The following is a 130,312-nucleotide window of genomic DNA, read 5'->3' as shown; positions in this document are numbered from 1 at the left end:
CAAGCCTTGCTGGTTCTGGCAAGGGCTCCGCCTTAGTTACCCAAACAAGTTTCCTCCTACAGCCATCAGTTTCTGCACTGAGGGGGAGACCTGGGAAAGACCAGGACTCTTGAGGCTTTCCCTTCATTGTGCTGTCCTGAAAGCCAACGCTTCCACCTACTCGCCTGGTCCTAGTTCCTGGTGGATTGGGCACCCTGGAGCAGGCAGCAGAGCCTATCAGTGGCAGCAAGGGTTGTGAACTCCTGGTTTGTGCTGTGGGTGATACCTCAAGTCCTGGAGGGGCCATGGGGTGTGCGGGTGATGCCATGGGTGCTGGGCTCAGCAGGAGGGGAAGGAGCACTTTGGGCTCCTTCTCCCCTGGCTGAATTGCATCCAGGTGCCCACAGCTGGCCTGGAGGCAGCACTGCTGGTGATGTGGGGCAGGGCAGGGAATCCCTTGGCATGCAGGATGACAACATTTGTTTTCACAGGCTTTGTAGACACACTGTGCCCTATTCTCGCTTGGCTTTGCTCAAGCTAAACACCTGCAGCAATGGGGGTTTAAGTGGTGCCCCAAGAGCTGCACGAAGCACCCCTTCCCATCCTGTTATTCTCTGCAGAGCTGCATAAATCCCCACAGTTTGGTTCATTGCACTTATCAAATCAGTGATATTTTTACTATTCAGGCTGCATATTTAAGACCTCAGCCCTTCCAGGAGCTACTTGGAACAGTGTCTGAAGAATGTACCTATTAAAATGTTAACAGGGACAGCTGACAAATAAGGTATACTCAGAAAAGATGTCTTAATTTGGGATGATCCTGGCTGTATGAGGCAGCTGCTGGATGTGGGGGACTGAGACTGCAGCACAGGGAGGCAACATCCATCACACTTACAGCTCCAAAGAAGAGCAGCCTAATTCCTCTTTCGTTATTAAAAATTTGCCCCTGTGACCCAAAGCTGACCTACTCAAGCTCTTCTGCATCAGCAAATGACTGTTGCATTGGTCTATCTGTGCAGTATTTTGTTTGAAAGCCAGCTGCATAATGCTGACACAGAGAAGGTGATGTGGTCAATTCTCTGAGGGGTAACAGGTTACTTTCTTCTAGTTTTACGGTGACTCTGTGGTGATATTTATGGGGAAAGATCAGCAAATATCACCTATTATTGTATTAAAATGTCTTGTCTTTTTATTCTTCGGTGGGCAAAGCTTAGCACTGTTGGCAGAAGGACGCCTCCTGAAGTCTGCTCCCCATTCCCCATGCCATCAGTGGGACAATTTACTCTGACAGAAGCTCCCTGCTTCAGAAATTCAGGATTTTACACTGGAGCTGGGGGTGGGGGGGAAGCAGAGCCAGAACTTACCCATCTGTATGTACTCATACCCCAGCTGCATCTCTGTGGGCAGCTTTGCCATGGAGCTGAACTGCTGCAAATACCCAACGTGAGCCCTTTCAGGTACCTACCACTGGTGAGAGGCTGGTCCTGGCCAAGCTCCTCATTTGAAATGTCTGTTTTCATACCTCTGCACACTGAGCGGTTTTTTCCTTGAGGACCCAGGCTCTGAAGGCAGCTGGGAAGCAGGGGAAGGGAGAAGGGATTCCCCCCCCCCCCAGTTTGTGAAAGTGGCCTCACTTTGCTTTCTTTAAAAGCTCACATTATACTTATTAGCTGAAGAAAAATCACCAAGTTCCTCTGTGCCCCAAAGGCATTTCCAAGACAGTTTATCACAGATTTCACAAAATATCTTTAGAAAAGATTATACAAACCAGAGAGAAAACTACCCAAAAGTCAGAAGGCAACTCTATGTCAGGCAGGCAGGGCAGAGAGAAGCCTGAGATGACCCATAGAGCTGTCTGTGCCCACTGAGCCTGGAAATAAACCATCCCTGCCTTCATTTGGGGCTGGGAAAACATCATTTCCCTGTGACAGTGTTGCCCTGAGCTTGGTGCTACAGTAAATGACCAGAGTTCCTTAAGCCTGGTGCCAGCAGGGAGGTTTTCCAGGCCATCCATCAGGCACCCACTGCCCCGATTGGAGATGCTGCCTGTCCCATTCCTGGATCTAAGAGCCTAAAGATATTCTTCGTTGTATTCAAGCCTGTACTGGTTTTCATCCACAGAAAACTGTATCACTGCCTTCCTCTTCATCTTTTTCTATTCCCTCAGTCTTCTTTTCATCCACAAGGTTTTCCAGAGGAACCATATGCTGTTCCCTTCCACATCACTGGTACAGATGTGATGCAGACCAGGTTGGTGAGCTGGTCCCTCTGGGGCTCTCCAGGAGCTGCATCCCTACAGGGTTGCTTCCCTGCTTGCAGGGATCATTAGAAAACTACCAGCTAGTTCATTTTCATGTGCATGTAGTCCATACTCGGGCTGATTTAGCATCTTTTGAATTTCTTGACAGCTGCCTCTTTGCTTAGGTTTGATCTCCGAGGTTATTAACCGATAGATACCCCGTGGTGCTTTGAGCTCAGAGGGCATCTGAGCACCACACAGGTGTTCACTTCTCCCTTCCCCCCCAGTGCAGAGAAGGGCAAAATAAGCAAAGACACTGCTCACTTCCCCATTCCTCCTCAGTGCTGAGAAGGAGGGAAGAAAAAGATCCAGGAACCTGAGATAAGGACAAGGAGAGATGATCTTATCCTTTAAGGCACAGGCAAAATCAGACTAGTATAGGGGAAGAAAAAAAAGAACATAAAATTGAATACAGACACTAAGAAGAACACGTAACAAAGAGAGCAGGACCATGAGAAGGTTTACTACATCTTGAAAACACCTTCCCCGACCCTTCCCTTCTTCCTGGGATCAGTGTTGCTCCCGATATCTCTACCTCCTCCCCACAGGTTGCACAGAGGGAAGTGAATGGGGGTGCAGTCAGTCCTGCTGCTTCTTCCACCTCCAGGTGGGGGGAGTGTCTGGCATTACACCCCTGTTCCAGACAGTCCTCGACAAATCACCTCGAACATGAGTCACTTCCACGGGTGTGGGTGTCACCCCGGCGTGTTGCAACCCTCCCAGCTCCAAATTACAACAGCGGGGCCTTCTTCCCACGGGGTCGTGTCCTTCTTTGGGCACAGTCACCCGTCCTGGTGTGGTACCCCCACAGGCCGCAGACGGATCTCTGCTCCTGCGGTGCCCCCCGGGTGGCAGCGGGCGGCCCTGCCCTCTTGCCCTCCGTGCCTGGTCACTGCTGGGTCACAGATTCCCGCTGCTGAGCAGTTCCCGTCTGCATTTCCCCTTCAGGGATCAGCCTGGGAGGGTGACACAGCCCCAGGCTCGGCTGGGAGGGGGCTTCCCCCTCGTGAGCCCCGCACCCAGCCCTGCAGTCCCGGGGGGGCAGCTTCGGGCACCCCCCTGTGCCTGGCCGGGCCCAGGGAAGGGGTCAGGGGACAGCCCCGGACACCGGGGTGGGCAGAGGGGACCCGCCAGCCCGCCCCCCACTCCCCACCGCCTCATCCTGACGGCCGTGCGGATGCTCCGAGCGGCTCCCAGCTGCACAAGGGCCGGGGCATAGGGCCAGCTCCGGGCGTCGAGGACCATCTCCTGCGCTCTGGCGTGGGCCCACGAGCATTGGCACACTTCGTAGCTGAGGTAGTCAAGGGGAAGCAAGCAAGAGATTGGAAGACTTCAGTAACCTTCTCCTATCCCACCCAGACTCGGCTCCTGCCATCTTTTGTACCTCCCAGCAGGACTGCTTTGGAGGAGGCAAGTGACAGCCCATGAACCCCGGGCTGTTTCTGCTTCTCACCCCCAAGGGAAACCCCACTCCCTCGCAGGGAGTCCTGCTCTTTCTGGCACCCTGCTGCCAGCCAGCTCTCCTGCTTTGAGCCCAGAGGGCAACTGAGTGCCACGCAGCCCTTCGCTCCCCTCTTCCCTGCAGTGCTGGGAAGGAGAAAAGCAATCAAAAGGCTCAAGAATCAAGAAAAGGACAGAGAGGGGTGGCTCACCCTTTACAGTCACAGGCAAAAGACAGATCCGTTAGGGAAAGAAAAACCATCACTTTAATTCAAACCCTAACAAAACCCACACATAACAGACAGAGTGGGACTGTGAGAACCTTATCACAGCTCCCAAACAGAATCACAGAATCGTCTAGGTTGGAAAAGACATTGAAGATCATCTAGTCCAACCACTAACCTAACACAACATATTTACAGAAGAACACAACAACAACATATTTACAGAAGAACAAGAAAAAACCCAACAAAACTATGAAACTTATATACAGGTTCCCTTCAGCCCCTCCAACAGGTCCAAGTGCCCTGCAAGAAAAGAAAGCGGCACGGTCATTTCAGGCAGACTGCTGATGGTCATGGTATTTGCCACAGCCCTGGGACACGCTGGGGAGAGCGGGACTCTGCCACCAGCGCTCAGCCCCGGCTGGGCTTAGGGTTAGACTTGGGTTGCCCGGCCCTAAGGAATCGCTCGCTTCCCAAAGCGGACGGGTGCTCAGGGCAGCGCGGCGGTAGCGGTTGTGCCACCGGAACGAGGGGACTGAGCGCGGTGTCCCTGCAGCGGGGCCCACCCCCCCCAGCCCCAGCCCGGCAGCAGGCAGCCCCCCCCCCACTGCGGGCAGGGAATGGGGAGCACGTGCCTGGGCTGCTGCTGGAGGGTCGATTTGCATTTCTTCTTCTCTATCCATCACTGCCTCGACCTCCATTGCTTCCTCCATCTCCTCCGCTTCCCCGCTGCTGGCTGGTGACCCTGCAGCCTCCAGCACAAGGTTCCAGACCCTAAGTGGAAAGCCAAGCAGAAAAGTCCATTGGTGGTGCCCCGGCCAGCCGAACGGAGCTGTGGGACAGGGGGCTCAGCACTCCTGCCCCTCTCGCCGCCCAGGGAGAGTCGTGGGGCGATGGGGCACAGGGCACAGCCCCAGAGGAGCTGGCTGGAGGCTGGGCGGCTCCTTGGCCACCGGCACCTACTGGTCCTGCTGGATGAGCAGCTGCAGCCGGTGGGCCTCGTGCTTGTGCTGCTTCAGCAGCTTGGGAAGCGGCAGTGGCTTCAGGATCTGCAGGAAGAGAGAGGGCAGGGGTGAGCGGCCCTGCTCCCTGCCCCGTGGGGCACCGGGCACAGACCCCGGCCCCACCATGCAGAGACCCCATCCCCGTGCCTCTCTCAGCACCCAGAAGCTCCTTACTCTGTGCATGCAGCTCTCGCTCTTGGTGCTGCTCTGCAGGCAGGGCACAGCTCTCATGGTGTAGCCTGGAAAGGGGCAGAGGAGGCACTGGCTCAGGCTCCAGGCAGAGCCCAGCTGGGCCTGGCGAGCATCCCTCCGGCACAAGCCCCGGGCGGGCGCCCTGGACTGCGCCGAGGATGTGTCCCCCCAGGCAGGGAGGCTCGATTTCTGCAGGGGATGAGCAGCCCAGAAGGGCTTCTCCCAGCTCCCCAGAGCGGCATCCCCACCCCACACCATCCCCGCACTGCCCGGGCAGTGGCAAGGTGCCAACCTCTCTGGAGCGTGCCCGCAGCTCTGGCAGCACAGGTTCCTTCTCTTCTTCGGGTGCCACCAAGATGGCAGCACCCGGGCGGGGATGAGTCTCTGGGAGAAGGGGACAAGGGCTGGGTGTTCCTGTTAGTGCAGGGATCAGGGCACAAGGTCTGAGCTGGGAGCAGGGCAGAGGGGCTGCTGGCAGGGCAGAGGGCTGCTTGGGTTGTGCCCGTTGCCAGGCACTGGAACCCGCAGCTGGAACACGGGCCGTGACATCCCACGGCTCTGACATCAGAGCTGCAGGGCCAGCTTGAAGTTCTAAGGCTTGGACAACCAGCCCAAGCCAGAGTTGACCTATAGATGAATCCTGGATATTTTATAACTGAAAAGCATTGTGCTAGTGGGTATTGTACTAAGTTATAACAACCCACTTATGCTAGTGTAAGAAGTGCTAAAGCACTGAAGTACTGAAGCCTGAACAACAGGCCCCAAGCCGAAGCTGCTAACTTAGTCTGTAATCATTAACAAAGTACGTAAACTCGCTAGTGCAAGATGCAGCTTAGACAGAATATAATCAGGAGTGAGGAGAGAATGTATCCAACTGCCCTTGTTCAGCCTTGTTCAGGGCTGAGAACCCAAGTGTCCGGCCTTGTTAGAAACTCCCTTGGTTTCCCCCGCTGAGCCCTGGCCAGGCTTTGGGTGAAATCCAACAGGAGAATGAAACCGGAGATTTTCCACTCAAACCAAAGGTGCCAGATGTTCTGGCCTGTCAATCTCTGGTATTTATGGGCCCGTTTGCAGCGACTTTGGAAGCCTCACCTACGGGTGGACGCACCGCGTAGGATTTTCCACTTGCCAGGACAGGCTCTCCAACTCCTCGCTGTAACCGGGGCTGCCCAGCCACTGCGGGGCTGGATGATGGTAATATATGCAAGTGGTGATGTGTTTTTCTTAATCTCTATTCTCTCTCTCATGTAGTAATGATTTGATGCGTTACCCGGTATTCTCCTGATTGTTGCTTTCGGTGCACTATTCTGCTTTTTCTTACTGCATGTTTTCTGTATTACACTGTTCCATTACTTGGTTATCACTAGTAAAATGCACCTACTCTTATCCCTCTGGTGTCCGAGTTTAAGTGGTGTCCTTAATCAGTACAACATAAATTGGTGACAGAAGTGGGATCTGACAAAAAAATGCCATTATTTAAGTTCAAAGGTAATTTGTCAAGACCCCCAGATACTCCCGGTTGGAAAAATCGTCCCTATAGTTTGCTGGCCCAGGAGTGGTCTCGGGTCAGAGGACCATGTGAACAATGGGAGAGCCGCCTGAAAGAAGCCGAACCATTAGATGTTCTAAATTATATGACAAGGGTACCTATTGGAAAAGGGAAAGAGTCTACAAATTCAAGTAAGCGAGGATGGATTTTGTAAACTGCATCTAGAAAACAACACCAGAGTAAAGAGAGGCTGTTGTTAGAGCGCTCCCAGATGGAGCAACAAATATGTGATTTACAGAGTCAAATAGTGATGTTGTCATGCTGGAATAAGTTGCTTGCTGATGAGCTGGATACTTGTCAGACAGTGGCAGAGAAAGCCACAGTGCGAGTAGCACAATATAAGTATAGAAAAGGAGAGGGCTTGATTTGTTGTGTACTTTGACCATTGGCACCGATACTGACTCTGAGACTTGGAACTTGTATATTGTATGCATGGTGTTAAATTTGGATTTGTCGTTTGTCATAATTGTCCTAGTGGTACTTGTGGTTATAAGTGTCATTCTGTGGTGTTTGTGTAAACGGTGTAAGGGAGCTCCCTGTGTGGTAATATAAGATCGATCTGTTCAATCTCAGAGTGTGTGTGAGTGTGTGAGATGCGGTACTACTGTAAAAATGTTATCATGACTCTTTTGATTACTGAGAGAGGAAATCCCCTTTGTGATGCGATAGAAAAATAAAGTAGCTGGGTGACCTTGGGGAGTGGGACCCCTGAAGGAGTGCAGGGAATCGAGACACTGGAGACAGCCCTAAAGACAATGAAAATAGGATTTCTCATAAGGTAATGTTTATGGCTTTGTTAAAAGTCTTGTGGAAAAAAATAAAAAATAAAAATGACAGTGTTTCAACTAAGGAGCTGTGGTGAATATATACACAGAGAGGGCTGAATAAACCTAGCAAGAGAGTGCAGAGTTCTAAAACTAAGAATTCAGGGACAACTCAGCCTACAGCACCCCTTCTCGAACCTCAACAGGACCCTGCATCTGCCCACGGAGGGCTCCCCCCCCATCCCCCCCCCCCGTAAGAGGATCACCACTTCTGGGGGTGAAAGACGATTAGGCACCGTTTTCTGACTTGCACCCCTTGCGTGAGGCAAGGGAAGTGAATCAATATTATGATTAGCACAAATGAATTAATGGCCAAGCTCCAGGACAGTGGTTGCAGAAGGACCAATGACCCCATGGGGAGCTTAAATTTTTTTTTTTTTTTTTTTTTTTTAGAATAAGCCATCCCCACAAACTGTAAATACCCTGATTGACACTGGAGTGGAGGCCTCCTTAATTTATTGGAATCCCAAGAAATTGAAAGGAGATGAGCTGTTCCCGAAGAGCCCACCATATCTGCCTGGAGCCAGAGCGACGACATCCTTGGCTGTGCCTGTCAAGCTGCGCTTGTGCTTGAGCCATTTGAAAAAACACTGTGAACACCCGGGCATGTGCACATGGAAGAACACGGGGTGGCACATATGACAGTGAACTCTGTGGAAGTGGGCAGATTCTTTGGAGGAATTGTGGGGACTGGGACAATAAAAGGGCTGCGTACTCGTCTCTTGGGGCTCGGAGCTGGGATTTCAACATCATCTCTCAGCACAGCTTGGAGCTCCAAACTGACTGAAGAGGGCGTTGGGCGCAGTCCTGCCGCCATCACGGGTTCTTCAAGGAGCCTGCAGAGCTGCGTCACGAGCAGATCCCTTGTGCCCCCTTGCCCCAGCGCCCATCCCTGAGCGGTTGGGTGGCGGGGCCTCAGCCCGGCCGTGGGTCCATCCCCCAGCCCAGCTCTGCTGCCCGAAGGTTGTCGCTGAGTGCTCCCAGCCCAGGGTGGCTGCAGGACTAAGCTGGGGCTGTTTCTGCTTCTCACCCCCAAGGGAAACCCCACTCCCTCGCAGGGAGTCCTGCTCTTTCTGGCACCCTGCTGCCAGCCAGCTCTCGTGCTTTGAGCCCAGAGGGCAACTGAGCGCCACGCAGCCCTTCGCTCCCCTCTTCCCCGCAGGGCTGGGAGGGAGAAAATAAATCAAAAGATTTCAAGAAACTTCTCATAGGGGGTCACCACTGTAGCCCTCTCACCTTATGCCAAAAAACCCCACCACTCACTCAAACCCGGACACATTCAAGGTGATTTTCTTGTAGACTCTAAGTATGGAACAGGTAAAGGCAATTTTGTCAGAATTTCTCCTTCCTTTGTCTTTCTGATCAAGCCATAACTGCTGCTTTTAACAGACTGACTCATATCACATCTCTACTAGACCTTATCCACCCTCAGGCTGCTTTGCAGAGCCCCCAGGAATTTTCATGTCTCCTCCATGCTGTGCTGGAGGGGTGCAGATGTGGGAAGCACCTCTGTATGATCTCTCACAATTCAAATTTAGTGGTTCCCCAGGGCCCAAATTCCAGCCCCCCAAAATCACTTGTGGCCTCTTTGTGATTCAGCTTCTGGACATTCACCAGCACCATGTGGGTGCTACCTCTGTGTCCCAGCTCTAACTGTAGAAGTTTTATGGGTTTAATATTTGTAGGTTATGAAGCACCAGAGAATGGAGAGGTGTTTATCACAGTTTGGGTAAGAGGATCGCTTTCTTCCAGCTTTGTTTATTAAATACGCAAAACCTCAGATGTCTTTTTTGCCCATAGGACTAAATCAGCTGCCCAGGAGTGTGGGGAGATACTGAAGCTGTCACTGAACTTCCTGAGCACCCAGCCCGGGCGCAATGTTGTCAACCCAGCCACAGGGCTGCACAGCCACCCCTTCCTAGAAACAGCCCCCCCCCCCCCCCCCCCCGAGATATGGCCATTCCCATCTGGGAAGCCCCAGGAAAATGATGACTTCTCCTTCCTGATGTTTCAGACAGTGGGTGATGGCAGGTATTTGCAGAGAACAGGTGATGCCAGCAGAGAAGGAAATGCAGAGGTATGTTAAAAGAACCTAACATGAAATGTTAGTTGAAAGTATCAATGTCTTTGACCATCAAAATATTTAGGTTTAAGTCAAGCTGGAAGAAAATACTTTATATAAGTGGCAAGCTGATTGGCCTCATCTTAAATAAATGCTTCACTCAACATCCTGAATGTTACAGCTACCAAAGGAGTCTATAATGGAAAATGTTAACCAGTTGTCACAGCATACCATACCATTTTGACAACATGTAAGAAATCTCACCCAGTTGTGTGCGTTGAGCATAGACAGATCCCCTCAGCCCCAGCCTTGCCATGGACACACAGATTAGCTCAGGGACTTGGGCAGGACAAGCGGCTTCAGCCGGGAGATTTAATGCCGTTGTTATTGCTGTGCTAATAACTATTGAATTGTCAGCACTACAGAGCAAAGCATCGAGGGAAATAATTATCTGTAATGATCCTACACAATGTTCTAGGTTTGAACCAAAACAAAAACTTATTCCAGTCTCTTAGGGAGTTTGATTTGCTTTTGTTTCCTGATCCTACAAAGCCAATTCCTGAGATGGGTTGGAGGAAGCAGGTGAACCTCAGGTTCCTCCTCAGGACATTCACCCAGGGTTTGTGCCTTCTCCTCTTCCACACGCAGTGCCACAACATTGGCAGCTTGCCCACCCTTGTGTCGCAGTCAGGGATGTGCCAGGAATAAGGTCTTTGACTGTCTGGAACGGCTGCTCTGCTGCTGGGCACAACTCAGGGCTTGCAGGATTGTTAACAGACAGGCATGAGCTTCAGGGCTCCTTGGGGTTGTGTGGCCACATGATGCTGCTGAATGCCACATCTAGTGCCTGGACACATCAAATAAAGGTGAGGAAAGGGGAAACCTCATCTCATGGTTTGAACAGAGGACTATGTTGGAAGCTGGATCTCATTTTCAGTTCTGCTCTTGCTCAGCTGAGAGATCTCAAGGGACTGAAAAGTCTCAAATCCCCGTGAAAAACAGAGAGAGCCAAGGATGTGGCTGTTCCACAAGTGTCCGTCCCCTCAGAACTGAAATTATTAAATGCAATCTTTTGGTGTTTGGGAGGTATTTCTCTGTACCTCTTTTGGTGTCTTTCTAAAAACCTGTGGGAGCTTTTATCATGGTGAAATTGTGCTTGGAAGCAGAGTGCCCTGTCAGGCATGAACAGGAATGTCACAGTGTGCTCTGGCACGGCAGGGCAGCTTCAGCTATAGCTGTATGGCTATATCCCAGGGACAAGGGGGGTCTTCTCCCTCGGGCAGATGCTCTGAACACCTTCAGCTCCCAGCCAGTCCATCTGCTTATTGGAGGACAGGATTTACAGGAGTGAGAATCCCAAATCCTCTGTAAGGTGAAGGAGGAAAGGGAATAGGAGAGGAAGGGCAGATATTTGGGAAAAGATCCTCCCTATCCTCTCATTTAAAATAAATATTGTTTTCCATAAACTCATGAAAAGCAGGCGTTGATGATTGCATTTCTGAGGCCTCGGCTGTCTCTGCCAGTCTGCATCTGGAGGACCCCCAGCATCGCTGTGATACAGCAGTAGCCTGATGCACTGCTGGAAGCCTGTCCATGTTAGAGTCACTCCAGAGCAGTCAAGTATGCAAACCCCTGAATTATGTGAGCAAATACACTCCCTGTCCTTCCCACAAACACGTGCAATAAGGTTAAATCATGTCATTACTCATTTATCTCCTGTTATGTGCTGCTTCACAACTAACTCAAGTGCCACACAGCAGTGGAGGCTGGTTTCTGACCACCATGATCCTCAGAGCTGCCAGTGCTGACCGTCTGCTGAAATAACTGTGTGCTGACCACAGTGACCAGTATGCAGGAATAGGATATTTTTTTCAGCTTGGAGAAGGGCGAAGGCAGATAGGAGCAACAGTGGGACTGGGGGGCAACTTCAGAGAGGGGATAATGTATTGCAGCTCTGCTAATGACACAGGATAAAACAAACATTATGCTGCACTTATAATGACCAGGCTGTGTTCTTACCAGAGGACAGCAATGCTGATTAGTATGGGTAATTATAGTAGTGCCTTTTGCCTGACAGCTCCTCGAGCCTCTCAAAACAGTGTATGATGGATGCCATCAGACTGGTCCTTACGCAGAGGTAGGTGATGGGTATTTCTGCAACTCGTGCTGGAACGGCTGTGAGGACGAGCGCTCTGGTTGCAGGCTCCTGGTGAGAGGCTGCAGGATGATGCAGAGAGAGAAGCAGGGGAATTCAGGCAGTTGGGATGACTAATGGGGGCACTGCCTGACTTCTGAAGAGGTGACAGCCAACTCAAGTAGATGAATGCAGCCACAGAAGAATGCAGTATCATTAAACAGCTGTAATCTCTAGGGGGATTTTAAAGTGCATGCATATTTTAAAAGTGGGGAAGTTAGACAAAAGTGCAGCCTGGAGAGGTCTGGAGGTCAGGGATGGGACCTGCCGTGCCTCCCCAGCCTGGGGCTTAGGGCAGAGCTGTGAGGCTGGCCCTGGCGCAGGCTGCAAGCGAAGCCCTAAGAAAAGCAAATGGAAAGAGAAGACAGTATTTGTCCTTTATAACTAAAGGTGAATGAAATGTCATAGGAGGGAGTGAAAAACTCAAAGGATTGTCCTACATGGAGCCAAATGGAGGCATAAGCCTTCCCACAGGAAAGGGGAAAATATTATTTGCCACAGCAAGCGAGAGTTTGGGGCAGACTGCTGCTCCCTGGGAGGGTGGAGCTGTGGCAAAAGGCATTTTATCCACCCAGACAGCCCAGGTTTAGAAATTTGCCTGTGAAAACCTGGACTTGACTCACCCAGCATGAGGATGATCCTTCACATTTTGGATATGCGCCTCAGTGTCTGGGATTAATGAGGCAACTCTGCTTCTAACTGAAATCTAATCTAATAAAGAAGCAAGCTTTCACCTTGTCCTTTCCTCCACTCCACAGGTTAGGGGACCCTTGGCACTTTATCTCTGCAAACACAATTGCTCTTTCAATTTGAAAATGCATTTTCTGACAGGCTGTGGAGACATCAGGAGCAAGCATGGAGCTGGCAGCAAATTCTGGCTACTGCTGACTGCCAGGTTGATGCTGAATCTCCCAGCCTGACCATTGGGTAGATCCTGGATCTCCCAACCTGACCATCAGGAAGAAACCAGATATCGGAGCCTCATTGTTGGGGAGATATGCCGGATCTCCCAGCACTGGACTGGGTGAGCCTTCCCCCTAAGGAGTGACACTGATGTGCTTGTTTGGGACAGGGGTGGCGACAGGAAAGATGACACAAGGACATTGCTACCTCGTATTTAATGACCCCCAGGGAAGGAGCTCCTCTGCCCCGCTCAGAGGAAACGGCAAAGGCCATGGGTCCCCATGGAATTGCCCAGGTGCCATCCTCCTGAGGATGAGGAAGGAAGGACCCTTCTTCCTCAGCTCCCCTTCCCGGGGGGACACGGTGTGCAGCTCGTGGCTCAGCTGGGGACACAAGGCACCCACGGTCCCAGGTCCTGGAGTAGACCCACTCGTTGCTGGGGTGCTTTCAGCCCCTGCGCCTCTCCACCCCCGGGGTCTCCAGCCTGCCACCCTCATCTTCTGCCTGGGCGCCTTCCTCCTCCTCTTCGCCTCAGCGGTGCGCTAGGACCCGGCGGGCGCAGGCGGGGGATGCGGGCGGGAGGTGAGGGGGGGTCCCAGGGGCTGAGGGAGCCCGGGGGGGTCGCGGGGGGGGCCTGGGGAGGTCACGATGGTTCCCGGGGGTCCCGGCGGCTGGGGGAGGTCCTGGAGGGTCCCAGGTGCTGGAGCTCCTCGGCGGTCCTGGGTGGTTCCCGGGAATGGGGGCTGGGGGGAGGTGTCCTGGCCACTCCCCGCCGCTCCTGGCGGAGGCTCGGCGGGGGGCTTTGCAGGGAGGTGGGTGTAAGGGGCCGGGCGGCTGCAAGACTTGGGGTGAATGGTGGAAAAAAAGGGGAGGGAGGAGCCGGGGCGGGCGGGAGGGCGGGCAGGGGGTGCGGAGGGCAGCGGGGCTCCGCGGCTCCCGGCTCCCCCCTCTCCCCGCTCCCCGCCGCAGGGTGCGCGGAGCTCCACCGGGAAAGGCTTTGGGGACCGATGGAGAACGGCTCGGCCAGCCCGGGAGCCGCGCTGGGCGGCAGCGGCAACCAGACCCTGGGCAGGATGCCCCGGCAGCCCCTGGAGCTGCAGGTGGTCACCATCCTCCTAGTGCTGCTCATCTGCGGGGTGGGCATCGCGGGCAACGTGATGGTGGTGCTGGTGGTGCTGCGCACCAAGCACATGGTGACCCCCACCAACTGCTACCTGGTGAGCCTGGCGGTGGCCGACCTCATCGTGCTGCTGGCAGCCGGGCTGCCCAACATCTCGGAAGTGGTGGCTTCTTGGGTGTACGGCTACGCCGGCTGCCTCTGCATCACCTATTTGCAGTACTTGGGCATCAACATCTCTGCCTGGTCCATCACCGCCTTCACGGTGGAGCGTTACATCGCAATCTGCCACGCCATCAAAGCGCAGCTCCTGTGCACCGTGTCCCGTGCCAAGCGCATCATCTCCTCGCTGTGGCTCTTCACTTCCCTCTATTGTCTCATGTGGTTCTTCCTGGTGGACACGACACAGGTCACCTTCTCAGATGGGGCACAGGTCAGCTGTGGCTACCGGGTCTCCAGAAGCCTTTACATGCCCATTTACTTTTTGGATTTTGCTGTCTTCTACGTCATCCCCTTGGGGCTGTCAACTGTCCTCTATGGCCTCATCGCCCGCATCCTCTTCATGAGCCCCCTGCCTGCCACCCCGCAGCGCTCCTGCCTGGGCTCCACGCACCAGGGCGGCTCCCTCAAGCTCTCCTGCCGGGGCAACAAGGGGGCCCTGGGCTCCCGCAAGCAGGTAAGGGCTCCTCGCCGGGCTGGGGTGTGCTGGGCTGCAGGCAGCACTGTCAGGGGCTCAGTGCTTTGAGGGACATTCTGGCAGGGGATGGGGGACACCAATATTTTGTTTCCCTTTGTGGGGGGAGTGGAGAGGATTGGTTTGCTGCATAGAAGCCCTCCTCCAGGCTGAGTTGAAGTCTGGCAGCACAGATGGGCTCCCCATGCTTTCGCTGAGCTCTGCAGATCAGGACAGGGCTCCAGCTTTGCTTGGGAGAGGCAGGAGTGCAGGGGTGTTTGCTGGATATTTAATTACTGATTGCCTCCCCGAGGAGGGGAGTGCTGGGTCACATTATGGGGACTCACCTCCCAGGCAGGGTCCTGGGAAGGTGACCCCATATTTAGAGGAGCAAAGGGAGGGGAGAGCTGTCATGAACCCCTGCCGTTCGAGCCCAGCCCTGGCTGCAGCCCCCGGTCCCTGCAGCTGGGGACGGCACCTTGGTGTCACAGTGGTGTGTTTGCCTCTCAGCGACTCCTCTGTTATTCAGCTACCCACTCACTCCCCAGCTCCTTCTCCTTCCACCTCCTGCCCGTGTTCCTCTTTCTCTGTCCACGTGGACAATTACTGTCTCTTGCCCCATCTGCTTGGACAGGTCAGCATCTGGACATGGGACACTCTTGCCTGCTCGCTGGCCATTTTCAGGAGATCATCCCATTCAGGTGTCAAACTTTGCATAGGCAGAGCCATAGGCTAGTTTAAAGGAAAGGGCTGAATCTGATACTCTGGCTTAAGTCCCTGAAATCACCAGTTCTGTTTTTATTTTGAGTGAGCAGGAGTGATTTCCAGACAGCCTGAAATAGGCTTTAGCCTTGTTTTTCCAACTCAGTATCTTATTGCCTGAACTGCACAGGAACCTCCATTCCCCAGGAGAGACAGTTCAGTCCCAGAGGGGACGCAAACAGCCCAGAGAACTTGTATTTCTTCATGAACTTCTAAATCTTTCCAGTTCAGCTTTTTCTCCCTTTTGCTCCAGCACAGAAAGGTTTAAAGCAAGTCTTGACTTCTGCAAAAGTACTTGCTTGCTCTCCCAGGGTCACTGCCTGCTGCGGGAGCCTTGAGCAGGGTATTTGGCAGCGAGGTCTCTACAAGGCAGTACCTAAAGGTGGGGGCCGATGGCCCCCTCTTTCCAGAGCAGCCGCTGCAGGGGCTGTGCCGCTCCCCCCGCGGTGCTGTGCGTGGAGCGGCCGTGCTGCACACAGCGTGCTCCAGCATCATTAGGACAAGTGGCTGAGGCCATTAGTCATGATGGGCGCTTCAGCTCCTGGCAACATCTTGTGCTTGCTTTTCTGTTACACTGGGCGTTTTCTTGAGGTCGTCATTACCTTCTGAAATATCTCAGCATGCAAAGATTTCCCCTGGCTGGCCTGACATCGCAGAGCTGGCATCATTAGGAATAAAGATGGCACTGAGTTCTTAAATTGTAAAGCAGTTTCCCAGGGCTTCCAGTTATGGTTTGTTGAATGCTTCTTCCTGATTTCACACCAGCAGCTCTTGAAAGCAAGCTATGTTAAGGGTAATGGAGGAAGAAACCCCAGCTGTGTGACCGGTGGCATGTGGTTGACAGACAGGTTGGTGGCTGTCAAATGGATGCGGCACTGCACCCCAGAGGTGGCTGCAATACAGGTTTTTCCATTAACATCTTTCACAAGTTGGATGTGACATATGACATGATTGTGTCATTTTATAAATAAATGTAGAGAATTTCCATAAAATCAGAGGGGGGAAAACCAGGGAGTTTGGGAGTTCAACTTTAACCATTTGATTCATTGCTGAGGGGATCTGCTGGATGCTTGGTGCAGAAATAAGTTATCTGTGCACCAAAGCCAAGTAAAACCACACAGCTATTTTGACAAGAGTCTTAGGCAGTGTGAACAGGAGTGCTTGGAGCATAAAGAATCCAGATCCTGTCAGAGCATCTACCTGAGCACTGCCTGAAATCCAGCCAGAGGTTTTTGCTGGCAGTGCAATGGATTGAGGAACAGGAGCTGCAGTGAGTCATGATTCTGTATCTAGTTATGAGGGAAAAACAACAACCTGACCACCCAGGGAGGAAAGAGGCCCCTGGACACCCCAAGGGGTCAGCACTGGATTCTGCCTGGAATTTGGCTCCCTGAGTAGGGGTATCCAGGGCCACAGGAAGGATATTTTCAGGGAGATGCTGCAACATGTAGGAGCCCAGAGGGGTGGTGGGTGCAGAGCAGAGGGGAAGTGCAGGCTGAGTGCTGAGGAATGGGCAATTCACTAAGAAAAGGATTTTAATGTGAGCAAAAAGGTAGCTGAATCCATTCATGCCAGCAGAGCTGGCATATGGAGATGCTGGATAGGAGAAGGGGCTTAAAAGCGAGCACAGAACAGAGCATTCCCATGGCCAGTGGGGCCCCCAGTGGCACATGTGGATGACTGAGACAGAGGTGCATGTGCCCATGTGAAGGGGCAGGGCAGTGTCCAGGGGGCTATGGCCACCCCAGCACCCCCAGCACCTGGGTCCATGGGACACCTCACCAGCTTGGCTTCAGCAAAGGTGCGAGAGGCACAGAGGGGACCTGGGTGCTCTTCTCCAGGCGAGGTTCACCTCCAAGGAAACCAATGGCAAACCACCCCCCCCCATGCATTGGGCAGGTACGAGCCCTAAAAGGGAACAGCTTCGACACCAGTGTCCTGTGTCGTCTTCACCAGAAGAAAGGCTTCCTCTCTGATTTTCTGATAGCCATGGCATCACTGCCCTCAGTGTTTCCCCAGTTTGGAAACCTGCCAAAAGAAGAAACAGATAGATCTCAACTCAGATCACTGGATTCTTCTTTGCAATAGCTGATGCTGACTGAGGAGCTCATAAGCTTATAAGTTTCCTTGCATCACCTGTGGCCAGGGTGGAAATGAAAGGGCAGCTTGACAGGTAATAGTATCAGCATCTTGTGCTCGCCTGAGGAGTGCTGGCAGCCCTTCAGAATGTCACCAGGAACTTGCATGGGCGTCCTTGGTAAAGGGTCTTGTCCTGAGCATCAGAAGTGAGGACACAGCATCGGAAACTGCTCTAATAACCAATGCTGGTGGTCTCCAATCTGACAGGATGATGAGGAGGCTGTGACAGTGATGCATGTGCTACCAGTGGGGAAAACTGAAGCGAGGGTGCAGCTTCTTTAAAATGCAGTTGCCATGTTGACTAAACCACTAAAGACACCATTAGAAATCACACTCGCAAGTTTGGTCCAAAACAGCAATAGTGTTGCTGTCTGACAGGCCTCACGTGTGCAGCGAGAGCTTCACAAGACCCTGCAGACAGCAGGTTGTGTCCCAGTGAAGAGGCAAAGTTGGACCCCAACCCTGCAAACACCTTTAAGTTTGTTGGGGTGATGGTGTACAAGCATCTGCCAGATTCTCATCACAGACCAGTGGTGTGAGGGTAGTTTGGCTCCCGAAGGATCTGTCAGCCAGGAGAGCAGAGCGGGGTGGACGGGAGGGCATTGGGTGTGTGTAGCTCAGGTGGTCCCGCTGACCACCCGCCACAGGGTACAGACACCCCACACTCCTTCTCCTCTGGCCTCTCTTTACAGTCAGAGGGGAACTCTCTCTTCCAGGCCCCATGCCCAGAGTCTCCTGACCCAAAGGGGCTATCCTTGTTTTCTCCCTTGCCTCTAAGGAGCCAGGATGGTTGGGGGTGTTTGGCTGTGGGGGTGCGGAGTTTGGAAATTAAATTCTCACTGTGTGCTCCTACGCAGTCCCAGCGCTGCACAACTTCCGTTTCAGAGCATGAAGATGCTGCTGTTCCCTCACTGGCGCCTCTAAAACACCTACGTCCAGAGCAGGACAACACTAGGCAGGAGGTTTTTCTGTATTTATTACCTAGAGAAGCAAAGCACCACAGGTACAAACCCCAGCCACCTCCAAGCACGTATTTCACCTGCCGGAGAGGGACCGCTAGAGGGAGTGGATCCCTAAAAAAAGAATGCTGCAGCTCAGGATGGTGGTGCCTGGACAAGGACGGGTGACATTGACTGGGGAGAAGCTCTGTGGCCTCGGGGACAGGGGCAGAGGCTGGACACAGCGCTGCAAGAGGAGATGTGTTGAAAGGGCTGTGCAGGGATGCAAGATGCTGACCACCTCGTATGGAGTGAGAAGGATGCTCAGTGTGGGTTTGCTCTGGGAGTTACACTGGGCTTGGCCCACGGAGGTGCCTGGTGGAAGATGAACTGCTCTTTAGCTTTGGCATAGGGACCCAGGATGTAGTCAGGGGTCTGTACAGCAGATATCCTTGGCCACCCAACAACAACAACTGGCTTACATGCTGAAAAGTGGCTTTCTGCTAAATACCAATTGTTCTAGTAAAACATCCCCTTCTCTTGTACAAATCCTTGACTTGCTTCTAGCCATAGCTCCTTTACAGCTGTTGTGTGCACACATTATCCACAACAGAGTTGCTGCAAAACACTTGTCAGAAAAATCATCCCTGAGCTGGTGTTTCCTTGCAGGATGGTTGGAGGCCACAGTGAAACTCGGGGTTTTTTGGGTGCAGCTGTTTTTTTGGGGCCATAATTCAGAACTACTCCAGTTGGCAATAAATGTCCCGAGCTCTCCTCAGTGCTTATTAGGTTCATTTTTCACATGAGCACCAGAAGTAAATTCACAGCACTTCAAGTGTGCTACAGCTACCTCAGCAAGGTAGAGTGAGGGAGCATGGAGACAGGTTTCAGCCGTGCATGCAGACGACACTGGAGATTTCTTTCCCCACAGTGGAGATGTGAGAGTGAGTTTGGGATAGATTGTTAGGTTTTTATCTAGAGAAGACATTCTGTGTTGACACAACTTTGCTGAAGTTGCATCCAGGAGAACACAGTCCGTATGGACAGTTGGCTTTAAAAGGCAAATTTCAATATTATAGCAAGGGCAGGGCAGGGCTGCCTGTCCCAGTGTGTGGTCTGGATGCAGCACCCTTGGGGAGCATTGAAGGCCTTTAGTGAGATGGAGATAATATCTTCATGGTGCTGTTTCCAGATGGCATCACCTCCCAGGACAAAGACAGCTTTGGGGCTATAGGACGCGTGGCAGGAAGCGCTCTTTGGATGACACCACTCTGCGGTCTTCTGCCGTCTGGAGGGAGGTGTTGAGGTGTTGGGGGCTTGCTCGGGCGGGAGCTGGGTGAGCGCTTGAAGGCACTGCCTGCATTCCCATAATCAACCAGCCAAAAAACAGGGGCTAAATGGCTAATTATGGCTAAAAAGCAGATGAATCACTGGTTCTTTTCCATACTACATTTCTTTTGGTCTCAGAGAGGACCAGAATGAGCTTACTTTTCAGCCTTATCAGAATACAGTCCCCCAGCATTGTCACTCAGATGCAGAGTTCAGATCACTCTTCACAAATATTGTGGGTTCCTGAACAGTAAAGCAAGGCAGGGTTACAACAGTCGAAAAGCCAAAGATGTTTCGCTCTCGGGAGACAGCACATGAGCAGTATTAATGTGTTAGCTTTAAAGGAGACATTTCAGCTATACAGAAACCTCCTGGCCATAAGGGACACCTGCCAGAGAGCAGAGCTAAGTGTGTAAAAGCTCAGGGATTTATTCAACCCAGTTCTGCGGGGGGACCTCTGCGTCTTGGGAACGGGGACAACCGCTCAGTGAGGAGTGCCTGCGTCTCAGTGAGGACCTGCAGAGGTGTGGTATCTTGCAGCAACCCTGCTGCCTAGGACTGCTGAAGTTGATGGAAAGACTCCCACCAACCTTGTCCCCAAGACAGCCCTTTAGCACGTACCCTTCCAGGCAGGATGGGAACACATTCAATCTCTGTATGGGATGGAAAAGCACAGAGCCTGCCCTCAACTCCCAGGAGGAATAAACTGCTTAGTAGGGAAGAATTAAATTCTGACTGAGATGGTACTTAGGATCACTTAAACTGAGGAGACGACTGCATTTTGCTGTAGTGTTCAGCTATTAGCACAGTTTTGTTCAGATAAACTTCATTCAGGTTCTTGGAAAATAAACCTCAGATTCATCAAAAATATGGCAAAAGCAATTCTCTCTGCAAACCTGAGAAGTGGGTCTGTGGAAGGCAGCAGGCTGGCTGAATGCTCCATTGCTGCCGTGTCTATTCGCTTAGATGGTTAGAACACAGGTCCCATCCATATGCACTGCTCAAGTGGCATACGGTGTTGAAGCAAAATCTGCTCCTTCCTAGGCTGATCTAGTATCTGGGAGAAATCTGCTCCCAGGTCTTGCAGTACAGATTACAGCGATACTGTCTCACAACTACTGTCAGGATGCTCTTTCTCCTGACTTGCCCTGCCAGCCTTGGTGGAGGCAGCGGCTACAACCATGCTGGTACGTAGAGATTTTGATTGTGGTCAGCTGTGTGCCAAGCAGCTGCTGTCCACTCCCAGCCTTTCTGTTCAGGAGTATTTCTGTGAACCAGACTATGCTCCCAGCAGTTGCACGCTAGATAGGGTGGCTTGAAACCAGAAGTTTGTGAGACAGCTCTTGACCTTCTGCATCCAGCCAGCCCTTGTAAAAGGCATTGAAAAGCTCCAAAGTTGCCTTTTACTGACAAATCTTGTACAATCTCTCATTTGGGCAATGTCTTATTGCCAAAAGGAAGTAAACTGTGGCAGCAAACATGCTGCAGGCTTAGCAACAGCCTCAGCACTCACTGTATCACTGCAAGATCTTATTCTGGGAAGTGTCCTCACATTCTCATTAAACCACACACAACAAACCACTTCTATTTCAGCCTCAGTTTGACAATAGTCCCTTTCTTATAAGGAAGGCTTTGTTGCCACTACCAACCACCCCCAATTTCTACTCAGAGCATTACAGGAAGGCATAGTTGCTTGTGACTAAGTAAAAAAAAACATTCCAAGAAAAGCTGAGAGACTGTGAATGTGATCTAAGTGCTTATTTCCCTGTCGAGAACTGGAGTCATTGCACAACTCCACTTCTAATGTTTGAAACACCACTGCCTTAATATGCATGTGGCATCAGTGTTTACTCATACTTTCCTCCTTGGAGACGTGTGTATTCTGTAAGTATTTGCTGGAGGATGATTGTCACCTACCAGAAATAGCTGTCAAAATTATTAGGATCTGGAGTTTCAGTACAAAACCCCATTTTCTTAAACAAGCTCAAGTCGAGCTGAGGGCAATTACTGCTCACTTCTGAATTCTCAATTTCTTCTTGTTCCTAATATGTTAATGTAGTACTTCCCTAGTGTGCTGCAAATTAAAATAACCCATGCCAATTAGCTAAGTAACTCCCATATCAGCACAAGTAGGAATTTGTGTCAGACTCTAGGCAGTCTCCTCTGCTCTCAGTGCTGCTCTGTACTAGGAGTCTAACCCTGCGAACAGCATAGCTGGTGTAGGAAACCAGAACATCCTTGGCAGGGAGTTGAATTTGGCAGTTTGGCACCCCCAAAAATTAGGACCTCTTCTGCACAAGTTATTTTCCCCACTGGTTTATTGTTATGTAAGATTTTCAAATTTGCTCTGTGGTACAGAAATTCCCATGATTATCCCAGCCCATTTCCAGGCTGGCAGATGCTTGCCCTAAAGAGCTTTACAGGCTCTTCAATGGTAGGTGAAAACCTGTCATTTAAGGAGGTTATTTCTGCAAGATTGTTTAATGAACAAAATTGATTCAGAGGAATAGCCCCATGGTTTGTGTGCCTATTTTGAATGTTTAAAGAGAGATATAAGCAATGTGTAGACTGAATTAGCTGTCTGCACCGTTTCTCCAGGCGGGAAAGCTCTGCTGGAGGTTTAGCATCACATGACTATTTCTCTTTTTGTGTATTCCCACTGGCAAGGTGACCAAAATGCTGGCTGTCGTGGTGGTCCTCTTTGCCCTTCTGTGGATGCCTTATCGCACACTGGTGGTGGTGAACTCTTTCATGGACCCTCCGTACCTGAACATCTGGTTCCTCCTCTTTTGCCGCATATGCATCTACCTGAACAGTGCCATCAACCCCATCATCTACAACCTCATGTCGCAGAAGTTCAGGGCTGCCTTCAGGAAGTTATGCAAGTGCAAAGAGAAGAGCGCTGAGAACCCGGTGCCGTACACCGCCCCAGTGTACTACACCGTTACGAAGGACTATTCTCATGACAGCTCTGATCACAATGTCACTGAACAAGAAGATCTGAACAGTCTCCCTGCACCTGCAAAGAAGAACAAGCCTGCCAAATAAATCCTGGGACCCTGAAACAACGCAGACAGTGGGAGCTATGTGGCTGCATGCACTGTGTTGGGAAAGTGCCAACAGAAATTGTTTTGGCATTGCAGGAAGCTTAACTTAATACCTCTCCAGGGCATTTAACAAAACAGATTGTTAGAGGCAAATTAATTTGCTTTTCCTTAATGCTAACTTATTCTTGTTTGGTGAAGTGTTGGGCACAGGTCAATGTTGAGCATTTTTAAAGAATCTGTAGTTAAATATAGCAGTGCAATGCCATTCTATATTATATGCTAGTGCAATTGTCTGCTGAGTTGGGCCAGAGTATCGAAAGGAAATCCAGTAAGAGAAGGGCATTCAAGGAAAAAAACCCTCTTTCTGCTGGACCAGTTTTCTTACAGGGTGAGATTCACCTACCCAAATTTACATGCGTGTAACACAGACACCCCATGTGAGCAGCTCCTCTAGAGTCCTTTTAGAGTTAATGGGGACAAATAGGCACTTCCAGGAAGGAGCTCCTCTCATCTCAGCATAGTCCTCTGAGGAATACACATACCTGCTGAGATGAATGCTTCCCAAGATGTGACTATTTCTGACCACTGACTGTAAAGGGACTCTCTCAGGTGGAGACTCCTGCACCAGGAATAACTGAAGTTGGGTGTCATGAATCTCACCTCATGCTTCTGGAAATATTGCAGTGCGGGTAGCACATAAATCCAAAGTCCAGACCAGTTGGATTTGTTACAGAAAAATGAACAAACTAATAATGAGTGTTCCCTTAGGTAATATTTCCAACATTGTGGTCTAAGGATATTTTTCCTTTTCTGTCCAGATTCCTCTAGTTGCTTTGGCTGGATACCGTAGCTTTGTCCTGTAAGCCCCACTGTGGTGTAGCTGCATGTCGCTCTCCGTCCCAGCTACAGTCGCATTTCAATGGCAAGTGAAGCAATTCTCTTATTTCCTGAGAATAATGTGTGAGTTTTGTGATGACGCACTGACTATAAGATATTAACAGTACTCATTGCTGCTGTCATCTTGTGAACAAAGTGGATACTCATAAACTGCAGCATTGAAGAAAACAGCCCAAGGACATTTGCCCTGGACTTGCAAGAGGCTCTCTGGACTAGGAGTAAAATGAAACAGATTACACAAGACAAATAAAACAAGTATCAGCCACCAGTAACCCTGAAGTTACTGTAAAAAACTATTTGAACAGCCATTTCAGCCTCACTAGTTAACACTGTTTTTCACCAAACTGTAGCATCAAAAGATCTTAGAATTTTGCATTCACTTTGGAAAATATCTATGTGATATTTTTAAGAGCACAAGCTGTTAAGTAACCATTCTGCATCTTTGGGAAATCACTTCCCTGGGCGAGTCAGAACAAGACCTCACCTCCCACCAATGCGTCAGGAACTGTCCAGGATCTATTTTATTTTGGTGTAGGGTGGCTTTGCATGTATGATTATTATATTGTGAGTTATTACACTATCTACTTTCCCCCCAAAACTGTAGGCTGAGGGAAGAGAGTATTGGTTTTTGCCATTATTTGAAACTGTGTGTTTGGAATTTAAGGATTCATGCAATTTTTTGTGTTATTTTGCGCATATTGGGAATTTAGGAACAAAGTTGATATGAAAGTCTGCACAGAGATTTGGGATTTGCTTCTTGAAGAAAATGGAAATGTTTTTGCTATGATGTGAGAAAATTGTTACACTTTGCAAAAGAAACCAGGAAATGAAACAATTTGCTTGTAACTCTTTTCTTTAGTACCGATTTTTTTTTCCCCTTGGAACATATTTTTCCTTAGCAGTTCAGAACAAGCCATTGATAAAAGCATCTGCATACAAACCAGAGCAGTAAGGATCAGGGTGCCTCAAAGCAGGGCACAGGAGGACAGGGAGCCCTGGGGCAGCTGCTGGTCCCCTGAACGTGGCAAAATCCAGGGCTGAGGTTTCCATGTGTCAGCTCTTATGTGGGATGGGTTGAGGCTAACAGGAACAACTTACTGCATAGCCCAGAGCTAAGCTGGGCTCCTGTGATAACGAGCCCTTCTTCCAGTGCATCAGAGCCATCTCCTCAAAACATGATGGGTTCTTCCCCTTAAGTCACTCCATGCCCTCTCTAACCAGCACAGGAATTAATTTTCTCCATCTTCACAGCATGCAGGCACCTTTGGGTACACATGCCATAGCCAGCCCCAACAGCCAGAGACATACAGTGAGCAGCAACACATCCTCTCCTTGCCCCTTTCCCTCCCTGCTCCCCAGCCAACTAATCTGTACAGCTATAAGGGGATGAGGGATGCCAAGGAAGGAAGAGAGAAGAAAAATAACCTTTCTTAGCATTGCAGTAAACTGGTAACAACACCCTGTAAGCATGGTGGGGTTGGAGAGGAGGAGGAGAAAGAGCTGGGACTGTGGCTCTGCAACCCCACGTGTTTGCTTTGGTACAGTTACTAGAGCACAGTGATGAAGCAGAGCCCAGCTGCCCTCGGGGCTGGGGGGCTGCAGAGGATGGTGCCTCCCCAGGGCATCAAGCACAGGGAGCATCTCCTCAGGGATGCACTGCCAGTCCTTCACCCTGTAGCTTCACACCCAGAGAACAACAGGAAAGCCAGCTTTGCCCTGAGGCCAGGTGGGAAGGAGATTTACTGTCCGAGCTTAGAAACACACCTGCATCCTAACTTAAAGCATTTCTCAGCATGAGATGTGCAGTTTGACAGATGGCCTTGTTCTCTGCAAGCCCAAGTAGCAGCTCAACTCTGAAGCATCTCCAGCAGGATCTTTTCCACCGCCCCATCACATTTACAATCTTCACTGTTCCGCTTTCTGCTTTTTTACTCCAGACAAAGACATCCTAAAAGCACTATTGTACTAATTAAATTTCAGCCCCAGGCCAACAGCTTGTTGGTAGTTCTGAAATTTTTGTTCAACATACTTGGGATTCAATTAAAACCCAGTTTGTTTCTCCCCTTTCTGCACTTATCTGCCAAGTACTGCATAACCTTTTGATATTTTTTGAGAAGTAATTGGCAGATAAATTCCCCCAGCACCACGAGATCTCTAGCAAATGCACCAGAGCATTAAACTCTGTAGATGAGGAATGAGTTCCTGCTCCTTCTCCCTGCATGTATTCTGACACACTAGGAGGAGTTGAGAGAGTTTGAAGTGGAAGTGGAGGTGGAAGGTCAGCACTCTTGTTTGCTAAGGAGATGCTGGTTGAGAGGACAGGCAGCTGTGTGCTGGTGGGAAATAAATCACCAGCAGAAAGGAATTAAAATAAATAACTCATTACTGTGACTTCATCTGGATAGCCAGGGTTTGAATAAAAACCTTAATTTCTTATAAGAAATCAAAGACCACGCTTCAAGCTTGAGCCTGGATTACCTTGTACCCTGCAACATCCCACCCGGCTCATAAAGTCTGAAGCTGCATTTTACCATTAGCATTAATTTACTCTAAACGGCATGAGCGTAGGCTGTGAGTTTATAAATATGCCAACAAGTACGGAATCTATTACTCCTAAATAATTTACCACATTGAAGCCGCTTCTCAATTTGATCTAACCTGTTAGTTTCTTGATTAAAGACCTTCCAGTGCTTGTTGACCTGGTAAAATGCCATCTCCTTTCTTCAGTTACACAGCAAACAAGTCCCCTGGCAGGAGAGGGGGGAACATGGCACTGCCGCAGAGCCCTGGGGAGGGGGATGAATTTGTGAGCAGTGCAAAGAGGGGGATGGAGGAGGAGGCAGCAGCTTGGAGAAGGGCTGGTGGGGAGGGGTAAGTGATGTTTATGGCTTGGGAGAACCATGGGGTAGCTGAAGCTCAGGATATTCACCAGAGATGTCCAGTGTAGGAGACACTATGTCCAGCATGTCTACCTGAAACTGGCTGGTCCCAAGGCATTGGTGATAGAGGCTGCACAGTAATCACCTCTGTGCAGTGCACAGATGGGTCCCCAGCAAGGGTTATTTACTCCTGCAAAACACAGAAGTTTAAATAACTTAAGAAAATCTTCAGTTTAAGCTCCAGTCAGGTTGTCTTCTTACCTTATCTCTAGATTTGGGTAGTGGAAAAGGTACTTTCAGGGGGAAAATTGGGCATCCACACCAAGTCTGTGCCAGAGGAGAGCATGGCCATGCAGATGTCTCCCTGGGAGAACCTCTCCCCCCTGCGATACACATCAGCATCCCAGGAGCCAGCCTGCCCCAGGGCCATATTTGGGAGTAACCCACAAAACACCAGCAGTTCCCTAAAAAAGGGATGAAAATGCCACAAGGGCACCTAACACCTCCCTACAACCAGAGCAGGCTATTAGAGCTTGGCTTCTGCTCTGTGGTACAATCCTGTGAAGAGCACATTACTAAGATTAAAATAGTGGTACCTTTAAATTAGCGATACTTAGGTCACTGAAGAAGATACTGAGCAACCACTTAAATTTGATTTCAGAGACACAAGAGAGGGTGAACCACCCGTTAGGGAATGACTTTGATACAGCCCCTTTTCAATCCAGTCTGGCTCTCAGCTGCTTCTTTGAACTAATTAGTTCAAGCAGGCCTCAATTAAGGAGCTGCTAATAAAGCCTGAGGGATATTTTTACAGCAATATTAATGTGATCACTCAGCAGTTATTTGTTATTTTGCAGTTTCTGATTCCCAAGGCCTCTGGAGGGCTCTTTGGCCAGTGCTACCCCCAGACCTGCCTCCTCTCTGCTTGCTCAGACGTTGCTCCTCAGCACTCTTCAAACCAAGGCATCCATTTTGGGGAGCATGCTGTCATGCATGGCAGATGTGAGCTTGCCAGTCCCAAAGGACTGACTCTAACTTACTAAAACACCCTCAGTGTAGCAATTAACCAGCCCTGCCCCTTTCTGCCCTGACAGAGCTTAAACGCAGACCCTGATGGGAGGGCACTGATGGCATTGTTTGTGCCCCAAATCGGGGCACCTTCCCAGGTATTGCCTGAGGGAACGTATGTGACTGCAACACCATGTCCCCTGCGCCATGGGTGATGGGCAGAAGTATTAAGGACAATCTGTTCTTTTTAATTGTTGTATTTTCTTTAATAACCACCCTGTGAATTGTGCTCTGAGTGTACTGTTTCTATAGAGACAGGGGATGCTGCAAGTGCCCTAGCAGCCACTTGCTGCCCCTTCAAAAGGGAATGCCTGAAGCCATGAGCCAGGAAGCCTTTAAAAGGTTTCGCCTCTCAAGAAGAAGGTCCTGGGATGGTCCTGGTGCTAATATGATTTTGAGATGGTCAGCGAGGGCTCATGATCCTGTCTGATCTCATAGGCACACTGTGAGTGGCAGCTCAGAGGAAATAAAACAAAAGCAACTTTTTCCAGCCACGCAGTGCCAGTGAGGACAGGAGCAGGTGGCCACCGTAGGACCCCTTGCTGCTGGTCGAGCTGGGCATGGCACGCCCTTGGCTTGGCCGGGTAGGAGGAGAAAGCCAGAGATTTTGAAGCCAGGGCTGGGGCTAAGTCATGGCCAGGCATGAGGAAACATTCTGCTGGAGTCACTAACAGTGGCTTTTCCCTGTTGCATTAATGCTCCTGGGACTCACTTTGGCTTACCCCAGGAAGCGTTCTGCAGTGAAAGGCGGTGGCACAGAGCCAGCCCTGTCTCCAGCTCCTGGGCCAGAAAGCAGCACAGCAACACCTCTGTGCTTCCCAGCACCTACTCGCCGCTTGGCCACCTTGGTGCCAGCTCTTGCCCTTCCTCTCATGCAAAGATGAAGGCCAAGAGAGGGCGTTGCTCCTGAGAGCCCCGATGCCCCCCAAGGACAGTGGAGGGTAGCGTGGCTGTCCCCAGGACACCTGGGCAGGTCACTCTCAAAGGACACCAGGGCTCAGATTGCACCTTCCCTCCCACTGGTGGAGGCTAAGGCTGCTGCCCTTCGGTCACAGGATGAGGCCAGTGCCTTTATCCTGCTTCTCACATATCGGACACCTCCCTGCCCACACCCGGGGACACTCCGGGAGCAGTGTGGGGCACATTACCCTTGAAAGCAGCAGCTCCTGAAGCACAGACCCAGCACTGCCACCCCTACCCCAGGGAAGGGGCAGGCTTTTTGTTTTGCCTTTATTAGTATTTTTGAAGCAATACGTCATTGCTTTAGCAGCAGACCCACCTCCCTCCCTGCTGCCTCTGCCACACATGGGCCAAAGATCTGCTCCATTCATCAGCCTGAGATTTATGAGGTGCAAAGGGCTCCGGTTACCTTGCTGCCCCCAGCCTCCTCCCAGAGACTGGATGAATGAGATGCTGCTGGTTCCTCCCATACCAGAGGCAAAACAAGCCCAGAGGAGTGTAAAGCCATCATTTCACCAAACTCAGCTCCTTAAGTCTCTACCAAAGCATGAAATCTTCTGCCACAACACCCCTTGTGTCCTGCAGAAGTTGAGGGAGACCCTGCTGCCCACGGAGGCTGAGCCTGTGTCCCGCCAGCCTCTCTGCACAGCCCAGCTTTGCTCATGTGAGACACTCCAGAAATAGAAAAGGGATTGAAGGTTTCGGCTACTCTGGATTCCTCGGGCCCCCGGGTCCTTCTGCCCCTGGCTGGCGCTGGGCTCTGCTCTCCCATCCTCCTCTGTAAAACACTCTTCCCCTGACTGCCATTTCCCTGTCCCTCGCACCTGGCTTTCCTCTCACTTTGGCCATTTCAAGGGCCTGAGCGAGAAGACAGGCCACGGGCTGTGGAGAATCAGCCCGTGAATCCAAACTCAGGAGGACTGTGGCACCAGAGCAACAGGCAGTGATGTGCAGCTTGGAAGAAACTTGGCAGCAACCCTGGGGCCAAGAGGCAGTGAAGGGACCTGTCAGCAGCCATCTGTATCGCCCAGTCAGGCTTTGGGCCAGTGAGCCATCTTTCCTCCTGGCCCTGTGCAACCTCTGGAGGAGGCCAGAGTGATGGTAGCACACAGAGCTTGCTCAGAGCTGGATGTGTCCTCAAACATCTGGCACCAAACTTTCAAGAAGCAGTAAATTAAAACAATTCTCTTTGCAAAGAACCCCCACTATCAACAAAAATGCAGATTTTAAATAGATATTAGGGAAAAGCTAAAAAACATTCAGATGCCACCGTGCAAATTCTGCACCACATGTTGATGAGCTCTCCTGTAAGACTGGAATGAGTGCGTCAACCTGGAAAGAAATGTGGAGATTCCCTCACAAAGATCCACATGGATACAGTGAGCAGATAACTGTTTATTATTGCACGTAATCCAGCAGAACAACCGACAGAAAACTCCAGACAGTAGTACACAGATTATAGTAAACAGCTTGCAAAATCTGTGATGAAGGTATTTTTGTGTGAAGAGTGAAATGTATCTGCATCTTTGTAAGACCTGAAAAGTGTAACACAATATCCTAGTCAGTTTTGAAAGCATGCAGTTTGAGGTAAATCTGTTATTTTGCATCTAAGAAAACGAAATCCCTAAGGGGCTATATATATGTATATATATCCATACCTCAGCACAATATGGATATATTTATACGTCACATAAAAGCAAATCTACCTACTTTTCTTAGAAGGATACTAGGAGGAAAGCACATTAGTGAGTGCATATCACATGCATAAAAAATTGGGGGGGAGTGGGCAGGGAATTACATTATCACTGTCGAAAAAGATCCATTTTTGTGCTTAGTGATAAATAAAAGCCCCTCAGGTCTCTCAACGGAAATTGTCTTGGTGGTTAATAAAAGCAGTTGGCATACTGAAACTGCAGAGCTGGCAAGCAAATGCCAGCAAACGGAGATAAAACGTCAAAGGCAGCAGAGCCTGGGGTTTGCAATACATTTATACTTAAGAAAAGGAAAAAGAAAAGAAACAAATTGCTACTGAACTATGCTCTGTGGAAGTGTAGATGATGCTGCACAGCTTTCTCAGGATTGGTACAGCCACATGGCTTTTAGAAAGGGATCACATTGACTTCTCCCACAGTTAACACCACGTATTTGCTACTGTGGCAACATTCCTGAGCTGAATAATGTTAAAAAATAAACTTGGTTCACAAAGAAAAGTACTGAATTAATCTCACTCTCTTATACCATAATTAGAGCAGATAAATTAGACAGGTTTTGCCCTGTGTCTCCAGTCAGTGTAAACCCCTGCCTGTCTGCCATCTTGTCTCTGAAATCCCTTCAGATTGACCTTTGGAGCAGACTGGGCATCTGCTTTTTTCCTTAACCATCATTTCCCCACTCTTTCCAGTCCCTCAGGTTTTCCCACCCAGTCCTGTGCTGTGGGACTTCAGGATACACAGAGGTGCACAACCAACTATAAATAACATTTCTGATTATCTTGAAAAGGGATACAAAATACATATTGCTCTTAAAAGAAGGAAGAAACATGTCCAAGCACTCAGCCTCACACTAAACTGTAACTTCATCTGTGCCAACTTTCTAAGCTTGCACTGCTAAGGATCAGAGCAGATCATGGTGGAAACATCTCCTTCCAAAGGTCACTCTCTGTTGCAGCTTTGGGAAGAATCGGTGCAACCTGCCCAGGCCTCTAAGCCTTGCACACAAGAACAACAGCTAGAACTGCCCCTTTGTACTCTACCACTGCTGAAAGTCTGGCTGCTGCGCATTTTTGAGCCTAACACCCAAATACACTGGAGTCACACAGGTCTTTGCACCTTTTTTCTTTTGGGAATAACATAACCTCTCTCACGACAGCCACCCTGCATCCTCTGGCCGGAAAGTCTGTTCACTGTTGCAATGAAAGAGCACAGGAGTTCCCTTGCAGCCCAGGCACCTGTGGGCGTATGGAGGTATTTTTCTGTAAGTACCTCCTTTCCATAGTAACTTGCAACATTTCCATAGAAAAAAGGGGTAAAGGGACAAATTCAGCACACCTATTTCCTTTCCTGTTACAGCAGTAAGTCTCCCACTGCAAGATACTTCTGGGCAGAGCATTGCTTGGTGGCAGGAGAGCACTCGGACGGCGCCTGGTGCCAAAATGGACACCATGTCCACCCGCAGCACCCCCACATGCACGAACAGCCTCAGATCAGCCAGTCCCTCGCACCCTACCCCGTGGCCCCCCTCCGTGGCGTGTCGGCAGGCATGGGCAGGACTCCGGTTACACTTCAACAAGCCCAATTTCAACTTTCTCCCCCTCTCAGTCCTCCATACATGGAAGACGACTCCAGGTGACAGGGAAAGAAAAGACTTTTTGTTCGTCCCTTTGGATGACTTCCAAGCATGGAGAGCAATGCTGTCCAGCCCTAGCCGTGGCACGGCTCTCATGAGTCATTTTGGTTGGTTGTGTATTGCTTCATCTCCACATCATGGATGATATTCTTTGGGAAATCTCTGGCACCGAGTCAACCAAGGGAGTTACAAGACACATCAGTGTGCACACATGAGACCTTCTCACTCGTTCTCCTACAGCTACAGATAAATCCCTCATCCCTGGTATGACAGGACAGTTGATGGCTTTGGTGAGAACAATTTAAGGCAACTGCTACTTTATACAAAGAAGAGAAGGAGGCTGAATTGCAGAAACCCTGGCTTTTCCTTGGTAGATTGCAGAGGCCAGACGCAGCCTGGGAGCAGGGAGACTGAACTGATCTTCAGGCACTTTCATTTAAGGTTGATGTTGGCAGTGCAACCTTGGGATCTCAAGTCCTCCTCTTAGGTGTTTCCAGGTGGCTGAGATTTAATCCCTGCCAAGGTCCGTGGTCTCCATCAGCAGCAACGCCTGTCCCAGACACAGATGAATGGGAGAGTCAAGGGGGAGCAAAACACAGCACTGACACACAATCGCAGCTGTCTGCGAGCCTCTCACCTGTGCAAGCTGAGTGGGGGCATAACATGACAGAAAGCAGTGCCCAGCGGAGCATTTTATCCCTCAGCGGGCCCTGGGAAGGCAGCCCAATACCCTCACAGAGGACTGAGAGGTGCCTCTCGCATTATGTTCATGTGAGACCCAAGGGTCAGGTTCAGCCTTGATGCATTTTGTTTGGGCCCAAGGCAACAGAAATCTTGTGCAAACCCACGATGTGTTCCTGTGTGCAAACCCTCATCCCAATTCAAGTGGAAGACCTCAGCAAGCTCCAGTTTCACCTTAGTCAGATACACATCTCAGCTCATATCTACTTTTGGTAACACAACTACATAACAGTGGCAGAACTAGCACTGGTGCAGTTAGAACTGCAAATTTCAGAATTTCACATTTCCTTTGTGTTCCTGCCTCTTGCTGGGCTGAGTGCCAAGAAATATTGCAATGTACAAGGTTCCTGGCACCAGTGGCCATGGAACAGCAACTCGAAAGTGTTTCTTGCAGCTTATTTGCAGAAAACAAATTTCAAATTTAACATCACACATTCTTGCACTGGAAGTCTCCATGAATCATGTCCATCCAACTGGGAAGGCAAAACTATACTGTGGGATTGCATCCAATCAACACAGTTCAATTTTTTACTTTGAAGAAATGATTTTATGAAAAGACTAGAGAACTATCCACTGAAATTACTCCACAAATCACTGTTTGAACAGACAAGGGGTTACTGAGAATCTCAACGCTCACTGCAAAGCAACTGCATCTACTGAATAAATGCCCATGCATTTTCATCACCAGGGCATCCATTAGTGAATGATCTGTATTGTCAGTAAAGCCAGTCAATCCTAAAATGTCCACAGTGACATCTACAAAATGAGGATAAAATCTCATTGTGTGTCTTACCTTGTCTGAGGGGCACATCATGTCAAAAAATGTACAAACAGGATAGCCAGACCAATGTTCAATAAGATGACCATGCAGATCACGATTGTGTTAGGTCCCTGAAAGAAAAAAACAAAACATATTATATACCACAATTCCAGGTGAGGAGACAGATGCAGAATAATTCTGCTATTCAAAACCACCAGAATCATCCCCTCTCAACGCACATAAATCTGACACTTAACAACCAGCCTGAATTTCAAACTAGTTGTGTATCTATCAATCCTTATTACTATTTCATCCCTGAAAACTCCTTCCGGAAGGCTAAACCAGGCTTCTTCTGAGGCTAAAGCAAATTAAAGGAGACCCTGACCACAGGCACACAAACTGCCAAGCTGCTTCCCCCAACTCCTTTCTCTACCCACATCACCACATTTGTAAAGTTGCCATTTTTAAGATAAACAAAGTCATCTGTATGAGATTGCTCTAATTTCAGACAAAAATATTTCCAAACTGTGGTTTTCTAAAGTCACATTGGAACCATCCATGTCCAAAGGGCTGCAAGAGGAGAAGCAGCGGGCTAATAAAATGTCTGGTTTTACAGCTGTATTTGCTAACAGACAAACCAAATTTCAGTGACTATATTTTAAACCTGGGAAATTAGCTGGTGATTCAATATCACAGCTCATCTTAGGAGGTGCCCCTACTGCAAAAGAGTAAAAGTAACAGGTAGAAAAGAAACCCCACTCAGGGTTTTCTTCCCTGTCCTACATTTTGCCCCCCCAGCTGTCCAGATGCATGTTGGTTGGTGAAGGGGTGGGAAAAGGAGAAAAATGTAAAAAATACATCAAAAGATGCCTGTTTTTCTCAAATTTTGAAATAAGGACATGTCTGAGAACATATCTACCCTGGTACAGGGAGGCAGATAAAATAACAGGGTTATGAACGTCAGCCCCAGCAGCCAGGACAGGGCGGGCTGGGAAGGCATCAGGAGAGGGGAAACCAAGAGTCTCCTTCAGCAAGCTTTGGGATCCCAGAAAGAGCTTCTGGTCACCACTCAGGGCTCACTGCAGCTCCGAGGCCAAGGGCTCTGCAACACAGCTGGGCCCTTTCAGACCTCCTGAGGAAAAATAAACCAAAAAAAGAGGCAAAGGCAGCTCCCAGAGGTGCCTCCCCAGCCTCTCCCACATCACCTCTTCGCACTCCTCCGCCTCCTGTGCTGCCACCACTGCCGCCGCTGGGGCTGGGCCCCGCTTGGCCCCCACCTTGGGCTCCGTCCGCCCCGGTGCCCTGGCCTCAGTCTTCTTGTCAGCAGCAAGCTCGGCCCGGCCCGCAGCCCTGTGCTCGGGGCTGGGGCGCTGCTTCAGCTCCTTGGGCTGGGGTGGCTCCGGCTTGGCCTCCACCCTGGCTGCCACCTTCTCCTCCCGCTCCTGCGGTGGGGTGGAGGTGCCACCCCGGCGCTGGGGGTCCCCCCGGGGCTCAGGGGAAGGCAGCTCAGGCTCGGGGAGCGGCTCCTCCTCATAGTCCACGGCGGGGGAGACCGGGGAGGTCCGGACGGCATAGCTGTGGTAGCCCTTGAAGAGCTCGACGTCGGGCTCACGCGCCATCCTTTGCAGCGGCCCGATCTCCATCTGCTCAGCGGGACGCCCCCGGCCCCGCGAGGCCGGCCGGCCCTCACCCTCCGGGGGTGCTGGGCTCCCACCGCCCGCCCGGCTGCCCGCCTCGGCCCAGCTGCCCGGACGGAGGGCACCATCCTGGCGGGGGGCCGCCTTGGCCCGCTTGGCCTCCGGAGGGGTGGCGGCGGGGCTGGGGGCTGGGCTGGCGCGGCGGCGGGCCTCATCCTGCTCGTGGAGCTGGGGGCTGTCGGGGGGCGTGGAGGGTGGCGGGGCACCCTCGGGCCGTGGCGTCTCCTCCTCCATGTTGATGGTGTGCTCTGCGTTCTCCATGATCTCCTGCAGCAGCTTCCGCTTCTGGTACTCGGGGCCTGCGGAGAGAGGGGTTGGTGTGAGGAGCTGCCCCTGGACCCGAGGGACAGCAGACTGCTCCAGCTCCATGCCACCATCATGCCTCTGACAGCTGTGGCCCCAGCCCCAACGGGGTTGGGGACAACCGTGAGAGGATCCAGGCTGTAGGCTGGGGGAGGAGGTGCTGCCAAACCAGAGCCTACTTTCAGGAGGGATCTCCCCCAGGAGCAGCCGGAGGCTCTGAGCCCCACCGTGTGCTGTCCAGCTGGGAAGAGCCAAAGGAGCAGGCGGGGAGCTCCCGATGAGGGTAAAGAATCAGCAAAAATCTGCAGCCCAGCTTTCTGCAGTCACACAGATGGGTTATCCTGGGGCTAAACAGGATCCAGCTCCCATCCAAGTCTTTTTTTTTTTTTTTTAATGGCTGGGAGACTTTTCCATGTGGCTTATTTGGTGTTTAATTGCAAGGTAACTTCACAAATGATACCAGGGATTCCCAGTCTCCTCGGAAAAGGCAGGTATTCCCAAATGATCTACCTGTCATCTCTCGGGGAAAAACATGTTTCACAGCCCTCCTCTCAGCCACTGAGAGTAAGAGGAGCAAAATTACCTGGCACCATAACATAAGGCATCTCAGGGCTTTGGCTTTCATACTGGCATCATCTCCCCTGATGACCTGTCAGCTCTTAGCAATGTTGCTCTCACTTCAATTATTTAACCACCATTAAATCTTTACTTCTTGTTAACCCTAGACCATGTCTGCAAAGCAAATTGCAGCCCAGCTAGAGTCTGGGGAAGTCAGCCAGAGCCTGACACCAAAGATCTCCATCGTGCTGGGAGGCCGGCTGAGCAAAATCCACCACTGAACAGCTGGGAATATCTTTTGGAATAACAACCCTGCACAGTGCTCTGCGTGCTGGGACCCACCCTGGGACAGGGGTCCCTGCATGTCACCATGGTGCTCACAGCATTTGAGAACAAGAGGGGTGTGTTCCTTATGGGCAGCATGAGGTTGCAAAGCAGCTTGTTTGGAAGCAAAGCACTTGCTTTTGAAAGTGTCTTTGGTCTCATTTTGCTGAATCCAAGTGATGCTGAGGGGTGCAGAAGTACAGGACTTGCTCTGTGCTCCAGAACAGCACAGACCTTGGAGCCATACTGTCCCTGGTTGCCTTGAGGTTCCTCCTCTTGTCGTTTCCACCACAAGAGCTGATGCAGACTTGAGCCTGGTCAGGAAATTGGGATTGGTGCTCCTTTCCTTCTAATAAATCAGCAGTGTGATTTGCATGCTGCTACCTCCTGCCCACACAGGCAATGCCTCCGCTCGGAGGGGGCAGTGGGGAGAAAGAGGGCACTGATTTTAGCTGCTCTGCTCTGCCTGCACGCTCCTGTCAATCAGCAGGTGACCCATTCAGGGCCATTTATTTATGGCTGCAAGTGGATTATTTGGAAGCCATTTCAACAGTTGTTCAGACTCCTCAAAACAGGCTGCCTGCAGCTCTAGGCTCCTTGCTTTCTCCTGCTGCTTTCTTCTCCTGAATAATTCACACCAACAAAGCCCCAACTGCCTGGAGGGCACCGTTCAGCTCTCATCTTCCTCACCTTCTCACCTTCACCTCCCAGCATGACATTTCAGCAAGGGCTTTGGCTTACATCCCTCTCCTCTAAGCTATTAGGTTTGATATCCTAAATGAAACCGAGGGCTCAATACTTATTAGAGATACGAGGCTTGCTGAGCAGGATTGCCCGGTGCCAGACATAGCAGGGTCTATCTGCCAGGACAGCAGGGAAAATTCAGCTGCTGAACACTGCCAGGCTCTCCTGGCTGTGTGACCAGGAGCTCTGAGTCCTAGCAAAATCCAAGGGTGGACTTTTGTCTGTTTGTTCCTGGACAGTGCAGCTGTGCAAGAAGAGACATTTCCCTTTGTTGTGCATTTAAGGATTTTAGAGAATTAAAAGAATCATAAAAGAAAAGCATGCATCAGCAGCCTACAAGGCCATTGAAAGAGGCCAGGACCCAAGCGAAGTCCTACATTAAAGTGTTGAGAGGATTCAGCACCTGAGGAGCCAGGAGCAGAGGTCAGGCTGCTTCAGGCATTTTGCAATTGTCTCATTCAGTTGCCATGGGTGGAAAAAATAATCTAGCTAGACGTCAAAAACCTCCCATCAGGAATTCCAGTTTCCTTTGCCTCTGTGCTATAAATACCCCAGTGCGCAAAGGGTGAATGTGGAGCTGTGAGTGCCTGCTGGGGGGCTTATGTCAGGATCAAGCAACGTTTAGCTATTGTTAAATGAAGTGCCACACGCTGGCCCACGCCCAGGCCCGGGTGCTGTGGTGTTTCCCCACTCAAAGCCAGCTCTGACAGGCCTCGCTGGGCAGTGGGGAGGAACGGGCAGCTCTCCAGCACAGCACCTCCACAGCAAGTAAGTGCAGTGCAAGGTGGGAGTACAGGGAATTTAGGCAAATCTGTCAGCATGACTCTTCCCAGCCAAGTGCTGGGTGTTAGCTGTTCCCCTTTTCCACTGTGTGCCCTGTGCCAGCAAGTAGTTCTGGAGACCTGGAGGCACCAAAATCAGAGCAGGAGCAGGCAGCCGGTTTTGCTGAGCAGGAGTCAACCTTTGGCTTTTACTCCCAGTTTTGCTGCTGTGATGGTCTCTTGTGATCCTGACTCAGCAGCCACAGGGCACTTGTTCCACATAACAAAGCTGGATAATAAGAAGGACAGGGTAAAAATGTAGGCACTTGGATCCCTGTTTTCTGCTCTGTTATTATCTTCCCTCTCTGGAAAGGAAAGCTTTCCAGGAAGAACATATCTCTAGCTAACTCAGCCTAGGGAAAAGTAATGGCATTCACAATGCTGCTTCTAATATTACACTTCCTGCCTACTAATCCTCAGTGCTTGGTCTCACAGAAGGAACTTCCCAAGTGTTTTCCAGCCAAATAATCAGCAGTGATACTAACAAATAAATAGAGCATCAGGGAAGTAGTATTTGGCATTAGCATTTTTCTTATAGGATATTACAATCCCTAATTAGCCGAGTCTGACAGTGCCCTTGGTGTGTGAGGCCCCACAGGATACAGGCTTGGGAGTCAATGTACAAAGCTTTCCAAAAAAAAGCCATGAGGGATCTATCTACAAGAGCACTGCAAACAGACTGGAGCTCACTGCCTACCCTGCCTGGTGCTGGAAGGGCTTCAGCATGTGGAGAAACATGAGGGGAAGTTGAGGGGCAGTGAGTTTTTCCTCCAGGCTATGGTAACATATTCCAGGAGCTAAAACAGTGGCATAAAGAGCAAATCATCAAGGGCAGAGGGCTGGTGGAACTTGTGCAAAAGAGGATTTAGGATAGACAGGAGGGCAACTTGTGAAGTTTTAAAGCGGGTTAAGCGTTTGAACCAATTCCCCAAGGAAACTGCAAAATTCCTCTTAGAAGATGCCTCTGGTCCTACCTGGCTGGTAGAAGTCTGGGGAGAGCTCCCTGGCCATCATTCTGGCTATACCCGATTCGTTGTTAGCTGCCTGAGCTGCCTGCTCAGACCCTTCAGCTTTGGCTTTGGCATGAGCCGTCCTGTAGAAAGAAGAGGGGACAACAGTGAGCACTGGCTGAGCCAAGATTGTCCCAGCCTGAGAAGCAGACCCTGTTCAGCAACAAAATCAAATCAGCCCATCTGGCATAACAGCACTCAGTGTTTGCCCACTTGATCCCACACTTGAGGAGAAAAGACCAGATTTTCAACAAGGGACACAGACGGTTAAGGCCAAGGCGTGAAGGCTGCAGGTAGCCACGCAAGGGAACAGGGCAGGTGTCTGCAAACAGGAGCATGTTCACGTGTTACAGTGAGGCAGCAGGTGCTCAAAACAGGCTTGTCACTGTGCTGCAAAGCACTGAAAACGCAACTCAGAGGAATGCCTAAAGCATCACCACAGGCATCTTTTGAGCATAAGGGGACAATAACATGATGACTGAACACTGCTGTGCTGTCACCAGCCCAGAGCTGCTGCACCTTGCCAGAGGCAGTGTGCCCCTGCCTAGCACACCAGACACATTTTACCCCAAATGTCTCTTCTGTCGCTCTCCAGCAAACAGCACACATTGTTCGAGGGGCTCCTTTACTCACTGCAGGCCCAGGCGGCTGGTCTCACAGGTGCTAGAAAAGGCAGAGCTATCGCTTCCCTCTCAGCTTGGCTCCCCGAGACCTCTCCACTCCTTCCCAGCACATCTCCTCCTTGCTCTGTAGGGCGATCAGAGTTATTTTGCTGGCCGGCTGTTGTATTCCTCACATGCCTCACGCTCAGGGCTCTGTGATCTTTACGCTAAAAGCAGGGCTGGCTTTACAGCCCAGCTGCTCGCAGTCTGAGAAGGCGCTGACTTCAAACAGCAAAATCCACCTTAAATATAAGGGAGGGTGAAGCACCATATAGTCAGTCAGCTGCTTTGTTCCACCTGGGGCTTATGGAGAGCTGCTTTCCCCATGTTCGCACTATTATGCTTGACGAGGCTCCCGTATCTCCTTTGCTGCCTGTAATGGAGCATACACTGCCTTCACATGTGCAAAACCATGCACTGGTGTGTGGACAGTTAGCTAAGCAGTTAGCAGCACTCAAACACCAATTCACTACAAATGTGGTCTTTAGGGTGTCTGATGAGCTCTTTTCAGACTCAGGTTGGTACCCGGTCACGTTTTAGGACAAAAAATGAGGAAAGATGCAGTTCTCATCCCTGCAGTGAAAATGCTCCAGAGGAATTTTTGGACTGACAGTCTTGATATCAGGATTAATTCTTTCCCACTAAACTGAGATGCGGTATGCGGACAAGACTAGCTTTAGTCTGAATACTTGACAGGTGCAATGAAAAGATGTTAGAAATGCTGTTCTGAGACCCTTAGAAAGTAGAAGATATATATATACACATACATACTTACACACATCCCATTTTGAGTAGCTACAGGAAAAGAACTAAACGTAGGGCATTAATCCAAACTGATACAGGCAACAGTGTGACCTGACAGGGAGTCGAAAACACTGTTCAGGACCCTGCGATAGAGAAGAGGGTGAGGAGCTGCTGCGGCTCAGCATGTCTCTCCCTAGGATGACATCCCGCTCCGCTGGAGCCATGATTCACCTCCCTGCCTACACTCACATGTTATCTCCCCACTTTCTCTGCAGGCTGAGCTGCCTGGGATTGCTGTCATTCTTGGCCTTTTTATCCAAAATTATTACAGCTCCTGAAAAACCCAGAGACAAGACATGATGAGGCAGAAAACAGCAATTTTAAGCCACTGCTCGCAAGCAGGAGGTCTGAGGCAGCTCTGAACAGAGAAAAGCACCTCCTTTTTTGGTAGTATATAATCAGCATGATTAATTCCACTATAATCTGGCAGAGGCCAAGGGGGATGTTTCTGTGCTCTCCATGCCTGGGGGATCAGAGCAGGCTGGGTGCGCTGTGCGTGGGGCACACAGCCTGCCTGGACTGGCCCTGGGAAGAAGCTTGGAAAATGAGGATCCAGCTCTCCCCCCACTGCCCTGGGGATGTGAGCTGCATGGCAGCTTTGCCAGGCTCCCTCACTCTGTGGGACACAGCCAACCTCTGCTCCAGTTCCCCTGCTTGCAAAGTTGTCCAGAAGTGCTTGATTTCGGGGGGACTGAGACCAACACAGCTGCAGCTTCAAATCCAGCGTCTCCCACATACCATGTTCTGTCCCTGCCAGCGTCCCAGGAAGGCTGTGGCACAAGGGGTGCTCATGCTCTATGCTGAGTCCCTCTGTTGCTGAGACCATTTATTACAGCAGCAGCCATGTGATGAACATCTGGCTTATGGAGATACAGCATGGTGTTTTAAGTACATCTCCCCTGGCTGTGCTACGCATCCCTGCGGCACGAAATGAAGGCATTGCTGCTTCCAGCCCTCCAAAAAGCCAGGCTGAGGGTTTAGTAACACCCTGTCAAAGCACAGCCTAGAGGAAAGGGCCCAGCCATAACAATAACATCTAACTTGCTTAGAGTATTTCTGAATTTATTATTTATCCAAATGGCTGGCAGTGCCTGGGAGCTCAATGCAGAGAAAAACTTGGCCCTGGCTGCAAAGGAGGAGACAAATACCACTCTGGGAGAGCCCAGCACACACAACCCACAGCACAAAAGTCTCTCCCAGCCTATGGCCTGGGGTCTGCCAGGCACAGTAGGTAAAAAAAAAAAAAAAAAAAAAAGTTCAGCAGGTTTGAGTGAGGCAGGAAAGTGATTTTTGAACCTTAGACATGAAACATGTAAGAGGAACAATTTCTTCCAAGGTTAAGTTCTGCTCAAAAAAAAAAAATCAGCTTTTGCGAAAAGGAAGATGACAGCCTTTTCCTATATGCATGTAAATTTGATACTTTTTTATTTACTGCTAGTTGTGCTGTCAGCTTGCAGTGCCTCCGCAGAAAGCAGCCTGTGTAAAAAACAGCAGAGGAGAAAGTCTGGAGGTGGAGGAGGGCAGGGTGAAACTGAAACAGAGGCCCATGGATTTTATAGCACCCAGCAGCAGAATTCAAAAGCCCCTTTTCAAGGCAGTGCTGGAAAATGAGCCACAAACATTAAACACATCCAACTGGTGGCAGTAAACACAAAGAGGAGCCTTTACAAACCAACACTGGTGCTTCTCCTTCTCGTCCCGAGCGAGGCAGCACTGCCTGAGATGAGCACTCCCAGTTTCATCCTGAGCCATCTCCCTAGGCAGCTCCATTAAAAATAACTCCGGTGAATTCCTTGCAAGGAGGAGCAGCAGCCCCACGCCAAGCCAAGGGGAGGTATGTGGGCAATGCCTGCAGCCCCCACCCCAGCCTCCCAGCAGCACTGGCTGGCTGCTCTGGGCAGGGAGGCTTCACACCCCAGCTGGATGGGTGGGAGAGGGAGGGTTAAATGCATCTGCTGTTTTATTTGTTCCTCTGGCATGGCTCTAATGCTCTAATTGTTTTGGTACTAGTGCAGGACTGAGCACCACTCCCGTCCTTCCTGGCCTTCTCCCAGAAACACTGCTCGAATCACTCCTCCAACTGCTACTAAAATCCCCTGTGGATACACAAGCCACAGCTGAGCACCGTGCTAACAGGTGAGACCCAAAGCCAAGTCAGCATGCCCGTCTCCTTGGACAGTTTATGCGGTTTTGAACATCCACATTGGATTAGACTGTAAATGAGATTGGAATTAGCAGAGAATACTGCAAATACTAGACAGGGCTGGGGCGCTTGCAAGGTGCAGCAATGACCTTGCAGCTAGAAATACAGGAAATGCTCAGCTCTCTGCTCAAGCTGTTGCACATTTGATTATTAAGGGAAAGACAGACCTGTCTAGCACCGTTCTTCCTTCTCCAGAGTCTACCCTCTCCTATTGATTCAGCAAACCCTGAGCAAGAACCAACTGAACACCTTTTTCTTGCCATTCTTGATATCATGAGCTGTCAAAACGGCCATTAAGCAAATGTGATTCATCAGTCAGCTCTAGGAAGGGTGACTTCTGCTAAACTCCCATCTCCTGGAAATTGGCTTTTCCACCCCCAGCCAAATCCCTGCTCCAGCATCCATCAGGAATCATTTTGTCCTTGCAAAGAAGCTCAAGATAACGGTTTGACTTGGCAGGAATGTTTGCAGCACTCAGAAGGGATAGAGAGAAAGCTGCAGAAGTGCCTTTGCTGATGGCAACATGGTCTGTTCTGCATTCACACATCACAAAGGGCAAGGATACACAGACCTGACCAACACAGACCTGTGTTGGGGGTTGGACTAGATGACCTTTGTAAGTCCTTTCCAACCATTCCAATCCATTCTATGATTCTATAACCTGACCAGGACACACACTTTCTGGCTTCTCTGTTTTGGACTTGAGGCACCTCTATAGCTGGAGCATCCCTTTCTTCCTGCTCAGTTCCAACCCACCTCATCTCCTTTGTGCCTCCCCCTCTGCCTCCGTGTGTGTGCACATACCAGCAAAGCTTTGCTATCCTCATTTGCCTGTAACTAGCCCATGGGACTGAATGTCTCTTTCAGCTCATCTCTCGTGCCACTTTCCCTGCCCACAGTCAAGCGCAGCTGTGTATCCCACCCCACAGGCATCCTGCTCTGAGAGCCAGCTGTACATTCCACCCTCCTTTTGCTCTTTTTACTTCATTACTCATGTGCATGTACCCACTCAATTTAGACTCTGACATCCCTGAGGTGAGTGAGTCTGTTGGTTTATATTATGGACTCTGCACCTGCAAGGTGAGATCTAAATTGTGCATAAACCAACACAAACTGCCTCATAAAGGAAACACCTCCACACCACTGTAAAAGAAATCTAAAAAGAGAAGCTGTCCTGCCCTTGCAGAGCAGCTCTGCCCTCCAGCCTTCCTTGCAGCCAGCTCACGAGATGCCCCAGGCTCTTCACTCATGGTACCAGCACTTCGACAGAAGTGGTGGCACTCTGTACGTATCCAGGCTACCTAGCTGGATAAACCTGATCTTTTCTCCTTCCCTCCACAGAAAGGGCACAAACAGGCCACTCAGCTAGAAGAAAAGCATCCTTTTCTGTGCAGTGCTTCAGAAGCACAGGCCTGGCAGAGCTCCCTGCCACCTAACAAGCTCAGCCAGCATTAGCCTTTATGATTACTTGGTGAATTTTTAAAATACCGAAATGTTATCCTCAGCTCTAAATAGCTCAGAGCCACTTGCATCTTTCACCAAGGGATACTTCCCTTCGGAACAGTTAAAGTGATATTAATCTTGCAGCAGACAGATCTGCAGCTGTCTTCAATAAGACAACAACCTACGCACACCAGTCCTTCGTACGGGAGATTTGCTCAATTAATCTGTGCTGCCCTGACTGCCCTGTGAGCCGAGCAGGACCGGGTAGGCAGCTAGCTGTTGGGGCTTGGCCATGCCAGCCTGCACGGGAGCCCATGGCCTGCGATGAGCTGGCTGGGCAGGCATAGACAGCAGCTGCTCTCTGTGTCCCCTGCACCCCTCGGATGCCAGCCGGCAGCTGCCCAGAGCCAGCTCTAAATGGGAGTGGTGCAAGCCAGAGCCTGCTGGCTCAAAGGGCTGCTGGCCACTGGTCCGGCAGCATGGCCCCAGGGCCACCGTTCTGCCCCTCAACGGGCAGGACAGGCAGCTCCTCACCCTGCCGGAGCCCATCCTGCCAACATGGCCAGGCTGGGAGCAGCTCATGAGAGCATCCACAGAGATATCTTTGGGGATAAAAAGAGGGAATTTGTAGCTGCCATCTGGACTCCCTCCTCCTCCCCCTGGTTTTCAGGTCTGCTCTCCCCAGTGCTGCCCTGGGTACAGATCAGGTGGAGCCCAGAGGAGTGAGTCTCCCAGAGCAGCACAGCCTTGGGACTAGGCACAAACTCCACTGATTTATTTCAGCCTCCACCACCCTGTTACCAAGGGGGCTCAGCTAATGCTCTCTGGACCCTTATTTAATTAGCTACCACTGCAAGATCAAAGCAGCAGGTTTCATCCCACTGGTAAGTGCATCAAAACATCTTTACAGCACATATGTAATCAGAGTCTTCCAGCTTTTTGTCCCCCATGTGCTTCTGCCTTTCTGCCTGTACCTGCACTGAGTGAGGCTGCTCCCTGCCCTGCCCAGGGAAATGAATTCCCACTTCCAAGAAAATGCCAGGGTTGCAGTAGTCATTTGTTTTGAGGGAGCCCAACCTGATGCAGGAGCTCCTGCCCAGCCCCAAGCTCTGCCAAACCAACGGCATCCACAAGCCAAGAGTGTTTTACCTTACTGCCAGCTCTGACAGCACTAAAATGGGTCAGAAAATGTGTGTTTTCTCTCCAAGATTGTTGGTTTTTTTTCAATGGAGTTTTAGTAACTTCTAACTCAAATGTTTTTCAGATTTCAACAATACAAAAGAGTGAGGAACTGCATTATCTGTTTTGTGATTTTTTTTTCCCCAGTCAAAAAAGCAGGAAACCTTGTTTTTTTGAGGAAATGAAAGCAAACAGATTTCTCAAAATATTGCATTTGGTCAGAAGCCAAATTATTCATCAAAATTTAAGGCAGAAGCATTTTTTTTCCCAGCCCCATAGGTCTCTTGAGTTGACAATCACAGATCTGAGGTCCAGAAGAAGCAAGAGAGGGAGCAGGTAGCGCAAGGACTGCCAGGCCACCGCCCGGGCTGCAGCACCCGCATCCCCTGCGCACCTGCACCCAGGGCTGCTGGGAGCACCCGGGAGGACGGGACACTGGGTCCCTCCCAGCACTCACCAAAGGCTCAGTAGGCCTTGCAGCAGCAAAATGACAAAAACTTGGACTCAGATAGTCAAAGGGCTCTGGCTCAGCACCAGGATAAACTGGAAAAACGCACCTCCTCCAGGAGGGGGGAGGGTTTCTGTATCTTGGGCTTTATATTTAAATTGGACATTTTACTTAAATCTTTCTTTTTCAAGATAAGCCTATTTCACATTCCCCTGTAATGACAATAACCTCTGAGCAAAGCCTGACTGAATCAGATGATTTTAAAGCCCAGCTCCCTGCTGGCTGATTTCAGGCATTTGGATAGGAGTCAAACCCTTCCTGCTCCATGCAGCAGCAGATTAATCGAACGAGAAGCTACCATCTTCCACAGTCATTTTCGCAGATTAAAGTCACACTTCATTTTTCCCTTTCTGTGTTTGTATGCTGTTGAGATAAGGATTTCCCACAAGGTCAGGATGAACAGCCCATTAATTCCACTTTCGCTGCCTGAGTTGTACTTGTCCCTGGAGCTGACATCCTGCCATCCCAAAGCTTCTCCTCTTGAGGAGATCCCTGTAAGTCACAGCCCCACTTGCTTCAACCCCAAAGACCCAGGAATCCCTGGAGAAAGCAGTTTGCTGACCAACAGATGCTTTCTCCTTGGAGCTACTGAAAGTGCACGCTCCCTCTTACCCTAATAGGGCATGAAAGTGCCTAAGAAAATTCATGTGAGGCGGGTGGAAAACAGATAAAGCCATGTGCACCCTCCTCTGGAGTCAAAACGCATCAGCGCAACAAGCATGGTGGGCCAAAAATGTGTCAGTGCTGGAGCTGCAGCCAGCTTGTGCTGGGGATGAGGCCGTTCCGGGAAAGGGCTGAAAGAAAAGGGTGAAGGTGTCACACCATCGCTCATTTCACAGCACCAAACCCCTCTAGCCTGCAAAACCCTGCACACAGCAGGGACACATCATGGGGGTCCCGCACCTGGGGCAGGCACCTGATCCTGTTGCTGGACCCTAACCCTGGGGCTGGCTGTTCCCATGGCCGCATGGGACCAGGAGCGGGGAGGGGCTCACCCGAACCCGCCGCCTGCTCCCTGCCCGGCTCCAGCGGCCAGGACAGCAGGGGTGAGCCAGAAGGAGGGGTGAGCCCAAGGGCCTTTTGGGGTGGGATGAGGGTCAGGCATCAGTTCAAAACAGACAATATTTCTACAGAGCTGGAAACTGGCGTGCTGGGGCAGCAAACCCACAAAAATTCATCCCAATCCAGCCCAAACCAGCCCTGCTCAGTCCCGATCATGAGGCTCTAAAGACCAAGCCCTGGCTCGGGGACACGAGTAATGCGAAGTCCCTGAGCTCCCAGTCCATGGTGCAGGGATGCTGGGGTGGAAGTATCCCTGCTAACCAAACCCCATGTGGTGACAACACACCACCACGGCACAAGGCAGCCGGGGGTGTTACTGCTCCGAGAGCTTTGAGGGAAACCCAAGCTGAAGTGGTCCTGGCTGTGGTGGCACAGGCCAGACAGGTTTCCCCTTGCTGTCTTCTCCATGGATGTTTATTCTGGATACTGACCTCGGTTTGTGCTGATAAGCCACATGAAGGAGGCCACACCTGCTATAATTCTATAATTCAGTCTATATTCACCTGGTGTCATGGGAAGGCAGGAGTGCTGCTGGCATTAGCACTGCACAGAAAGTGGGAGAGTCCCAAACCCAGGCTTCAGCTGATGAGGAAATAGATGAGCATCCCCCCACCACTGTGTCCTGGCACCCAGCTACAGGAGCTGCACAGCTGCCCTCATTTCTCCTGCCCACGTCTGAGCCCTGCCTGCGGAAGCACACAGATGCTCATTTTCTCTGTGGGGGCTGTGGGGCAGCCAGAATACCCAGCCCTTGAAGATCTGCCCTTGGCTTCTGCCATTTGGCCGCTCCAAATGTGGCTGCACCTTGCTTGGAATGAGCCTTGCCCCGCACCCTGCGGGGAGTCTGAGGGGAATTTTAACGAAGCCGGCGTAGTCCTGTTTCCCCCTTAACCTGCACCCACCTATCTTTTAAGCCCCCTGAGAGGTCAGGCTGCAGCATCTTTGGTGTCTGATCATACAGCTGCAGAAATGCTGCTCCCAACTCCCGTGTCTCTCCCTGGCAGCTCCCACTTGATGGTGAATCGCAGCCAATATCACACCCGGAGCCAGGATGACCTCTGCCCATCCCCTGCCTGCTGCTGCCTCCTCCTTACACACCCATCCATCACACGGGGGTGTGCAGTCATGGAGCAAAGAGACTGTGAAGCTGGGACAGCAGAGAAGGATCAGCTGCTCTCCCAAGCATGGAGCCCACCTGGCAGGGACTGCCTTGAGCCACTGCTGCTGCCCACTCTCGCAGGGTGGCCATGAGCATTCTGCCTGAAAGTCTGAGAATGCCCACACCTCTGGCTTTTTAATAGCCCAAGGAAAGCAGATAGCAAAGGATATTTTTTAAAAACCCTAAAACTCTTTCAGAGCAAACTCCAAGTCTGAGCACAGGGGTTCAACAGATCTGAAAATATCAGGTGCAAACAGGGATTTTCAGAAAATCCCAGACCTGATCTGGCCTCGGAGAATCTGAGATGCACTGTCAGCCCCGGGACAGGTGAGGTCACCAGGGCTACCAGACCAGCCTGGCTCTGCCCTGGACACAGGTGGTGTCTCACCAAAGAGGTTCACTGGGAAGACATCACTTTGGTTGCTCACCTACCCCACCGGTGGCATAAACCCCTGAGAGCACCAGGGAGGGAGGGCAAGAGCTCACTGGGGCAGAGCCGTGCCAAATAAAGCACCTTATCGGTGTAAGTGCGCGGCCGTGCTCCAGCGGCGTGGGCTGCCACGGGCCTCGGCTCTCAGCTGTCGTGCCCGGGCAGCGCTGATAAAGCCCTGCTCTGCCTGCCCTTATTTAGTCAGGAGGCTCTGCTGACTCCAGCGATTTCAGGACGTCATTTGCACCACACACCCGCGTTCCCCAAGGAGACGCTTGCTGCTGCCTGGCCACGCAGGCTGGAAATGCTGAGTGCAGGGAGACAGCGGCAGCACTGCTGGGAATGCGGCCGGGCAGGGGAGGTTGGAAAGCGATACGCGAGCCATCAAGCACTCTTGTTATTTGAAGGGAGAGCTAAGACATGCCCCAAAGACATGGGTACAGACAGAAAGCCAATTTAGGCTTCAAAACCAGGTAAAAGCTCACACTATGAACAATGTCCACGCATCGCTGCCAGGGAAGCCTCACTGATGTGATTTCTGACACCAAGTGCTCACCGCAGCTCTGCTATGCTTTAATGCAGCCCAGGGTCACTGTGATGAGTAAACCCAAATTTAACAGGAATTAATGCCTAACATTACAGAATGCAGTTGAGAAATTCTTACAGATATCTATCCAAGCAGCAGTACTTCAGGACCTCTATAGATATTCAATTAAAACCAGAAATAAATCCAAAATGTATTTGTGTTTAGTTGCACTCTCCAGGCATAAAACACCCAGCTGCACAGGGGCTTCAGGGTCAGTGTCTGAAGACAAACAGGCAAAGCACAGCAGCCATTATTGCCTCTACTATCTTGTTTTCCTATTGATCCCAGGACATGTGGCAGATATATCTGAGGTGTTGTTTACAGGATGTACACCAGTCAAACGATCTCAGAGTGTGGCCAGACCCATGCCTTGCAGGATGCACAGCCAAGTCCCTCCATTGATTTTGATCCAAGTCACTGGGAAGCACAGCCAGCGCAGAGGCAGACCACAGCAGACACTGTTGTAGTGGGACGGAGGTGGGATTTGCAGTATTTACATTCATTTTGTTCTCCAAAAGCACCAGTGAGAAGGAAATCCCCTGTACGAGCTGCCTGGCTACACAGCACACAGCTTTCATAAAATCAAAGGTTTCCCCTGAAGCTGATGCTGCCCTTTCTCTTGCTTTTTATTTTATTTCATCTTAATCTGTTCTGATGAGGTGAAAGCTGAACACTTCCATGCTCCTTCTCCCTCCTTTCAGCAGAACCATCCTCCCCATGTGACAGGTGAGCATGTGCTACACAGGCAGCACCCCTGGGTGCTGCTGCTCCCTGAGCACCCCATTTACCACCAACCCACATGCCCATAAAATTCCAGAGCATCCGTTACACACCTCAGGATGGCTTTTAACTGGCTCACTCATGGCTTGGTGGTGGCTGTCCCCTCATCACAGGGGCTGGCAGGGAACAGACTTGCTGGCTGTCCTCCAGCCAGTTTATCTACTTAAGTACCAGGGAGATGACGTCCCAGCTGTGATCCCAGGACCTCACTGCCTTTCCCACCCACCCCAACATTTTTTCAAAGGAGCCCCCAGACGGGGTGGAGGGTGAAGGGATGTGATGGATGCCTTCACTTGGTACTATGGGAACAGCCACGTTCCAGCTCCCTTATGATCACAGCAAGGAAGGTCCCAGGGCACCAGCAGTACAGGACATGGCTAAGGCTAACGGACATCATACAGTGCGGGTTAACCCCATGTTCAGTTGTGGTTTCCCCTGGGCAGGAGTAAAGATGTGTCTGCGCTTTCGAGATTACTTTTTTCCCGAGTGCCAGCAGTCTGGGGGAGGACTCGGTATACTTTAACTGCCATTAGCTTCATCCCATTAGTTGATCCCCAACACTGCTGATAAATGTGCCCTGAGTTTCTGCCCAACCTCTGGACAGCACGAAGGGGCTTTGCCTGGGGTGAGAGGGCAACTGGAAGAGCTGGATGTTTCACTAAACTACTGAAAAAAGGAATGAAGAAAATTGCTGTTACCTCAGCTGGTGGCAAGGCGATGCCAGTGCTGTCCTCAGCCTCTTGCACAATGGGGAAAGCAGCTGGATTGCTGACCCGTGAGGATTCGGGAGGGAGCCAAGGAGACCAGGGCAGTGCCGCCTGGGCAGGACAGGCAGCAGGGCAGGCAATAGCTGGCACTGCCTGTGGCACTGGCTGGAACCCCCAAACTGAGCAGACAGGTGGGACAGGAGCTGCAAAGCAGCCCTGGTGCCTTGGACTCCCTCAGAGCAGAGTGTGGGATGAGGAAGGTTTGCTGACGGCGGCTGACCATCATCCCTGACCATCCCTGCTCTCCAGCCCGTCTCCTCAGGGCAGATGTCGGGCAGGACACCCATTAGCGCTGCTGGGAGTCGCCTGCCTGCGCACCCCCGGAGCTCAGGCACGTGCCTGGGATTCCTGCGGTGCAACTGGCTGAGGCAGCTTCCAGCACTTGGGCTTGCTTTCCTCAGGATTTCTATCCCTAAAGAGCCTTTTATGGTGCAAAAGAGTGAAATCTGGTCTTCTCCTGACATTCCACCCCCAGACAGCAGAAGGCTGGATGTTATGGTAGTTTAGCTCTACAAGGGGCTCCCCTGAGTGCCAGAAGCAAAAGAAACTCAAACATCCATATACAACAGCACAGGTATGCGGAGATATTTTGGGCATTTGCACAGCCCAGCTGCTGTGTCCCGCTAATTAGTTCCTTGAAATAATCTTACATACAGATATGTCACATCTTCCCCCAAAAAAGGACTTCTGTAGCCTCAAAGACATTTCTTTGGGTAAGGTACACACTGCCATGGAGGAGAAATACAAATCTAGAAAACTCCACCTCACAGTTATGAGCTAAGGCATTGCTAATGATAGTACAGCCCTTTTATAAAGCGCAATAATTGATTTTCACAATCTGTCTGCAATTACTCTCTGCCCTGGGTGTGGAAACTGAGGCAAGGTTCAAGGCCAAAGGAAAAGTCAGTGGCAGAGCCTAAGGACCCTCTTGAGGAAGTATTATCTATATTTACTCTCAACCTCAAATCTGAACTGAAAGGAGGAGGGAGAACATGAATCAGACTTTCAAAAGGTAGAGAGAACAGCTCTGCCCAGAGCAACACACCAGGAATAAACGCTGATGGAAATGGTGAGTTACAGTTTACAGGATGGAGGAGCCCGAATTCTCTTCTTGCAGCGGGTCCAGCTCAGCAGCAGGCAGTGCTGCAGGAACGGGACAGGGGCACCGCACTGCGGGGAAAGCAGAGCGCTCTTCCCCTGCCACAACAGCCACACTATCGCAGGGTTTGTAAGGGGAGGACTCTCTGGAGGAAACCGGCTTTAACATCTTATTTCTTCCAGCTCCAAGGTTTCCTTAATAGGAAATTATTCCCCAGCCACACTGAGGAGGGATGCAGTCCCGGCCAGGGCAGCGCACACATTCCAGCCCCTGATGGAAAACACTGCAGAGCCGCTTTTGATCCGAAGTGTAAATAGTGTATAATAAAAAGAGGCTTGTGTAAACCAGCCGAGCTCTTGGGGAGCAGCTTTTGCAGCTCTAGTCTCCTTATTCACGGGTGTGTAGCACCACGGCTTCACGCTTTTCCCGGGCGCGGCAAAGCCGGTGTCAGGCTGAGCTTGCCCTGCCGGGAGGTTCTGGCAGGCCTCATGCCGCCCCAGCCTGTTATTTTTATCCTAGCTGGCCCTGCACAGCATTTCACTTGCAATTCCGCCGATTTCTCTGTGCCGGTCTCTGAGGCAACTGAGTTTTGCTAAAAAAACAATCATGCTCCCCACAAAACTTTGGAGCAGAAACAGCAGCTGGGAGAGTAAAGCCAGGGTTTCTCTGGGGAACAGGCACCCTCCCCCCTGCCATTATTTCTTATTTCTGCTTGGTGATAAAGTAACTGATAATTAAACAGCACTAAAAAGGAGCAAGGCAGGACAGACCTGGAGTCCCATCCACTACCCAGCCACTGAGCAAAGCCTGCACGGGACCAGGTTTTGATGGATAGGCAAGGTGAAACGTTGAGATCTGTCACAAACACGTTTCTCTGAGGAAGAGTTGAGGAGCAAAGTCTCTGACCCTGCCTGACAATCTCTGGTCTCTGCCAGGCTGGCTCTGAGACTGGCAGGAATGCTGTGGGAGGAGGAGCGTGTTGCCGGCACAGCCCAGACACTGGCAGGGATGTGAGCAGGAGGCTTTCTCCTGCCCTTCCTGGGCAGACCCCAGAGCCCCAATTTTAGCTCCTCCTTCCTCCACCCCGGGAGGGATGATGGAGCAATTAGCACTTTCCTCTCCTGATAATTTCCAATGCAGCTAATTCTGAGCAGAGCCCACCTGCCTGGTCCCAACCTACCAAGCGGTGCTGGGGCAATGCAGTGCCCGGCGGTGCCCACGTGTCTGCCAGCACAAGGGACATCGGTGCAAGGAGAGGCTGCCGCGTGCCCTCAGCAGCCCCTCGCACGCTCCTCCCTCACAGGCCCCTGCGACACGCATCCCCACGCACGCTGCCTCTCACCCGCTGCTGACTGGGCAGCCCTCTTCCCACCCCTGGGGACAAACCCAGCTGAGCCCTCCCTGCTTCCTCCTTTCCCAACATCCTAAAGCATCGTGGGCTGTGGGATGTGGCTGTGTGCCATGGGATGGGGCTCAGCCATCCAGCGTGGGCTCAGCCACCTGCCCTGGCTCCAACTGCCACCTCCCTCATGGCAGAAACACTCACTGAAAACCTGGCCAAAGGCAGCTGGATTCTGGGGAGCAGATGGGGCTCCCCAAGGCTCCTGATTTACTGCTGTCAAACCCCACTATTTCTCATTGTGCCCTAATAATGACCCAGAGGCTCCCACAGCTTGGCACAGCACCAGGGCACTCCCCATCCCACCAGCTCCTGCTCCCCATCCTGCTGAGTGCCACCGCCAGGCCCTGCTCTCCAGCAGCTCCCCCTGGACCAGGACTGCAGGGGGACAGGACAGAGGGCAAGAAAGAGGACTGTTCCTGAATGCACCTGAGTTGCCATAAGGGCCCTCAGCCCCACTCTGCCCGCATTTAGTACAAAGAATTAAATAGAAATTGCAGAGTCACGTTTGACCCCGCTGCCAATGCAGAGCAAGGAGACACACAGCATGGCTCCAGAGGGACATGTGGGATGGGGACCACCACCACCACGGGGACCCGCATGTTGGAGCCCCAAGCACCTACCTGGATGCCGCAATCTCCGACTTCTGTCGGGCAATGGCCGCGGCCCTCTGAGCCCCCTCCACGCTCCTGTCCACCTTCTGCCGGATCTTGGCACTCTTGAGAGGTATCACACGCTTCTTCATGCCCTTGACGAGGACATTGTGGCGATACTTGCCCTCCTCCTTCTTGCCATCAGGCAGCGTGGTGCAGCCGTAGCCGTGCCGCAGGTTGTCCAGCCACTCGCCCTCATACTTCAGGCCGCTGGAGCGTTCGCTGACGCCAAAGCCGGCACGCTTGTCGTTCTTCCACTCGCCCATGTAGGTCTCCGTGGTAGTGGCATCAATATCGGTCTCGAAGGGGGGGTACTCCTCGCCCTCGGCACCCTCGCCCAGGCTAACAGTGGAGGTGGCATCACTGGCAGCTGAGCTGATCCCGCTCTCGCTCTTGAGGAAGCTGACTCGGCTCTTCTGACTGGCCAGGGATGACTTGGACTCAGACTTCTTCAGCTTTCCCAGCAAGGAGCCCCTGCGGAAGAGCCCCCCCTTCTTGGGCTTGCCAGCCTCCGCCTCAGCATAGAGGCTGAGGGCAAATCCCCCACGAGTGATGGTGGGCGAGAGGGGCAGGCTCTCAGGGTTGGCGGCGGGGGAGTCCTGCTGGGGCAGGGTGCCGTTGCTGTGCTCGCTCCGCAGGGAGGACAGGGAGGTGCGCAGCGGCGAGCGCACCACGGAGGCCATGCCATAGGGCACGCTCTGCCGCACGCCGTAGCCGTGCCGCATGCCATTGGTGAACTGGCCCTGGTACGTGCCTGTGGAAGAGAAGAGGGACAGGGTGAAAAGGCAGCTCAGCCCTAGGTGAGCCAGCAAAAGAGAAGGTGGGCTGCAGGGTAGCGCTGCCCTAGAGCGGCCATACCCACCTTCCCTCGAAGAGAGGAGTCCCAACCCCACCAGTGCTCACCCGCATGCAAAAGCAGCAGCCCCCAGGAAGTGGAGGGCAGAGGACACAAGCCTGAGAGCTGCTGCTGGCAGGTGACAGCTCCCTGGAAAGGGGCTGGGGTGCCAGGGGACACTGGTGCAAACTCAAAGCCACGTAACAGAAGGGGTCTGGATTTGCATCCAGAGCAAGGAGCGGAAGGCACCCCATTGGGCTGGTGTTTGGGCCGTGGTTGCACAGCTCTCCTTGGCTCAGTGACAGTTCCTTTCAGCCCATTCTGCAGTTTGTCACTCGCAGCCTGCCAGAACCAGCTCTAGACTCCTGACTCAGGTGCCTGGCCATAGCACAGGCTGCCCTGGTACCTGCACCTGTATCTGCCTGGCCCTGACATACAGCTTCTCTGTGGTCCCAAGACCAAGGCTTGTGCTACACTGCATGAAGGAAGAGATGAGCAAAAAAGAGAGGAGAGGAGCAGAGCAGCTCTGCATGGAGTTCCTATGGCTCTGCCCAAAAAAACACCACCCTACCACACTCCTCCAGGCCCAGCTCAAGAGGGCACACGGTGTCATATGATGGAGGACACAGACAGGATCATGTTCACCGTGGCCAGAGCTGCACCCTGGGTACAGGACCCTGCTCAGAGCCAGAAGGACCTTGGCAGTGACACCTTGAAGGACTGGGAGAAACAAACTGCTTCTCTCCAGGTCCCTTGGTCTCCATGTTTGCAGGCTCCAGAAGAATGAACTTGAGACCACTTCTCTGATTTTTCTCAACAGGATGTCAGGAGACTTTAAATTATTAATACTAAAGACTCTTGCAAGAAGAGCTCCTAGGAAGGGCTGGAGGGCTGGCAGGGCAGTCTTCACCTACAGCACCTGCACTCATGCCAGCACAGTGGGCTGCGAGGGTCAGTGCATCCCTGCTGAGCCCTGTGGGATGGGATGGGATGAGTCATCTCCCCAGCTGGGCTCTCCTAGGTCTGTAGATGTGGCTGCCTCAAAAAATGGCAAATCACCCAAAACAAAAGCAGCACTCAGCTCTGCTCCTGGCATTACAGGACCCAGAATGGACCACCTTGCCCCAGACCACCACCCTGTGGGGTGGAGGCTACTGGCAGACCCTCACCCCAGGGCACAGGTGGAGGGTGCTGGGGGAACATAAATGTCCTTGAAAAGGCCACCCCACTCCTTTACCCTCCCAGGTGCTGCTTCCTGCAAGCAAATGGCCAGCCACACTGTAGGCATTTGCACAGGCATCTGTCCTAAACCTGGTTTTCATTAAGCAGTAACCTACAAGGAGGCACCAAATTTTGGGAGAGCAAGCACTCCTAGAGTCACGGGGAGGCTCAGCAGGGCCACGCTGAGGCAAAAGGGGGTGACCTATCGTCAAGGCATTCATCTCCCCACTCAGACGCCGTTACTGAGACCAGGGATGACCCTGCTCCCCGGGGAGCAAATCCAGTTCCTTCTTTGGTGATTGTGGGAGTGCATATTTTACGGTCTCCCAGGCCACTTCTGCAGCATAATCTCTCCTCCCAAGCTTCAGGTTTCGTTGAAATCCTCTTTGGACCCGCCTGTGGGGTGTTAACTTACAGCGCTGGGGGCCAGGAAAGACAAGAAGTGCCTGAGCGGGCAGCAGCTGCTGCCCCGGGGTGAGCCGCCCCCCGCCAGCCCCTGCCCATCCTGCAGCACACGGGATTTTGGGCTCCCTGCAACAGTTGGCCTCCCCTGCTAAAAAAAGTAAGGGTTCAGGTAGTACAGAGCATCTGTGGGCTGTGGCCAGGCATGGGGAGCAGCCAGCCTGAACCTGAGGCTCCAGCAGGATAAACAAGGTGGGCAACGTGGGTTGGGGGTTCGGGCATAAGCTGGGAGCCAAGGACCATCGTTGGGGATGCCCAGGTATTTGGGTGTGTTCCTCACCATGCTCCCAAATCCCTCCCCATAAAGTAGTGATGAGTCTTCCCCATGTGTGTGTGTGTCCCGTGTCGTCCCCGTCCCCCCCCCCCCCCAAAGAGCCAGAGAAGCTGGTGCTCCATCCCCACCTGCTCAGCCAAGCAGAGCTGACACACGATTGGGGTGACATTGGAGACCTCCTCCTAGAACAGAACAATCTCGCACACAGCCGGCTGCAGCTGATAGTGCCACTGTGTTAACCCCCTGGAAGAGGAACTCTGGAAAAGGGTCGCAGGTTTAGGGGGGCTCAGCTGCTCCTCGGGTCAAGGTCAGAGCAGCTGCTGCCCTTCAGAAAGTCCCCCGCCCCCTCCATCCCCTGAGGCAGCACTGGGGCCACCTGGATGGGAAAAGCCACGTGGCACAGCGAGTCTTCATGGGGCAGAGGTGGGATGCCCCTTCTCAGGGACACACACGCCCACCCTCAACACGAGGTTGGTTTCACACCAGCTCTTCAGGCTGGTCTTGGCTGCCTGATTTTAGCGTGTATGGCACAAGCAACATCATCCCTCGGGCGTGTGGCGTGACCAAACCTGCCAGCTCCGCCCGGCTTAACGGAGGGCACCGACACACAGTGCTGCCCACTGTTGCCTAACCAACGCAGGGACGAGCAGGCGCTGTCGTGTCCCTGTCACGCTGCAGTTCAGTGCCCGGCTGAGGCTTTGTGCCAGAGCAGGGCCATGAACCACGCCTGGAGCAGAGCCAGAGGCTGCTGAGAGCGGCCGGAGGCACCGGTGGCCGTGCGTCGGGACACGCAAGGTTTGAGCAGAGCCAAGCCCTGGCTCACCAGCACATCCCAGTGCAGACAGTTCAAGAGAGAATGGGGCTGTGCAAACCCCTTCCGCACCACAAGCAGTTGCTGAGCAGGGCTGCAACACCCCTGAGCACCGCTACCCCCTGAATGTCAAAGCAGCCTGGGCAAGGGGGGACAGGCAGGACACAAAGCTGCCAGCCAGGCAGCCATGCGCTCACATGTGTCTGAGGTTCTGTAAAAAAATATAGCATCTGTTTAGGATAAATAATCTCTATTTAGGATGAAAATAGGACACAGCCCCACCTCCCTGTCTCCCCAGCCCTCCCTGATACCCCAGGGTGGTGGGACAGAGCCACCTAAACCCATCAGGGTGTGATTACTGGAGGACAGGACCCAAATAATCCTTAACTGCCTGCATTTTTTCTTGTCATAATGACAAAAACCACCGGTTCCTCCGTGGCCCCCAGGTATGCAGTTCATCGTCTCTGCCTGTTCCTGACCACAGCTTGGGGTGGCCCTGCCTGGGTCTTCATAGGATGGGAAGGATTAAATTGTGGGATTGATGGAAATGGTATTCCAGCAGCCTTCACCTCCAAACACACTGAAGGGGCAGCATCACCCTCCGTTTCACCCTGGCAGCAGGATGGGATGGTGCCTGGCTGCATCAAAGCTGAAAGCTTCAGCTCCTGGTGCACACCCGGCCCGGCAGTGAGAGCCCGCTGTCAGCAGCATCACATCTCCCCTTCCCAGCCTGCCTCGAAGCTTTAGTATAATTAGCGATGACTGTAAATAATACAAACAGCCAGGTAAATAATGCAAACAACTCAAATCGTATCACTGCCCTATGATCCTCTGCTGTTACCCAGATACCGTGATGACAGACACGTTAGAAGAACTCAGTGTAAAAGGCCAGGGACATTAAATCAATGCACAGCACCACGTGCAAGACAGGCCGTTGAAAATCTAGTGCTTCTTTTTGGTGCCAACAGTACTATCTGATGGGTTCTGTTGGAAAAGGAAGGCAGAAAAAAAAAAAAGAGAGGGGTAAAAAAATTCACAGCATTAATTAATGGGTGAAATTCAGCCACAAAGGAGCTTTGCTACAGAGGCAGCAGACACAAGCCAGCACCATCTCAGCTCACCCAGAGGCCATTCCTGCTTCCCCAGCCACAGTCCCACAGAAGCTGCTCCTCCTGCCCTAGCCCAGGACCCTTCCCACCTCACTTTCCCTGCCCCAAGCACCCGAGTTGGTGCTGCTCCATATCACCCCATTTCATCTCTCCCAGTAAAGCACACTTCTGTATTTTTTCCCCCCCTTTCTCATGGTCTCGTGATCACTGAATGGTCTAATTGTTTCTGTGTGCAGCTAACTGACAACGCTGTTTTCTCCTAGTGCCCTAGAGACCAAATTGCAGTGTCAAAAATAAGTTGGTTTTAGGCTGCTTCAATTGCAGGTGAGTTTCCTGCGCTGACCCCCAGCCCCAACATATATAAAGTTATTTGTATAGCAAAGCCTAACTTTGGGCCTGGACCCTGCACATGCAGTATTATGCTGCATTAGCAGTGAGATTTTTTTTCTACAGTAAAACTCGACTGGGTCAAGCATTTGGACCCAGAAGCACAAAACTATCCTACAAATGAGGCCTGCCTTAGAGCGGAGACAAAACCTACAGGTGGAAGTCAAATAACTAAGTGTTTACTCATAGCTTAGGTTACAAAATGAGTCCCTCATGCTGTGCCTTCCACAACCCCAATCACCATCCAGTTTAGCCACTGCATCCTGTCCCCATAAAGGGCTCCAAGCTCTTTGCTGGTGACAGCAGCAGACACCACATATATTCAGCGTGGATACCCAAGGAAATATATCACAGTGCTACTGCCTCTGCCTGGCCACACCAGGAGCTCTGAACCCCCTGGCTGATTCCAATCAACATTTACAGAAGGCAAGCTTCTCAAGCCATCAGCCTCCCATAGTTTCCACAGAAATGGGTCCTTGGTACTGAGAAAAAAAGCAAACAATCCACGCAGTGCCTGGGCTAAACCATACCATGAGTCCACTTCTTATGAGACACCAAGAATCTATACATGATTTCCAAAAGCTTCACTGAAGATTTAGGCTTTATTTAGTCACCAACCTCAGCCAGCCACAAGACAAAATATACTTACAGGGCTGGCTGTGATTTTTAAGTGTATTTTAAAGTTTTTATGTGTGTATGTAAATGTATATAAATATAAAGTCTATTTTAAAACTTTAGAATCAACTACATCTCCCTGAAATCTGCAGGCAGCCCAACCATGACCTAAAGCTCCCAATGACCTGGCAAGAGCCGCACGTTCCCAGAACCCTCTTCCGTGTGTGGCTGGCTTCCAGGGGGCTTGGGAATCACGTCCCCTACTCGAGGGACAGCAGATTTCCAAAGCCTTTCCAGATGTTTATCTTGGCAATCTCAACTACAACTACTAACAGGTCCAATTAGCAGCCTGACCTGATCTGCATCTTGCAGATGGTTACTGTGCACAGGTGAGACAACAAAACAGGAGCAGGTCCTGCAAGCCAGTGAGATCATTCCACTCCTGTCCCTCCACACATGGTGCTGGCTGCCAAGCCCCCCCTGGCTTTCTACACATTCCGGTACCATCAGAGCAGCTCGTGCGTTGAATGAACAGCTCAGACCAGCCAGGGCGTGATAGCCCAACACAAGGAGCAGCCGCTGGGAACCGGGCGCAGCCTTCGTGAGCCAGGTCTGGCTGGTCCCCGGAGGGCTCAGCTCAGCGCTGCCCGGGGTGGCTTTGGCAGGGCACATCTTCACAGATCAGGGCTAAACTGCCAACCTTGGGCGGCACCAGGGATCAGGCAGACAGCACGTGCTTGGGTGTGGGACAACACCCCGGGGAGTTCTATGCTGACCGAACAATACATATGATATATATATCCTTACAGGAGAAAATCTTGACTCATCTTTCCCCACTTCTGTCCCAAGCTTTCTGTCCATGATCTAATCAAATTCAAACTCCTACATCAAGTCTTGCCTCTCAAAATTCTCTACAACATTAACTTGAAATCCAGTCACCCTGCACACTTAGAAGACGACACATTTTAGGAAGCAACGAGGAAGCAGCCATCCACAGGAGACGCTGACAGAATTAAAGTCCCAATGGCAGCTGTCGCTGACACTTACCTGACCATTGCTCGTTACTCATCAGAGCACATCTTACACACAACCTACACATCTGTGGCCACATGTAAAGGTTCTGCAATGCACAGGTGCACATATATGCATTAGCCTGAACTCTCCATGCCACCGTGCAACCTGCACAGCTCAGCATTTAACTGTTCCATGGCCAGGGGGGAGGGGGGGGGGGAGAAAATTTAAGAAGCTGGAGGGATGAACCAGTTCATGTCCGTACCCCTCAAAGATCACAAAGAAAATGAGTCAACTTCAAACTATATTTCCAGACTTAAAGTTAGCCATGTACCTAGGCAACTCATGGAGAAACATTTATGTAAAAGCAGCCAATCTTGAATTAGTCTATTTTTCTAATGTCTATAAATCTGATGCTTTTCATTCTGAAGATTTATGCCATTACCATTATTTTTCTTTAAAAACTAACTCCATTGCCTGTCGTAGATAAATATAGATGCAATTCTGATCTGTATTTTGAAGGGTATTTCTTTCAAATCACCCTCTCTATTTAGCTATCCTAAATATGGCAGTCTGGAACATTACAGTACTGAAGAGCTACAGAATTACTTGCACAGAGATTCTTGCAATGTTTCTAACCCCAAAATTGCCACTAATGCAAGAACACAATTAGACCGAGCATTTACAGAGCACAACAAATATCTGACTACACAGTGCATTTATGTACTAGCAGGGGTTGAGAGCTTCCAAGTAATCGAAGGGATTTATTTTAGGGAAAGACGTGTGACTGTGTATACTAAACGGCTTAGATGAACTCAACCAAACAGTTCACCAAAGCAGATGTCCAGGCAGCTCGTCAGGCGCCTGCAAGCAGTATTTAATGCATGGGCAAAGCGTGCTACAATGCTGTGGGCGGCTTACATCCGAGATGAAAACATTCACAACTCGCTGCCCAACGAGTGAATGGCTCGCTGCGGTCACGCACCAGTGAGGAGCTTCTGGTTTAGTTCTGCAGTGAACTGCAATAACCAGTCCCTGGGGAACCAGGAGTCACAGACTACGCAAATCAAGTTGGTTGGTGTTAGCTATTGATACAGACACTCGAGAGCAGCTCCCGAGGGAGAGACGGTGGGGGCAATGCTGCTGCTGCTCCTCCCTCGTGTCCGCAGACAGCGAGCCCGCAGGCTGCACCCCACAGCAGGCACCGGGGCGCACACACACGCGCTCACGAGGCGGCTGCGCCCCAAGCCCTGCTTCTTGACTGAAGTACCTCAACGGCTTGTCGTAGACCATCGTGCCTGTCTGGACCTTGTTAGTGGGGACAGGATCAGGCCACCCCTTCAGCAGGGACAACACACAGGCTGGGTATCACGCTGTTCATCACCATCCCAGCCCCTGCAGTCACCCTTACCTCCGTCAGCGTACGTCTCGGTGCCGTAGCCATCCTGCAGGCCGTTATTCCAGGTACCTTCATACTTAGCTCCGCTGCTCATGCTCTGCCTCGCACCGTACCGTCCCTTAAAGCCATGGGTCCACTCGCCTCTGTAAACCCACCGTCCTTTGGTCTCGATTCCGAGGCCGTGCCTCTTGCCTTGGGACCAGTAGCCTTCGTAGGTGTTGCCGCTGGGCCACGTGTATATGCCCACCACTTCAAAGCCGTAGTTCCAGGAGCCCGAGTACTCGCCCTGGCCCTTGGGGCCTGTGCAGATGCCGTGCCCGTGGGCTTTGCCCCCTTCCCAGCCCCCGCAATAGGCGCCTCCATCATCGAAATCAAACCTGCCGCCGCTCATGGTACCCCGCGGAGCCCCCTCAGCCGGGCAGCTCTCCCAGGGGCAGAGCTCCGGGGCGCGGGGGCCGCTGCCGCATCCCCGAAGGTGCCGGGTTGGGCGCCGGGTGCAGCCGCTCCTGCCTCGCCTCGCCCGGCCGAGGGACCGGGGAACGGGAGGAAGGAGAAATTGGAGGGAGGGGAGAGGGGTGGGCCGGGCCCGAGCCCCCCCCCCTCCGGGAGGGGCAGCCGAGCCGCGCCGCTACCTGCCCCGCCGCCGCGCCCCCGCCGCGGGCATGGAGCCGAGCCCCCGGCGGCGGAGGGAGGGGGGTCCCGAGCCCCCGGCGGCGGAGGGAGGGGGGTCCCGAGCGGCCGCGCTCCCCCGCCCCGGCCGCTGCCCGCTCCGCTCTCCTCCCCCGCCGGGAGAAAGGTCAGCGCTGCCCTAACAAGGCCATCGGATCCCAGGAGCTGCTCCCAAAAATAACCCCCCGGAGCCCGGCCTCCGCCTCGGGGCCCTTTTATGAAGGAGGGAAGAGACACATGCCCCCGCCCCCCGCGCCCCGGGCAGGGATCCAGGCGGAGAAGCGGCTGGGAAAGTAAATGTCTGCTTAAAATAGCGCCTGGGAAGGGGGCGCGCCGCTCCCCCCACGCCGCCCGCCCGGGAGCACCGGCGGCCGCGGCGAGAGAGGGGGGGGCGGCCGGGAGGCAGGTTTGCTCGCCCCGGGGATGAAGCGGGGAGAGTTAGAACAAGGAGGAAAAGCAGAGCCGTCCCCCAGGCGACAGGGCACGTCCCGCCCAGCCCACTGACACTTTTAAAGTGAATTTCCAGAGCTGCTTTGGGGTAGTAAGAAAGCTTCACTAGTAGTTGTTCCCGTCTCTCTCCCCAACAACAAACTCCATCTCCCAGTTTGACAGCTGGTGGCATAATTTAGCGTACGTTTGGAAAAGAAAGGTGAGAGCCCACCCTCGGACAGCTGCAGACCCATTAGGAGCAGTGACAGCCCACCTTGCTTCGAACACTCCATCACCAAATAGAGATAGCAGAGCAGACAAGGAATGAAACTCCAGGTAACAGCCTAACCCAAGCCCTCACTTCTTTCAGCCACACCTGTCCCATCTCCTGCAGACGCTGTCTGTCACAGCAAGACCACGAAGTGTGACCTTCTCTGACTGCCACGGAGAAGCTCTGGGAGCTGTGGGGTGAGACCATGCTATCAGCAGGCCATGCTCTGCCCTTCCAGGGGAGCACCCAAGGCCCACACTGAGCTCTGGGGCAAAGCTGCCACAGACAAGAGTGTCAGACTCACATAACACAGTTTTACAACTTGGACAACCTCGTCAGTGTTTCTAGGCAGAGGTATAGAAAAAAAACCATACAATATGTAACTGCAAGAAAAGGTAAGTATGTATATACAGCACATAAACCCCAAAATACCTGCAGGTGCAGGTGAGAAGAACCAACTGCTCACTGTAAAAGCTAATTACAAAAGGCTTCGCTGTTATTCAACGACAGAAAGGAATGGGCACTTCTGTAAGGGGCTCCAACACAACTCAGAAGTGCCACTTAGCAAAACCAGACCCCTAAAGCTTTTTTTTTAAAAAAAAAAAAAAAAAACAAACCCTCAGATTTTGAAATTGGCCCAAACTGAATTTTTTTTTTGTTTTAAAAAAAGTTAAGCGTTTAGACAACTCAGGCATGCTTGCAAGGTTCTTGTTGCATGATTAAAGGCTGGAAATTCATATTTTCTCAAAGTAAAACCAGAGGGTTTTGCTTTGTGGTTTCTGGGTAGACCACAGCATCATAAAACGCCTTGTAGTAACAGAAGAGAAGGCAGTAGGTTGCTACTACCCATGATCTATTTCATGGTGTTCCAGGATTTACCAGCCCAAATATGTTGTAACTGCCCTAAGAGAATGCCAAGTTCAAGACCACATAATTATTTACTTAGCAACTTCTAATTACATAGCACAGTTGTGAGCTGACAGTACACTTTGTTTAAACGTTAATAACTTAGGCAGATGTTGGCACTTAAGAGCTTTAGTTGACCACTAACATACCCAGACGCTCGAACTTCAGAACGCACTAACACTGTGTGTACACTAGGGCACCGCCCAGAGCGGGTCTTATTTCTTCATTTTGGCAGAAAAAGTCACATTTTCACCCAAAAGGCTGAGGCGGTGGCGGAGCCCCCTGCACCCAGCCTGCCCGCACCCGGCCGGGGGGGGACCTCTAGTGGCCCAGCACTGCTCGCCTCCCCACCCAGTCTGCACCAGTCCACACCGCCTCCCTGCCCAGTCTGCACCAGTTCTCATCTTTCTACTCTTTTTTAAAAAAAAAAAAATTACATCCTAGATTTCAATCCTTTCTCTAACGCGGTACTGAGCACTTGACGCTGCCATCCTAAACCCTGCAGGTGCAGGTCTGTGGTGACTTATGAAAGAAACGGTAAAAAGCAGTGGGGCCCTCAAGGGCATTCTCAACCCCACAACAGTGCTGTGGCTGCTGCCTGTGAGCATCTGGGAACACTAAAAAATAATTGAGAAGGTCATTCTGCACTTTGCAGCCCAGTATTGCAGAGAACAGTCACCAAACAATTGCCTTGAACTCAGAACACAGGTGGAAGAAACATAGCTGTTTAAGAGTAGGGAAATGGAAGGGAGACAAGGGATCCAAGTGCACTCTGCAAGAGGTAGATGACACTTCAGAACTGGCAAAACAGGTAAATTTGTATGGCCACTTACTTCTAAGATACAAGGTAATTGCCACAGGAATGACCAAAAAAACCCCAAGAGTAACACCAAAGGATTGTGCAGGGAAACATTTTGTCTCCACTTCTTCTCCAGACCTTTCAGATCAGGAAAGTTTGGGTGCTGCAAATACTAAAGACACACTTAACAGAACTCATCTCTTCCTCAACAGACCATATTATTTGATGGTATGCTCCTTCACTATATGCATATTTATAAAAGACAGATTGTGCTGATGCACACAAAGTATGGCAAGCTGGCTGTTGCTGAGTAGTAAACTTCAGGAAGAATGTAAAGCTGGACAAGTAATCTAAAGTGAAACTGGTTTAGTAAAAAGACTGGAGGGGAGAAGAAAGAAAACATAGTGCTCCAGATTGCCCTACTGTGCAGCTAACAACTGTTCACTCAAGTCTGTGGGTCTTAATATTTGTAGGGGTATACCTGGTGTTACAGAGCAGGCTGAACAAAGCTGAAAAAGCCCCCAAAAACGCCAGAGTGCATGAATTAAGATCAATGAAGTGAGCAAATGCTGTTTCAGTCTTCATAAAAAACACACTGAACAGAGTCCATCATCTCATTTTCCTTTGGTTAACTGAAGAAGCAATCCCCCTGAAGAAAGCAGGGTATTTCTCCTGGTGTAGACAAGTCTCTAAGGCTTTTTAGGCATTCAACAAAAAGTTACTCTCCCTTTACATTTTCCACTAACCAATACTACAAAGATGAGAATAAACTTTTGAAACAATCTTGCTTTGATCATCCAAGTTTCTTTTCTCATCAGGCAGCCTTGCAAGCAAATGTTATGTTAACCTTAGAGCATCTGACTACATTAACATCATCAAAGATAGGGCAGGAGGGTGCCTGTTCAGCCAACCAGAAATAAAGACTCTTTAGGCACAAAGAAATAACAATGCCTCCAACCCAAAAAAAGACAACTCTGTCTCCTGAATTGGCCTAGAGGGGTAATAGTACCAGGAGGATAGGAGATGGTCACTCCTTTATGAAATAAAATCACCAGTGTCAACCACCTGAGATCAAAGCAATTTCAAACAAGCTGAATTACACCAAGTTTCTCACAATAAGAGCTCTAATCACCAATCAATCTAGAGACTTTTCCAACAAACTGAAACAGGAGGACTTGGAAAATAAAGTAGAATTTCCCAAGCATTAGGTCTCTTAAGTATAGACAAGTACACTCTAAACATGCTGACTGTGTTTACTTCATTATCCATTCCAACCTTAAACTATAATGCTTAAGCTAAACTGTCCAGCTTAAATAATGAACATTAGCTAAGATGCAAAAAAGTGTTTTTATTGCAAGCACAGTGAGCAGGGAGTAGGTTGCATCTCAAATGCCTGTGATGGAGGGCAGATTTAAACCATCCACTCTTCTCTTTCTAGTTCTCATTGCTGTCAGGTGTACATCATTTCTGCCATATGAGACATTTTCTTTGGAATATACAAATAATATTCCATGTATCCCGAAAGATCTTCAATAGTCACATCATCCACAAAGGCCCTGGCTTGCTCAGAGCAAGAGCGTGGAGAACTTGAGGGAGTTCTTGATGGCAAAGTCTGGGAGTGATCCTCAGAAACTGTTGTTCTATCAGGTGCCAACGGGAGGGTGTTCTGTAAGCCAGAGAATTTGTACACTTCCATATCTTGCCATAGTTTACACTGACAGGCTCCACCTGAACATGCACATGGCTTACTCCTGTTCAGCCTGGCCATAGATTCGAAGTCAGAAAGCTCCGTAGTCTTTAGGCTGGCTTTGGACACTAGAGGAACAGCAGCCGGAGAGGTGTCCTGTCTGTTCTCTGACGCTGACTGCGTAACAGAAGCTCCCAAAGACTCAACATCAGCTCCCCTCTGGCCAACATCAGCAGCAATACTGCACTGTTCATCTGCACAAGCTTCCTTTGGGATGTGCATGCCAAACCCACTGCTGTCGTCCTGGGCATCAATTTGGCCCTTGTGCACTAGCTGGCTACACGTGGAATGAGATTTTGTGCTGCAATGGATAAACTTCGGAGGATGAAGAATCGGAGACTTGGAACGCCTGCGACGCTGCGTTCTCACAACTCCTCTTGAAGGCTTCTTCGTAGACCTACCAGGGGAAGATACAAAAGGTAATGAAGATTCACTAAAAGACTTATTGCTGGAATACAAGTAACACTGAATGAAATCTCTGCTGCATATATATGGCATGCAAGAGCTTTAAGGCTCAGAGTACTTGCTCAGGGTATTCTGCTATCTTGGAATTTTACTTTATTCTAGACAAGCAGCTGTACAAAAGGAACACCTAAAAAATGAAACTAAAAGTGCATGCTTTTAAGGTTAGAAAATGAGTAAAGCATGTGAGACCTGACAATGTAACCTCTAAGGAAAGGACAAAGCACAAGAAGACAGCACAAAACTAATGAATCAAGAGCAAGGAGTGGTTCTTCTTCAGTAGATGAGCATGAAGTTCTATTTAGACACTCCAGAAACTGATTCTTTAGTTTAATATAGTTCCCAAGGCACAGTGACAGCTTCTGCAGTGTCGAACAATGATTCAAAGAGATGCATCCATGACTGTCCAATTCAAAATCTGCAGTTCATGTTTATATTAAAAAACATCTATAATGTTTAGCAACCCATAGCTGAACAGCATTTCCTTTCACTTCACTTAATTGTAAAGAAGAACAGTAGTCACATATGAACAGGAAACAGTGGTGTAGAGTATTTTAAGTACTCCTTAATAAAGAAAACTTGGATCCTTTATTTAGGGTTGCAGCTACTAGAAACCTTGTCTACTTAAAATTCCCTTTCAACGCAGTGTCATTTGAGGTAGTCTGACAATCCCAAGTTTCTCTTACCCATGCCAGGTTTCCTTAGAAGTACATGCAATTTTAGATTTGGTTTCATCTACCACTGTTCTAACCAGTGCTCTTGGACTTGTCCCTTCACCCACAGAGAGAGAAGCAGTAGATCTGTGAAAGACAGAATGAAAAGTTAACAGCCTAGACTGGTTAGCATTATGAATATGAAAAACTTAGGAACCTTCTTTCCTAGAAAAGATTGCTCCAAATCATTTACAATATGTCTTAAAAGACTGCCCACAAAGAAGACCCAAATCAGGAAGATAGTGTTTACACATTCCTATCTCAAAAGTTTGTAAACCAGACTCTTTCACCAAACATGATGCCATCCAGCAACTGGACTGCAAATCTGAACTCCACACGTCAATGACAAAGCACACACAGTGCCTAAATTTCAGTTTCCTGGGAGAGGGGAGGGGAAAAACACCATCACTGAAGAAACACGTCTCTTTTTCCAGAGACAAATAAGCCATTCTTTCCTAAAAATAAATGTTCTTTGGACATAAATAGACTTTGTTTAACTGAAGAACACTTAAGCCTCTGACTAGGACAACATAAGCTAAAACTCTTCATACTATGGCAAATTCAATCACTGAGCAAGAGAGTTGTGCCAGATCTTCAACTTCTATTCAAGCTAGGGACCTTAGAAGATTTACTAATTTTTCTGGTGCTATAAATTCACCCCAAACTCCCATTTTCAAGGAGATGTAATAATCTCAAGAACAATTTTTCCAAGTTGTGACTTCACATATTACACTAGAATTCACAAGGAAATTATTTTCCAAATCCTGTATTAGACTAGTTTGTAAGCAGGGCGAATTCCCTGAAAAGTGGAAGCAAGTTGCCACACTCAGATATAATATAGGGTTAACTGATATTTAATAAAGTCTAAACTATTAGTCAAACATCTACTATTTTCCATTTAAAGGACAATGAACACAGAGCAGAAAATTGAAGGCCAACAGAAAAACTCAAAAGTAATTAAATATGCCTGATTGGGGGGTGGAACTAGAGATACTGAAGAAATAAAGAGGCATTTGCATGGTGATTAATTTCTAATGAATTTAATTACTTAAATGAAAGATAAGTTTAGAAGCCCATCTACTCATGATCTAAATTCTATGGTAATTCTAGTTATTGATATTTACATACTGCCTCACCTACACTTTCATTTCAGTTACCAGCATAATTGCATCACCAACAAGAGCTTCCTGAACCAGTACTATATAAATGTAATGATGCACATTTGTCAGCAGAAAAAAAAATTATATAGAAACCTTTTTAAAAAAAAAAAAAAACAGATAAAAATGATCATCACCAACAGAGGACACACGCTGCTTCTGTTCTGCTACCTAGGACAGGGAGGGTAAGTGCCCCACAAACAAGACAGCACAAAAGGCATTCTTTCTCATTTAGTGATTTTGGTTAGAAATAGGAAACTTGTGACAGAAATGAAAATAGTTTGTGTGGGAATCATGCACCGAATCTAATGCTCTCCTTTATTGACATGGAAAGAACGTTTCTCTCCTGGGAAAAGATGGGAGTTTATTCTCATGACAGGCCTTCAGAGCCATGACAATATGCTGACTTCAGTAGCAGAGGTCTAGTGCTATGGACATAACCTCTGGCAGCCAGATTCATGCCAAAATTAATTTCAAGCATATTGTCAGCTGCTGGCCATCGCTAGGTTTGTTTCAAGCCTGTTGGGAGCTAACAGCAATCAAACAAATTACAGTTCCTTGAGAAGTGCAGTTTACAGTTGTTGACTTTATTCAGTTTAACTAGAATGAAGGCTTTCAGTGCCTAACTTTTTGCAATTACCTAATTTCTTCAAATTCAACAGCAAGGGTGTTCCCTTCAAGTCCATCTGTAATATGTTAACTCCATACCTCCTGGGGGTGTTACTTACCCAGCTGTGTCAACTCTTAGCTTTTTGAATGCTGTCTGCAGGCTTTCCTCTTCTCCTTCCTTAGCTTCCGTTTTCATTATTGGGATAGCCAGAAGGTGACGGAGTTACCATGTACTGCTACAAGCAGAAAAAACACATCAATGTAAGAACCTTGTTAAAAACATTAGTTGCCCAGCAGCACTGTAATACATGAAAATAAACTCAAAATAGCACACAAAGCTGAGGTCATTCTAGTAGAACATTTTTCAAAGTTGGTTCAGAGCAAGTTTTATGATACCAAACAGCCTCTTGTACAACTACATAGGTGAATCAGCAATTTAAACTAAAATCTGGTGTCAATAGCATCTTGCACATCCATTACTGTCTAGACACTCTATTTGTCTTATAGTGTTACCAGAGTAATTGCAGAAGAGGTGAAAGGCAAAAAGGACCACCACCATAGAAAGAGTTGTCTTTCTACAACTGCTATTCCAAATCTTAGGACTTGATGTTACATATATACTTTAAAAATCCCAAATCAGCAGATTTTTCTTAAAAGATAGTTTTAAGCTAAACATATTTTTTTGAACTTGTGTCTAGATCTCAGCAAGACTTACACAATCCTATCAGAACATCGTATTTTGATTGTAAAAAGCCACTGAAATTTTCTGGTATCAGGTCTTGAAGAAGTACAAATGCAAATAAGAATATAAACAGCAAATAGTAAGCCTTGTTTTAAATAAAAAAGGAATTGATAAAACCTGGCTGATGTATTTTTTTTTAAATCTACCCTGGCCATCATTTAATCTAGCTACAAAGGAATCTCAAATCTTTAGAATTTGATGCTCTTCAGTGCCTAACAGTTCTGCAATCACGTGCACATCCTACCCCAGCCATGCTTCCACTAAAATACTCAATAAAGGTTCGCTTCCTTAGTGCAGGCTTTGCTTTTGCTGAGCAGAAACCACATTTCCATTGTTGGAAGTTTACCTGGCTGATTAGCCTGCTTCATTTAATGCTTTTGATTTGACTGCTTCTGGAAAAACAGGGCCATTTGGTGTTGGTGCCATTACTGCCTGAGCCTTCGACCACACTGTATGGGTTTTAATGAGATCACCTTCTCAGTCTTTTTTTTTTTTTTAAATTACAAGGTTGTCATACTTGACAACATTCTACAACGAGATTGGTTTAGTAGACAAGGGGAGAGCAGTGGATATTTTCTACCTGGACTTCAGTAAAGCTTTTGATACGGTCTCCCACAAGACCCTCACAGAGAAGGTGATGAAGCACAGGCTGGATTAGTCAGTAAAGTGGACTGAAAAGCGGCTGAATGGCTGGGCCCAGCGGGTGGTGATCAGTGGCACAAAGTCTAGTTAGAGCTCAGTAACTAGCAGTGTACCTCGGGGGTCAATACTGTGTCCAGTCCTGTTTAACACCTTCATTAATGATCTGGATGATGCAGCAGAGAGCACCTTCAAGAAGTCTGCTGACACCAAACCAGGATGAGTGGCTGATACACCAGAGGGACCTTGACAGGCTGGAGAGCGGGGCCAACAGGAACCTCATGAACTTCAACAAGGGGAAGTGCAGAGCCCTGCCCCTGGGGAGGAACAAGCCCATGTGCCAGCACAGCTTTGCAGGAAAGGCCCTAGGGGTCCTGGGGGACACCATGATGGACACGAGCCAGCAATGTGCCCCTGTGGCAAAGGGACTGTTGGTATCCCTGGCTTCAGGTCGAGGGAGCTGATCCTTTCCTCTCTTCAGCACTGATGAGGCCGCAGCTGGAGTGCTGTGTCCAGCACTGGGCTCCTCGCTGCAAGAGGGACACTGACATGCTGGAGAGAATCCAGTGAAGGGTCACTAAGATGATGAAGGCACTGCAGCATCTCTCCTATGAGGAAAGGCTGTGAGAGCTGGGACTGTTCAGCCAAGAGAAGAAAAGGCTCAGGAGTGATCTCATCAATGTATATAAATACCTGAAGCATGGACGGAGCCAGGCTCTTCTCAGTGCTGCCCAGGGACGGGACCAGAGGCCATGGGCACATACTGAAACACAGGAGGTGCTGTCCGGGCATAAGGAAACACTCCTTCACTGTGAGGGTGACTGAGCACCAGCACAGGCTGCCCAGGGAGGCTGTGGAGTCTCCCCCCTTGGAGATATTCAAAAGCTGCCTTGACATGGTCCTGGGCAACTGGCTTGGGGTGGCACTCCTTGAGCAGGGGTGGGGAGTGGACCTTCAGGGATCCCTGCCAACCTCAACCATTCTGTGATTCTCTATGGTCCTGAAGCTCTAAGAATCCATTACAAAGGTAACTATCCAAACCCAGCAAATGATAACAGGTCCTGTAACCAAAACATGCTTATACAGAGCACTAACTACCTAATAATACAGCAATAATGCCTACCTTAGTACTACTTTTACCAACTAAGCACCAGCTTTTCTGTAGCATAGAAAAGGTCTCGGTGAAGAGAGGAGTACTCTGAACCTCCGCAGCTCAGTTATGCAGATATAGAGCAGTAATTTCTGCTCCCTCACAACCTCATTCCAGTTGGAGGCGGCAGCTCTCCCTGCTGTTGTTCCAGCTGCTCTCTCTGCTATGATTTCATCTGGATGCCCTGTATTGCAGACAGCTACTATGACACACGCAGAAGGATAATGCATCATAACAACTTCAAGGCACACGCTGTCCAGTGAGTCAGACCGCAAATAAACATGAGAGGAGGAAGCCAGTGCAGAGACTGACAACGTGATGCTCATCTGAGCAAGTTGTTATTTTATATACTCTCTTGGTTAAATACTACTGCTCTGGTGAAACATATGGTCCCCACCTCCATAAGATTTTTCTTGACCCAAAAAGAAGATTCTTTAAAATTCAGCTAACAATCATTTAAAAAAAAAAAAAAAAACCACCAAAAACCAAACACCTGTATTATAAAACCTTAACAAGAAAATGAGAGTAGAGTTTTTAAATCACTGTACCTTATTCAAAAAATACTACTGTTTTTAGACTAAATATTTTATCACGCTAGCCATCACAACTGACACTGTAAACCCTCAAAAGATGCAGAATTTATTCTGATAAAAACCCGTTCTGTGATAACTACATAGAAGATTAAGCATTTTAGACAAAGCAGCCAACTAGCACCGACACTAAGAAAAAAATGAATTACTGTGAAAAACAACCAAAGTTTTACATTGTGTCAAACACCACATTGAAATTTATGTTCTTTATCTCCCAGGAAAACACATATCCGCCCTTTCCCATTTAATTTTCAGCTATTTCCCAGCAACATGGGACTACAAACGTAGCTTGGAGTACTGCAAGCCATCCACCGCTACTCGTGAAGCCAGGATGGGACAGTGCACAAGCACATCCATCTGGGTGCAGAGGGATTAAGAGATCCAAGGCGCTCAGGGCCAAGGCGCTCGGCAGCGCTGCGGCCACATCGAGCAGGGACGCGGGGGAACCGCGGGGCAGCGCACGGCCAGAGGGACAAGCGGCACCGGCGGTTCCCTGCCCGCCCACAGCCGGCTGCCGCCCGGGACCGCCTGCCGAACGCTTCAGGGGCTTTCACGCCCCCCGTGCTTACCCGCCCTCAGCCCCGGGGAGCCCCCAGGCCCAGCGGCACCGACTTTCTACCCCGTAGCCCCTCGGGGGGGGCCAGCGACACCCCGACCCCACAGCCCCAGGCGAGCCCTGGCACCGGCGCTCGGCCCCGACCCTCGGTGGGGCGCAGCCGGCGGCGGGGGGTGACTCAGCACAACGCCCGCGCCCCTCCGGGGCTTCCCCGGAGCCCTCTACTCCCGCGAGGGGACCGGGGGTGGATCCCGCCGCCGGGACGCGACGGCCCCACCGGCATTAACGACCGGCGGAGAGCAGAGGGGCCCGCACAGGGGAAGGCGCCCCGCCGCCCGCACTCACCGCGCTCGCCCGAGGGCCCGGCCCAGACCGGACCCCGCCGCCTCCCGCCGGGCCGCGCCGCCCAGGCAAGCCCCGCCCCCTCCCCCGGAAGCAACGGTGGCCGGGCGGGGGCGTGGCCAGCGCCGCTCGCGCACGCGCGCGGGGCGGGGCGGGGCCGCGCGGGCTCGGCGAGCAGCGCGCCCGCGCATGCGCGTGCCCGCGGGCGGTGACCTCACTTCCTGTTGTTGCTGGGCGTCCCCCTTCCCCCGTTGCCCCCCTCCCGTTGCCCCGGGAGCGCGAGCCCGGGAGGTGGCGGTGAGTGACGGCGAGTGGCGGCCCGGGGCGTCCGGCCGCCCCCACCCACCGGGGCACCCGCGCGGCGCCGGCGGAGGGGCGGCCGCGGGCCCGGGGAGCGGGGAGAGGCGCGGCGGGGCGAGAGGGGCCTCCGCGGGCCTTCCCGGCGGGGCGAGGCCCCGGCGGAGCTGGCGGAGCCGTGACAGGGCGCGCGTGGCGTGGGGCCGCGGCTCTCGGAGCTCGAGCGTTGCGCTGCCCGCGGCTTCAGAGCCTCCTGGCGGCCATGGGCCCGCGGGGGACGCGGCGGCTGCGTAGCCCTGCTGCAGGTCTGGCGGCCGATGCTTTCCCCGCGCGGTGCGGTGTCACTGGGTGGCGGTGCCCCGCTGTCCCCCGCTCTTCTGCCGGTGTCGTGCTCGCGGCTCGCGTTGAAGTTACGCTGGTTGCCAGTTTGTTGTATTGTCTGTTTGCCCAGTGGAAAAAAAGGCGCTTCGTTATTTCTGACACAGGCTGTGCCTGTGCTGAGAGACGCAGAGTTTGGAGCTCACGGCGAAAAGTCTTGGGCCAGTCTGAGCAGAACGCCCTGAGATTGCCCGCAGAAGAACGAGCATCCCTTACTCGTGTCATTTCAGTTTTGTAGAGACGTTGTGCGTTCAGACCTCAACATCAGATCCTAATTTTTGTATTTCAGCTTACTCTGTATGGCACGGTTGGTTACACACTGAGAGCCCATCAATGGACTTGGAAGCTAAAGATGAAGAGGAAGAGAGTCTGCAGACAGCTTTCAAAAAGCTGAGAGTGGATGCAGCAGGGTAAGTGAGCAACAAAAAAGACCATGGTATTTGATGGGGTTTTATTACATGTTTGCATTTGGTTTATATTACTTTGAATCTGAAAACAAATGTGATTTGGTGAAAGGCTTCTTACTCGCCAAGAGGAGACAACTGCATCACTTCACATGAAATGAAGTCATTATAACTGTATAATAAGCAAAGCAGTACCTTATTACTGACTAATTTTGACACAATATCCAACTGAAATTACACAGTGACAGTATGAAAACATGAAATGACTTGCCCAAAGCAGTGAACCACGTCTTAACTGCTGTGGTAGCCAAAGTCCCTTTGTGTGATACAGAACTTGTTTCTCCATTCATGTAAATGGTACCATCTTCAGCCTCATTATTAGCCTTTACGGTGGTGCACGAAGATTTGCTTGTAAAGCATCTGAAGGACAGCACTGTCACTTCATAGCATGCTGAAGAACCCAGTCTCACTCACTGGAAATCGTCAGGCTAAATATGAGCACTGATCATTTCTCATTTCAGAGGATTTTGTAGAGTAAAATGCCTGCAGATATTCTTATCCTAAAAGCTTATTCCATAACACACTGGTTATACTGAAATATGTAGTATAAGCATATTCCTTGAAAGTAAGAGTTAATAAAATTATGCAGTCTGACACTTTGTGAGATGGTTTACTTGAAGTCTTTTGGGAATTCACAGACACACGAGAAGGCTTCATACTGATAATTAATGTTACCTTATGAATTCATCTCCATAGCCATTGATACTGCGAACTCATGACTTGCTCTGCATGTTAAGATATGTTTTGCTTTGTTACTTGTTTCCTCTACTTCAGGAGTTTTTCTATTAAATGTGGAAAAAAACCAGCTGTTCTCATGACAGGGAACTATGCTTATTAAAGCATCCCACTTTTGATGTATTACCAGTGACAGACTGTGTGGAATTCTGGTTGATTCCTGATGATATCCTCTTAGGCATAAAAAGATCTTGTTTCGCAGGCATGTGTTTTGAACAGCTCAAGTCTTGTGACTAATCCCTTAAGATCAACTTTGGGCAGAGTACTTGGACTCTTCTGCTAGAATTTCAGCCTCGTTTCTTATGATTTCCTATCCCATGTTCCAAATCACACATACAGCCATCATAAATACAGATTTGTGCGCTGAGGAATTTATATTTGTTGTTTGGACCTCCAGGGACAGATATTTTTTTCATTCAATGTTTATCTGGGAAATTTAATGAGAAATAGAGTAGTAATTTGTCCTTGTCTTTTGTACCTCATCTGTTTCTCCACTGGCTCCTCAGCCTGCTGCTACGGGTTCCTGACTTTGCATTTTAAATGAGTAAGAGTCTATCTTTAACAACTATTGTCCAACAAGAACGTTGGGAAGCTGAGTTTACATTCCTTTAATGTGTCATTTTGGTACAAATAGGGCATGACATCAGCCTCTGGGTATTTTGGCCTCCTTTCATTTCATCTCACCTATCTTTAGACACTTGTGCTGAGGTCAATATAGTAAGAGCAGTTAGATGAATCTCTAATATCCTGTTTCTAACCACTGACTGTAGTCAAAGCTTCAAACTTAAATGTCTTAGCTAAGCATCTAAAGCAAATAGGCTGAAGCTAGACCTCTGAAGCGGTATGTTCAGGCACTGCTGTAACGTGGCATTTCCCTTTTCACTCAGATGTATTGCAGCTCTGTCCGTGGGCGATGGGACGATTCTCAGAACACCAATACGAGCAGCCATGGATGGAGCCAAGCAACAGGCTGTCTGCTCAAAGGAAGCGTGGCATGGGTAAAACATACCATTCACTGTGCTGTGCATGTGTTTCTGGTTTGAGACGTTTAACACTTGTACTCTTTCCAATGAAAGTTGTCATTAGTTGCTTCAATGTATCTTTTCTCTCCTTTCTATTATAAAACTTTACCATAACTGTTTGATATGATGTTTTCTGAGGGGACTTCATCAAAGACTTTAAAAACAACATTGCCTCTCAGAGAGGGTAGCTAAAACTTTCTTTTCCACTAATTTCCTCAGAGGTGATTTTCTTCAAGTCTTTATGTCTTTGCAACGCTTTCTCACATCGTTCTTGGGTTATTTTATTTCTGAATTGAAATACCTTGATATTCAGTGCGATCCTGCCAGCAGTTCCAGCTGGTATCCAGATTTTGCCCTACAGTTCTGTTTGGGATGACAATGTCTTATTTGGTTAACACATAAGATTTGAGGGGAAGTACCTTTAAATAAGGGCTGATTGTGTGTGTCTTTCCTTTGGGGGAGCCCCAGTTTCTTCAGACTCCTCCACTGTTCCTATTAGAGACTGTAGGTGACCAGTCACCTGATTTTTCTAAGCAGAACTAGAAAAATGAAAACCTTCTAAAACGTTTTTAGCCACATTTTAGAGCTTATTGAGCTGTGATGTAGATTCTGGTTACCTACTTGCTCACCTGTTATAACCCTGCAGGTGTGCAAGAAAGCCTTCCAGAGGGTCGGCAAGAGTCCCACGTCGCAGACGCTCCAAGTCTCCCGTCCTGCATCCTCCCAAGTTTACATATTGCAACATGAAAGCCAACAACCAGCTGAAACACAAAACGCAGGCAGACACGTCAAAGAGTAGTATCAGTTCAGACATTTTTGTTACAGCAGAACACGGTACGAAGGACAGGCACGATTCTCACTTCGAGACCAGTGATGACAGAACTGAACCTTTGGAAGCTTTCACTGCTGAAGAGCCTTTGGAGAAGTCAAGAGAGAATTACCCAACTCTCTCCTCATCCTTTGAAACTAACTTGCATTCTAGCCAAACCTCAGATTTCCAGTCCTTATCCATGCTTAGCAACGGCAAGCAGTGCCCTTGTACGGACAAGAAATGCCAGTGCAAGCAGTGGCGAACCATGGAAGTGTACTCTTTTTCTGGCTTACGGAGCGTCCTGTCAGAATGCGAAAAGGCAGTCCTAGGAGTCCATGCCCAGTCTCTTCAGAATAGATCCCCTTGTGGGACAGCCTCAACAGGTTCTCCTAGGTCTTGTTCTGAGCAAGCTCGAGCCTTTGTGGATGACGTGACTATTGAAGATCTTTCTGGATACATGGAATACTACTTATATATTCCCAAGAAAATGTCTCACATGGCAGAAATGATGTATACTTGAGTGAAAGCAATAGAGAATCCTGAAACAGTGTGGTAATGGTTGGATTAAATGCCTTGTCAGTGCCATGTTTTCACTGTTGTGTGTTTGATCAATTGTTTCTTCGCCTCATACAGTTTAGTTTTCTAATAAAATGAAAAATGGAATATAGTTTCTGAGCTTAGTTCTAAAAACAATGCACTAAAGTCTCTGAATACCTTAACAAAAAAGCACTGTAGATCAAATTCCCTTTGTTTTTTTGTTTGTGCTGTGGATATTCAAGCTCTGTATGCTGTTTTCACTAAGTTTTGGAAAAGAAAAATAAGCGCCTTTTAAGTTTTTTCTGAAATTTTGCAGTGTTTGGAAGGTTCATTCTTAATGAGTCCTAGTAGTTAGAGAAGTGTTTCATAGCTACAGCTCTATCCTCCTCATCCTGCTCTAGAGAGAAGAATGAGAAGGCATTCAGTATTTTGGATAGGAGGAATCTCCTTTCCTTTGAACACTATCTGGCTTTTTTTTGTTTGGATTAAATTGTGAATACATCCTCCTCACAGATTTGTTGGGAGGTCCAGAATGTGCGGGTGTGTGCTTGGACCCTTTCATAATCTAACTAGCTCACTCTTAAGCAGTTCTATTTTTCTGCAGATAAGTGAAGCTCTTAGAAGCAAAAATATATTTTGTTATTTGTGCTTTACAGATGGAATAATTTAGCGGGGACTGAAGCAGGCTAACAGTTTTTTTGGGCCATGCTGTCTTGGAAGGGGAGCTTGTGGAGCCATCTATACAGATTGTTCTGAGTATGTTTGATACACAAAGCAGCGTGGAAATAGGGTAAACAAGAAGTGTGTATCTTACAGGCTTTGTGGTGTAGAGCTATAACATTCCTTCTGATTGAAAATATTGAAATAAAAAATTTTGTTGCTGAGACTTGCATTAATAAATGTTTGTCAAAACCCAGCAAATTAAAGACTGAATAATTTGACTTACACTCATCTCCCCTCAAGACCTTTTTTTTTTTTAAAAAAAACCCCAGAAGTCTGCTTTCAGGGTCAGCTGTGCACAAATGCTAAATAACCATGTTTGAGTAAAATACTGCAACTTTTACTTACGTGCTTAAAAATTAGTGGCCAGCAAGCCAACAAGTCACAAGCAATTGTGTAAAAATAGATGATAGCAGATGCAGACAGCTGGTCTTGCATTCTGTGCTAGAGAAGTCTCAGACATTCTAGATGCTAATCGCTGTCAGTAGAATAAAATCTAATAAAATCATCCCTCAAATTTACACTAATAATCCAGGAAATTCATATTTAAAGTTCAAATAAATCCAAGTAAGTTAACAAGAATACAATTTGCCCTTAAGTGTTAAGCAGTTATTTAGCATGTGGTATTGGCTTATACTCTCAAATTAAATTTAACTAATTTGTAAATTTTCTAAGGTTGATACTTTACTGTCCACTTCACCTTCCTCCCAGCATTATCCTGCATACATACACAGTTTTGGTTTTCTTCACTTTCCCTTCATTCTCCCTACAGTAAATCCGGTATAATACCTACTTAGCTTTTAAATGTTTGGTAGTAGTTATCTTTGCTGTTTGGTGCTTTTCAAAGGCTATTTCTGCTTCAGCAAAGCATGCCTGCTCATGTTTCTGTTCATGTTTTGGCTTTGTGCCCTCTAAAATAGTTTGAAAATTTTGTTGCTAGTTGCTGGTATTTCTCCCTTGAACCATTACCCTGCCTCTCGGTGAGCGCTGACCTGGAGTCCGCGTGTAGGAGGCTGGGGCACAGATCTTTTAACATGTACAAATACAGTTATTTAAAACCTGGAGCCCTACGAAGGGGCACAGCAAGGCTGTTTTCCCCAGAAATGTGGCGTGGCAGCCTGGCTCAAGGTCACCTCCGTGTGGTTGTTTCTGCTGTGAAGCACAGTCCTCCTCCTTAATAAAGTGAGTACAAACCCCTGGAAGGGTCTAGACCTTGGAGCTGGTGTTACATAGTGATCGGCGACGTTGGAAGAGCACAAGGCCATTTTTCAGCTGTGGAGCAGGACAACGTGCAGCAGATCTGTGACCAAGGAGAGTGGGAGAATTGAGGAAATCGTGGAGGTTAAACTAGTCCAAGATACACCCTGAAGTTTAGGGCTGAGAAGTGAATTCAGATTGCCAGAAGGCCAGCTGGGAGAGAAGAGTCTGAGAGCAGTTCCTATGCAGGACAGAAGCAACTAGTGCTGAGGGGAGAAGGGAAAAACAAGTTCTGTATTTTGCCTGACTTCCCATTTGTGCTACTGTTTAAGCATGTCTAGTGCGACCTGCAGCAGAGGAAGCGCAGATAGTTTCAGTCAAGAACCCAAAGTATCTGACATAGCAAAATACTGAAACGTTGCTGCTGACATTCACACTGCTCAAACCACCCCTTCTGGGTGAAATGACGAGCTCTAAGAGAGGCCCCAAGCCCAAACTCAGTTTCTTTCAAACCCTTCCCCGTTCAGCTCACCACTTCACTCCTGCCAGTGACTCACTCAGTGACTCCTGCTTGCTGCCTGCTTGAAACCTCCAGCTTCACTAGCAAACAGCATCTTCTCTGGGAATGCCTGCGCAGCACAATTAGCTTGATTGATGAGCATCAGTGCTCAGCCTCCGAGGTGGCCCAGTACAAGCAGTGCTGAGCACAGCCCTGCCAGCCATACTGCTCCCAGCCTGCTGCTGTACCTGCACCAACAAGCCTGGGGAGTTGTTTTCTGTCCCTGGGTGCTCTAGGATGTGTTCCCAGTCAATCTACAGAAGAATAGGTCTAAAATATTCAAAGAAAGCACTGGTGGGCTTGCAGCACTCCCAGATCCCACCTCTCTACTTCCTATCTCAGCAGATCCAGGCTGGGGTTTTTTTCAGTGGCTTCCTCAATCCCCCCTCCCCAGCACTTTACAAGTTACTTGCCTGTCTAGTTTCAGGACTAGTTCAACCAAAGCAGGATGCAAAAGGGCACCCTGGATCAGTGACATTTATTTCTCACCTTATAAAAGCCAAACCGAGTCCTAGCTAAGCTTTACATTGGCAGACGCTGAATCAGGCCACCCGGAAAAAATCAATGGAGCTGATTCTACAGGCAGATTTCCACCCGTTCCTGCTAAAACAGGGAAGGTACTTCTGTGCCTGCAAAGTCCCGTGACCAACTCTGGCTGCCTGCTCTCTCCCCTCTGTAATGTTTGCATCAGCCTGAGATGAGTCACCCCAGATCGTACATTTCTGAACCACCAGCACCCACAATCTTGCCCCGATGGCACCTGCCAGGGCTCTGCCAATGCCACCAGGTCCAGCCACACAGCAGCCCATGGGGCAGCCCAGCATCCACCCCTTTCACTGGCAGGAAGATTGGGAACAAGAGCTGGGAATGACCTCAAGGTCACACAAGGTCAGGGCACCCCTAAAAGGGGCTGGCACCAATCCTGCCCCTCAGGCCTTGCTCACTTTGGCAAGACAAAACCCAGCTAAATAAATAAGTGCTTTCAGAGGCACCACGTACCTGCAGGACCAAGAGGGATGAAGCAACGACATTTTTTTATTCCCAACAGTGCAGCATTAATTTATCACAAAATATGCCACTAGATGGGGCTTTCTGGACAGCAATCCACAGGAGAGAAATGCTTCAGCTTGGTCAAACCGCTCCACTCCTTTCCTAAACCCAAAGGTGAAGGGAACCCCAAAAGATGCTTCCTGGGCAGTGAGCCTCAGAGTGAGCAGGAGGGGAAGCTGCAGAGCAGAGGGCAGGACAGGACCCGGCAATGGACCAGCTCTTTGTTCAAAGCCCAACCTGCTCCCAGATTGCAGCAGCAGGGGCCACTGCCCCGACTTTGCAGCCCCAAACTAAAGGGTGTCCCCGAGGCCAGCACGGGGTCTCTGACAGCACTTGGGAAGCCCTGGGCTGGGGAGGGAGGATGGTTTTGGGGGCTGCTGCCTATGGGGGAGAAGGCAGGGAGGAGGCAGGGCAGGGCATAGCGCTTCCCAGCCTCACCCCTCCTGCACATCCTCGGGAGCAGGACATCACGACACCAAAGGATTCATTTTCACTTCACAGTTCCCAGAAAATCGTTCCTTTCACTATATTCATGCAGCCAGGTGCCTGTTTGGCCACACTCCCTCCCTGTGCTCTTGGGCAAAATGTGACTCAGTTTCCCCACTTGAACCAGCTCTCCCAAACCTTGCCCTGTTTTCAACCTCATCAGGTCCAGCATGGATGAAGATGAAGAGTAACACATGGAGGAGCTGCACCTGCGCCCAGAGCCTTCTGCCAGCCCAGAGATGCGAGCTGGCTCCCTGCGCCTGCAGAGTCCTCACCTCCACCCTCTCCTGAACCTGCCCCTGACACCCGTAACTAGGCTGGTTTTACCCCTCCCAGCACTGGCAGCTAGTCCCATGTGTGGGAAATTATCTCTGGACTGCCGGATTGTTGAAGATGGAGTGTGATGAAGCCAAGTGTCATTAAACACAGGCCCAGATGTCCAGGTCACTGTGTCCAGAAAGGTGCCAGCTGCCTACATGCACTTGCCTGCAGACCTCTGGGTGATGCTCATAGTGCCCAGAGAGCAGCAGCTCCAGAAGCCCCAGCACTCTCCAAGCAGCAATTGCGACACAGCTTGCTAATTCTGTAAATAACCCCCAATCATGCCTGCTTTGGTGTAGGAGGGCTCGTCTGGTTTGGCCTGGCACCCCGAGGCTCTGGTAAGCAGCGAGGACTCTGGGGCTCTACCCCGGTACAGGCTACATAAAATCCATTAGGCAGTAATTAATCTGTGCTCTCCAAAAATCACTGAATACCTTTAAAGAGCCATTGCTGCTTCTTTCCATGAAGGTTGCAAGGCAGGTGAGACACCTGCTAGACATTTTAAAGCCAGTATCCATCAATGTAGCTATTTATTACATATCTGCTGTATCTAAACCAGTCAAAAAAAATCTTAGTCTCTGCTGCAAAATATTCCTAAAGAGCCGCAGGGGCTGGAGCTGCCCCGGATTGCCGAGCTGGCAGGCAGGCTGGCAGCAGGAGCCTCCGCTGCTGACTCGCCTATTGAAGTGATGCCTGCACGTTTCCGTGGGAGCCCCGCCACGAGCGGGGACAGGCTGCGATTTCACCCACACCACGGCCGCTGCTGCCACCATCCTCTGCTGTGACCCCCGCGCCCACCGCCCTGCGCTGCCCACCCCAGCCGGGGAGATGGAGCTGCCCCGGGAGTGATGCTGCTGGCAGGAGCCCATGTGATGCTGGGCTAGTGCTGCTCGCTCCCTCGTCCCTCTCCCGCTCGCTCGCAGGCTGTCATGGCGACTCCCAATAACGTTACTCCCACCAACTGCAGCTGGTGGCCCATCTCGGCGCTGGAGAACGACGCAGGGAAATCCACGGAGGGGGAGGAAAATCAGGACCCGACAGACCCCGCTCTCAAATCCCAGGATAGATTGGTTTTGTACCACTGGACCCAGTCCTTCAGCTCGCAAAAGGTAAAAAAATAATTGTTCGGCTGGGTTCCTGGGGAACAATCACCTCCTGTCCCCAGGGCATCCCCTTGCCTCGGGAGGATGGATGCACTGATGGGGAGAGCAAGGGGCTCGTCCCCAGGGCTGGTGGGGATAGCAGCGTGTGGCCGGGCAGCTCTTTTGTACCCGAGGTTCTGCGTTTTAACAGCATCTGCCTGGGGGAGAGGGGGGGGGGGGGGGGGGGGCGCTCAGCCAAATCCCGCTTTTGCTTTGGGATCGCGGCTTGCACCGGGAGCCGCCTCGGCTTTGTGTTCGCTCACAGCCCCGCTCCGGCATGGCCAGGAGCGCAGACAAAGGCTGAGCCAGGCCCCGGGACCACCCTGCTGCCAGGAGAGGGGGAGGCAGCCCCAGAGCCAGGCTTCTTCCAAGGAGCAGACCCCGGCATGCAGCGATGATTTACCCCTGACATTGCAGCAGCGCCCTGGAAATCCTGTTCCCAGTGCCCCAGCTCCATGCAAGGTTCATGGAGCTGAACAGTGAGAAATCACATTTTCCAGTAAATGCTCATTTTTCAGCACAGTGGCTGTGTAGCAAACTCGACCTTCTCCTCCTAGCCCCAACCCCCCCCCAATCACTCCCATGCCATTAATATGACATGGAGAATGGGATATTCAGAGGGGTGGCGGGGACACAAAGTTCCCCTGGTGCAAGGGCCCCCTCGAGCCCCGCAGCCCGGTGGGGAGGCCGGAGGCAGAGATGCCCGTCCCTACTTGCAGGCACAAAGAAAGGAGAGGATGCCCAATGCAGCAGGGTGGCTGCACATGGTCTGCCGTTGGCAGCAGGTGACTAATGGGCTTCTGGTCCGCACCGGCGAGGGATGCTCGTGCCCAGCTCACTGTTATCTTTTGTCCTGCTCGTTCGGCCGCCGGCAGCAGGGAGGCAGTGGTTAGGTGGTTAAGTGGTTAAGGCACTTCTTGTACAGGGTTTCCTACAACCGGCCTCCCCTCTGCGGGGCTGGGGACAGAGCAGGGCACACCGAGAGCCACAGCACCCGCTGCTACGTCAGCTCCGGCACCGCTTCAGGCTTTGCTTTTGAGGTCACTTGCAAGGAAACAGCGTTTGCTGGAAGGCAGATGAGCAGAAGCTGGCGTGATGGACATCGCAGGGCGAGGAGTGGCAGGGGCTGCATGAGTCCCCCTGCACAGGAGTTTTTCTCAGAGCTGCCTGCTGGCCGAGCTTTTCCTGCTCTGCCCTGGGAGCTGCTCGGAACCACCCTCCACTACGCTGGGGCTGTTTGTGGGAGGTATCCTGAGCCCCCACCAGGATCTGGCCCTCTCTACAAAGGGATTTTTGGAGTTTTACAGCCAGCATTGGATTTTTACACAAGATGCCTCATGGTAGCTCTGCTGGTTCCTCAGAGACCCACTGGGGGGTCCAGGCGCATTCGGTCACCCCAGCTGGGACCCCTCCTTGGGGTTACCCTGGGAGCTGAGCCCTCCTGCCTGGCAGCTGCCTCTTGCCAGGCCTTCAGGCTTGGCTCTTGATATTAGAACAGGGAAGCAGGGGGAGTCTGGGGACAGATGCCCTGGGTGGTCCTGCCCAGGGTTTATCCATCAGCTGAGAGAGAAAGGCTGAAAGAAATGTTGCAGTTGAGGTTCACAGGCTTCCTTTGCCTGAGTTTAAAAGAGAAAATTAATTTGCCAACCCTGTAAATAATTAATGACTAATTCCCCAGGGACTCTGAAGTACTCATAGAAATGCTTATATTTGTTATGTTGTATTTTTAGCCGCTGCTAGTTGGAGGAAAACAAGCGCTTTTCCCTCATTCAGTAAATGTTCTGTAAAACATAGCAGTTTCACATCCTCCGAGGGAGGGTTTTTTTTCACCTGTTTGACATACTTAGTTCATAACAGTCAGGATTTTATAACCCAGAAGCCTAAAATGCCATCCCTGGGTGCGTATTCAACACCATCTCAAGCACAGAGCAAAGCAGCAGAATCAGCCCTGAGGGCTGTCTGTGGGCAATGGGGATGGGGACGGTGCCCCACATCCAATCCTGCTCTGGCCTCCTCCTGCCCTCCCAGACCCCTGGCCTCAGCTTTCCCACCCATGAGACGGGTGGATGCCACCCCAGCGGTGCCACCCGCCGGCCTGGCGCTGAAGGAGGGCAGCAGCAGAGGAAGGCAGCGCGTTTGGCACAAGAGGTGTGAAGGTGGTGGGTGATATCCCCAGGCCAGCAGCAGCATGGGGCAGGAGAGATGCTGTGCAGAGGCTGCTTGAAACTCTCCATGAAACAGAACCTTTTCCATTCTCAAAACATGCCTGGCAAAGCCATCGCCCACCCCGAGCATAGAACGTACCTGAGTCAGCATCCAGGCCTCCTTCAGCCAGGCTATAGCACCCACTGGGTGCAAGACGACATAGCATTGCTGCAACCTCTGCTTCTTCCTCTTCTTCCTCGTCCTCCCAGTGTGCTGGGCTATGCTGGGACCCACAGCAGCATCACTGATTCCCCCCAGCTGGGGAGCTGCCAACCTCTCTCCACCTGCTTCTAAGGGGTGGGCTTGCAGCTCGCCAGTACCCCTGGCCCCTTCACCTGTCACACTGGCCACCAGCGGCCAGAGCAAGGATAGTCCAACAAAGTTAGGATGGGCTTGGGTCTTCTCCATTTGCTGGGAAGGGAAATCCTCACTTGGCTACCTGGATTTTGCAGCTGCCCCATGCCAAGAGCTGCTTGGCTTCTGGCAGGACGAGCATGTGTCATGACACATCGCTGTGCTTAAGTGGCCGGGGAGGGCCAAGGAACTGTGGTGGGTGGAGGTGGGATTCTTGGGGTGCTTCAAGGGGCTCTTGGAACCAGCTTGGTGCATGGGGCTGAGCCCTTTCTCCCTGGTCTCTTGTCCCAGGTGCGGCTGGTGATCGCAGAGAAGGGGCTGCCCTGCGAGGAGCGGGACGTCAGCATGCCTCTGATGGAGCACAAGGAGCCCTGGTTCATGCGCCTCAACCTAGGGGAGGAGGTGCCCGTCATCATCCACAGGGACAACATCATCAGTGACTACAACCAGATCATCGACTACATGGAGAAGAACTTCACGGGAGGTAAGGGGGGACTGCATCTCAGGGAAAACTCGGGTCTAATTCACATACTATTTGCCAAATGCACTCGCTTTGTCCTGTAAAGTTTCAGCTTTACCCCAGAAGAGCAGCAAGCCACCAGCCTTCCCCAGACTTTTACATTTTCCCATGAAAATAAAGGATTTCCAGCAGAGACCTCTTGGAAGTGCTGCTAGGGGACTTTGGACCCCCCCTTTTTCAGCTTTGTTGGCCACAATCCCAAACCGGACCATTTCCCTCTGTCCCTGTGGTGTGTGGTGGCATCTCACCAGAGCGGTGGCTGGAGCACAACCCATGGGATTCCTTCTGGGTTTGGTCACCTTTGTTCTTTGGCCTTGTGTAATTGTGTAAAAACCCCAGTAACTCCCTGTAAGAAGCCTCACTGAGAGAAAGTGGGTTTGAGCTGGGTGCTGCTGTCCCTCTCCCCTTCCTCGATGAGCCCTGTGCCACCAGCTGCGGGCAGGGGACCCTGCCATCCCTGGTGCCTCAGAGAAAACTGCCTCTTTAAAGTCAAACAAAGCCAGCAGTGCTGGGGACCATGGGAGGATGATATGACACAAACCCAGAGGAAGGGACAACCAGGAGAGAGAAGCTCGTATTCCCCCCGGAGCAGGGCTGCAGTCAGCGGCCGGCCGAGCCCAGCACACCAGGATGCTGAGACGGCACTCAAAGGTGGCTGTTTGCACAGCCACTGCGGCAAGCAGCCTCTCCCTGGCATCTCACATCCCTTCACCCTCATTTCCCCAAACCTGCAGGCTGTCAGGCTGGGATGCTCCACTGAGGAGGCTTCAAAGCTGAGCAGGGAGCTTGGGCTGTGCCATCACGACGTTCGCCCCAGCATCCATCCCCCTTGCAACAGAGACATCAAAAACATCTCAAAATAGCTCCCGAAGCAAGGGCGTCTTGCCAGCTCAGCTGCTGCTGTCCTCTCCCGGCCCTGCTACAGTGGTGGTGCTCAGCAGAGGCACGATGCTCGCTCACCGGCGGGGCAGTGGGATGGGATCGGCCGGGAGCAGCCCACACCGGCAGCAGGTCCCAGGGAACAGCGGGCCTTTTCCTGCCAAGGGGCAGCAGGGAACATCATTCCTTGTTCCTGCACTGCGCAGCAGCTTCACCCGGTCTCTGCGAAGGGCAGGTGGTCCAACATATGTGACAACAGGCTGTCCCCAGCAGGAGGGGGACACAGCTCTGCCTGTGCACTGGGAAACTCCTATCGTTGAGATTTTCCAGCCAGGTGCAGTTTCTTACCTTTTCACTGAGAAATGGAGAGGGAAGCTCCAGGGAAGAGTGCCCAGAGAACCACTCCCTGCTGCATACTCTGCCCCGAGCCATTGCCCACCAATGGTAGCTGGAAAAAGCATTAGGATACCACAGCCCGAGGGGAATCACCCACCTTGCAGAAAGATGCAGAGCTTGAAAATGCCTTTATAAGAAGGTATATACACTGCGTTATGTTTTCCCCTGGCCTGGGAGCATGGCCTTTACAGGTGTTTACACACACCCTGAGGGTCAGCTATCAGCGAAGGGTGGTGTGATGAGCAATGGTTTTCTTTCCCCAGAAAAGCCGTGAATAGTGCCAATAACCTTTGAGGGTGTTCTCACTAGGTCAAGGCCCAGCAGTGCCAAGAAATCACTGATGGGTTGGCTGCTGGCAGTGCATCTCACAGCCTGGGCGAGGGGCTCCTCCCAGGGCTGCACCCCCAGCCCTGTCCTGCAGAGCTTTCTCCCATCCCACTTTTGCACGGCCCATCACTTGCTGACTATATACAACAGCAGCCCGTATGTGCAGGTCTGCTGTGGCGTGCAAAGGCAGGGCGATCACGATCCCACCAAAAAGTCTCCCTGGGACGTGCTGAAGGACGCAGGCCAGCAGCCAGCACACCACTATTTCATTGTGGTCGCTCTGTCTCGCTGCCGGACAGGGCAGTCACTCTGGATATGCTGGTTTCCAGCCTTGGCCCCAGCCTGTCGGGTGCTGGCCAGGAGCCCTGTGGAAGGAGCACACATGCTATAGGTCAGTTATTATTATTTCATTCAGCCGGTCGCTTTTCTCAGATGGAAAATCCCCGCTTGGAGAGCTGGAGTCGGGGCAGCATGGGCAGCAAGCAGCCTGTGGGCAGGGAGGAGCTACTGAAACCTCCCCTCACTCAGGGAAAAATAATGCTCATGCTCGTCGGTCAGAAGAAGCTTATGGAGCCTACTGACAGAGACAGCCCCGAATCAGAGCTGTTAGGAGGTTTGCAGTATAGGAGCTGCCAAAATTTCCATGGCTCCTGTCCAGCCACAGGTGCCGGCAGGCGCGATGCTGCCTGGCTCAGGGCAGGGTGAACTGTGCATCCATGCCGGGTGGGCATCACCAGGCTGTGCCCACAGCCTCGCTACTGCTGCCGGCAGTGGGGCCGAGCAGAACTGTCATTTCAAGCCTTTAATTAAGGAGCCGTGTTGGCCACATCTGCCAAAGTCTTTCTGCCGATGCACCTTAACTCAGCCTGGTGTACGGTGAGCCCTGCACTGCAGACAGCATGTGGGCTACGGGTGTACCAAGCCTGGTGGTAAATTTACTCACTACCCATTAACTGCTACCTGAAAACACTATAAACATTTATGATCCCATAAAAAAAATGGACCTGATATTCTTGGTGGAGACAAGAGCAACATTTTGCTCCATGTGGTGTCATCTGCTGTGTATTTTGAGCAGAAACTGTAATAAAAAGAGCAGGATACAAACTGCCATCTGCAAAAGATTAATAAAACCCAACAAGGCGAGGGAGGTGCTGAGCCGGCCGGGGCGAGGGATGTTCCTGCATCTGAGGCACCAGCTAAGCGCAGAGGGAAGATGTGTCAGGCTCCTTCTTTGGTCATCTACCTCTTGATTACCCACTTTGAGTGGGATTTTTAGGGAAGCCCAAGGTGCCTCACTGCTATGGGTGTAATGAGTTCGTAACTCAGGAGATCCCAAACTCAAATCCCCATGTTTTAGCTCTTTTCTGCAGAACAGGAAGATTTTGTTTCCCTTCTAAAAGATGTGAAACCACAGCTTACAAATTCAGGGGCCACAGAGATGAAGGGCTTGCTAACCCTGAGCTCCTGGGGCCACGGGGGCTGCAGGGCTGGGCACTGACATGCGTACACATCCCTGTGGTCCTGCAGGTTTGCCCATCTCTGGGCACAGACTGGACACACTCTTGGCCAGGACGGGCAGTGGGGAGGGGGCAGAGACAAGCATGGGGTATGGTTTTGAGTCCCTGCTCAAGCCAGGACTGCACACTGGTGTCCCACACAGGCTAACAAGCCACTCATGAGCATCCTGTTAACAGCTTTCGCTTTGCCCTCGCAGAAAACGTCACGCAGCTGATCCCCGAGCCAGGCAGCCTGCTGCACTCGCGGGTGCTGCAGTACCGGGAGCTGCTGGACTCGCTCCCCATGGACGCCTACACGCACGGCTGCATCCTACATCCCGAGCTCACCACCGACTCCATGATCCCAAAGTACGCGACCGCTGAGATCCGCAGTAAGTCACTTCTCCAGCGGGGCTGCCCAGGGTCCCCGCCAACACAATGGCTCTCCCAGCCCTTCCTTTAGGCTCAGTTTGGGTCCACAGCCCAGCCAGCCACCCTGCTCTTGCTCATCTCTGCTTTCCACCAATGCAGGCAGGGACAGAGCTGGGAAATGGCAAACCACAGCTAATCTGGGAGCTGCAGGTACCCTGCAGAGGCTTCCTAACCCCGGGAATGTCTGGGCTCCCACGGGCCAAGCATGCTTCTCACCAGCTCTTTTTGGGGCACATGAATTTTCCTCCCTCTCCTCACATCTCCTCTCCCTCCAATACCTCTAAGGGCAAAGGTGGGAAAGTACAGCCAGATTGAGTTGCAGATAGTGGATGAATCGGCATGACTGTGTGCCTGACCTTCAAGTGCTCATGAAACATTGACAACGCTTAAATTAACTCAGTGGCAAGGATTGCTCCTGGACTCGCCAGAGAAGTGACCTTGTTGGGAGGGCACTGGCATGCCCCACATCTCTCCCCTTCTTTAGGCTCTGGCCCCAAGCAGCGCCTGTAGCAAACACCACTCCCCCTGCACTGTCCCTTCAGCTGCCTGAGTCACAGATGGTCCTCCTGAGATTGGCTGCAGTCAGGCACAAAGAGAAACAGGTTGTTCCTGAGGTGTATCTCATGGTCTGCCCTGTCTCTGCTGGCACCCTGCACAGGGTGTTTCCATGTCACCAAGTGTCACCTCCACCCCTAGATCTTGGGCAGATGCATGGTGCAGAGCCTGTCCTCTCCCCAAAGGGTCCTGCTACAATGGCTTCAGACCCCATCTGCCTTGCATCACCTACCCAGCACTCTGCCAAAGTCCTTAAAAATATCTCCCCATCCAAACCTCCTTGCTGGTGGCATTTTTCCCAAGCCATTGCGAAGGAGGGGCTATGGGCAGGATGGTGCCTCAGCGCTGGCGGTGCCCTTCCTCCCCAGCGCATCCACCCAGGCGATGGCTCAGCTGCCCTGTTGCAGTGGGTGCCGAGAAAATCCATGTAGTTGTGTCCCAAGGAGAGGGCGAACCAAGGGCCAGGATCTCCCAAGGGGAACAAAACCAGGGTGATATCCAGGTTTCCCTGAGTTACAGCCCCAGGAGCACTGGCTTGGAGCCTTAGTGAGCATGAGCTTCAGGGCTCATGGTGGAAAACAGGGAGTTTCACCATTTTGTTCAGCATACAGCCTGCTGCTGCCCCAGCCAGCCCTGGCACCTCCCACACCATGCATCAGCATAGCCAAGCCCTTCATGGAGGGAACAAGGAGGGGGAGACAGATGGTCCCTGGCAGGAAGAGATTAGCCCAGCTTTGGGTAATTTATGTCCTCCCTAAGGTGTTACTCTGCATCTCATATTCCTCTCTTCCATTTACTCTGCTCCTTTCCCCCCGTTAGCTCCCTTACACAAAGCCCTTTGCATCCTCCCCATGTCCTGGGAAGGAGGAGGGTAAGCATCTCTCCTGTGCTCATGATGGTCTCCACACTACCAAATTGCATCCCCAGACACTGAGCTGGGGCAGAACAGCTTCATTTGGGAGGGAGCATCCCCTCCTGTGCCGCTGTGCACACACACACACACACACACGTGGGCAGCTGGCTCAGACATCCCAAAGGATCAACCTGCTGGGGATGGAGCTGCAGGAACGAGGTTACACAGAAGCTCAGGGAAGTTCTTAAAACAGTAAGAGTCAGAGAGAGACAGAAATCTGGCATCTCCGGTATGAATCCAGCAGAGAAAATGAGGAGCTGAAACCCCCAGAGCTGGGACTCACCATGGCCAGGGAGGGGGATCTGCCATACCCCACAGCCAGCACTGCCATGCCATGAGCAGGTGGGAGGGCTGAAGAAGCCACATGCCCTTAGGAGCAGCAGCAGGGCAGCAGCAAACCATGAATATTGGCCTATTTTAGCTCTCCGGGGTGTTTTCTTGGTGCCCACAATGCTACTTTGCATGCAGAATGGGGTGCTTTGCTGCGGGACGCAAGGTCATCCTGATGCCTGACAAACACAGTCCCCCCAGCCCCTCTGTCTCTCTCCCCCCAGGACATTTAGCTAATGCCAGCACGGAGCTGATGAAGCTGGACCACGAAGAGGAGCCACAGCTATCAGAGCCCTACCTCTCCAAGCAGAAGAAGCTCATGGTAAGGGGGTCAAAGCCATGCACACCTCTGGCACTGGGGGGACATGACCCACAGACCTGCCATGGGCACCGGGAGCCTCGTGTCCCTGCACAGTTGCAGGGACACTTGTCCATCCATCCCCCATCCTAACCCCGCCCTCCACCCAGGCCAAGATCCTGGAGCATGACAACGTGAACTACTTGAAGAAGATCCTTGGTGAACTGGGGATGGTGCTAGACCAGATCGAGGCCGAGCTGGAGAAGAGGAAACTGGAGTACCAAGGTAGGCTCTGGGCTGCATTTACGGGGTATTTTTTCATACAAGGCTGAGGTGCAACACCAGGAACAGCCGATGCCTTCGCACCTGATGAACATGCCCCATGGTACAACCACCAGTGGGGCCAGGATTGCCTCTGGGGTCTCCTGGTTTTGGGTGCACTGATGTCATTGCAGCCTGCGCTGTTGCACCATGAGGAGCCCAGACTGACAGATGCAGGGCTGGGGATGTGTCCTGCAGCCAAGCCCCGCCTCGCCACAGGTCTGCAGCACATCCCAGTGGAGTATGGGCAGGGAAACCTGATGGGAATTTGAGGGGCCCTGGAGGGGTGGGAGCCTTTACAGGACCTGCGTCAAAGGCCAGCAGGTGGGAGAGAGTGACACCAGCCATCCCTAACATCAAATACATACTGCTGGGTGCCTGCTGAGAGCCACCCTGATGCCCTGGCAGACAGGGATGCATGGGCACAGCTGGGCATTGCTTGTCTTGCCATCACCCCAGGATGACGCCATCATCCTCTCATCCCCGCTGCCAGCAGGCCTCGTAACCCCAGCCCCAGGATGGCTGGTAGCTGCCAGCACCACAGTGCCAGATCCAGAGCAGAACCCAGACACAGTTAATCAGGGGATGACCCCACAGCTGCCCCTGCCCTCGGGGCCGTCCCCAGCCATGGGGAGCCATGCGTCACGCTCGGGGCTGCACCGAAGGGCCCTCGGAGGTGCCAAGGTCAGACCCGGCAGGACACAGGGTTGGGGATTTGCTGAGAGCCCTGATGCATTCACAGCAGCACCCTGTGTTGCCCTAATTGCCTCCAGTGAACACCCTCATTAATTGTTCCGAGAGCTGGGCTAGCTCAGCAGAGTTCAGCCTAATGAGGTGCCCTGGGAGGATGTCACAGGCACTTGGAGCAGAGGGGTGGCTGCTGCCAGCGCCCGAGGGCTCCGCTGCCTTCGGTCCTTGCATGCTGCTCCTGCCCTCTGCTTCAGGCACCCAAACTCCCCCCACCATGCCCACAGCCGGGTCAGGATCTCAACAGCAGACACAAGCACCAGCCCTTTGGCACCTTCCCAGGAGCCGCAGTGCAGCAGCTCTCCTCCCACGCAGCCCAGGTTGCCGGCCCAACGCGCAGTGATGCAGGCAGGGCAGGGCAGGCAGGAGGGGGGTGAAAGATGCTGCAGGAGCACAGGGCAACCCCTTGCCACAGGCACCCCATTTGGCTGGGACAGGCTGGTTCAAATTGGGGCTGCTGCGATGCAAAGAGGGTGAGTTGCCTTTGTCTGCGCTTCTGCCCCACCTTGGCGCTGGGAAGGGGTGCAGGGGGCTGGGGCACCTCACAGCTGGGTCCAGACCTCAGCAGCGGGTGCAAGTCCAGAGCCAGGAGGGGTAGGGCTGGATCAGGGCTCTCTCCCGAAGTCACCATCCTCACATGTGCTTTGTCCTTTGCCTGCAGCGGTGCCTGGGAGCAAGGCAGCCACCTCAGCCCCATTTCCCTACCTCTGAGCTGAAGCACCCACAGGGTCCCCACAGCACCCAGGAGGCTCTGGCTGCGGCACCCCACAATTCATTAGTCACTGAAAACATTTATTGACTAATTAGGCACAGGCAATCTGTCCACTTGGGCTGTGCCTCTAGCAGGATTAGGCAGGCTGCCAAGCGGCTACAAATGAGGGTGCTAATTACCAGTAATTCCCCTGGCCTGGCCCTGCAGGCAGCCCTGCAGCACCAGCCCCTGCGCAGGGGTGCCATAAAGGTGACACTCTCTCCCTCCCGGATATAACAGCCAGAGGGCAAATGGAAAAGCCCCAGAATTAAGGATTTGGTGCAAAGCCAGGGGCTCAGCCTTTGTGCCCTTCTGCTGTTCTTCCTTACTATCCTGGCCTGAGCCTAACAACAGCTTGGTTTATTCCTGGACATCTCTCTGGTGAGGTTATTTCCAGGGTCACCTCTTATCAGGGGTTATCAATGCTGTGGTGCCTTTCCTTGCACCCAGCATTCACACCAAGCTCCGGCTCTTGGCACAGACATGCTGCAGTTTTGGTGTCCTGGAGCAGGGTCCCTGCTGCAGGAGATGGGACAGAGGCAGGACGTCCCCGACAGCACACAGGGAGAGCAGACAGGCCAGGCCAGCAAATGTGTTTGATTCCTGAGGATTTCTTACATCCCTGAAATAGGACAAGTTAACATGACACTCCTGAAACAGTTCCCAGTGCAGCCAAGGACAAACACTGCTGCTGTCCCTTGAGCACTAACACAGCAGAAGGGGTCACTGCACCACATCTTCCTTCAAGGGAGGCCAAGGGCCCTTTGCCAGGGACCTCCTGGGTATGGGAGGATGACATCTGTTGCTCTCGACTTGGGAGAGAGGCAACAGAGACATTCTGCAGACAGCAATTTGTACCTTCTTGTGGGCTATAAATGATGGCTTCACATTCTCAGCTTGGTGGCCCCACATATCCTCCATCACGTGGCCTGGTAGATGTGGTCTGATCTCTTGGGACATCAGAGAGTTGAGAAAAAACACCCCAGGTGTAATGCAAATGCTCCTGCCTTTGTGGATCTTTTGAGCAAGCCTTTAGGTGCCCACCCAAGGGTTTATTCTTACTCTACTTGCTCTGTCACTTCTCTCTCCAGGGCAGAAGTGTGAACTTTGGCTCTGTGGATGCGTCTTTACTTTGGCTGATGTCTTGTTAGGAGCTACCCTGCACCGCCTCAAGTTTCTAGGACTCTCTAAGAAATACTGGGAAGATGGCAGCAGACCTAACCTACAGTCCTTCTTCGACAGGATACAAAAACGTTTTGCCTTCAGGAAAGTTTTGGGAGATATACATACCACGCTTCTCTCTGCAGTGGTACCCAATGCCTTCAGGCTGGTCAAGCGGAAACCTCCTTCCTTCTTCGGAGCCTCCTTCCTGATGGGATCTCTGGGGGGAATGGGGTATTTTGCTTATTGGTACTTAAAGAAAAAATACATCTAGTGCTGGCTTCTTGGTGTTTAGTTTGGTGTCTCTGTGCTGTGTGAAATTATGATGAAGCCTCAGTAACTGTAATGAAATTTGAAGCAAGGTAATGAATAACTATATTGTTTAATGTAACATTCCGTAGTCTAGAAGTAGAAACGTATACTCCAAGGAAATAAGACAACAACAACAAAAAAATGCGTCAACTTGTAAATGCCTTTTTTAGGTTTAAGTATTCAACTCCAGTGAGAGGCTCAGGGGTTCACAGGCTCAGCCGTGCCCACCGGGAAGTGACGCCACCTCCGGCACCGGCCAGCTCCAGTGGAAGAGACAGGAACCCCAGGAAGTTTCCTGACACCCAAGTTAACCAATGGGACTGGGATATTTGCCTGTACGTTTGTGTTTCCAAATTGCTCACCGGCCACATCTCACACATGCAGGTAGTGGGGACTTTCTTCTTCTAGAAGGCGTTGTGTTGTCGTGCTTGGAGGCTTTCCTGAGAGCAGGGTGCAGTAGCTGGTCACAGTCAAGGTGGATTTGTGTTCTTCAAATATCCATTTTTTAAAATTATTTTCATTAAAAGGAATATTTTTTATTGAGCTGCTCTTAGAACGTATCCACTTTCTACGTCTGATTTTGGTGGGCTTTTTTTTAAAGAATTTAACGTCTGTCTTTAACTGCCGCACTTTTTTCCTGAGATAAATCATTTTGACTTCCATCCTGAATTTTGGCACATGAAGGAGATTATTGTTTTAAGCCTTTTGGCTCTGTCTCTTGAGTTTTCCTTCATGGATTTGCAAAGCGTCTTTCACTGACTGAGCATATCTGGACTCTGAAAAAAGTACGACCATTTTCAGAACTTTTCAGCACTTTCCTGAAGGCACTTTGGCTTTCTCTTCCATCGGGGGCTCCTTTCTGTCATTTCCTCGCTGTGTGTTTTCTTAGAGACACTTTGCACAGAATCACATTGATGACTTTCTTGTGCCTTTTGCATGTTGGAAAGAATAATGGGCCTCACTGCTACTCATGCTTTGAAAACTGAGATCCTCAATAAACCATATGGGAGGAGTAACTGCTTCACATTTCTAAATGTGTTCAACACCCTTCTAGTCTTACCTCAAAGCATGCCAAAGGGCAGAGGGATGTGCAGGTGGTTTGTGCTTTTTCTCATGTACTGCATTGGTATAAAACTCTCATGGAAATAGTAGGTATTCCTCTTCTGAGGCACTCATTTCTGTAAGCACTCAGCCTGCTCGTATCTCCTCTGGCTGGTTTGCCAAGCGCTCCAGTGATCCTTAGCAAGTTGTGCTGCATCTTTAGGCTCGGAAAGGCATGCCAAGTATGGCTGAAGTAACACTAATAGCATTTGCCTCTGACCTCAAAATTATCTTTATGTATTTGAAAGCAGCAGGATTTCCCAGAAGCTTTGCTTCTTGATACAACCTGACAGCCAGAGAATTGTGAATATTTAGCAGGAATTGCAAGGGATGAGCACGTAGTGATTAGACAGTGCAAAATGCACAGGTTTAGGCTGTACTCATCACAATTGTGTAGGCTGGTCTGACATACTTCTGACATACAATGGCCTGCGTAGCTACAAAGGTGCTGTGTTATCCACACTTAAAACTGTTGTGTGAGAACTCAAATCCACCGCTTACACATGCACACCAGGCACCTGCAGCTGAGGCTGCTGAGGCAAACATTACAGACACATGCGTCCCCAAATACAGTTACATATTTGCTTCATGGCATCAATGACTTTGGAAAAAATAGTTGTTTGCTTCTTTTTTAAGAGGGAGGCAAGAGGGTTCCCTGAGGTTATCCCTTTTGCTGAATCTGAAAGATGTAAGAAGATACATGATGTCCTATAGTTCATCTAGTCCATTAGCTGGTGCTAAACTCCCCACAAGAATTTTTAAAGATATATGGATTTCATCCTTTTACCTTTGTCCATTGTCCTAGACACACATTCCCTGGTGATCTCCAAAAGCTGATGAAACGCACAAACCAGGTGTAGCAATTAATATTAACAGAGGTACAAGGCCACAAAACCCAGAGACAATGTCAGCAAATACTCGCTCAGTTCCCAGGATTTCAGCCTGAAAATGAGGCAGAAGGAAGCTTAGCAAGACTGCTACTAATTACCATACTCTTTTTTTTAAAAAAAAAAAAAGAAAAGAATAAATTTAAAATCATGGAGCAAATCAGAACTCTAAATACTGGAGAAAATTGGCATTTGTTTTGTTTTGGAGCACACTGTTAAAATGCAACTATTACAAGGAAGCCAGACAGAGCCAGCAGCTGGAACAAGGCGCAGATCAGTTTGGACCAACACATGAGAGATGTCAGTCGTGTCACTTCGTGGGCTGCTGGGAAGCTGCAGATGCTGCTGTGATGAGTTTTGTACAGGTTCTCAGCTATGAATATTCACTAACAAGCCTTTGTTTAGGACCAAATTTTTTTAAAAAAGCAAAAATCAGTGAAGATGGTGCCACTCCCTGTCGCTGAGCCTTGTTTCCCTGTCATTGTAATGAAAAAATCCCAGGACTTTGCTCCAGGGAAAAGCAATCTGCAAGAGTGATAAAAGACAATTACTGTGACGGGCAGAGGCTGAAGTGATGTTCAAGACCATGCTGAACGAACCAGGAGATAAAATGTCACCACCCCGATCGATCCAGATTAGCCAGTTATTCTCAGCAGCCCTGCGGTGATTACAGGCTGTCAGCATAAAAAGTTGCTTTTGCTCTAGCTGAGCTGAGCCTAATCAGGCTTTTTCTGCTCTAGTTCCATTTGATAGGGGAGACCCCTGCACTACACAGCCATAAGCTGGGCACTGGCCTGATGTTCGCTGCCCAAGGCATCCACTGTACACAGAAATACAAAAATGATAGCAAAAATCTGTTTTCTTACTCCAGGACTTTACACTTCGCTCTCAGCAAGGTGGGGGCAACAGTAGCACCCAAGGGGTAAGGCTGGAAGGTGAGGCACCTCAGAGAGACTCTTTGGAGCAAATGTCTGCTCTGGGACACCTTGCGGTTTGTTGATGAGCAACTGCTGTCACTGAAGCACTGGCTTGGCTGCGCTACAGAACGGAGGGAATGGCTGGTGCTGTATCCTGCACCAAATACTTCTGTGTACCTGATCCGACCCCAGTTAGGGCCCTTCCTAGGCTTTACCCGATATGTACTTATTTACCCAAGCAAATTGTTATAATTCAAAATCTGTGTTTTAGAGGCAAATGTGCTTTTAGGCAGCTCAGGGCCTTAAAATCTGTATCTGTGCTGAAATGTGGAACTTTCAACTATCAGAGGGAAGAAAATTGGAGGCTATTTGTCAAGTCCAAGCCCTTCTGAGCACCTCTGAGATTGAGTTTCACGACACTGAGTGAGCTCCTAAGGAGCAGTCACCCCCTCCTCCCTCACAAGCCTTCCATTTAATAGGCTTCCAACACTCAGATTTGTAGAACTACAGCTTCTGACATCTTTCTACTCCTACAGGTTTTGGCCAAAAGATTCAATTATAAAAATTGAAAATGTACGTGTCAGTCTTGGAGCTGGCTGGCAGCTTTCTCCTTTGCTTGTCAAGGGATGGAGGAAAAGACGTCTCCATGCAGAATAAAGGATTTCAAAGCCAAGCTTGCCAAAGGACAGGGAACACACTACAGAGCTTGTCTGTCACAGGTTGCCAAAGAAATTGAGATCAAGGGCTCTCTAAGAATACCTAGTGACCATCTCGCAGCCCTCTCAGAAATTAATTGCTGAGTCTTGCTCTGTTTCTGAATGAAAAAAAAAATAATCCCTACCATCCAACTGCAATTTCAGTATCCTGGCTCAGGAGGAAAGGGGGATGGTGTAAGAGCTGCTCCTTCAAGGAAGAGGAAACTTTCTTTCTGCTGTGAAAATAAATGAAGGACTTCCCCACATGAGAACAGCAAACAGAAAACATTAAAGCTTGTGAAAATATTTAACATCAGGTTGCATTTGGTGGCATTCACTGCCATCATTAAGATCAAAGCCAAAACCACCCAGATTGGATCCACAATACAGGCAATGACAGCAATTAAACTTCTCAAGGTTCCTGAGAAATATATGGGATTAAAATAATATGGGATAATATGCTAATAGTATTTTGAGATGGCCTGGGATAATATAAAATATGATAATATGAGATTAAAAACTAAATAACCGAAGAACAAGGAAATAATGTACAACCTAAGAGCTAACTACAACTCCACACCTGCAGTTATCTGTGGCATAATGGAGGACAAGAGGGTAATTTCAGATCTGTGCACGCCATCAGCAAAGCTGCTCTTCCTACACAAGTCTGTAGAAAAGCTCCTTCTGCCTCAGTGGGTCAGAGCAAAGTCCCCAGTCCATGTTCAGCAGGCTGCACCCTGAAAAAAGTTCAAACCCACAGGTATGAATGGGAATAAGCATGTTGTCAACAGGAACAGATTTCATGCCCCTAAAGGATTTCCTAAAGCATGGCCTCAGTGATCAAATTGTAGAGGTTTCAGACCAAGCTGTGTCTAATACTGCATCTAAGGTTTTAAGCAGTGGCAAAACCACGCTGGAACTTGTATTCTCAAAGTGCATTCACTACAAACAAATTTCCTATTTTTTCCCCTCATGCTGATTTCCAAATGTGCCCAAATGACATATTTACTATCACTGTCTTTCACTCTCCATTTTACACACCTTCTTCTGAAGGATTAAGCAGAGAGAAAACAGTCTGCTTTAAATGTCTCACGGTGAAAGCAAGAAGACCACATATGCCATAAATAATTTAGATGAACAATTGCTTTGTCAGAACACAGATGTCTATCACTGCAGCTGCAGCAAAGGCAAGCAGAGGCTGCGGACTGCAGTAACCTGGGTGCTGCAGGCCAAGGCTCTACCTGCAGACCACAAATGCCGATGCCAAAGCTGATTATTTCTATTTCCATGAGACTTTTACACTGAAGAGCATCAACTAACAAAGTGTCAATCTCCTCCCAACTCCTCAGGAGCTCACAGTAGTTGTTTTTGTTGTGGTGGGGTTTTTTTGTTGTTGTTGTTTTCTCCTTCCTTTTCTCTTTCTCCTCTGCACAATGATCTACTTTCAGCTCATTTTTATGTGCCACTCTCCACCATCCTACCCCTTTCCTCTCTCCTGGACTCCCCTCATTTCACTCTCCTGCCCCAGACAGCTGGGGATGAATGAGCGTTTTCAGAAACATTTCTGTTGTCAGGAGTCCATGGATTGTGAAACTGCATCAGTGATCACAGCATCTCCCATCTCCACCTTCTGCAAAAGAACAGCTAAGAAACGAAGGAGATATAGTTAAGAGCTTTTTTAGCAAGACTAAGCATAAACCAATGACAACTTAGAAAGCCTTTCTTTAAAAATACACTGTCCAACCCCCTACTTTCACTGCCTCCTGTCTCAGCCCTTTCCTACCAGCACCTCATCTCTCCCATGACCTAAATCCTTTTTAGCTCCAGGAGTTATCCAAATAAAGCTACTTTGCAATCAGAACAGAGTGTAACCAGGTTTGAGGGTGCTTTATAATGCTGCAGGCACTTCTTGACATAGAACTAAATATTCTGCATAGTTAAGTGCTGCTTCGCACATGCTTGTTATATCACAAGGTCATGTCACCCCATTGCAAGCCTCCTGCAACACCCTTCTATTTTTGTTTACCAAAAGCAATTTCTTTCCATTCCATGCCCTTGGAGCCAACCACTAAAGAACAGTACTAGGGAGGATTCTTGGCCACAAGCAAAGAAAAAAAAATCCTGAGAAAACAAAACCAAAAAACACCCTGGCATAATTTTTTCTCTTAGCTTCCAAATCACGACAATCAACTGAAAAAAAAAAAAAAAATCTTAAAAACTCAAATCTCTATTTATTCCCATTCTTCTAAAAACCAAATCAGTCAGGTCAGGCTATGGCAAAGCTGGAACAACAGTGCACAGAGCTGGGAAGACCTGTGGTTGAGAATGACACTATACTAAGCACATACTAAATCCGTGCTCGCTTCATCATCTGCAAAATACAGCCGGCAGACCCCAAGTGCCATTCTGAATCAGCACAATCATGCTGGGTTTGGGTGCAACATTTCACACATTTGGACATAAGACTAACTGGCTTTGTGGGCTTAGTATCAGCTTTATTTTCAATTAATTTTGCATGGCTTTCCACATCACAGTCAACTATTTTGAGGCACAACCTATTTAGCTGAATTTTCTCCAGCAATGAGTCATCACGTTAAGCCTCCCACTGATGGAGTTGCACTACGTGTAACCTCTGAGTACTGCTCTCTCCCCAGTTCCCATGGGATGGGGAAGGCTCTGTAGAACAAGCAGCACAGGATTCAGGGAAGACCTTTCAGAAGAGACCTAACATTTACACTGAGGATATGCCCATTTATTGCTCTGACATCAACCATGTTTCCCGCAGATTAAATGCATTAAATTACATGACTGAGGGAATACACAATTAATCTGCAAAATGAACACAGACTGGACATGGAAAAAGGCTTCAGAGATATGAGACAAAAAATAATCATAATTTGTATTTACTTCTGTTCTACACGTTAATTTCTCTAGCCTTACACCACTGGGGAGACACACAGTACATCTGCAGATCTCCTACCACTGGATACATCGTCAGGAAAAGTGCAATTGAGAAAGGGCGTTTTTCTCAGTATTGCTTTACCTCCGTACTCAGCTCTCCTGAAAGGCTGGTAGACTGCTTATTTTCTGTGCCATATTACAGTTCCAAACCTTCACAGAGAAGTTATCCGGGTTGTTAAAGGCACATGGCATTGCCTGTGTTTTGTGATAGTACAGAGTGTAGTTTAAAAATAAATCTTTCAGACTAAATATTACTACATAACTGCCTGAAATTTCAGGGACTCTACTCAATCCTGATAGTCATTGCCATTTCTGCTTTTCCAGCTTGTAACCTCTGTGTTCTCACTGCATACTCTAAGCACTAAGGTAACCCACATTCAAATGAATAATTTCCTACTAAACACCTGGATGAAATTACACTGTACAGAATGCAGTGCTTGCTCCCCAAGAAAAGGACAAAGCTAACTCTTACTAACGCACCAAGCACCTGTCACATTGCCTTCTCTTTCCTTCCAGTTCAAGCACATTAGGTGTAGCTCTGCTTCAATAAATTAAAGCATGTGCTTTCTTCCAGGTAAACACCATTACAGTGACAGACCCACTCCTTTTAACAACAGTTAATTATGAGTTCAGCGTCACAACAGCCTTTTTTTTTGTCAGTATTAATTACTTTCATCTTAAGCTTTGGCAAAGTACTTAAAAGAAGGGACTATATATATATATCCCACATCTAGCAGAGGTAAAGAGCATTTACGACTAATCTGTGCTCCAGGAGGCGAGATGAAGCTATGAAAAGGAATAATCCCAGGAAACAGGCTTTTGAGCAGAGATAAACAGAGGCTGATCAAAGGCAAAGAGCTGGAAAAAGCTCACTGCAGAGAAGCTGTAGGGATCTACTTTAAGCTATAGTGGAAAAAACAGATATTATTTAAATAAGTGACCATAAACTTGCGTTCACAACTAAAGCTTGATTTTTGCAAAACATTTAATATATCACAGTAGCCCGTACAGTTATTTCCATTAAAGTGCACCATGGGGCATAACTGGGTTTCTCACTGTCATGAACTGTGACGCATCAAAACAGAAAACAGGATTTTTTATTTTGCAGCCACTCCACAACCTAAATTTCAGTACACACAAGTGAATTGGCAAACCAAGAATTTAGCACCAGCGAAGCATTCATGGAATAAGTTTGCTTTGAACAAAGACTTTGAGGATGAATCAAACCGCAGGTTCAGATATGTTTAAAGTCTGAACTGTTCAGATGGCTCTTACGAAAGATCTAAACTTTCCTGTTTGCCTGATCTTGCCTCCAGTGGCGCAAACATTTGAAAAAGGCCCAGGTAAGTGAAGAGTGAAATGAATCGTAATCCTGTTAATCTTCCCACTGTGTTTTAGCTGAGACTCCCTTCCTTGCTGTCCCCAGCTGAGGAAAGTGTTTAAGGCACCAAGACCTGGCTCAGCCACATCAGTCAGGCCAAATGCTGCTTCTGTCAAAGCGCTGTGATACAAAGATAACATAATTGACTAGAAAAACACAGGCAATGAAAAATTAGCAAATATATATTGAAATCAGTAATATGCTAGTAAGATTTGGAGACAAAAATTCCCTGGATAATTCTACAGACATAGAAAGACAGCTGTGCTGGAACAAGAATACCTCAATGCAGAAAAGCAAAAAAGACCCCACAACACCCAGAAAAAGACAAAGTGTTTCTTGTGGTTGCTGTCTATTGGAATTCACCACAAAATATAAAAATTTATCTTTAAAATGTTACACTTTTTAAAAAAATATTGAAACAAAATAATAACAGCTGTTAAAAGCTTATTTGTGCCTTTGGAACAGGACATCAAAATCCAGCTACTTTGCAGCACTGTGAATAGCTGCAAGTCTCTCGTAGAGAGGCCGTATTTTTATTTTAGTGATAAAACTGTATTTGGGAGAGGTAAGTCAGATAAAGGTGATGGCAAATATGTGAACAGGAAATTCGTAACCTTTAGTTTCCAGTTAAAGTGCAAGGAAGCAAAGACTTGCTCCGAAACAGAGTCAAAAAGTGCAAATAAAAGATCTGCAGTACCAGGGAACCTTCTATGCCAACAGTTGGCACATGGTCTCTGGGTATTGAGAAAGACACGTACACCAAGATTTCCAAATCCTTAAGCAGTGTTAAAGCCCGTGGGAGTTTTCCTGTATGTTTCAATGGATTAGGCTTTCACTTTGCTACATTAAGCAACAGTCCATGTCTACAAAATCAACTGACTGGTGTAACAGGCACGTATTCGGAAACTTGCTTTTGTCAGGCATGACTTTTGTTTTGTTTCTTTTTATACCCTGTAGTTTTGAGAACCTGTGCTATATTAACCCATTTAAATACTGCAGAATTATCAGTCTGATCATACATCTCAGTAGTCACAAAAATACCAGGAGACTGGATCATCCAGAGAAGTGAAGAGCAGCAGCAGTATCTTTACAGACATCAGGAACAGATTCTCAAAGACACAAATACTGATAAAGTTTAAGTGGTTTTCTTTCATTGTTTAAATAAAAGTTTTGACAATAAGCATATCCCACATTATTTCCGTAATAAAAAGTTTGTATGACACTAGTTAGAAGTGGACAGAAATATCCATAGTGATTGCACAAAACATTTGTGAAACTGAACAGCATTTCAGCGAGTCGGTTGGTTCAAAAACAACATTTCCTGTTACAAGGCTTTGTCTATATAGCAAAGTTATATAAAGATAACCTAAAATAGAAACTTAAATTTAATGAAATTAATCAGAAAACCTTCTGGGTATATAATCCTTTTTCATGGTGAAAGTGGCTTATGGCCTTGCTTAGCTCTACTGGGAGCAGGCTTACATTACATCAAAAGAATGACTGCAAATGAATTTGCATTGTTTAAACAAACTTAGTTAAAACAAGTATGAGTTAATCAGTGCAAATTTTCCAAAAAGTCAGCTTAAAAGGCAATTGAACGCAAAAACGGGAGGAGCTTGGAAAAAAAAACCCATCATCATAACCTCCCGAAACAGCTTCTTTCTGAGAGGTGATCGGTTTCTAAGGATGACAGCAGCTCCACTGAATTCAGTTGAAATTCGGGTGAATACAGCTCTCCTCAGAGGCAGACCATGTGTGGAACAAACACTGCTGTATTTATTGCAAATGCTGCCATTGTGTTGCTGGAGCCGAGATGTTGGGATGGCAAAAAGAAACATGCCAAGATTAGACTATGGTGCATCATAGCCTGTATTCAGCAAAATAATCAATCACCCTGGAGCCAAACACCACAGACAGATCAAGTCTGCTCTCAGATCAGCGGACAGCATCTGCAGCCTTGCCCAGAGACCTTTTTGGCTGTCCTGCTCATCACTACAACTTACAACACTTCAAACAAATTTTGTGCAATTGTGTCATGAATAAGCCTTTATGAAATAATAAAAAGCTTTTCAAGATAAAAACTATGCTAAATGTCTGACTGATATGCTGAGTAAATCCATCCCACCTCATACCTATTCATTATATAATAGTAGTGTTTTATTCAGTAGTGGGTTTCCAGCCACAGCTTTCTGTGCAATCAAAATTAAGTAGCTTATTGATATTGCTGGATAAGCAAGGATAAATATTGCTTCAAGCACACTGCTTTGCAGCTCTTAGGATAAACAATGTGTTTCATTCATTATCAAGCAGACTATTCAGGAAATAGCAGGTTAAACTAAGTTGTTCCTAACACCCGAATTTCATTTTTCTTCTAGAAGAAACATACCACAAAGCGCTCGTTGCAAAGTGTGCAACTTGTAAGACTTTAAAAAAATTAAACCCCCAATTTTCACATTAGACTTGTTAGCAAAATTGGAAGTTTTTTTCTGTCAAGAATAAAATGACTAAATATTACATATACTTCACCCAAGGAGAAAGTTAAGGCTCGTTTTTCAAGAGTTTCCTTTTCAAAGGCAGGCACGAATTTAAAGTCAGTCTGCTTAAGACATTACATCTCCGATTTACTCTCTGTTGCAGAAGGTGCAGGCAGCAAAGAAGCATGTGTGGCAAGTTACTGTATTTAACACTTGATAACATGAGATGTTCTAGTTTCACAACAGAGCTATATACTGCTTTAGTGAGTATTGATACTTTCGCAACACTTAACAGCACTGTCATTATTAGAGCTTTCCCATAAGGCAGTACAAATAGGAGTATTAAAAAAAAAAGTTTGAGGTTTGGATCATCCACTATTTTGACATAAATAAATCAAAAAGAAAGAGGGAGAATTGATTTGAGATCAGTCAAGCTCTTAAAGAGCAAAGATCTCTGTCAGCCTTTGATCTGCTCCTCCGTTTATCAGGAAGAGGAAAACAGGTTTCATCTCTGATCTCTTTGCTGAGAACACCAGTCAGCAGCTCCTAAACAAGAGCAGACCTCTTCCAACACCAATATTTTTCTTCCAAGGGAGAAGCGCATTACCACCTGCCAGCCACTGGCTAGTACAGATTTGGTGTCCTCCAGCCCACTACCTTGTTCCTTACAGCGGAAATACAGTAGCCATTTCTACATTCAACTACTCCAGTACTGAAAGAAAAATCCAAACATTTTAAAATTTATCTGCTGTAACTGTATTTCTTTGAACTCAAAGGTATATTTGGAAGAGGTAGTCCAGGGGAAAAGGGTTTCAAGTACCAAAATCTGTATGTCCCATACCAAGCTGACAAACCTATCAGCACACCGAGGAGCTTTTGACTGAAGTCATGAAAATACACAGCAGTACAGAGAAACATGAACACCCAGATCATGGTGAGAAAACACAAGGAAACAAACAGGATGTTGATCACAACATGCAGCTTAGAGTTCTGGTCTATGGACAAGGCTTCCAGCACAGCCACTTCCTCCACAATCATTAGAGCACAGTACGAGAGCAGGAAACAGTGACCTGAGATATCAAAACCATTCCAGATGCCGTTGTCCTGGTGGCACTCCTGCTTGGTGGCGTACAGCCGGCGAGGGTCGCCGAGTTTACTCGAGGTAGAGCACGTGCCGGTGAGATTCTCGACATACATGAAGAGTCTGGTGCACACGTACCAGACGGCAGTGCCCACCAGCAGCGCGCTGAGACGCCGCAGCACCATCAAAACGCTCTTCGTGGGACCATAGAGGAACTTGCTCTTGGCAAGCTGGTAGGTGGTGACTGCGATGAAGGGCAGCAGAAGCCACAATGTCCATGCCCAAGCCACCTTCACAAAATATCTGCCAGAGAAAAGCCAAAAGAGAAACATGCATGTGTAAAACTTCACAGGAGCTGAGGTAAGTGGTGGTTCTTGAAGTAGAGGGTTTTTCAAGATCAGTGTTCAGAACTATCTAAATTAGACACTTGTGCCCTCTCCTCAAAGCAAAGCATAGCTATAATCTTAACCCTCTCCCCACTATTTCTCTCAGGCCCAACACCTGAATACTTCCTCAACCAGGTACTTTGTTTCCCAGGCAGTGTTCCCTTGGACTCAAGCCCTCGTTCAGACTTGCAGTTCACTTTTGCAATAGCTTTTACCCTATAAACCCGCTCAACTCTGCCCTACTCAAAATGCAGCTGCAGAGAACGTATTTTTAGCTTGCCACCCTGACCACAGTAACCCTTTTCTCTGACTCTCTTCCCTCACCTCAGTTATCGTTGCTTTCAAAGCCCTTCACAACCTTAGCCTCTTCTTACTGAGTAAGACAGCCAGAAGGGCTGACACTTCTGTCATCGTGAAGCCTTCCCTCTGTCATCACCTTATAAAATAAATGAAGAGACACAATGTGTTTGATCCTTTGCTGTCCCTCCAGTTGGACAGCTTTCCTTTGCCACACACAAATTCTACCACCTCTAAATTCACCCTCTGCCTTGAAAATTTTTGCTGTCATGCCCATAAAATTTTGAAAACCAGCTGATGATATCCTGTTTAGGAGACAATACTGCTTAACTAGTTCTCTTTTCAAATCTTAATGTGGAGCATGTGCAAGTGAATTTACTAACAAGTTAAGGAGATCATAGTCTACAATCTTCTTTCTCCCATTAGCACCTTCCAATGCAGCTTGCCTCCTATCAGCTGGTGGGAGAGGGGAACTGTGCAGCTTCCTTGTACCCATACCCTGGTTTCAGAAGCAGAGACAGCAGAATTCTGGTCTGTGGCTGAGCTATAGTCATCACTTAATCATCACCTCAGCACCAAAACCAAGTAGGAACAGAGTTATGTACTTTCATTAAGACCTTAACAAAAACTGTCATGGTCTTGCCCAGGATTTTGAGGAATACCTCCTTTACTCTTAATTTTACAGAAGTGGCATCTGTTTGGCAACTACAGCTGCTACCATGAAATAGTAATTGAAAACAAAATCCTCATTTTATTGAGCAGTTAAAAGCAAAGAAGGCTGCTAACATAATTGCTGCTGGCAAACCAGCAGGCGAGTTATTTACGGGGGAAAAAAAATTGCTTGAGAAACTGTCAGTACAGATGATCTTCCTCTATTTAAAAAAGAATTGAACTGTATGATGTTTTTATTGCAAGATCAATTTCACACTCTAAGTGTTCCTGTCAATCTTTCTTTTCAATCACACTAAAAGCAGCTCCTCTCCTGCGTCACCAGTTACAAATTCAAATCAATAAAGTACAAAATTCCCCAAGTCAGAGGAGAAACCAGCAATTTTAGCTTTACTTTCTGGTCAGCAGCAGTTAAAGCACCCATGCACTTAGTGCCCAGCTCACTGACTTCCTTATGCCCTTCAAAATGTTCAAACGTAGTTTTAAAGAGTGACTAAGCCAGTTAAATCACTGCTTAAGCACTAGAAAGAAGTGGCAGTAACTCTGCTCTTACAAAACACGCTAAAAGAATTTTCTTCAACTGCTTTTAGATCAGTTCAGTAACAATCAGTTTACTCGAATATGAGTAATTACCGAGGGGCTTAAGAAAAAACTTCCTTTTCCAATAGCAACTGAATGGGAAACTCCAGTTGTTCCGAAACAAGTGAAGGAGTTAACAGTCCCCTGGACCACAGCAGGAAATCTGACAGCACCCCCCGCCCCAGCTCACGCTCACCGGCTCGCCCACACCCGCGGCGCGGGGCCCGGCCCGGCTGGCACAGTCACAGCGAAGCCACCCTCAGCCGAGCCCCGCGGCCCCTGCCCGCCCCCAGCCGCAGCAGGCGGCGCCCCCCGCCCCCCCGTGCCGCAGCGAGGGCCTCCCCGCCCCGAGGCCGCTCGGGGCAGCCCCTCCGCCCCAGGGGAGGACACGGGACCCCGGCGCGGCCCCCGCCGCCCACCCGCCCCCGTGAAGACCGGGGGATCCAGCCCTGCGGGCGCCCCGCTCCCCCCCCGCCGGCCCCCCCCGGCTCTCCTCACACGTTGAGCGGGTTGCGCTTGTTCCGCATGGGCGTCTCGGGCACCAGGTCGCCGTCCTTAAGGGCGGACCCGAGGAGGACGATGGCGAGCAGCAGCCAGGGCAGCCGGCGGCGCACCCGCCCGGCGGCCAGCGCGCCCCGCAGCCACCGGCCGCTGCGCCCCAGCCGCTCCATGGCCGCCGCCGCCCCGCCGCCCCGCCGCCCCGCCGGGTGACGTCACGCGGCCGCGCCGGCTCCTCCCTCCGCCGCCCGGCTCGGGCGCCCCCTCGCGGCGCCCGCCGGGTGGGGGCGCGGGAGCGGCGGGAGCGCGGGGGCCTCGCGCGCGGGTGCTGCCGCGCGGCGGCGGCCCTGCAGGGCCCGCGGCACGAAACGCCCGTCCGCCGCGTCACCGGGCGAGAGGAGAGCCGAGCCCGCGATTTGCACCCACCGCCAGACGGCCACCGTGAGAGATGCCCTAAGGGCCTCCGGGGCGATAGACTCTATGCCATGGAACCATTTAGGTCGGAAAAGGCCCTTAAGATCATCGAGTCCAACCGTTCCCCCAGCACTGCCGAGCCCACCACTAAACCGTGTCCCTGAGCACCACATCGACACTCTTTTAAATACCCCCAGGGACGGTGACTCCGCCGCCTCCCTGGGCAGCCTGTTCCGGTGCCTGACAACCCCCTCCGTGAAGAAACCTTTCCTAGTATCCAGCCTAACGCTCCCCTGGTCCAACCTGAGGCAGTTTTCTCTCGTCCTATAAATGAGCATCCACTACTTCTAGAGTAAGGTGCCAGCTCCTCTGAAAGAGAGTGTCTTACCATAATACTCAAGAGAAAACTTGATGATTTCCTCACTCTGTGGATTTTTTATTTTTTTTTCCTGAGGCTTAAGAGAGAGGGAGAAAGTATTTCTGGAGCTCTTATTTATATCTGAAAGTGGTGTCCAAGCACTGGCCATCACTATGGTATTTGAGACCTATTTCATCTATTGAACTGCAGCCACTGTCATTTCAACTTAGTTTTTTAAAAATAAAAAAAGCATCAGCAAGCAGAGAAATGGCTAAATGAACAAAGAGTCTTTATTCATCCCAACGGCCTCAGTAAGAAAAATGTGAGAGGGGGAAAAAAAGCAGACCCTATCTAAGACAGGATGGGAAAGTATTTCTTGCCAGAGCACATTTCAAAGCCAGTTTGCAGTCATTGTCAGCAAATCTATGGCATCTGGGCTGAAAGAGCAGAAGGACACATCAAAGCAGCTGCAGTAGATACTGAGAGTTTCAGCTAAGGAGGTTATCTAGGGTAAATGGCATTTGGCAATTTATTATATGTTGTTTTTAATAAGACTGCCATGGCCATGTCTAACACTTCCAGCCACATCATTGTACCCCTGAATTAGAAAAGACAGACAGCTGCGTTCACTCAAACGAGTGAGGATGAGAGGGGCTGGGAGCAGGTTTTACAGAGTCCGGCATTGTCTGCCTAAATCCCCCTCTGCCTTTGAAACATTGCCTCCTTTGCTTCCCAGGTTTGGGTCTCTGATCTCCAGTCTGTTTGCAATGCCTGCGAGCTGGAGGTGGTGAGCTGCTCGGCTGGTTGCTAATGAAGCATGTTGTGGAGTCTACCACACAGCAGGAGGATTTCATAAGCTTGGCACCTGTTCCAGATGAATAGAGTTGATGGCATGGGCTGGAAATGTGTCTATCTTGCGCTCAGCTTGAAACATCTGAGGATTATCTCTGTAAATCATGGATTCTCACAAGTGCAGTGAGCAAAGCTTAGCTGGGTCCAGGTGTCCTGCAGATTTAGAGTAAATCTTTACTTTTGGGCCCTGTATTTGCTGCCATGTGCACCAGCCAAGGCCAGCAGTCCTTATGAGGAGCTGATTGCCATTCCTCTGTAAAGAATCAGAGAAGCAGAATTTAGGTCTCTTAAAACTGCAGAAAAGGCTTTTATTTGTAAACAGGGAATAAGGTTTGTTCTAGGGGATTGCAGAAAGTTCCCAAAGAGCTCTCACAGACACCAGGTCAAGCTGCAACAGGTATGAACTATACTAAACTGGAATTAATTTGTCAGGTATAGCAGATGAGGCTATCCTTCTCTTTCTTCGTATCTTTTCCCTTAACCTCACCAAATCACTGCCTGATTCAAACAGAAATCTTCCAAATTGTTTGATTAAAAAAAATTTGGTGTGGGGTTTGGTTTTGTTTTTCTGGTTTAATTTGAACCAAGGCCCCCAAGAATTGTTTCATTTTCACTGAGAAATCACATTTTTCCTCTAAAGTATACAGGGCTAGATTCATTAGGGGCTGTAGAACTACTTTCAGAGCTGAAGAGTGGTTGGTAAGCCTTGTCCCTGCATGTCCAGTCACTCAGAGTTTAGGGCACTTATTTAGACAAGTGATGTGGAGATCCCAGCTGCCTGAGCAAAGGTCTGAAGTAAGATCCCACATGCCTGGGAAGAGCATCCTTACTTCTGGGCTCCAGCAGGTTTGGGGGAAATCTTTCCTGATCATTGAGTTCATGCCGTATCAGATATTTCACTATCCATTGGATCAAGAACATTGACACTCTGAGTTGTTAATTATTTTAGATAATTAAGTTGCTTAGAAAATTAATTTGTGTCATTTTGGTAATTCTGTTAATCATTTGTTAATCACTTTGATTGCAAAGAAGTCTGTCTTGCTGATGTGAAACTACGGTACGGATATGTTGCACATAACTGAGGATCCTCATCTGGGAACAGTCACTCCAGTCTCAGTATACAGTCAGTGGAAAGACAACCTTAGCAACCCTTCCCAGGAGCCTAGGGCAACTGTACGCCTAATTTAGGAGCTTAGAATTAGCTGTGGAGAAATTTAGACCTTCTCGGAAGACAGTGGCGCTTTGTTCAGGCTCGTGGTGCTGCACTGTGATCTGCTGTTACTTTGATGCTGAGAAAATGATGCTGTGTCTGAACATGCTGCAGTAGCATCACAGCCTCATGCATAAATGTCATGAGACCCCTACTCAGAAGCTCTTCCTGATAAACGTTCAAAAATGGAGCATGCTAGAAGAAGGCAAGATCGTAACTGAGAAGTTGATTATGCCTTAAAGCCATTCACAGGATGAGTTACTGGAGTTTAATTCTTCAGCCCTTTTACAAAGCCCTGCAGGACCTTCAGCTGTCCTGAGTGTCCCAGCAAGGGACCCTCCTGACAATGAAAAATACACTGGCAAAGGTTTGGAGGTTTGCTATGGAGAAAGACCAAGAAGTTTGAACTGAAATCTCAGCTCAAACAGACAAACTAAGCCTCTTGATCGTGCTAAATAGGAATCAGGTTGGGTTTTTTGGGTGAGATTTCTGGGTCCACTGCTCTCTCTTGCAACCAAGGAAGGATGCCTGGAGGAGAAGGAAAGAAAAGCTACACAATTTTTTTTACAAAACACAAGCAATGGTTCTTTTCTGATCCAGGTTTGGGCTAAGGTGCATTCTCACAGGCTGATTGACTCCACAGGGAAGGTGTGCTCCAGGGGCACCTCGAGGACGTGGTGGGTGCCCATCTGAGCACGCTGCCTGGCGGGACCGGCAGAGCCAGCAGCCCGTGTCCATACAGGCGGTGGGGCCGTTACCCCACTAGTAACAGCCCATACAGACCTGGGAGACCTCCCCTCTTCCCGGCTTATCCTGCTGCCTCACAGCAATTCCCACGCCCCGCTGGCATCTGCTTACCCATCACTGCCTGCCGGGGGGCCCTCGCCAGCCCCCCAGCCCTTCCCTTTGGAAGCCAGGTGCTCGTGGCGGCCGTGCCGCTCATTCTTGCCGAGCCTCCCCTGCTCTCTGTTTTCCTTGGTGAAGGCTGCTCACATCTCCATGATTGATTGTGTTTGATCGTGGAGCGGCCTGGGATGTTTGCATGAGAGGTGCTACATAAGCATAATTTGTGCGGTATTTTCTTTGTCTAATGGGAGGTTAAGCTTGGAGTTTAAGATAGTTTTGGTCCTTTGCTGAGACACTGCCCATCAGCCTCAGTGCTTTGAGCTCTGCAGCCTTCTCTATTCACTGTCAGCTTGAAAAAAAAAGATTAAAAAAATATTACTGCGCTTTGTTCCCTCGTGTCAGTGATGCCTTTGAATGCAGCCTGGGGCAGAGGCTTCCCCTCACACTGGTCTGGGTCTTTGCTGCCCATCTCTGATGGGGAGGGATGCTCTTCCTATAAGCCCCCATCTTGTCATCAGCCTGGGTAGAACCAAGGTTAAGTGTTGCTCCCTTGAGCAGATGTTGAGTTTACAGCAGAGTTGCTGAGTTGAGAGACAGAAGGGAGATGATGGTAACTCACCACCTGTGTGGCTGCCCAAACAAATGGGAAAGGTCTTTCCCAGTCCTGAAACCCCAAGAATTTTGGAAAAAGGTGTGGAAATTAACCCCAGGGAATTTGTACAGACTGAACCATCGCTGGGCCCAGCATGAAAACCTCTGCAGGTCACACATTTCCCCTCCAACTCTCCTCAAATGAATAGGAAGGGTATGATCTGAGCTGCAGGGAATTTTCAGCATATTTGGTGGTTAAATCAGAAAATCAAAATATTTTGGGATATGGGGCAAAGCATAAGAAAGAATCAATTCAGTTTTCAGCAGTGCAAACTTTATTGATGCTACAAATTAATACCTACTGCTACAAAATATTTACATTTCTTGTTCCACACAGCCAGATTGCAGCAGAGCAGACTAATGACAGGTTTTAATTTGCAGGAGAGAATAGTCTTGTGATGAGCATGGACTCTAAGGAGCTGGGTTTAATCTGTGGCTCTGACAAACTCCCTCTCCAGCCACAGGCAAGTTCCTTAACCTCTGTATTCCCATACCCTGGGCGGGATATAGGAGAGGTTCTGTTTTTCTCCTTAAATTTTTTTCAGAGAGAGAAAATTGTGAGGTTGCAGAGGGATATGATAACAGTCTGAAAAGCTTAAAAATGGCCAGAGTTCACAAAGATGTAAAATAGCTACTCTTCCTACAATACAAATTAAACAGACCATTAGCAGATGAAGCGAGGATGAGATCACACATAAGAAAAGATACAATTCGTGTGATTCAGTGTACATTGGCTTGGGCATAAAATGTTCTTAATTAGTTATGTTTATCTATAATTGCCTGACTTCCTTGAGCAGCTGTGGTGGCTGCGTGTGCAGCTCCTTGCTGAAATATTCCCCCTTTTTTTGTACAGCATATAATTCACACCTTCTGTGTTTGCCAGAGAAAATCCTTACCCACCAACACCTGTATATTTGAATTAATTTGATTCTTGCTGCGTTGTCTTTCAAGGGTAGCTGCTGGGTAGGTTATTCCCTGCAGGCTGAGTGGGTAGCATTCTCTGAGCAGCACAGTTACTGGGAAGTAACTCCTGCCCAGTCCAATTAACTTTCCTGTTAGTCATGTGCTAAAAGTGTTATTTGTTGTTTCCATTTATTCCCTTTCTATAATGATTATTGATCATAGACTAAACATCATGCAAAATTCACAGTGATGATTTCTACAAGAACCCTTTGCTGGGTGGCCCTTGAGCTACTGTACCAAAATATTGCTTTTTTTTTTAGATTAAGAAACTGCTGTTTATTGGAACTGATCAAATATGGAAAGGAAGTGGTCTGTGCTTATTCATTGAAAATATGAACTTTTCAAACTTTATTGGTGCATTTTTAGCTCATATGTTTGCAGGAAAAAATCAGAGTCATATATTCAGGTGTAAAATTTGGAAGTGAGTTTATGTTGATTAGCTGCCGGGACCACAGTTAATAGCCCTGGTTTCTTGACTGGATAACTGGTACAGCCAGCCACATAGCATGAGCTGTGGCTATTTCAGTCAAATATGCAATTACAAATATTATGTATGTATATTTTTTAGTTTTACACTTAATATTTAATCTGTGCTTTACTAGCTTGGTTAATTATATATTTCCTGTGTTCAGTGAGTTTAGTGCTTCTCACTCACCTTGCCATACTCTTTTAACATTGGGCTGCCCCATATCTCAGCCTTCAGCAGAAGAAACAAGGATGCCCCAGGCTGTGGAATTTACTGGGGTGGTCATCAACCAGGGCTGGCATCTGAAAGACAAGATGGGCAGAAAGACAGCAAGGTGAGAGGACACGTCAGTGTGGAGTGTGCCGAGCAATGCCCAGGTCAGCTATTCACATGGGTTAGGGCAGCAAGGAAATTAATTTGCTTCAGGGAGAAGCCCAGAGCTGTACTGGTGCCTGGGCTCTGGTTTATCACCCTTTTTCCCAACCAGGACCCTTCCCTTTAGCTTCTGCAGGAGTGTGGGAGCACTTGTGTTGCTGTGTGCACCTGAGGGGTAGAAGAACTACTGCCACTAGGGCTAAATGCTCCCAAACAGCAGATTAACCCTGAAGTGTTTGTGAGGGAGCTTCTGTACCTCCCCCAAGGCATCTCATGATATTTTACTGACAGGCACGAGAGGTTGGCAGGACCATGACTGGTCTCTCATGATCTGGCCCGTTTTCCAGACATGAAGCAGACTGGACTGGCTGCTCTCAGCTCCCAGTGAGGAAGCACATCCCAGACTGCCAGGAACAGAGCATCTCCCAAAATACAGTGATCCAGTCTGCATCTTACCAAGTGGAAGGAAAGTATGGAGGGTGGTCAACAGTACACAGGGGGGCTGTCACCAACAGCCTCAGGAGGAGGTGGGTGATGAAGGTTGTGCTCCTGCTGCCTGGACTCTTATCTGTTCAGAGAATAAACAACATTTTTCCCCTCCCTAGCTCTCAGTTTGGTGAAAAATAAAATTAAAGCCAAATCCTAGTGCTTTAACTAAATCAGAGCATTTACCAGCTTCACTTAAAGAAACAGGATTTTTTTCACAAGTGTTTGTTTGTACAGTTCAAACAAGCTATTTTTTTTTTTTTAAATATGAGCCTACCACAGATGTGTGACTCAGCCCAATCTCTGTTGACACCATTCAGAGGTTAGGAAAAAAAATACACGAGAAGCATGTTCTGCCACTTTGCTGGAAAAAGACCTTTCTCTGGGCTGCTTATTTAATGTAGGCTCCAAACAATTGACAAAGCAGATCTTACCCTGGTCTGGGGAGATGAGTCGGGCCCTATGAGATGGCGGAAGGTGCCAGCACGGTGCCAGGTGCCCTCCGAGGAGGATGAGGGATGTGCTTCCCCTCCTTGTAGAGCAATACTTTTGCATGCCAGCGAGAGCTCACTCCCCGAGATGTTGGCATTGCTGGGGCTTTGAACTCCACTTCAAAGCTGGGGCTGGAGCAAGGTTTCTGTAAGCTCAGAGGAACAGGTAAATATTTGTCAGAGTCAATTAACCCTCCTCATCACCTCCACTGTCATCTGTGTGAGACAGCTGGAGGGGTTTCGGCAGGCACAGAGGGGAGCCTTGTTGATTTACTGAACCACTTCAGGAGGCAGGTAGACACAAAACACTGCAGCAAGGAGACTTGGAGGTTTTCCCCTTAGCACATTCTATGAGCTCATGGAGACATCTCATCCTTTCCATCACTGGAGCAGGCAGAAAGCAAGATCCTTTTCTTGTCTGGGGAGAAGACCAGTCCCACTCCCAGCACTTGTAGCTTTATAACCACTTCATTCATCCCAGTTACTCCAGATGGGCATCAGCTGTGCACAGAGCCTGAGAGCACATTGTATCTCCCAGCTGCTATTGCAGGTTTAATGGTGGACATTGTGAGCCACTCATGCCAGAAGACATACCATGATATAACACTTCCATTAATTTATCAAATTCTAGTTTCTGGCATCCCCCCCCAACCCACTCAAGGTCTTGGAATGAAGGCTTTGCTGGGCCACTACATCTGTGGTGTCTGTGCTGCAGAAACCAGTGGAGGGAGAGATACAGGCACTCAGCATCTAGCCCCAGCCACCAAACCACCCACCAGAGCTCCCAGGCTTCCTCTCTCTTATGAGCACAGCCTGAAAATACCAGTTTAAATAAGAAAAAGGGAAGTGAGAAACTAGAAACAGCTGAGCACCAGATGAGGATACAGAAGGGTGAGGCTAGGCTTATTCCTCATCCACCTGTCCAAACCTGACCCAGCACCCCGCCTGCTCGGACATGGCCCCTGGGCAATGCCACTCTCCCTTTCTCTCAGCCACGAACCCACAGCTGGATGTTGACAAGCACAAAAGGAAGTGCTGGGGCTGTCACAGGGTCCAGCTGGGAACTGTGTGCAGCCCTTTAGGGTGTCTCTCCTATTGGCTCTGGGACACACGCTGGAAAGATGCTGGGGGAGGCTTTGGGGGTGCACCCTCCTGGTGCCTTGGGCATGGTGCTCCCACACAGCTCTCACCTCTCCTGGTTTCAAGGCAGGAAAATCCAGGCACAGGGGGCCCAACCGCCCTGGTGGGCTTGGTTCGGTAGCAACACATGGGCAGCAGACAGGACGCTGAGGTAAAACCGCGCTCTGCGTCTGCAGGGAAGTGGAGCGGGGAGAGGGACGTGCCAAAGGCAACAGCTGTCTCAGTGAGCTCAGTGTTTGCTGTCCTGCAAGACGCTGGCCGCGGGGCAGATGGGCTCTGTCCTTTCCTTCACTGAGCACCTCCCTCCGACCTGCCAGGTGCCTCTGTGGGAGCTGGCACCAGCACATCTGTGAGCAAGATGAAGGCTGGATTGTACCACGCTTTTCTGTGCAGGCTGGTTAAATCTTTCTAGCAGCAGCGGGGAGGACAAGGCAGCATGAACCTTATCAGTCATGGTCCTTATCGGCCACCACAAGTCCAGGTCCCCGTGGGGCACGTGCTCCAGGTACTGATGTGTGCCAGCTCCACTGCTATTTCCTCTCCATCGCTTGTGGCATACGGGTAAGGTCACACTAGCATGGATGTGTCAGCACAAGCCACCATGAGAGCTTTGTGTCACTGTGTGGACTCAGCCTGAGTGACAGAGCTGCCGATGAGCGGCAGGAGTCCCCCATCCAGCTTCCCCTGTACTTCAAAGGGCGGACACTGGGGTGTGTGGGCTCAGTGGAGCTGCCAGCACCCAGAGCACCCTCAGACTAGATAGTTATTGTCAGATGAGATATCCCAGTTTGAGGAGTTTCAGGGACTCACATGTCAGCATGTGCCCTGGCTGGGGGGGGACCCTGGGAAGCGTGTCTCCATGCTGAGAGAGATATGGAGAGAACTGCTTCCGCTCTGGGTGTGTTCAGTTAAACTGAAGATCATGGGTTTGGACCTTCCAAGGCTTTGATTGGAATCTCATTCTCTTGTATATGTTCCTAGATATGTGGTTTCTTCCCAGCCTATTTTAAACACTCTCATTTATCCCTAGCAGATCAAAGCACATGCACATTGGGGAGTAATGCCTTGCTGGGACAGTGACCCCAGTGTCCACCCACCACGGGTGTCCTGGCTGAGGAGTACAAGCCATGTGCTGACACACCAACCCCTTACCAGTGCCAGCAAAGGGGAATCTCCCCGCATGGGAGCCTTTCCTGATGGGAGCCCCCCAGGAGAGTTCCTGCCCCCCGGCAGCGGGGATCAGCTCGTGGCACTGCTGAGGCAGCCAGCGCCATTCGTCCTGCCCTGCACCGAGAGCCCTGTCCGTGATGTGGCTGAGCTGGTGGGCAGCAGAAAACTGTCTGGGTTTTACAGCATTGCTTCAAGCTCTTCAAGCAGGAATAATTCACTGCTGGGCAGATGAGCCCACAGGTTAAGAGTTTGTGAGCTTCTTGTTGACGTTAAGCTCACACAGGGCAGGATCTGCAAGTAACCCTTGCTGTGGCTGCTGTGGCCGGTGACCCGGCCTCCATCACCTCTCAGCAGGCAGGGAAATACATCCCAGCATGAAACAACACAAAATCTGCCTTAAAAACTAGAACAGAGGGGTAACAACCCCCCAGACATATGCATCAGCGAGCACTGACACTTGCACCAGGTCATGGGCAAGGTGGGGTAGGTGGGGCAGATGGTAGAAGGCAATCTTTTCACTTGAAAGACAGTCTCTGCACTGCAAGCATGGGCTCTTCTCTTTTTCTCTGGGCACAGATTATCTATAACGATGTTGTGCCATTCATTGCTTGTTTTCCACTTCAAAACCCTTCAGGATAGCTCAGCATGGGAAGAAGGCATCAGTTCGCTCCTCACCACCTGTGGCTCTCGCTGAGCTTCTGCATACCAAAACCATGGCCATGCCCATTTCCCAGCACAAACCTCTCCCAGATTCTGCAGCACAGTGCTCCCCCAGCTCCTCAGGGACACTGTGACACTGACACAACATGTCTGGCCAGGACCTCCAGCTACACAGTTCCGCACAGGCTTTTACTTTCTGGGAACAACACTTGTGGTAGACAGGGTGTCTAAGTGAGTTCAGGGACTGCAGCTCCTTCTTGCAGCGTCTGGCACAGGCTGAGCCCAAGGAGCTACTTTCTTTAGATCAGCTGGCAAATGCTTTTGTAGTCAGAGCTCTTGGTTTCCATTCCCTTATACCTCACATATGTGTTTGGCTCAGCCTTGGGGTAGCAATTCAGAAACCAGGAGGTTGCTTTTTTGGACAGTCAAATGCATGCAGGACTCCAACATGCACATTTTTCTGTAATAAACATGGAGTCCAAGACAGAGGAGGAGCAGATGACACCTCAGTAAGTCTGGCACAAGGCAGCAGTGATGGTATGTCTGCAGGCTCTGAAATCCCTGTCTCGTGTGCCAGAGCAGGGGCTGCAAGAGCTATCTTTGCAGGTCTTCCTTCGGTGAAGGCTAAGGAAATAAGCAGAAAAGAGCATCCCAAGATTCTTGTTTTCTGATTTTCCAGCCTTTGTCCAGCTTTGAGCAAAATGGTTCTTGCAAACATCTGAGCCTCCATGGTTGAAACTTCGAAATTTCATGTCTAGGAAGACAGAAATCTGGTGGCTTGCATCCAGCCATCTGGATGTGGGAAAGCTTGGATGTCCCATGAGAAAAGGGAGGTTTCTTGGCAAAGATTCACAATAAATCTTCATGGAGAGTGGAGGGGTGAAAATACAAAGCATCCATCAAACTGCTCATGTTCTGCAAGCAGAAGCCAGGAAGACCCAAGATGCAGGTATAGCAAGAGATTTTAAACATCAGCAAAAATATTTGAAGATCCTTTCAGCTTCAGTGCCAGAAAACGTCAGATGTCAAGGAAATCCTGTGTAGTCCTGCCCTGCTCACCTGGAAGGGCAGGACCAGCTCTGATGCTGGTCACTGGCAGCCCTCAAAGCCCTCCGGTAGATGTGATCAGTGTGATTATATATGTATGGAAAGTGGTTTGCCCAGTGCCACTCAGGAGACCAAAAGCTTCAGGATTACACCCCTGTTTCACCCATTAGGGTGCTCGCTCTGCTTCAGCACTGCTGGCCTCCCCAGGGACCCCCAGGACAGCTGAACTACTCCTGTTTCTCAGCCTTGTGAAGAGATGTGGCTACACCCAGAGCACACCTTTCCTGCCCTTCCATCTCCTCCAGACACCCCCAGGAGCTCCTGTGCTATGTCTTTCCTTCTGCACCACCTTCCTGCCCTCACCAGAGTCTGTTTTTAAAGCTGGCCAGGCTTTGAGTGATCACCACCCACCTGAGCTGTATCTTCCTCCCTGCAGATATGCCCCAGACAGACCCTGAGGAGAAGCAACACCTTCAGGAGACCCTCTCCCAATATCCTGAGGAATGATAAACTACTGCAAATATCCCCCACTTCCTTCAGAGCTGGGGAGGAAAAGCAGCATCTCTTTTAGCCCCGCCTTTATTTAATCTGATCCAAACAAGCAAACAGCAGCAACATTTTTCTGTGGAAAAAACATTTTGCACCTGGAGACAGTGAACTGTACAGTGGTGGGGATGGTTAGAGGGTGCTTGCTGGTGCCACAGTGGGGGCCCAGGCACATGAGCAGCACGGCCACCCCCAAGAAGAGGAGCAATGGGAACAAGACCTCCCTGTGCAGCCATGGCAAACCCACCTGCGAACCAGTGCCAGGTGCTTAGTTTCTATCTTGGTCTTGGGGAAAAAAAAAAAGGGAACAGACTGAATACACAGGGGCTGCAGTCAAGCTGCTGCACATACCCGTCCAAGCAAGAAAATTACATGGTAAGGCTGCCAGGGTGTCCTGACTTCACTTTGCTGGGTCTGGGCTTTTGGGGCTGTGATCCACTAGCCCCTGACCAGCAGCTGATCCAGCCCTTTGCTGGAGCTGCAGCCTTTTCCATCCGTTACACTTACTGTGTTGGATGCCGAGGAAAGCAATGAGCTCAGCTCACCCCAGATGATGCTTTTCATGCAGGGTGGTTTTGCCCCATGGGATGAGGAACTCCCACCAGGACCCCTGGGTGGGACCAATGGGTTTCCCACCACTAAGCCTGAAAGCCAACCACGCAGGGAGCAGGCAATAAGCACAGTAATAAAACCCCACCACCATCATGTTTCCAGGGCTGTTGGCTCTTGTGTGTGTCTGTGTGCGTGGGCAGAGCTGGACGTGGGCTGCACCTGCGTGGGCAAGCTCTGGGTGTGCAGTGGGGATGGGGGGAGGGGGGCACAGTGCTGCTGTAGGGCAGGGGGTCCCGGTACCCACCCCAGGTGCAGCTGGTGAGGGGGCACAGCTGATGTTTGGCTCTCAGGTTTGGGCCTATCTCAGTTTCAGCTGACTCGTGGCACGATGGGCCCCTCTTTCCATTGAGCTGTTAGATTCTTCTCACGTTGGCAGAGTGCAGTGAGACCATCACACATCCACAGTGCTGGGCTGAAAAATAAAACATTAGCAAACAGCAAATTATCTTCTGAATTGTGCTGAGAGGAGTTTCCGTGTTACTTGTTAAGCGGATTTCTAAATTTAGCCCAGTTACTGTAAAAAATACTTTTGCAAGAAACTACTGTCCGCAGCACTCAACTTCAGAGAAATTTATTTCTAGAGCCGGTGGAAAAATTTCTCACCTTTCAATGGATCCAATTATATCTTGGTGCTGGGTGGAGCCACTGGCCTTCACAGCTTCCTCACAGGCAGTTGCGGGCTGCTGGTGGGGACCACATCTCGGACAGTGCCAGGGTGGGCAGTGGGGGCTGACACCCACCTATTGACCAAGAAGATCATGTAGGATCCCGTTAGCCTTGACGGACACCTTAGTTAAAACCCTAAAACAAGTGGGTTTTACTTCCTGCCACAAAAGCATTAGTCCTGTTGTGTTTTCAGCCACAGTTGCTGCTAGCACTAAAGTTTCCCAGGATCAGGCTCCTGTCAGGACCTGGCCAGTTGCCCCAGTAAAAGGAGAAAATCACAGCTTGCAGAACTGGGACAGTGCCCATGTGGCCTTTGGAAAGTGGGTTGGTAGCCAGCCTGTGGGCAAGGCTGCTCTGTGCCGCACTGCTGAGCTCAGCCTGGGTGATCAGACCCACATGTGCAGGCTCCGGCCCACGCCCCTGACTGCCGGCTCCCCACAGCGTCACTAGAGATAAAATGGGAAAGGGTTTTTTTTCACCTTTATTTCTAGTTTTTCTCATGTCCTAGCAAATATGCCAGCGGAAATGGTGGCTTATGAAAGGACATCACACTCAAAGCAGAGGCAGTCACTAGGCATTGTATGAAAGGCTCCAGGATGATGGGCTCTACTGTGGAGAACACAACTGCCTGTACCTGTTGATGGATGAGCCTGCCTCTGGCACAGGGACAGTTCCATGGATGGATCTCACAGCAGCATCCATGGATTGCAAACAGTCCTACAAATCAGAGAGGCGTTCAGTGTCTTTGTGATGAGAAAGAGCAGGAGGGAGTAGTGAAGCATCTCACATTTATTAAAGGAAATGCTCTAAACTCCAGAGTTTGGGCTAGGCTTTAAAAGCCACTGTGCCAGCATGCCGTTGTAGGCAGGCCATGATGCCTTGAGTAGTTGAGATAAAGGCTTGGCCCTCTTCAACCTGTCATGCTGGTCTCTCTGCTGAGGTCCCTGCTCCCCTGGCTGCACAGCTGGGGTCACACATGTGGTGGTCCTGACATGAGCTGTGCCCCACAGCTGGCTCGAGCACTCTGCCTTCTGTTATCCCTCCCCTCCTGCCTGTCATCACACCCCAGCAGAGGCGAAATGTCCCTCTGTGAGGGGCTGGTGGTGTATCGTCTCAGCTGTGCTGCTGCTGCCAGCTGGCCCTGAACAGCAGAAACACTGCCCAGGAGGGACGAGTGCTGCCCAAGTGGGTTAGGAGGCAGTCTCCAAGAGGAGGACTCAGCATGGGCCTGGGGTCAAGAAAAAATCCGGTAGAAATCAATAACTGAACCCTTCATAAATAGTCCTGCAAGCTCTGGCAAATGCACATGGGCTGTCTGGCTTCAGGTTTGCTCCAAAGATTCCTGTAAAGTCCAGAGTGCTACAATTTGTGACACAGCTACCGGCTCTTGGAGGAGAGGCAAGTGCCCAGCTGCAGGGTTTGCTCTGCTCTCCCCTTCTGGTGGGTGTGTCATCTCTGCTCCCACCACCCAGATCCCCAGTGCAGGCAGCTGTAGGTGCAAACTATACAACTACATGGTTTGTCTTGTGCTGTGTCTGTCACCAAGCCCATCCTGTTTAGCCCATGCAACAGGATCAAGGGAGCTCCCAGGTAGACCTGAAAAACAAATTAGCAAGACCCTCTCATTTACTGGTGATCTTAGGAGTGCATGCTCGATTTTGCCTCCTTCCTGGAGTGACTGTACTGCACTGGCAGGGGGAAGGCAGGTTCTTGGTTCTGGAGATGGCCTGGTGGGTACAATGAAGGAAAGTGAGGTGGACACACATTGCACCCTGGCTTTCTACTCTGTCCCAGGTTTTAACAGTGAGCATTCAGATGATCAGAATTCACAATTTTAACTACTTCTCACTAAAACTGTGAAATGCCCTTTGGGAAACTTGCACTGTTCCTGTGATGTCAGACCTATCAGGGAGAAGGGGTTTGATACCTACCAAACTTCTTTAATTTCATGAAAAAAGGCTGAATTCTTTGTAAAAGCCCATCCCAGCATGGTGTCCCCGTGTTCTGGCCAAGAAGGGCTCAGTTCTACTGGCAGCTGGGAATTCATCCCCTCATTCCTGCAGCCTGGGAGATCACCTTTTCAGCATGAGATTTTACTTTTCTGCACTTCTTCCTCCAAGGCTCAGCTTGGTTTGTAAAGACATTCAACATTTTACAAGGAGTTGATCTTAATTAGCAAGAAGGATGGCTCTGAAGTCCTCAGACTTCAGGACTGATCTCAATTGGATTACAGCTCAACAGAGTATTTCACTCCAGGGAGATCACAAATAAACATACAGTTCACCCTGGGTTTTCTCACATCACAAGATGTGGAGATCAAAGCTTCTGACGTCTAAGTCAGAAGGAATATCTCCTTTCATGATGCATGAGGAGGAACCAAGTTCTGGATGTGTTGGACCTGTACAGGGCTCTGGAAATGCAAAAAGCCCTCAAAAGCCCCACTTTCCTTCCCTGCCAGGGAGGGCACCAAGTTAGCTGGAGCTATTGCTGATGCTTGGAGCAGGACTGGGGGAAATGAACAGCTTTCAGCAAAGCTGGAAAATGAGCCTTTCTGGCAGTTGATAAGAGGGGAATATTTTACTAGAGCAACAGAGTTTGTGCCTTACCTGGGAAAACAGTTTTTCTCAAACAGGGCTTTGGTTTTATTTTATTTTACCTCAATAAAGAGAAGGCTCGTGCTATGGAAATCCACATCAACCTCCTCCAGGCATAGGGATGCTCAGGGACTACAGGAAATCCTGTTCCTCAGCAAAGGGCAAAGCCCTCCTCAGTCCTATGTGGGCTCATGTCACCATCTGCCACCTTCATACATGGGTGATGGGTGATGCCTGAAGCCAGAAACAAACATGACAGAGAAATCCTGCAAGTCCTGTTATGGCTTATTCTGGAGAGAGCTGCTGTGTCTGTTGGTCTTAAAAGCATTGGTGAGTGTCTCTGCCAAGAAAGTGCTGTGAACGCAGTGATTCATCTCTTTTTTTTTTCCCCCCGATGCTCGTTAAAATGAGAATTTGCCAGTGCCGCTGCTGTATCCAGCTGAATGCGTGTGCTTCTTGGCTCCCAGCAAGGTCCTTGCTGCAGATACCGTGTGCTTTGGCAGTGGGGCCAGTCTGGGCTGCAGGATATTACGCCTGGCAGGGACACAAACCCCTTCCAGTTCCTGGAATTTGGATTGTCTCGTGGAGTGCTGATTAAGCAGTGCTTTCAATCTGCACCCAAGACAAAACCCTCTCCTTGTCTCTGTGCAGAGGCTCCGTGCAGCTCAGCTGCTGCGTGGCAGTGGGAGCTGCAGTGGGTTTGCTCTTCCTGGGCCACAGGGAAACAAAAACTCAGAAAAAATTCTCACATGCAAAACTTTGCAGTTCACAATGCTGGATGAGCATTTGCTGCTCAGGGCTCTGTCTTTTGTGAAATAATGAATCATTAAAAAAAAACCCTCCCCGTAACACAGCCCCAGTGCCCTCCCTACCTCGGTGTGCACTTGGTGGCAGCTGCTCCTCCCAGTCTACCCAGACCATGTCCCCAGTCGAGATTGCTGCTGCGTGTCCCTGTCTGCCTTTCTAATCCGCTGGGAATGAAACCACCTTTACCAGCCTTAGTAATGAGAGATTTGATAGCTTGAGTGGAGGGAGTCAGCCCTGGAGCGTGCTGTCCTGGTGAGGTATGAAGGACCTTCCTGCTGCTGGCCCCTGGAGCTGGCACTCGCCTCTACATAAGGGCGAACATAAAACAGGGGTGTCGGTAGGACTGGCAACCTGGGGATGGAGCTTTGCCTGGCACCTGTGGAGAGGTGACTGGTGTTTTGGGATGGAGGAGGTGAAGCTGAGCTGGTTAGACCACCTACAACAGACAGCCTGGAAAGCTAGTGAGCTCTGGGAGTCACCCTGACACCCTGGCGTGTCCAGCGCCAGCATCCACGGCACGGCACAGCCCCCAGCTGCGTGCCCAGCTCTGCCAGTTCACAGGGTGCTGCTGGTCTCTGCACCAAGGGGTCCCCTCCTGTGGCACTGCAGCGGGGCTGGAGATGCCTCGGCAGCAGTTTCCCTGTCTCCTTGCTGGCACAATCATCATCCCACCTGCTGGGTGGGGAATGGGTGGAAACATCCCTCTGGCACATGTCTCCAGCCGCTCCCCAGGGCCCACAGCATCTTGAGTTGCTTTATGGGAGAGCAGATGCCAGGAAAAACATATACGGGGGACTGTTTTGGCAGAGGCTCACAGCAGGGTGAGGCTGTATTGCTATAACACATCAGCTCAGCACCTGGGTGTTATTCCCACTCCACGCTTGGGTCTGCTCCTCCCCAAGCTCCTGGTCGGCTCCTGTTGCACGGCAGGTCTCTGGGTGACTGGGCACAGCTGGTTGGGCTCTGAGATGTGCCGTCAGTCCCAGCATGGGGCAGGAGCTGTGTGTCTGGGATCCTCAACTCTCATCCCAGTCAAACCAGTGGGGACGAGAAGCAGCGATAGGCTGCTGCTATGGGTCTGCCTTCCCATCCCTGTAGATCCCAGCAGGCTTCTTGTCTCCCCACCTGAGCAACAGCTTTTCTCAGCATACTCTGGTTTCAGCTCTGTGCCTCCATCTCCATGTCTCTCACCAGCTCGGGAGAGGGAATTTGGCCTTGGTGCTCCCCTTCATGCAACCAGAGAGTCAAATCCTGGCTCCAAACCTGCCTGTCCCCTGGTGAACCCAGTCCTGGTGAGGCACAGGGTAAGCACCTTTCTTGCCTGGGGCACCGTGGCATGGGGGAATGACAGCAGTGAGCCCCACACATGGCCATGGGAGGAAGAGATGTGCTGGGCATTGCAAACAGCCCCTCCAGCCTGCCAGCCTTGCATTTTTGTGACCTGCAATCATTCAGCTGGCCCCAGGCATTGTGACTGCTTGGGATGTTGTAGGGAAATACACTTGATGCTGCAGGATTGTCTACAGCTTTCAGACTTCTGCAGCCATTTTCCCTCCCTGGGGACAGACACCCGGACACCAGTTGGGCTCCCCAGGGGAACACAGCCTGCAGAGAAAGGGCTGTTTTCCCCTGAGATGCCCCTGGCTGGGCATCTCCAGCCCAGGTCAGTGGTGGGGATGCAGGCAGAGCCCCCACCAGCTGCAGCAAGTCCTAGTCCTTGGGGGACCCATGGGCGGCAGCACCCAGCCTGGCAAGTGGCTTCATTTGTAACAGGGAGAACTGCTGGCCCAGGGATATGCATGGTCACCAGGTCCCCTCCCACCCACCCCCAGAAAGGGACATCTCTGACATCTGCTCAGCTTGCACCAAAGCAGGGTGGCCCCGGGGCTCCCGGTGAGTGCCAGCCCTGGTGCCACCTTGCCGGGGCAAAACCCCCTCTGCATCCCTCACCGACCTGGATGCGCTTCCCTATCCATAGCTCCCATCGAGACCCCAGCTGGGAGGGGATGAACAGGGGAGAGGTGACTCTGGGAATCACTCCCGTTAATAGCTTGCAAAAACCCTCAGCCAGCAGCCGATGAGCATCTCTCCCCACTGGAGGAGTGAGCTGGGCTCCGCTCGATTCCCCCCGCCGGCACCGTGCGGGGCTCAGCGTGCCTGCGTGCGCGCCTGTGTGCGCGGATGCATCCACCAGCCTATAAATCTCCTAGCAGGGCTCTTTCCAAACTTCAGGACATTCCCCGGGGGAAGAGTTAAGATGCAGCTTTTGCGTCAGATGCCGCAGCGGGCTGCCCGCCGGGGCTAGGCTAAACCTCTCCCTGCATCTGCCCCAGCAGGTTGTTTGCAAAGGTCAATCCCACCGGCTGCCGCCGCCGGGCTCGGCTGCTCTTGGCTCAGTCCTCAAGGTACGTAGTCGGGGGAACATCCTCCCCGCTGCTCCGGGAAGGGCTGGCAGGGATGCTAGGAGGTGCATCGGCTGACAGATGAGGAGATATTCCAGCATTTTCCTTTTTTTTTTTTTTTTTTTTTTTTTTAAATTATTCTGCTTTTGCAGTGGTTTATTTTTCTTTCCCTGAGATAAAGAGTGATTAGGATTTCTAGATGATGCTTTTAAATCTTGCTGTATGTTTCTTTATCTGTATGAGATTTCCATTTGTGCTGGGGATTTACTCAACACATCAAAAGCCTGGGAAGTTACAGGGCAGGCGGCTGCAGCGAATATCTCAGCATGCTTCTAATTAGTCCCTGTCTGGCGGGTATGTGCAATAAGTGAAAAAATGGGGGAGATTTTGTACCGATTTTATTTATTTTTTTTAGAGAAACAAGAAAGTGAGTTCTCCAGACATTTCCCTGACACTCCTGTGGAATTTGCTTTGATAAATCAGGTTATCAAAGAGATTAATTTTAAAATTTTATTATGAAAAAGAAAAAAAAGAAAATTTATTTCCATCTTATTTTGGGAAGCGGTGTTTGCACATGAACTGCAAACCTGAGTGGTGCCTGTGCTGTCTTCTCTCCTAGATCCACGCACCGGCAGCAGGGACCGGCGATCCGCCTTGTCCTTGCTTAACTCCGTGCGGGAGCAGAAAGCCACCAGCCGACCCCGCCGGCCAGGCTAGCATGACTGTGCTCCACCTGCACCTGTACCTCACTGCCTTGGGCTTCTGGATGACACAGCAGTCCAGCTCCTTCTTGCTCCCCAACGCTACTGAGCTCCTGTCCCCCGCCGGGGGCAGACCCACGGGCCTGCTGTGGGGCGTGGGGGTCCCCCGGACCCGTCGGAAGCGATACCTCTCCCCCCGCGACATGAACGTGATTTTGGACTATCACAACCAAGTGCGGGCACAGGTGTCCCCCCCCGCCGCCAACATGGAGTATATGGTGAGTCGGGCTCTGGTAGGGTGGGTTTGGGTCCAAAGCTCTTGGCTGCTGCAGTGGGGTCAAGGGGCTCACCTGTGACATGGGCACCCAACCTGGTAGGGATGGGTCACCCACACATCGGGACTCAGGGTGCTACCCTGGGTGCGTAGCAGAGCATCTGCCCTGGGGGATGTTTCATGTCCCTGGTGCAGGGCAGACCCATGCAGCCTCTGCGCAGGAGGGATGGAGTCCCCATGGGGTGAGGTTTCCACTCAGGGGTAGATTTAGGACCCCTGGTCCTGTTCCTGGGACATCTGGGAGCTTGCTGGCTGTGGGACAGCAGGATCCATCCAGCTGAGCTGCAGAGGTAGCATTAGGGGAAGAGAGGTGGCTAAAGCATGAAAAGCTCAGGTCCCAAACCACAGCCCAGGTGGGAGCCTATCCCCTGACTGTAGCCAGGAGGGACAGCCCTGTCCCACGGTCCAGGGTCCCCTGGGAGTGTGCCCAGGGATGCCAGCCCCCGGGAGAAGAAACAAGCAGGATTGGGGCAGAGAAGGGCTGCACTGCCTTACCAGGTCAGGCACCTGCTCCAGACGAGGGCCACCCTGGGCAGAGCTTTCCCCAGGTTGTCTCCACCCTTCTTGGAGCTCCTAACCCAGCCCTAAAGGGAGGAGAAATGGGGAGCCACCAAGAGGAGGGATTTCCAGCCCACACAGGCAGGGACCATTGGGGCAGGAGGTGCCACATGCTGCTCTGCTCCCAGCAAGAGGACCGGAGCTTTGACAGAGCAGCTGGGCGGTCCCTGAATGTTGGTTTGGGAAAGACAGGCGGCAGCCTGGCTTGCTGGGTACCAGAACAGGTCAGAAGTGCCCAGGAGCATCCTGCGCTGCTTCTTGCTTCACCTAAATTCCTGACTTCCAAAATAAGCTCTCCTAAAGCAGTTCAGGATGGGTGAGGAATCTTTCAATAATGCATGAAGGAAAGAGCTGTCCTCACCTGTTAGTCTGCAGCCAGGGCTGCGGTGGAGGGCTGGGGACAGTTGTGAGCTGCAGCAGCAGCGCAGGGCTGTGGGGTTTCATCTCTGGGTTCAGCTCCACCTTCTGCAGAAGCAGCTTATTCCCAGAGGGAATCACACACACGGGGCTTGCACTGCTTCAGGGCATCCATGCTCTGCCTGGGCAGTGGGCACCCAACACGCCCAGGAGCCACGGTGGGCAGCTGGGGGTGGTTCATCACTCCTGGACAGGCTGCCATGCTTCCCAGGGGGTTTTCCCAGCCTGATATGAGTCATGTTTTTTGGACATCCATGGGTGCTTAGAAACCCTCTCTGAGCCCAAGGGAGTGTGTTTCTTCTTTTCCCTCCTCTGGGCACCCAAAATCCCTGTCTGCCCTTTTCCTTTCCTCCTGGCCAGGTGTGGGACGAGCGGCTGGCCAGGGCAGCGGAGGCGTGGGCTGCGCGCTGCCTGTGGGACCATGGCCCCCCCCAGCTGATGAAATATGTGGGGCAGAACCTCTCCATCCACTCGGGCAGGTGA

At 50.1% G+C, this 130,312-nt stretch overlaps 7 protein-coding genes across 11 annotated transcripts in view; 4 read left to right on the top strand and 3 right to left on the bottom strand.

The window, feature by feature from the left end:
* The first annotated feature begins 13,677 nt into the window (after nt 1-13,677).
* Nucleotides 13,678-22,676, top strand: LOC141967073 (thyrotropin-releasing hormone receptor-like). The gene is made up of 2 exons (XM_074920437.1): nt 13,678-14,463; nt 22,296-22,676. The coding sequence occupies exons 1-2, from the start codon at nt 13,678-13,680 to the stop codon at nt 22,674-22,676; spliced, it is 1,167 nt and encodes a 388-aa protein (XP_074776538.1).
* Nucleotides 22,677-29,859: 7,183 nt separating this feature from the next.
* On the bottom strand, nt 29,860-62,437 carry JPH2 (junctophilin 2). The gene is made up of 6 exons (XM_074920244.1): nt 61,653-62,437; nt 53,487-54,270; nt 38,747-38,865; nt 34,531-35,321; nt 33,359-33,456; nt 29,860-32,374 (listed from the first exon to the last, which is right to left on the bottom strand). Exons 1-5 carry the CDS (start codon nt 62,029-62,031, stop codon nt 33,376-33,378), a joined length of 2,154 nt encoding a protein of 717 aa, XP_074776345.1. The 5' UTR covers nt 62,032-62,437; the 3' UTR covers nt 29,860-32,374; nt 33,359-33,375.
* A 3,605-nt stretch (nt 62,438-66,042) lies between these two features.
* Nucleotides 66,043-73,511, bottom strand: LOC141966924 (oxidative stress-responsive serine-rich protein 1-like). Of its 2 annotated transcripts, none has more exons than XM_074920181.1 (4): nt 73,425-73,511; nt 69,522-69,638; nt 67,610-67,723; nt 66,043-66,858 (listed from the first exon to the last, which is right to left on the bottom strand). In XM_074920181.1, the coding sequence occupies exons 2-4, from the start codon at nt 69,596-69,598 to the stop codon at nt 66,165-66,167; spliced, it is 885 nt and encodes a 294-aa protein (XP_074776282.1). In that variant the 5' UTR covers nt 69,599-69,638; nt 73,425-73,511; the 3' UTR covers nt 66,043-66,164. The 2 variants fall into 2 exon arrangements, with proteins under 2 accessions (XP_074776282.1, XP_074776283.1); XM_074920182.1 differs by having other exon boundaries at nt 69,522-69,635; nt 73,425-73,486.
* A 91-nt stretch (nt 73,512-73,602) lies between these two features.
* On the top strand, nt 73,603-77,713 carry LOC141966850 (oxidative stress-responsive serine-rich protein 1-like). The gene is made up of 4 exons (XM_074920029.1): nt 73,603-73,718; nt 74,386-74,506; nt 76,183-76,293; nt 76,964-77,713. The coding sequence occupies exons 2-4, from the start codon at nt 74,430-74,432 to the stop codon at nt 77,646-77,648; spliced, it is 873 nt and encodes a 290-aa protein (XP_074776130.1). The 5' UTR covers nt 73,603-73,718; nt 74,386-74,429; the 3' UTR covers nt 77,649-77,713.
* A 4,931-nt stretch (nt 77,714-82,644) lies between these two features.
* On the top strand, nt 82,645-96,139 carry GDAP1L1 (ganglioside induced differentiation associated protein 1 like 1). Of its 4 annotated transcripts, none has more exons than XM_074920127.1 (6): nt 82,645-83,107; nt 85,991-86,183; nt 89,536-89,709; nt 91,772-91,869; nt 92,016-92,130; nt 94,756-96,139. In XM_074920127.1, exons 1-6 carry the CDS (start codon nt 82,928-82,930, stop codon nt 95,097-95,099), a joined length of 1,104 nt encoding a protein of 367 aa, XP_074776228.1. In that variant the 5' UTR covers nt 82,645-82,927; the 3' UTR covers nt 95,100-96,139. The 4 variants fall into 4 exon arrangements, with proteins under 4 accessions (XP_074776228.1, XP_074776227.1, XP_074776229.1 ...); XM_074920126.1 differs by having other exon boundaries at nt 85,964-86,183; XM_074920128.1 differs by lacking the exon at nt 89,536-89,709.
* Nucleotides 96,140-102,684: 6,545 nt separating this feature from the next.
* FITM2 (fat storage inducing transmembrane protein 2) lies at nt 102,685-109,249 on the bottom strand. Its single transcript, XM_074920373.1, has 2 exons — nt 109,064-109,249; nt 102,685-106,937 (listed from the first exon to the last, which is right to left on the bottom strand). Exons 1-2 carry the CDS (start codon nt 109,234-109,236, stop codon nt 106,295-106,297), a joined length of 816 nt encoding a protein of 271 aa, XP_074776474.1. The 5' UTR covers nt 109,237-109,249; the 3' UTR covers nt 102,685-106,294.
* An 18,732-nt stretch (nt 109,250-127,981) lies between these two features.
* R3HDML (R3H domain containing like) overlaps nt 127,982-130,312 on the top strand; it is a 4,963-nt gene continuing 2,632 nt past the window's right edge. The window contains exons 1-3 of the mRNA XM_074920304.1: nt 127,982-128,173; nt 128,439-128,798; nt 130,190-130,308. Of these exons, the coding sequence (XP_074776405.1) occupies nt 128,538-128,798; nt 130,190-130,308 (380 nt within the window). The 5' untranslated portion in view covers nt 127,982-128,173; nt 128,439-128,537. The remainder of the gene's footprint in view (nt 128,174-128,438; nt 128,799-130,189; nt 130,309-130,312) is intronic.

Source organism: Athene noctua, chromosome 16, assembly GCF_965140245.1.
Source record: "Athene noctua chromosome 16, bAthNoc1.hap1.1, whole genome shotgun sequence".
In the NCBI taxonomy this organism is placed as follows: Eukaryota; Metazoa; Chordata; class Aves; order Strigiformes; family Strigidae; genus Athene; species Athene noctua.
Note: the sequence above shows the minus strand (reverse complement) of the source record. Positions and strands in the feature narration are given on the sequence as shown.

Bases quoted from the DNA above. Each gene is read 5' to 3' on its own strand.
- LOC141967073 (XM_074920437.1), top strand. From the start codon at position 13,678: ATGGAGAACGGCTCGGCCAGCCCGGGAGCCGCGCTGGGCGGCAGCGGC. The intron at 14,464-22,295 runs GTAAGGGCTCCT...CCCACTGGCAAG, and splicing joins CCCTGGGCTCCCGCAAGCAG to GTGACCAAAATGCTGGCTGT.
- JPH2 (XM_074920244.1), bottom strand. From the start codon at position 62,031: ATGAGCGGCGGCAGGTTTGATTTCGATGATGGAGGCGCCTATTGCGGG. The intron at 54,271-61,652 runs GTAAGGGTGACT...TCTCTTCCACAG, and splicing joins CGAGACGTACGCTGACGGAG to GCACGTACCAGGGCCAGTTC. The intron at 35,322-38,746 runs GTAGGACCAGAG...CTCTCTCCGCAG, and splicing joins CCCAGACTTCTACCAGCCAG to GCCCCGAGTACCAGAAGCGG.
- LOC141966924 (XM_074920181.1), bottom strand. From the start codon at position 69,598: ATGAAAACGGAAGCTAAGGAAGGAGAAGAGGAAAGCCTGCAGACAGCA. The intron at 67,724-69,521 runs GTAAGTAACACC...TGTCTTTCACAG, and splicing joins CTAAGAGTTGACACAGCTGG to ATCTACTGCTTCTCTCTCTG. The intron at 66,859-67,609 runs GTAAGAGAAACT...TTCCCCTGGTAG, and splicing joins TCTAAGGAAACCTGGCATGG to GTCTACGAAGAAGCCTTCAA.
- LOC141966850 (XM_074920029.1), top strand. From the start codon at position 74,430: ATGGACTTGGAAGCTAAAGATGAAGAGGAAGAGAGTCTGCAGACAGCT. The intron at 74,507-76,182 runs GTAAGTGAGCAA...CTTTTCACTCAG, and splicing joins CTGAGAGTGGATGCAGCAGG to ATGTATTGCAGCTCTGTCCG. The intron at 76,294-76,963 runs GTAAAACATACC...ATAACCCTGCAG, and splicing joins TCAAAGGAAGCGTGGCATGG to GTGTGCAAGAAAGCCTTCCA.
- GDAP1L1 (XM_074920126.1), top strand. From the start codon at position 82,928: ATGGCGACTCCCAATAACGTTACTCCCACCAACTGCAGCTGGTGGCCC. The intron at 86,184-89,535 runs GTAAGGGGGGAC...TTGCCCTCGCAG, and splicing joins GGAGAAGAACTTCACGGGAG to AAAACGTCACGCAGCTGATC. The intron at 89,710-91,771 runs GTAAGTCACTTC...CTCTCCCCCCAG, and splicing joins CGCGACCGCTGAGATCCGCA to GACATTTAGCTAATGCCAGC.
- FITM2 (XM_074920373.1), bottom strand. From the start codon at position 109,236: ATGGAGCGGCTGGGGCGCAGCGGCCGGTGGCTGCGGGGCGCGCTGGCC. The intron at 106,938-109,063 runs GTGAGGAGAGCC...TTTCTCTGGCAG, and splicing joins AAGCGCAACCCGCTCAACGT to ATATTTTGTGAAGGTGGCTT.